Raw genomic sequence first — 144179 nt, 5'->3', positions numbered from 1 at the left:
GTGGGGGGGTCAGTCTTCCCTCTGAGGTAAAAATCAATAGAACAGAGGAAACGGCCTCAAGTTACTCCAGCATAGGTTAGGGACAAGGTTTAGTGGTGGACTTGGCAGTGCTGATTTAAGAGTTGGGCTCAATAATCTTCAGGCTATTTTCCAACCTAAACAATAATACGATTTTCAAGAAAAATGCTGCGTAGATTAATTTTCATAGAAGAGGCTGAATAACTCCTCAAATTTGCTCCCAAAATTTCAACAATACTGTCAAGAAACCCATTAAGTCTGTCTGTACACTCCCAAGAGAAAGGATTATAGCTTTACTTATATTTTGGATGACCCCAAGCAACTCTTTGTACTTAAAAAATAAAAACACATTCAAATAGCATTGACTGGCCTCTCTCTCTCAAATGTGCACATATGCCCAATAGGCAGCCAGTCCTGCTCAGAAATGGAATTGAAATTATTATAACCAACTCACCACTTGATTTTTTAAAGCCTTTTTCTGTGTCATTTGCACCTTTTCACTGGGTAGAATTACTTTGGTCTTTAAATTATATTTTCCTCATTGAATTTCCATGTTGCATGCTCCTTTGCATGTTTCATTGCTCAGCATTATCATTCATTAATGTTTCAGCTGCCTTCTTTTGTCTGCTGCCCTTCTCCTGTTAACATCAAGTTTCTTTGCTAGTCAAATAAGTTATCCCACTCTTTTTATAAAGCCTTGGTTATGGCTTTAAAAAAATAAAAGCAAGAGGATACAAAATCTTCAAATGGCTTATTAGAATTCAGTATGACTGGCAAGTGTCATTTAAAAAAGAGATACTGCACCTTTAATAAATTTAATCCATGTCTGATTACAGAGGAAGAAAGCTCTTTTTTAATCTTACAGGGCTGGAATATTGCAATAACTGTTCCATCTGATTTTAAAAATAAGATTTGCTAAAGGTCAACGTATCTCCTGGCCACATATGCAGCAACATTGAAATTTCCTTGGCCAGGGAATAAAAAGATTCTATCATTAAAAATAAAAGCGCAAGGACATCTTGCAAGCCCATAGGGTTTTTAGAAAGAGAAGGAGACATTTCGTTATCAACTAGCAATCATAAGATTTTTAAGCAATATCTCTAATCTGCTTCTCTTCCCCCCACCCCCGCTCCCCACAACCCCCCTTTCCTTTTCACATCAAGGTCTTTTTATCTTCCAATTTTGCATCTAAAGATGAGGTGAATGCCATTAGCTCAATTCAACCTCAAGTGTAGTCAGATGTGCCTGTGATTTCTGAAAAGCACTGTCTAAGGTCACATTAAAATGTATAAGAGCTTTTCTATTCCTGAGAAGGGGGCTTATTACCCATCCATGGTGTAAGGGAGTAATGTCAGTGGCCATAGACTAGGGTGAAAACAAAAGAGATACCAGGGTTTCAGGCTTTTGTCAGGGAACCTCTCTGCCTCCCTTTTATTGCTGTCTGAAGCCCTACAGATAGCGCCACAGACTGTAAACTTGGGCAGCGCTGGGGGAGAGAAAAACAAGTTAAACAGGCTCAGACTCTCCTCCCCTGAACCCTCATCTTTAAAAGCTTAACTCTTTCTGCAGAAATTAAATCCGAAAGCAGCTGTCCTCACCCACTGAGGGGTTTTGCTCCTCTCACTTCCCAGATGGGATTGTCACCACCATGGGGGCCACCAGAGCCCCAGGCCTGCCGAGACAGTGGCACCCACTTTGCTGTGAGCACATCAGTGTTCTCGGAAAAGAAAACTGGTAAATGCTCATTAGGATTAGAGTCAGGACAAGATCAGAGCTGCCAAATTTGGCAGCAACTTGGAGTGCCATTTTTTTTTTCCCTTTAATTTAAAAAGGGCTGCCAAGAAAAGTTAATGACTATTTACCTGGGCATACCTGGGCATTACCGTATTTTCCTGCAATTGAATTAAGGAGCTGTCACTCAGGGATAATGCGAGTCATCAGTAAAAAATATTACAGTACCAACAGTTTCTGTTTTCCTCCTTTCTTTAGGAAACAAAAAATCAGTCAAAAGAAAAATTCAGTCACAGAGCCTTTTCAAAAACAGATCTTCATGGTCTGTCTTAAAACACTTTTCAAATATAATTGTATATTTTAGACTCAATTCCCATCTCAGACCTTTCTGTGTGATGTTATAGCTTTAAGTACCTTGTAGATATCCCTTCAGGGCCATGTGCATGGCTGACTTGCAGCAGTCTGATGTCTTTAAGAGACTGCAGGCATGCTCTTTCTACTGTACAACTCTGCACTGAACTCCCATGACCTGGTACAGAAGATACACTCTCTTGGTGATCTACTGCTGAAGCTGCAGGTAGGCCTTTTCTGAAAAAACAAGGGATTATTTCCACAACTTCAACTGCCTTTTGCCCTAAGGAATGGGCAAGCTAAAAGCATGAGACAGGTTTTTTTTCTTCCTTTTTTTTTTTCTTCCCCCAACAGCAGGTCTGATTCATCTCCTCTCCAAAGCACATTAAACACAATGTAATTTATAAAGGGTGGGCCAAATGTATTCAGGGCATAATACTTCTGAATGCTACACTAGGAGTTAATCTGACCCATAATTTTCCACCTTGGTAAATTTTCCCATCTTGCAACAGTGATGCCAGTTAAGTGACTCACTGTGATGAGATAATGTGGTGACTTAATTACCATTGCGAACAGTGAAGTTACCGTGCCATTTGTGCACCTTAAAATGGCTCACAAGCTAGTAAAGGTAATTCCTGGCTTTACTGTGTACCATGGAGCTTATTAGAGGGAGTAGTAATAGATTGATATATCTCTTTCTTTCTGAGTAGGGTTAAGACCTTCTGCAATATTTTTTCATGGGACTATATATTTTCAAACCTTGCCACTGAACTCAATAGCTTTTTCCCATGCAAGCAACTCCCTGTGAAAAGGGAGCTAAGGCATGTTTGCAAACTCCAGGCAGCAACACAGATCTGTAATGCAGTCTGCACAATCATTGTGGCATGCAAAGAAAATCACTCGTGCAAAGGAGGCTTTGACGTCTGTGAGATGTGTTTTGTCTCATAGACAACATTAGCTGGAGTGAAAATCACTCTGTTTCCATGTGCTGACAGTGCAGTTGACATGCACAGGTGATCCCAATATAGGTTTCATCTATTTCAAGTACAAACAGCAACGAATATTCAGCATCCCAGGCTTTTTAGCCCAGGTAAGGCAAAATCTCTCCTCAAGTTGCCCTGCTCAAGATGGTATCCAAAGGCTTTACACATTGCAGAGACAAAGAAAGCTCTCCTAATCCCTGTGGAAAGATACAGTGTGTTGTCTCTGTCCTTTCTTGAGAAAATGGCCATCAGTTCCACAACAACCATTCTGGCCTCGTGTGACAGTAGATTAAAAAAAAATTGAGCTCTTGGGTACATCACTGTATTTACCCTATTTGTCCTTTGGTTGTGTCAGTGTTTCACTTTCCAGGGAGCACAGGCAGCCTTTGCCCTGGCCTCACCATGTCAAGCCAGCACTTGACCCCAGTACAAAGCACACCTGGTGCCTCTCACAGGCCTGAAAGCGCTTCCTCTGCAGACTCCAGCCCGCCTGGGATCAGAAGGATGAGTTAAATACATAACTTCAAATATAGTCAAAGTTTCAGTAGGCTACTTGGTTGGTTTCCACACCCCACATGCCAAATACATCCTCTAAATTACTTCCTTATTTGTCATTTATGTACTTTTGAATTTTAATGAATAGTTCTCTCGTTCTTTGCCAAACTCCTATATTCATAGAAAGCTGGCATTTCACAAATATCAAAGAGTGCTGCTAAGTGAACCAACCTCAGAGAAACTCAGGAATCATCATTCAAATTCCTTGTTAAAACAGGAAAACAGCTAAATGACATTTATCTGTTAAAATACAAATAATATTTCTGTTTATCCCTTCAGTGCTCCTGCACACCCTTAGCATGTCTCCCAAAGTGTTTGTGCTGTAATTTTGTTATGATGGTTTGAGCTCAGGTTTCAAAATCTGCAGCAGTATGAATCAGATTGGGATTTCAGTTTTCTGCTGTTCTTTTTAATAGGAAGGTTCATAAAGAAATTGACCCCTCTTTCTGTTTTGGCAGCCATTTGACAGCAGATCATCTTTCTTTTAGTAACCCACATCACTGTTTCCACAGTAATACCACAGCATTTCCACAGTAATACTGCAGAGCACAGACATATTGATAACTACAGCAGTGTGAAATATTTGTTTCATATTCATCTTGTTTTGTTCTGTTTATTTATTTATTTTGAAGGAAGGGGTTTTTTTCTGATAAGAAATCTCTGACTTAAGGAACAGCTATAATTTTTGTTTAGGGAAGATGAAAGACCACCTCAGAGATCAAGGAAAAGAAACAGGGAAAGAAAAAAGGTGAAATCAACCCAGGTAATTTTTTCACAGAGCCTTCCAATACAAAGCATTGGCAAAGAAAAGCAAAGACATCTATGAGACACTGATCACTGTATCCTCCTGCAGTACAGAGAAAACATATTTTAGAATCAAAAAGCATTTGGATATCTTCTGTGGTGAGAGATGGCTGCTTTGTTTAAATGGTCTCCACTAAAACATAGAGCGACAACTTCTCAGGTACAAAATTGGCTTGTTATGTGGGCTTTAAAATACTCTGAACAGAGAAGCTTTTACTTAATGCAAAGAATCGAGTGTGTGCTTTTTAACACACTGAGATAGAAGTTGAGGATCTGAAATTGGAGATGAATAGTAAGAGTACTAAAGTCATAAAGTAGCTCTATGTGAATGGAAATTCTGTATGGGAAACAAGCAAGAAGAACTAGAAGTATCACTAAATAATGGAATACATGAGAGCGAGTGAAACCTTGTAAAATGATTCTCATAACCAGAATATCAGTACAGACAGGTTCAATTTATATAGAAGACATGCAACGGGAAGAGACAGAGGAGGGATGGTTTTGTATGTGAAAAACATCTCCAATGCCAGCAGATGACAATATGAAAATGGAGAATAGGGTAGTGAAGTTTTTGGACAAAGACAAAAGGAATGAAAATCAAAGGGGAATCTACAGGAGGTAAATGCTATAGATCACCAAGACTGGAGGAAAGGAAGAATAATAATTCTTGGACCAGCTCTCAAGATACTTGTAACCACAGGATACCCTCCCCACTAGAGAATATAATTTCCCAGATATTTACTGTGCAGCTAGAGCGAGATACAGGTTACATCAAAGAGATTTTTGAATAGTGTGGGAGACAGCTTCATAATCCTGACAGGAGAGATTCCAACTGGTAAAAAAGTCAACCTGGAAGTAATTCTTCCTCAGAGGCTTGAATTAATCATGTAGAAGCGACCGGTAAAGAAACTCAGAATGAGTTAACTACCATTTTCTTGCCCTGAGAGGAAGGGATTCATGGCAAAATATACATTTTAAGAAGCCATATTCTGAGCAGATATGTAATTTAAATTCAATTCTCCTGCCTTCAAATCAGTGACAAGGCAACCATTGATTTTGTTCTTTAATGCTGCCTTCATTTTTGTCTCGAAGTCAATTCACATTTAGATGAGAATTTGCAGCACACCAGTAATTCTGCATGAAGGGCAAGGATTCACCTATGAGAGGTTACAGAGACACTGTCTGAGACACCAAACCCAGGTGCCAAATCTCACCACCCAGTCAAGAGAGACATCTCCCCAGGGTGTTCCAACCCACCTAAGATCTGATTGCCCTCTGGATACGAGTAGGATTCTATGTGAAACACCTTAGGGCACCTACAGTTAGGAAGAATTAATCCCCTGCTGGATCCTCACGCAGATGCTGTTATGCTCCCACTAAGAATATTTTTATGTGAAGCAGCTAACTCTGACGGTATCCATATGGAGACCGGATAGGAAATCGTTTCAGTGTTGCATACTGTAGCCTACTTTTCCTATCTAAAGAAGACTGACGGATATATTAAAATTCATCTGTGAGAAACCAAGCTGTGAAATCTCAAAGTACATAGGAAGTGATTGTTTTTAGGGTCTACATTAAATTCTCCACCATTGTTTAACCATCAAATGGTGGTCTGGGGTATTTCTTCCCATTTTTGTTTTTGAAGCTAGAAATAAAGATTTCAGGCAGGAGGGCAGAGGCAGTACACTGGCTTCTCTTACTGACATCTTTCCATCTCTTTTTCTGAGACAGATTACTTCTCTGTCTTCTTCCCAGTGGATTCATGCATACATTTTCCCCACACTTAAATTAAACTTTAGCCAATAAAAATGAATAATTGCAGTGTATACTCTATTCCAGAGATTTTTTTTATGCCATGTGTACTATTGTTGATAATTTGCTATTTCTACTAGGTATGTCTTACCTGGGATTTCATTTGCCTTTTTTACAGCCAATGGCTTAGACACATCTCTGTATAAGTTTGTAATGGTTGAGATACAGGCATATGTCTTCTGTTTAAATGAGTCTCTTTTTTTCTTGCAGAAATTCTTGTTACTGTTTCCTAGGGGAAGTACTTTGCACTTTGTACTACTAAATTTAAACAAATTTCTAGTGCTAATATTCTCCAGATCATTTGTGTTTCTCCTTCTCCCTGCTTTTGGAAGCACAGAGCCAGTTACACAGCGATGATGGAAACTCTCATGGTTTCTTGTAGCATGAAATCTAGGACTAGCAGCAAAGCCTAGAACACAGAGAAAAATCTTCAGACTGTGTAAATCAGCAAAGCTCCTTTGATTCAGTTTTCACAAGGATGTGGCTCTAAATCTCTAGCATGTGTTCAAAAAATGTAGTCCAGTTAATGTGGAAGAAAATCCAAGTGCTATTGTTCTTTTGAAGACTGAAGATTATTATTCATGAAATGCACTGGGACAACAAAATCTCATAAAGAAAAAACAAACTGAAAAAAACCCAAATATGTAACATTTAAAATGAACTTGAAGATTTTTATCTCAGTATGGAAAATAATTTTTCTACCATAGATTTGAGATGTTAATAAGTTTTCCCATATGCAGACTAACTTGAAAAGAATACAAATGTCATAATCTGGATTAAAATCATTCCTACTCTATTTGAGATATACATCTTGTAATCAAGAATATCCAGGTCCCCCTTTCACAGGCACTGCTATATTCCCCAGGGGCTTTCCATGCTGAAGTTAACTTATGCAGGAAGAAAATTTAGACAGAGTGAGACTTAGAGCACTAACACGCAGGGCTGGAATTCATATACAAGTGAAAAAAAATGGATGAACTAATTTTAAAACTGTGTTTGCTAGGTGTACATCTCTTAAGGACTGTCTGCTGCCTCTCCTGGGTTCTCAGAGCTCTCTGTGAGCTGAGAATTGCAGCCTCTTACTGGATAATCACCAAGGCAGCTTGTGATAAGTATCACACACAGTGAAGGAAGCAGTTCAGAGTTTCTGAAGGCAAAGTAAATAGGCTTCCATTAATTGGAAAGAGCATTCTTTAATTACTTTTCTAGCCTGGACTAGCCTGTTCTAATATATATCATAATTCAGAATACAGTAACTAATGTCTACAGAATTTTCATTACAAAGGGTGAAGAGCTAACTTTTTGGGAGCCAAGGATAGTTATGCCATTGGTTTTAACTAGGTCAAGAACTCACCACAGATAGATAAAGTTGTTCCTCACAAGCTCTCTGTGCTTGTGTGAGCAAGAGCAAGTCACTGCTCCAGACTCCTGTGGTCTCTCCCACAGCTTCTTTTTATATTCTAGCCCATTAGCACAGGGACTGTCTCCCTGATTTGTTTGAGTGGACTAAGAGGGTGGGAAGAGCACCACACAAAAGGTCTCAAAGTAGTTTAAAAAGGCTATTAAAAATTTAAAATAAATGTAAGCAAGTTTTTTGAGTACGGGACACCTAAAAACATAAAACCCACCCTGGATCAGACAGCAATCTGCCCAGCATGTGCCCAGTGATGGATGTTTGGGGAAGCAGCAGGGATGCAGCTCCAGGCTGGGCCTTGTCCCCAGTTTACCTGCCAAGCCTTCCTCAATCAGTTCTTAAGATCCCATGAAGCAGAGTTTACTTCTGAAACATATGGTTTAGCAACCACCACCAGAATTTCATGAATATGTCTGATTCTTTTTTTTAACTAATTTTTGCTTTTCACTTCCACCATATCCTATTCTCCATTATCCTATTCTCCATTTTGATTATGTAGTGCACAAAAAAAAAAAAAAAAAAAAAAAAAAAAAAAAAAAAAAAAGGAAGGCTTTGTTGCTTTAAACCTAGTAATTTCACTGAAAATCAGAGTCTAATCCTTCCTTAATGGCATTCTCTGCAATATTAATTGTATACCCTCAAAAGTTCCTTTCCAAGCTAAAAAGTCCAATTCTTTCCAGTCCACAGCGTATGGAAGGTATTTCTGCATCTGGTAAAACACACCACATTTCTCCATAATTGCATTCAGTATTTAAGATACAGATACGCCATGAACATGAATGAGAACATAACAATCACAGAATCACAGAATTTCTAGGTTGGAAGAGACCTTTAAGATCATCGAGTCCAACCCATGTTCTAACACCTCAACTAGATCATGGCACCAAGTGCCACATCCAGTCTTATTTTAAACGCATCGAGGGATGGTGACTCCACCACCTCCCTGGGTAGATGATTCCAGTATTTGACCACTCTTCCTGTGAAAAGCTTCCTCCTTAATTCTAGCCTGTATCTCCCTTGGTGCAGCTTGAGACTGTGTCCTCTTGTTCTGTCTGTTGTTGCCCGGAGAAAGAGGCCGACCCCCAGCTCACCACAGCCACCCTTCAGGAAGTTGAAGAGAGTGATAAGGTCACCCCTGAGTCTCCTTTTCTCCAGACTGAACAACCCCAGCTCCCTCAGTCGTTCCTCATACGGCTTGTGTTCCAAGCCCCTCACAATGCTTATTTTTCCCATTACTCTTTACCTAAATATTCCTAATCTTCCCTTTGCCTTTTTTGAACTGACCCTTCTGAACAGCTCTCTGAAATTATTGAAACATCTCTGAGCAGATATACCATCCTGTCCATAGATACACATAGACATGAGCAGAAAAGGATTTTAAGAATTCCTCCCTCCCTGTAACAAGTTTGCAGTTGCTACCATTGAATTTCATTTGCCATCTGAAAACAGTCTCTCTGGATCATGGGATACTTCAATCAAAGCTACTAAATGTACCTATCAGAATGTAACTATCAGAAGTCAATTTTGGTAGATAACACTCTTCATAATTTTTTTTAGTAATTGATCATATTTTATCCTACTTAACTCCAAATTATTCAAGAGCCTGCCTGTGTTGCACAGTCTCACTGGAATTCCCACTGAAATTGGGAAGCAATATTGATGGCACAATAGATCATACTGATGCAATCTTATAGGAGCAGACAGCATACAAGAAGACACAGTTGATGCTCCATGTGGCAATTACAGAATTTAGCTGTAGCACTTCGGTTGAATACTTGTACCATCTCCTAATTAAATGATTCCACTTCACAGGACTGCCATATAGTGCTCTGATTGAGTAAATAAAGGACTATACAAACTTCCATCATTTTAGCAAAGTTTTTTCTTTTCCTTCTTTTTCTATTGGTCTTTGGTGATCCCTCTGCTCCTGCACCTATCATAAGGTAAGAAATATAAGAATGAAAAACAATTCTGAAGAATAAATAAAATAAAATATTATGGAACTGAACATCCCTGGGGCACATATGTTTTCAAAAAAACACCTCCATATATCCTTGCTTAATTATATGCTAAATTTCTCCTGATTCTGATTAAAGAATGCCTGCACTCTTTTCCAAAAATTAAGATATTCTATATAAATAATATCTAGGATAACAGAGAATATTCTTCAGTCACTAAGCCAAGGAAGAAATAATTTAGTAAGTAATGGCAGGAGTCTGATGCCATCCCTCCACTGCACAGGCTATCAGCCAAAGAGCACCACACAGCTGCAGTTTTATAGAAGCATTTTTGGTGTTCTGTGATGTTATTAAAAAAAAAACAAAACAAACAACCTGTTTTCCACTTTCCACTTTCAAGACAATAAAAGCATTTCAGACCCTTTATTATATTTATAAATAAACAACCTAAACTAACATATAAAGACATTGATTTTTACAAGTACAGATATAATAATCACGTATATTATAAGCACATAAAATATATGGTTATTCTTTTGTAGATATGAATAAGGATATAGATGTTCTATAAGGCCTATATTAAAACATAGGGAAATTATCTACTGTAATGACAGGGACTAAAGGAGTTGTGCCCATGATGTCCTATTATTTAACAATTTCATATGAAACACATCAGATATACAGCTAGTGGAAAAGTGTTAAGAGATCATAGTTAAATTCTTTAGAAACTATTAACATATATGACATTCCATTACTCTCCTGGAAAAAAGGGGTGAGACAAATTAATCTTTGCTAGAATATCCCTGGACTGGATGATAGGTGAATTGCCTTAGCTTTTTCTATGCTCACACATCACACAAAGCTCACAGCTTACTGGCCATTTTATTTTAAAACAAACCTCATGTTCTACTTAGGATGCATCAATAATTGCAACTTTTAGTACATAGCCTGGCACTGGCTTTTACAAATGTCTAAATTAGCCTTGTATTCTGAAGAACCCCAAAATTAGGTTCTCATTCCTCTGCTTAGAGAAATGACACGTGGTTTACAAAACATTTCCCCAGAAACCACCTGAGTACAGTGTGGGTGTCGCAAACTAAAGCCCACGAAAGTGGTTTCCCGGGAGCAGGAATGGTTAACACACCCTGCCAGGGCCGCGTGTGCCACAGGCCATGAGGGCGCGAGGCTCTTCTCCCGCACCCGCGCACGCCGCGCGCTCGGCGCTGCAACACGCCGTTCAGATATTTCCTCCCTTTCATCCAGAGAGCATTACAGAGGATTAGCCAGCTCTCCCTTTCTTCCCAGCGCATTGCGATTCTCCAAACTCGGAATCTGTGTAATTCTGAAATTCAGACTGGAGGAGGTTTTCCCTCATTCCGCGCAGATCAAAGGCAAACGGGAAAAAAACAAAATTATGCCTCATATACAATGCAAGGGCCTCTTCATTTCTAAGTTATGCAGATGACCCCTCCGCAAAAATAACAATCTCTAGGAACTTGGAAGAAGAAACTGTAGTCCCAGTTGCTTTGACCTAAATAAAGTGTCTGTGTAATTATCTTCAACAGGGCTTGCCAAAACATCATTTTATACTGTTCAAATGCATATTCTAAGAGGGGATGGAAATTTGAGGGACAGGATGGCAAGCAAAGTACATTTTATTTCTCTGAACAATTAGAAAGATTATAATAATACAGCAAATACTGTGCATCCTGCCACTATGTGCCATCTTCCATCCCAAAGGATCTCAAAGGGACTTGTCAGTAATTCCATTTTTCTCGTTCCAAAAAATAACATGTCAACCTTTAACTATTTTGTTCCATGCAGCACAATACATGCTTAAATTTCCTACTACCATTTTTGGTCTTGTGAAACAAATGTGCATTTGTTTGGGACTTTTTTTCCAGTGTCTTGGGGTTCCATATAGTCTTGATAAGCAGGCAACTTTGCTTAAGTACAAGCCAATTTTTTCTCATAAATCATACCTGCCTTCTGCATTGCAGGAATTTTGCAAACCTTTTGCTCAAATATTGGAGATGGTTGGGCAATTTAAGTTATGCAATAAGAAAAGCGATAAAATCTTATTTTGAAAGGATTTGCAAGGAAGTAAAATCTCAGTTCAGTCAGTGAAGACAGAAATTATAAAATAAAATTAAAAGTGAGAATTTTCCTTCTTTGAACAATGCTTTTTTTCAAAAAAATTAACTTTTGAACAAAATGTACACTAAACAAATTAACAAAACTGGTTTAAATTGATAATCCATTACACAGGAAAACATGATTTACAGAATGATGTAAGAGTTCAATAGCACAACATCTATTTCATTATAAAAGTATAGATTGATTTGTGAGATACACACCCCAGCAGCTGCCTGAAACAGAAGATATGTCAAAAAAATAGAAGAAATTTATTCACCATTTGAAAATGTTCTGCAGTTCATAAAAGCTGAAGTTCAATTTCCTCAAAATTTAGAAAAAATGAAAAAAGGGAATAAACATCTCAGACTTTCTCCTCATTATCTTAAGCTGACATTTCCTTAACCTGACAAGTTAAATTCAATAGTCTTTAGGTCATGACTGTTTATAACTTTGAGAGGGATTTTTATAGAGAGAAAATTATTCCCTGAATTGGAGTCTGGCCAGGGCACTGCAGAGAGAAGCATCTTGAGAAAAAGTGATCTGGTCAAAACAAGGGATACACTCATGCTAAACTGTTTATATAAAACCCTCCTCCTGGCACCAAGACAAGCTGTCAGACACTACCACAGTGACCATCACAAACAAAGCAGTAAAGCATTTCATCACGAATGTTATCCCACACTGTGCAATTTCAGACAATAGACACCAGTTTGTTAGCAAAGAGTTTGAGCAATTTACCAGGAAATGTGAAAGCTGGTCAAATAGAGAAAGGAAAATATTTCCAGCCTCTTACAGAAAAGTTAAACAAGGAACAAAACAGAGGATCTCTCACAAAAATGATCTTACTAGGTTGATATACAGATGCATGCCAATAGTCCCTCTGTTGTTAGGGCTTTATTAGGGCCAACAGTGAAAGGATAGGTAGGACAAAAATTGAGACTTCCTGATTCCAAAGCATACAGTAGGTGATGAACCAGAAGCATCTCAAACTACCATCAGGAGCCCCTGTTGGGATCAAATGCAACCTCATGAGAAATAATATATTTGTAAGGAAGATCCGTGTGTTGAACAGATAAAGCTTCAATCATGTCACACAGCAGTGGCTGGGTATATTATTCGCAAAAATCACAGATACACACTTATTACAAACTCAGGACATTAACATGAAGGTGGTACCGAGACTCAATCTGCAGGATGTGGAAAGGAGCATAGCAGAAAAACATCCAGTAAACATCAGAACAGACTTTCAAAACACCCTGCTAACAGAAGAACCAAGTACAAGCCAGCCTCTTATCATCACAAGAATAAATTGCATTGGCACCAACATCAAGATGCCTGCAAGGTAAACACAAGGCTTTGTACAATACTGGCATGAGAAAGTAACTCTCTTAAACCCAGAAGAAAACACGTTAATTCTCCAAGCAAACTGGAAGCTCACAAAAGCTATCAAAGAAAGAACTTGGTGCGAAACAGTGTTAAGTTATATAACTGAGGAGAATTTTAAGTGTATAAGAAAGTCCTGCTAACCACATTTAATGTTGCTGATTTAAGTAGAGTAAGAATCACATTAGAAAAGGTGGCTTCCCAAGTAGGGATATTGTGTTTTGATAGGCTGCTTATGTGATAGGTTTATGTATCTTTTTATATTTATATTTATTTATATATATATATATATATAATATCTTTAAAATCTCTTCTTTCAAGGAGTTCCTATGATAGACAACACTAACTATATGTGTAGAAAGGACCAAAACTTAACCATGCACCCCTTTGGCTCTCTCTCTTTTTGTGCTAGAACATCAAACACCAAGGACATCAGTTCACTTTTAGTTCACCTTTTCAAGCTTACCAGATAACACTTAACACATCCTTTCAGGGAAGTATAACTCCTAGGTCCTGTCTCTTCTCCTTTCTTCCCAAGAGTGCAGTAAAGATGAAACTGCTAATGTCCTTCAAGTGAAATGACAACAGTTGTAAAAGAGAAGACATTGTCTAAAGTTCTGAAGAGACATGTTACTTGTCACCTTTTGCATTACCTGCTAGTGCTGTGCAGATTTATTGCTTCTTTTCTCTTAAACAGTACTTCACATTTGTCTCTAGCAGATCCTTTGGCTTCCATGGGCCTTTGTTTTGTTGTTTATTGGGTTTTCATCAGGAGGAACAATGCATGCTGTTTTTCCCATAGTGTTTTTGTACACTGTGACCCAAAATTTAACACTTCATTTCTTATTTTCTGCTACAGAAAATGCTAATATTTTGAAACAACTTTTCCATTGAGACAAACTTCCACTGAGCATAGGAACAATCACATAGCCTGTCTCTGCGCTGCACTGTGGGCAGAAATGAATGATGTGCCAGTGTCCTCAGCCAACCACACTCCCCTCAACCACAGCTAACAAAGTATTAAATCTGACAAAAGTCCAGCTGATAATGAACCCAAATATGCTGACGTCAAGAAGGCAGACAACTGTCCCACTGTTTATGATGTTCCATTTTTTGCAGCTCAGCAGGGTTATGTCCTCCTACGTGTCAAATGAGTGTTCAGCGCAAACGCCGTATCAATACACCCACCTACAAGAGGAAGCCAAGCCATTGGATTCATTCCGTGTATCTACAGCCACTCAATATTTGCACTGAGTGAAAACACATATTCAGATTACAGCTGCTAAGACTCATGTTTAAATAATTTTCAACTTCCTTTTTAATTATGTGCCTTGGATCCTGCTTTCCAGATTGAATCTGTACCCTAGGCAGGCTGGATCTGTGCTAGAGCAGCATGTCTCATTTCAGCAGGTATCTGGTAAGAGATGACACCCAGAAAGCTGCCTTCTGCAGGGAAGGATGAAATGCAAGAGAAAATGCTGAGGGGCTGAGGACCCCAGTACAAGCAAAGAAGGTGAACAGATTTGGATATGTATGTTGTGCCTGCAGAGCAACAAATTGCCACGGGTGAGGTAAGCCTTTGATTCTCAGCTCCAGTCAGCAAGGACAGCTTGAAATGGGAGGGTAACTAGAGCCAGCTCAGCCTTTTGAGGCCAGGATTTGCCCTGTCAGTTCAAATTCAGAAAGGCAGGTATGGAAGCCGCTGCAAATGCCCTGAAATTTTGGCCTGTCCTATTAGAACAATATAAATAATGTTAGAAGGACCAGCTGAGGAAGAAAAGAAGAGAGAAAGACTCTGACAGCCAGTAACCCCATCAGGGCTTCCCATTACACAAATCCTCACCCATTGAGACAACACTCAGAGGGACAAAGGAATCCCTTAATTGTTTTCCTCTGAGTAACTCACACACATCTCTTGTCCAATGAATGACTCTTTCCTGTATACCTTGAAAAATCACCTTTTGTGATTCCTTGACCAGACCTTGTAAAAAGCATCACATTCAACTGTCTCTGTAATATAACTATGGTTGAAGATTGAATCTAATATGTCTGATGGTTATGGGCAGCAAATTCCTAAATCCCTTTATCATTTCAATTCTCCATGTATAATTTACATGAGACTATTATTAAACTATGGCTGTTCATTTTCTCAAGTTTAATTTCCAGAAATATTGTCTTCAAAGCTCCACTTCTAAAAAGCAACTAAGAAATTTGTTTTCCCCACTTTAAACTGCTCCTGATTTTGGGAAATATTGGAATCGCTTATTATTAAACCTTCTGTGTGAAAATTATCTTCCACAGGCCAGCAAACACAGCAGGTACCAACAGCATGCACCTACAGACATCCAGTTACTCAGTGTGGGAGCAGAACTGAAGAATTTCTTCCTTTGGTCACAATTATTTTTTTCCCTCTGCTTCTCTATAGCCTCGTCTGTAAGAAAAGTGATATTTGCTGTCACAGCTTCAGCCTCACTATGTAAGTTAAAAACATGTCCTGTCTCCATTACATGATTACAGGCAGACTTTCAACTCTGATAGTCTATGAGCTAAAGTCGAGGAACGTGTGCCAGCTGTTACAAAACAGTTTTCCTGGAAAATAGCCACCAGACCAGCAGTCAAACTAGGACATTCTACATACAAGGAAGAATAAAATAAAAAAAAAATTAAAAAACGAGCAGTACAACACATGATTTTAATAAAGTCAGGAATGCCATGAAATGTCCAGAAGAAAACATGTCTATACTAACCACTAAATCTCATTAAATCCATGAACATTCACTGCAGGAAGAGCACCATGGCACTGAAACACTCACCCTCAACATCTTCACTTTCTATTAAAATCTGCTGCAGAAATTCAGGTGTCCTTCTGTCCTGTTGCAACTTAGATACTTGCTCATCTGAGTATCTGAGGACATCTCAATATGGGATGTGTCTCACATCCATCACATGTTCTTTGTTCTCATCATCTCCCCATGGAGGAGGAGTATGCGGCGCCAGGCCTCTTGTTTTCCTAGGGATTGTTGGTTTTTTTCTGGTTTTGTCTGCACATGTTTCTGCATACTGGATAAAGCAAGGTCACAAAGCATGTCTCACATTTGGAGTGGAAAACTGTGAGGCTTGTGATAGTCCTTAGCTTCTTAGGCTTTTGTTTTAACTGATGGAGAGCTTCCCTAAGGCTTTGTTTCCCTCCCAGACGAGATTTATCTAAATGGAAGAGTGCTTGCTTGAGCCAGAGGAGCAAAACAATCAGTGTCCACCACCAGAATGTCATTTATGCAGCTTTCTAGAAACTTCAGTGAATAAACCCCAGGTGTTCCCTAAAGAATTCAAGAGAGGAGTCGTGGCTTGGTCACATTTCTGATTAGAAATTACTAAGTCTAATGATCCTCACACTATGAACCATGACAACAAAAGGTACAGCAGCTTTTATTTAACACCCAAACTAACTTCTGCAACAAATGTTCACACTGTTTAACTTCAGGAGAGAGCTCTGCTGACTAAGACCAAACTCCCCTGTGTTTATAGGCTGGGGATTCAAGCTAGGAGCCTACTCATCCTCCCAAATGTCCAGCTCTTATGCCAGTGTCTCGTGCCAGCATGAACACAAATCACACCAACACTAACCACAGACTAACACATAAATAAGAATGAATTTAAGGACTTACTGACCATAATATTATGTAAAATTCAGGAGAAGCAGTTGCAAGATGTGACAACACTGCATGGCCATGATTGCTGGCATAGATCATGAGAGGAAGGAGGATGTTTAGTCAGCTTGTCCAGGATGTAGTGAGAGCTGTTGGCAGCTGGGAAGGACAGTTTTGGGCAGTCAGGGAAATTGCAGGTGGATTAAACATTTTGGAAGGTCTGGGTATCTCAGTTGCAGGAGATTGAGCAGCTGAGAGGACAAGGGGTCTGTGAATACTCTCATCATGTTGGGAGGAGCTTCTCTTAGACTGTCTCTGGATGACCCTGTGAATTTTGATGGCAAAGCAAAGCCATTCTGACAGGCAGAACAGACAGTGCAGAAGCCAAGGCACACAGGAGGACATTGCTGCTTGTTTAGGTTTGGAATTTAAGTGATTCTGTTGCAAAAATTGCCCAAAGGAACTGCTGTACCTGGTGGCTGAGGTTCGCAGTGTGCAACTGAAAAATAAGTCAAAGGAAATGAAGAAAGTGTGTGTTTAAATACACCTACTAGTTATTCTGAAGATTCAAAACAAAGTTAATTGTTCTAGAAGCAAGAAAGCTTACATTTAAGACACTAAATAAATGTCAGACCATCAAGAAGAGCAGGGAGAATCACATGCTTAGCACGTGCATATCAAGGTTTTTAATGTTATCAGAGGGGAAGTTCTTTCAAGAAATGTAAAGTATCCTGATTTGGCTTGAGCATAAGTATTCCCTTAGGAACACTAACCAGTTAGGTAAAAATCTACAGAAGACTGTTTTGCACAGACCTTTTGTCTTAGATATGAGTGAAACAGGAATAACTTCATGATGAAATGTACTCTACCCTCTGTTCCCTAAACAGGGCTCAGTTCTAACTTGACTTTCATCTATGAAAGCACTCCATCATAAAGTTTTTTGTACAGACATGAGCATTTTATTGCACATTGCAAGCAGCAGTTCAAGCCATGATATTTGTGTTGGGCTTCTAAACACGCCAAGGTGTGTTTGGACAGGGCAATATGGGTTAATTGTAACTTTACCAGTTATATATTGCAAACAAAACACTGATAATAAAACATGAGACAGAAAATCAATATGGTTACAGACAAATTAATTATCAATGGTATATGGAGTTAAAAATAATGAAATGAGATCATCCACTTAGTTATTTTCTATGTTCTGTACCTCTGTGGTCCTCTTTTGAGTTTAGAAAATTTTCCATAGATCTGCAAAAGCAGAATAATTGCCTGTTCAGTCAAGCTCCTTTCTCCTTCTGCTTCTGCATTGTAAACTCAGCCACACTTCACTAGACCCAGTCATAGCCCTGTGCCTCAGATCACATCAGTTCCTGCCTTGCTGGATCCTCCCGATAAGGCTCTCATGCCTTATTATCTCAAATGAAATGAGTGCTTCCATTTCCAAACTTTTCCTCCCTTTTGCCACTTCCTGCTCAGGTCCCCGGCAGTGAAACCTCCCTAACCATTCTGCTGACCCTCACCTCCTACAAAGCCCTGCCCTTTCTTATTGCCTTCCCATTGTTTCCCTGGCCTGGATTTCATTCCCATGCATTCCTTCTTCTGTCCTTGCTTCTTTTGGCCTATCCCCTATTTTGCATCCTCCACATCACCCAGGCTTTCTGAAGTTCTTCAAACTCGTTTGAAGGGCTTCCATATCTCAATCGCACCTGCAGCTCCCACAATCTCCTCTGCTACATGCCCTTAGGTCAGGTTTCCAACTCAATGGTACAGTTGCAGACTATCCCTTTCCCAAGACAAAAGCAGATGTCTTTGGGCCAAATCCGAATCTGATATGCATCAGCTTGGCTCTCCTGATTTCAGGGCAAGGCTGCAGGCTCCAAGCAGCTGAGCAGCTCACAGGCAGCTTTGCCCAAGGGGATGACTGCACCACATCACACTGAGAAGTTCTCATTACCCCAGTAATGGCTATGGCTAGCTCTGCCTGAAGGCCAAAGACAGGAGCTGGTATAGTATGTTTTTATAGTTGTGGGTCATTTGCAGTTCTGTCAGATACATAATAATGACAACAGACTTTGTTTGGCTGTTTTCAAAAACTTGAAATTGCTTGCGGGAAAAGGGTGAAAAGCAACAAAAGGACTTAATTAAAGCGTATTCACTGAGGTCACCCAGTTATGACACATACATTTGGTTTAAAAAAATACATTTTTGTTCATTGTCACAAAAACTGGCAATTCCGATTTACAAGGCCAATTTCTGTCTGCTGACTCCACTGTTCAGTTTGGAGTCTCCCTTAGTGCCAGCATCTAACAGCAGTGGCCTCCTGCAACCAACATTTACGTAGAACAAAGTGTGATTTTCCAGGTTCTCCTCCCTCCTGGATTACCAAACTTTAATTAACAGGACTCAGAGGTCAGCAACTCAGACTTTCCACATTAAGGGATCCTTTCATCAACAAATTATGGCTCTGATGGTGCCGCAGGCGCGGCCCTGGGACGGCAGTAGGTGATGACGGCGAGTCAGCCCAGGAGCAGCCCTGGGAGGCTCAGAGGCAGCCCCGGGAGCGCAGAGGCCCCTCCGTGGGGCAGGCAGCTCTGTGTAGCACCGGCGTTTTCCCCGTGTTCCCGGGAGCCCTGCCCGGGCACCGCGGCCGTGGGAGCGGAGCAGCCGCGCCCGCACACCTGGGCCCAGGCGGGCTCGCAGCATCCGCACGGACACACCGATCTGCCCCGACAGGTTCCGCTCCCCAGCTGCAAGACGACTGAAATGTTCTCAGGTGATCGCTCTCTGAGCAAGATGAATGTGCTAAGAGCCAGGGCCAAACCCTCAGCTGTGGAGACTCACAGCCGCGGTGATTTCATGCAATACGGAGATTTGCTTTATTGCTTGGTTTGAGGCGCTTGTTCCCCCTATATTTCCCCACAAAACAAAGCTGCAAAATTTGACTAGAGATTATTCTGCTGCTTTGTCCACCCTTTTGTTTTTCATTCCCTTCTTTTTTTACTCATTTTAACCTGATAGATTTTAAATTAAAAAAAAAAATTCATTGCTTACATAACTTCCAGTGTGCCATTCTGACTAATGAAAGCCAGCAAATCTCAAAGTAAAACCAGTGTGAACAATGGTGCTACAAATGAAGAAAGAAGACACTTAGCAGAAAGTTGCCAAGAGAGGCTGCGAGATGCCAGATAAAAGCCAGGGATGTATCTGAGGAAACAAGGCAACTGCAAGAGATAAGAAGGCAGATATAGAGATTTAAGCTCAAGAAATACAGCAGGTTTTTGTGAATCAGAACAAAGATATAAAGACAAAGATGAGAGAGAAAACCAGGAAGAACAATATGGAATTTATCAAGACAACACTGAACAAACAAAACAAAACTTGAAAGTATGGTAGTAGAAAGAAAGCACAAGAGAGGGAAATAACATTTTATTGCAGTGCTGGGAAAAAGACAGAACTCTGTAAGTGACAGGGCACAAATCATTAAAAGAACTGAAGTATTCTACAGAGACTTGGAGTCCTGCGTTTATAGCAACTAGCCAAGAAAAGAGTTTTTGCCTTCAAAAAGCACCTCTGAATTCACAAATGAATGAAATGCGTGGCCTGACCAAAGCGTACAGTAGGTCAAGGCACTGGCAGGCAGCTGCCTTTGATAATCCATGCAACAGCCTGTCAGACAGCAGTGTGCTCGTTCTGATGTCTGTTTAGTGTCCTGTATAAAAAAGAGCTGTTGGTTCCCTTGCAGGAGATACTTGTCTCTCTGACAAAGGATACCAGGATAGTTGGCACAACCAATTCTCTGAGCAAAGACGCTGAGATATGACTGGGCACAGAGATTTTTTTTTTATATATATATAATATGGGCTCAGACATAGAGATATTCTGAATGAACAAATACAGCATCATAGTTACTAACACTTAGCATGACCTCTGCTAGGAAGGTCATTAGAGACTGTTTCAGAAAATTTTAGCAAGCTGCCATGAAGTGCCTACAGCAGCCTTCCACATTTGACTGTCAGCCCCCAAGTATGACCATAGCAGCAATGTGTGGGATCAGAACAAAGGTCTGCACCTTTTTTCTCCAGCAGTGCCCAAATACAGGAGCATGTGGAGCATCTAAGATCAAGGCAGCATGTACAACATTTCTGTAAGCCTTCCAGTCCTCAGCCTTTTGTCCCTCAGCAACCTTCTAGGCCAAAAATGGGTTCTCTGTATCCAGGAATCCTCAGGTTTCCTTTCTGCACTCTGGCAAAGCCTTCCCTTTAAGGCATGTAAACCTTTATAAAGAGATAAATCAAGGAGTGCTTTGGTTTACCTGCATGTAGGGTGAAAAATCACTTCTGACCTTCTCCAGACATCATCATTTCGTCCATCCCTATAAACAAACACATTTTTATGAGCCTCAAAAATCTTTTTCATGGTATGCAGAGATCTTTTCTTAATTGTTCTTTCCATATGTTGCATCTTCCCCGTAGACCTTCTCTGAATAAGAACCACGATGAACCACTTGAAAAAGAAAATACCACCAATGGTCCTTGTGACTGATCTGAGGACAAACAGAAGGCAGTTTTGTGTTAATGGTGTGGGGGAGAGGGATTTAGTGACGGGGGAAGCAAAATGGAAAACATTTCTTTCAGAAAAAGAAGGCAGGAGAGATTTGAGAATGAATTGAAATTAACTTATTTGGCCCTGACATACGTGCAGAAATACAATGCAGGTGTAACAGCATTTCTGTAATAGAAATCTTCTGTACAAAAGGAAGATCAGAAGAGGTCCCCTCGACTCTTATGAAGCCCCATCACGCTGAAGCAGCCCAGCAGAACAGGCAGAAGAAGCCAGATCTCTGACCAACCCATCTTCCCTACTGTCTTATCACACGGGCCCAGGTTGCCACTGCACCAAAAGTGAAAGCCCCTTAGGGAATAGCAGCAAGATCTGCCTTCCTCTGAGCTACTTGGTAGCTTCATTCCCCTCCTAATCTATCTTGGAAGAGGTGATTTCGCACTGCCCTTATCTTAACCTCCATTAAACCATCTTTAATTCCACTGTGCCCCTTAATTTTAGTAAGATCAACCACAGATTAAGACACTATTCAGGGCAGGAGTGACCCTACCCTCCACTTTTGCCTCTGAGAATCAGTCTGGGAAGTATTTCACAGGTATTTAACAGCTGGTACCTGTTACCACCCCTTCACAGATACTTTAGAGACCAATCTATTTGTTTATAGTATTCATTTATCCTAGCCTATGCAGTCAAGTGCTACCCTACCTGGGGAGAGCACCAGCAGTGCAGAGCACTAATGGACAAACCCTTACAAAGAAAAACAAGAGAAAACCAAAACGCTTGCAGCTCCTTAAATCTTCTTCAACATCACCTACAACCCTCTGCCCCAGCTCCAGGGTAATTGCTAACATGGTAGGTATGGGCTCCAGTTAGGCAATCTGCAAGGGGTTCAACACTTGGGCTGGATCTGGGAGCTTCTGCCGATTTTTACCACCTACAGATCTGGCCTGAGATCTGCTGTTTTCCCACGACAAACGCAAGAAAGAATCCGTCCTCTGCATCCTGTTAGCATCCGAGCAAACAGGGTGTTTAATATTAGAAGCCGGTATGCATGTGGTTGCTTAGGAATGAGAAACATCCTTTTGCTATGCCCCCCGATACGCACAGGGTTGCTGTGGGATGTTTTTGTGCATTCTACTTGAGCAGTTACCAGGGTCTAGAGTCCACGGGAACATGACATTGTAATCTTGGTCATGTTTTATTTATGGGAAGTAGCGCAGCAGATAGGGTGTGTTAACAAACAAAGATGATTGCTTCAGGGGCACTCTCTCGTCCTGAGGTAATTAAGACAAAGTAGTTTCACTGGTTGGGGGATTCATACTGCAGACAACCTTTCCCTTGCTAAAATGATCTGCAGCAACCAGGCCAAAAAGGCTAAATCAGAAGCAACGTGGGTAGTGTTTTATCTTTGGTTAAAGGTGCATCATTAAATGGCACTGACATAAATTATACTTCTTAAAAATCCATAAAACATTAAAAGCTACTGAGAAGAAAATGTCATTCTCAGAGATGTGCAGATTTTCAGCTGGAGAAATATCCAAAGAATTACTGCCATAGCCCAGCATCTCTTTCACTTCTTGAACTGAAAACAGTAACTGTCACCAAGGCCACCCTAACCACAAACTCTGAGAGATGCTGGCCTGACAAAACATGTAAACTCAGAGTCAGGCTCAGCTGTCAAAGAATCTCAGCATCACAAGGGAAATCTATTCCACCATCAAAGGTCACAACTCACAGACCTATGGCTGCTCACATTTGTTGGTTGTTTGCAAACTGTATGGCTATGATCACAGCCCTGCAGTACTTGCTCCAGAGGAACAGACAGAAACACACACAAGGCACAGCACAGGTTTCACTGGGAAGTACACAAAGACCTTCCTCCTTGTCCATTGCCTCTTCCCCCTTCTTTTACTGCTAGCCCCATCCCTTCCACTGCAGCATGTCCAGTTAGAAAACCCTCCCCATCTCCTTCTCCCTCTCCCCAGCAGGTCAGCTTCTCCTGGTTATGGGCAGGTGCCTTGGTTGGCCAAGGTCAGGCTGATCCCGAGTGGTCCAATGCAGTCACGCTGTGCTCACACCTAAAGTGGAGAATGGCCTAGCTCCCTGAAGCTTTTAGCTGGCCCACTGAAACCAAGAGAACACTTTTCACTGATTTAGGCAATCTCTGGGTGAAGCTTCTTTGGAGGAAAAACCTAATTTCTTAGACCTTGAGACATAAAAACCATGCTATAAAAACATGTGTCCCAAAGAATGTCCCTTAGGACTAAGATCAAAACCTACCAGAGCTGAACTTGGAGGAGCTGCACAAAATTTCTGGTTACTTCACAGAATTTTTTGTATGACTTCCAACAAACAAATTAATCTTTCTGTGAATCAGAACCCCATTTATAAAACTATTATAATAGGTTTTTCTCCTACTGTTTATACATGCTGCCCAAAGATATTAAGTCTCACAAAAGCAGAGGTAACAAGCTCCAGCATTGCTTTTCTGGGACAGTTATAAGCATATGGGGCATTTCAGAGGCATTAGCTATAAAGTAGTTCATTTTCAGGATTCCCCATCTTTCACAAATACTACATTTGCTGTATAGAATGCTTACAGCAGTGCTGCTGTCTTCTGTCAGCATTAACCCAGAAGAGTGGTCTGCTCAAAGCAGAGACAATTTGAAAGGAAAGAATAAATACACTTAATGAAACCTGACAGGTACCTTTCACACCTTTCCAGGGAAAGACATTAATTGCCCCCTTTGCTTTTAACTGTCCTATGCTGATATTTTAAAATAGATCAATATAGTAAAGACCAGTATCTTGATTGCTTGAACTGTACTTTTAATTAGACTAATTTGCCTAATTTTCTCTGAGTTAATTTAAGGGCTAAAATCAGGTCTGGTGAAAGAAGGGAGAATTCTTTCAAAGGTTATGTTGCTTTAGCTTACACCAGGTCTGAATCTGGTCTGCAGGTCTTTTTTTATGTTTGATGAAAGCTGGGTGAAGCCAAGATTGCCATTGAACTTCTCTGGTTAGTAAACACCAAAAAACCCAAAACCCCTTGCTCTTTTAAGATGCCACTCAAGGGAGCCATGATCACTAATTTGTGAGGAAAGGTTTGCCAAGGAAAAATTCTGAGTGACATAAGGTGAAATTCCTTGTGAAGATGCAGTGGATTTGTTTCTTCTTCCAAATACCATGGAATCATATTATTCCCCACAGAGGGGGAGAACACCTTTTCAACATTCTTTTTCCTGCTTGAGAAGCGTTATCTTCCTCCTTACTTTGGCTCCTTCTGCTCGTATTTGGACAACAATCCAAATTATTCCAATATTTCCTTATCAGACATACACAGTTTCCTTTGCTCCCTTTAGGTCAGCCTTCCAACTGGACTGCATTTTTTTAGATTCTTATGAGCTGAACCCACAGCTGGATGTACAAAGTCCTCACCAGTGCTGGGCAGAGTGCACATCACACCATTTACAGGCTACTCTGGTTGATGAATGCCATGGTGGTATCTGTCTTTTGTGCAAGAGCATTTTGCTGTCTCCCTGTCACTTATGATCCTTCATACCCTTTTTATTTCTCTGACCAATGTCTGTTTAGTAAATTAGTCAAATATTAAGATCACTTTGAACACCACCATCAGCCTTCAACACAGAGTTGATCTTTCACCACCTGGTTTGGTCTGCAAGTATAATAAATTTTCTTCAGTCCATCACCTTAGGATATCATGAAATTAAATTTAATGGCACAGAACTGGCCCTAGTACTGACCCCTTACAACCTGCTCTATTTTGAGAGTGGCTCCTCCAAGATGACTTTGTTCCCCTCAAGCTGTATGTGTCTTTCCCTTCCTGAACAGAAAATGTGCCTTGAAAAGAAAATTGGGAGTGTGTAGTAATACAAGCAGACTGAGATATGATATTTGGCTGGTAGACACAGAGGCAAGCTGAACAACACTTCACTTGTAGGTATGCAGGTTGTTCTGGTGTCCTTTGTGCTCAGAGGATCTGAATTAATTTTCTTTAAGCTCCTATTTCACTTAAGCAGCTATTGTGTGGGACAACTGCAGAAGCAGATCACCAGACCCCTGGGCCAGAAGTGTTTCACACATCAATAAACTTCACTTGAGGCATAATTACCTGTACAAATTACTTCACATTAGCAGTTTGGGAAGAAACCAATGTCCAGTCTTGCCCAGCCAGAGAAAGAAGGGCTGAAACCTCGTCTGTGGGAAAACAGCACGGTGAAGAGAAATATACTGATTTTACATTGAGGAATCATTCATCACCAGGTTAAAGTGGTAACATGAAATCACATTGGAATAACAGCTAACAAAAGAAGCAGTCTGAGTATGGAAAATCATGTGAACTCTCGGGCCAAGGTTTTTGCATATCAAGACAAGTATATACTTCTGGGAAGAATTGCTTGAGAGATTACATCAGACTGAAATGACAAAAAAGTTACTTCATTCTGCTGGCTGATCATTCACATACCTCACAGAAGTTCCTACTGACATGACAGTAGACTTAATTTGCCAAGAATTGCTGCTTTCCACTACTCACTCTTTTTTTGAGGATTGACTTATTGGAAACTGACACTCAGTATCACAAAGCAATCAGGTAATTTGGTTTAAAACATTTCTTGCTTTAAAAAGTCTGAAGAACATGGTACTCTTTTTAAAAAATATATCCAATATTAAAACCATTTACCAAGCTGAGTTGGATAGCACAAATTGTAAAATCACTCCCAGCTGAAAAGTAAAAATGCCTCTCTGCCTTGGCACAACAGAGCAATGCTGATTTACATCAGCACATATCCCACTTTAGTTTGCTCCCCCACAAAGCAGAATTAGAAAATTCATTTCTCTAACTTACTACTAAAAAAGGGAAAAAAAAAATCAGTTTTTAAAATCCACATCTTGGAAGACAATCCATCTTCATAGACACAACCCCATCTCCACTGGTCATTACCACTGTTCTGCATACATCTGCTGTGTGATGGATGGACAAGACATTCTACAGCCATCATCACGCATAAAATGTAGAACGAAGTGTGCCAACTGAAATTGTGCTGTTGAAGTCCTCTGTTTTTCTCTGATTAGTTTGATCTGCCTGCAGAGAACCGGTTAATCCACCTGACTTTGCACTGGAGGGAACAAGGAGCACCTATGAGAGCTATACTGCCAGTCTTTTATAGAAAGAATAAACTATGGCAGAGGAGTAAACTGCAAATGTTCACATATCAAACTTCAGAACTAGTGCATACATAGCAACATTTCCATCAGAGAACATTTTTCACGCAGCGACATGAATTTTTGACTAAAAATGTGTTTCCCTCAACAAGAAAGTTCATGTTTTTTGTCACTTGTAGATTGAGCATCTTAAATAGCTAAGATTTCATGCTATTACTTCAAGTCTTTGCAATAAACCAAATTGCACATCTAAATTTCAACCTCCTGCAAGTAGAGAGTGGTATCCACCAGGGTGTCATTCCAAGAGTTTCATAGGACTATTGCAGCACTTACAAGCCCTGTTGATCTGAATATAATTCTGCAGCCTTTCATATCCAGTGAAATGGTTAAAACACTGTCTTGGCCATATGCTGCTTACCCTGAATTTGCATTATCTATTGGCTACAGTGATGGGTTTCTCCACCAGAAACACTGGGAGTTAGGAGTTATGTCTCTCTTTAGTAAAGATGAAGTTAAGCCACAAACTGAAACAGGATGGATCTGGCATTTCAATTCCTCTAAAATGTTCAGACATTAAAAGCAATAATTTAAGCCGTTTGAATATGAGCAGGATAATATCTATGACAGGATTTTTTTTCTAAAATAGCTTTGGACCACTGCCTTTTTTTCCAATATTCATTTGGAAATACAAAGGTTGTTAAAAATCAGTGGGTCTTAGAACTCAAGTTACCTCTAAAATGCGATTTAAAATCCCATTTCACTTAGGTATTTTGAAATGTCTAACAGTCTTGCTTCATCAATGATCCTCCAACACATTCCTTTCATCTGAACATGATTACCATGTGAAACATGATTTTCTCCCTTGTTTATATCTCTTAACATCTCCTTACCTCTCCTCTTCTAATTCTGTAATTGTGTCATTTCATTCTGTCAGTCATTTGGGAGTATTTTGCTGGAATGGTGCTTTTCTCTGTGAAGCTGCATTATGTTACATCATTGCTAAGAATTCAAAGTATTCTGTAATAAGTGTCTGGATTCTGATTAGATTGCTTCAGCCACATCCTGAATAGAAACTACTATTGCTATCAATATCAATTTTCCTTGGTTTTGGTTCTGGTTCACATAGGAAATATATTATATGAAGACTCTCCTCCTTTGGCCTCCTTTTTCACTCAAACAATTCTTCTCAGCATCACATCACAGAGAGTTAAATGAGGAGAGTTTGTCCTGAGTTCTTTGTTCTGTGCTTCATGTCTCCTTGGCTTTTCTAATTTATTTTAGTTTCACTTTGTCTCTGTACATCTCACCCTGTTGGGAAGACCTATTTAATATTGTGAGTGAAATCCCACATATAGTTTTATGTAGTTTTATCCCTCTTCACATATGAATTAATAAATAGAGTGGGAGAAAGAATTATCAACATACCTTCTAGTGATACTTTGCTACTGTGGAAATTTAGCATGTACCAGACTATCTTGGCTAGTCATCGAACTTTGCTTTATGATCTATTGGTTTCTAGTGAAAAATAACATTTTAGATATTTTAATTGTGTCTCATAGAATGTTATACAGACATTGTTCACATGCAATGGGTGCTCCAATTGTGATTTCTAGGAAAGCAAGGGGTCTTCACTTGTCATTGTAATATCCATTTTAAATCAGTCACTAAAGTGACTACCAATCTTAAGAACATACTGTGGTGTACTAAAATAAGCTCAGTTACACTTTTCTGTTAATTAGGAGAAATTCAAATGAAACCACTATTATACTCTAGCTTTCTACAGGTACACAAATATCTAAGTTAGTCACAGAGAGATGTATGCATTGTTTTTGCACACTTACACACATCTAATGTGTTGCTCATTGGACATATTCTTTAGGCTTAAAACACTTTTGAAGAGCAATAATTTTTTGCATTACTGTAATTCCTAGTCAGTATTCAGCAACAATTAGGTCATCATTGTTTTCTTTCACATTCTCATTAGTTTTATGTTCTCTGATGATACCTATGATTTCTACCATAACCAGCACAGGCACTTGCCAACTCTGTCTGAAAATGTGCAAGTGATCTTCACTTGCACCAGAAGTTTGTCACTAATATCCTGACAGAATAAGAAATAATTTAAAAGATACACATAGAAGGAAACCTGTGTCTAACTTTTCTGCAGACGAAGTAATCTATGAATCAATACCTTGTCTACATATGCAATGGTCTCCAGATTAGTTTGGGAAGTAGAAGAATCAGAACAAATTTTTAAACTAGTTCCACCCTCAAACTGCAGTCCAACAAAGACCTGAATTGTGTGTCCACTCTCACTAAATTTGGTACCTGTGGTTAAAGCCATGGGGAAATGGACAGTGACAAGACTGGATGAAGAATCTTTTCCTACCAGCCATTTTTTTCCAGTGTACAATTACATTTGATTCTGTTCTACATAACAGCTTGTTTAGGAAATGTACTGAAAGAAACAGCCTTGCACTGGTAAAGCATTGGGATATGGAGTGAACTGGTCTTTTCCATCTCTCACATGTGTGATTTCAGAGAATGGTCTGTCATCTGCCAGACAATGAAATGCATGTTGTCATTGAGTAGCTAAAGGTCAGTGTTTAGCTGAGCTAGGAGAATAATTCAGAGCAAATCAACTATTAGGCAAATGCTGCTTCTTTTTTGCTTACAAGTTGTCTGCAAATAGATCACAATTTTCTCAAATATATTCATTATTCAGAATTATTTCCTGAATGATTTTTGTGTGTAATTATTGGTCTGTTCACAAGCCTTTCATTTTGGGTGCTTGGTTTTCAAGCTGTTTTAATTGGGTGTACAGATCACATGGCATCTTTCTATCCTTTGGTAGGCTAAATGTAACTCTTGGACTCCACTTTCTGATAGAAAAATCTCAGTTACTGTCTTGGAGTTCCATGACCACTGTCATTCTGTTATCTATTTCCATCATTTATATAAGTTTTATGTACATAAAACCACTAAAGCAGATTCAAGTCCATGGAATTGTCCGGCAAATCAGGAATAAATGTATTGAATCCAAAGAGTAATATGGTGTACCACCAGTGTGAAGAATAAGGACCTCGAGAAATCAAATTTCCTTTATAATAGTTCTTCATTATAATTACAAAGCTTAGTTTAATTACCTCCCCCTTCATATCAAAGTTTGAATTCCATTGGTTTCATATGTATTCCACAAAGATTTTTCTTAGCCCTCTTCCTTTACCAATCATAATGGAGTTCTTGGATTACACAAGCATGTGTGAAACAGGAGTAACTAACCCAAGGATGTCACAAAGAGACTCACTTGGATTTAGTTGTTTGCAGCTTTATTTGTGTGATTTCTCACATTTTCTCTGTCAAAAGGGCCTAGTTCTACTTTGTCTCCTCATGCCAATGTGTGTGGGTAATCAGGGCTCTGACAGACAAGTTCTAGCATATTCAATGGTGATGAGTTAAGGCATTAAAACTTCCAGGGCATCCAGAATTCTCCTTACCAGGCAGATATCACTTTCCCTAGCAGAGGCACTAGACAGGGACCCCTTGTACCTCCAAACCCTCCCATCCACAAGCTGCCATGCACAGCAGTGGCTGCTGCTGCTAAATCTTCGAGCACCACATCAACATCTGCGAGGCCTGCAGCGTCTTTACAGCCGGCAAAATGACATGGTGGCGTAAAGCTTGGCTGGAGTGAAGTCATGTTTATGGGGCGTCAAAAACACCCCATTCAAATGCAAACTGTACAAAACTTAGAAGTAAAACGTAACAGCCCTTGCAGCTCACTTCAGAAGGCATCCAAAATGAACATGGCATTTGGGAAATTATAGCGTGAACTATTGCCCAATATAATTGTCAGCGTCGGGCTCTGATTTCATTTTCACTGTTTCTTCATGAGTGCAACTTTTCAAAGGCTGTAACTTTTATATCACTCTGAAGCCTTGATCCAGCAAAGCGCTTACACACATACCTAAATTTAGACTGTAGATTCAGGGAGCCTGAGATCAGGAAGGGACCATCTGTAGGAGCTCTTCTGTAGCACACACCACTTAGCTTCCCCTCCTGACTTCTGAGTTGAGCCAAATACTTTAAAGTCCAGGAGCAGTTCCTTTGAAATGAATTTCAATTATCTGCCTGCTTTGAATCAAAAGCCTGCTACGTGGTTTGTTGGACCAGGGCCTCCAGGAAACCAGAATCTGGTCTCCAACACTCCAAATCTTTCCTATGCTTTCCAGTAATGGTTTGAATAACAATTCTCTTATTTAAGATATCCATGCATTAGCTAACAGGTTGGTTTGATAAAGAGCATCAGGACAGTGAACTGCCTGTAGCTGTCAGTTCTATCCTCAAAATGCAAATTGTGCAAAATTCTGCCTTTTAATGTTCATGTCTTTGTCCCTAGCTGAGAAGGAGGAGCAAATGTTTAGCTGGAGTTACATTTTGGTACTTCTCACTTAATACAGTCTGTGGCCCAAATTCAGGTCCTGGTTGAATTTGTAAGTGTTCTCCCTATTTGCATTGGCATCCAAAAAGCAGAACATGGTAACAAACCTGAGTGCATACACCATACGGTTACATTTACGGGGAGGGAAGGAAAAAACCACGAGCAAAGCGCTTCTCAGCATCTTCAGAAAACGGAGATAATGGCCCCAAACATAGCATAATTCTGTATGAGAAATGTGTCTGTTTCAAGCATTATTCTACCACTTTCTCTCAAGACTTCTATTCAGGATATACCTTGCATTCTATTTAAATCCAAGGGATGAAAGCAGAACTTGAGCATCTGCTTAGCATCATTCAGGTTCTCACATATCCTTCTCAAACAAGATTTTTCTCCTGATGGATTCCCATGAGAACTGACAGAAAATATGGCAGGAGCTCTATCTTCTGTACTGAGGCTTCAACCCCTTGCTCCCTTCTTTTTCCCCTTCCCACCCCTCAGTGTCAAAAAAACAGGAAAGACAAGATTTGGAGATCAAGTCAAATGTCCAATTTATTTTTATAACTTGAAACTGGAACAAACGTTGTTTTGAACGAGCGTACAAATGAAATGGTAGACACATGCTGAACTCAACATTGTGACAATAAGGGGAAAAAAAGAGGCCAAAAATCTTGTACAGAGAATAAAAGGAACAATAAATATTTCACTAAGCCATATTGAAATGACCTCCAGCCATCTCAACATTTTATCCATAATAAAAAAAAAAGTGCTCTCGTTTTTTAAACAGAGCACAAATACCAAGCAATAATAAATAGTTCCAAACTTGTAGTAAAAGACAAAACCTCCAAGTAAACAACAAAAGCTCATACAATAAGTAATAGAAAAAGGTAATAAAAATATTTTGCCTTGCCGGTACAAATGCAAACAACTTAAATCAATGTTACTTTGCTTTGCAGTTCTAAAATACAAAGAGCACCATAAAAATGAGTTTGCCTGTGATAAACAAAACCTTGGACTGTCTTTTACATAGGACTGGGATGAAATGCTGATTTTTTTTTGACCCTTTCCTTAAAAATTTCTATTTTTCTTTCCAAAACCAGGTTTCTGCACCTGTCCTGTTGCCAGGGAGTCAACTGGAGTTTTGTTCTGGACTTCAATGGCAGCAAGATTACACACAATGAAAGTAATAAATTCAACCTTAAAAAAAATATAAAACTAAAAGTGTGAAAAGAACTACGGCAGCATTCTAGCTATGTCCATGTTATATTGTGCTTATGGCCTAGTAAACTACGGCTCTTCTAAGCAAGAAGAAAAGGAGGGCCATTTCAGTATCACTACAGTCTGCAGAAACACAACCCTTGTGCTTTTGGGTGACTTATTGTTAGTTTCAGTGATCTAAGTCACAAAATTAGACAACTGCTGGTGTTAGCTATCCTGGATAATTAAAAACGACAGTGAGACTGAAACTCCTAAACAACTTACAATAAAATGAAAAGTGAAATTCTTTCTTAGATCAATTAATTATTGATTGAAAATGTGCAGTTAACTTCTGTTCTTCGTTGCACTGATGCAAGTCCAAGAGATTCTTCTGAGTTCTGTCGCATGACTGGATTTATATAAAAGCCAGAGATCTGAATTTTCACCAAAAAGTGAAAATGTGCCTTTAAGGGACCACATTCCAACCTCAATTATACTGGAATAATCCAGGAGTAAGAGTGATGAATAATTCCTGATTTATATCAGTTTAATTGAGATACAGAATTTGTCCAGAAGACTTAAGGGTGCAACATTCAAGCCAGGAGGGCATATATCTATCTGATCAGGTGGACCAAATTCTCCCTACTGTCACACCCATGCCTCTCCAATTGCTCCAGTGGTTCTGCACTGATGAAAGCAGAATAATTTGGCATGGCAATATATTTTTTTCTTGCTTTTGTTATAAGTTTTACCGTCATTTTCTGCAAGAGCGGTGATCATTTTCTCCTCCCCTTCACTAAAGCATTAGTGCCTCTTCTGCCACGTCTTCCCCTCGACCCAAAAGGGAGAGAGTGTGAGAGAGAGAGAGAGAAAAATAACTGCAAAGAAGAGAGACATCAAAAGGTACAGGATTTCATCCCAGTCCCTCAAACATTCAGAAATTTATGGAATGTACAATTAGGAGTGAACAGCAGCAAAGCAGCTAATAACATGGACTGGCAAGACCTGTACACGGAGTCGATCCTGTTCTGACAGGGAAGAGGAGGGCTATGCCTGGACTAATTTTACTTCAACCCGATTTCAGCTGTACCAACAGCAGGCCTTTTCACCATTTTATGTCAAAGTGATGCAGCAGCTCTCACTTTTTGCTATAAAAAGGCTTTCTTCCAGAGGGCAGCGGCAGGGTGTGAGGAGCAATGAGTGGGGGTTGGCCAGGAGAGGGAAGATGTATTGGGCATCTTGTTTGGAAGGAGGGGAAGAAATCTCCTCTCTCTCTCTCAAATCTGCAGGGAAGCTGTGGGATGTCACCCCAGACACCTTTCCAGGAACGGAATTTCTTTTCACACAAATAGGCAATATCCATCCAGCCTGGTTCAACCATACCTGGTAAAACCTTGATGCAAGGGGTCCAGGCAACTTTGAAGTTATTTAGAGCCCTGTGGGAACAGCACTTTTTTGTAGGCCATTTCTGACAAAAAAATATATATACAACTAAAATTATTTGTGAACAACAACAAGAAAAAAAAAAAAGTAAAATAAAAAAGCACTTAATTATTTTGTTTTGTTTCTTTTACTCAAAGGTCGTCTAACAACCCCCTTTTTTCCTGTACAATAAGGACTTCACATACAAATTTTTTTTTTATTTTTGCAATATTTTATCCTGCCAAATTAAAAAAATATATTATGGCAGCCTGTTTGTTTGTTTTTATTTTTATTTCCAAATTCACTAACAAAAAGGTACATTAAATCCCTTTAAAAGGACAAGCGTACAGTTAAAAAATTACAAGCTTCAGTAAAAATACAGCAAGTGCCTACATCATATGAATCAACCAATATCAATATCCATTCCAGAAGGGGAAGGGAAGGGGAGAAGGGGAGAAAAAAAGAGAAAAATAGGTACAGGTCAGAAACGTGATTTTTTTTTCTGCAAAGCAATAACAATATTGAGCACTTTTTTCTACATACTTTTTCTACATGGTGTAGCAATCACCTTTTAATCCCCGAATACAAGATTCTATACATTTTTGAAATAAAAATTCAACACCCAAGGCAGAAAAAAATTTACTAAAACTCAAGACTTTACAGTTACAGTGACAAGAACAAATTTATAGACCCACCATTTAAATTTTACTGCAACATTTTCAAGGAAAAAAGAAAATTTTTTTTTTCTTTCTGGTTTTGTAAAATGCCCAGGCATTCTCCATTATTACAAATACTGGTCCACTTTTACAGTAATCAAGAAATTTTAATATATATAATATATACTAAAACCCCGTCACCAAAAGAAAACAATATACACATGGCCATTATGGCATTTTTTAATAACCTATTAAGCAAACTTTGAAAAAAAAAAAGATTGCTCAAACACACATACACACAATTTCTTTTTTACCCTTGTATGTATTCAATACTGTAAACGTATTTTAAGACAGAGTGCACTAAATTTAACTTTTAAAAAAAAATTAGCCGTTGTTCCTGAATTGTTTTTTCTCATTCAATGATAGCAACTTGTAATTTGTGTCATTTGAGTTTTAATTCAGCAGTAAATCATTTCCATTCCATTTCCTAAGCAGCGTTGTCCTGAAAAAAAAAAAAGGCTGAGAATAATTCAGCTAATGTATGTCCGAAGTTGTGCTGGGTATACATCTTCATTGGGTCTTATGGCATTTTCATGTCCACTATCTTCAACCAGTAATTTTTTTTTTTTAGTAAATGTGGCTCTTTTTTTTTCCTAAAGAATGTACTTTTCTTGTTTTACTTTTTTTTAAAAGTCTTTCCATTTCACAAAAACATTTTGCATTTGTCTCAAGAGACTCAAATAGGAAGATCAGTTTTCAAGGCACTCACGTCAAATTGAATGGCAGTAGAAAAACTGTCCAATAAATTATTTTTATTTATTTTTCTTTATAGTGCCAGTATTGTGAATGCCATGCTTAGCAACACTGACACTTAATCTCAGCTGTTCCTTTACAGTTTAACCCACCTTTGGGCCAAGTAGAATATGATGTAATTTCTTGTTGAGAAGCCATTTTTCTCTTAACCACAAACAAAAGATTTAAAGTGCGGGTCAACATAATTAAAATCTCTAACCATAATTGTCTACTGTTTGCTAATATTAGTTGAAAAAGGCTTTTAAAAATTTGGAATTTTAAAGTAGAGCAGGTGCATTTTTCTTTGCTTTAATTTTTCTCTGTCGTAATGCTTTTATTTGAATACAATTTCATTCCGTTCCTAATTGAGTTGGAAAAAATCTTACTGACTTCAGTAGGAGCAGAATCTTGCCAAGACAGGTAAATCAACCAGAATTTATTTTTTCCCTTCTTTATAATAACATCACTGTACAGCATCTAAGATAGTTCTAATATTTCTATTCATAAACCAAATGCCTGAGTTGAGGCTTTTCATTGAGAAATTCACACTTTCCTATCTTTTAGTAATCAACTACAGCAAATATGGATTAAAGTAGATCTCCTAAATTCAAATTTAGGATTTTGTGGTTTTTAAAAAGAAAAAAAAAAAAAAAAAAAGAGATGGCATTTGGCTCCTCTGAGGTTTGAAAATAATATTAAAATGCTCAAGATGTACTTTTATTGTCTCTGGAAAGAGTCACAGGAGGGGAAGAGGGAGGGAAAAACACTCCAGAAAGTGACAAACTGGCATCATTATGTTGCCATAGCTTTTAACAAGAAGAAACTATTCTATAGTAATGCACAATTAAGAATGTTTCTGGGTTTTGAGTGTAGCAGCCTTCTGCATCTACGTCTTTTTTGTTGCCATAACTTTAGTGCTGAAATCCATCTAGAAAAGGCCTCTATCTTCAGTGACATTGTCAGTGCTACGTATTTGATCCAATTTCAAAAGAAAGTGCTAATTTTAAAGATTGTTATCCGCTGTACAATTTTGTTTTCTCTAATCTTCAAGGTTGTTTAAGAAGAGGAAAGAAAAAAAGGAAGGAAGGAAGGAAGGAAGGAAGGAAGGAAGGAAGGAAGGAAGGAAGGAAGGAAGGAAGGAAGGAAGGAAGGAAGGAAGGAAGGAAGGAAGGAAGGAAGGAAGGAAGGAAGGAAGGAAGGAAGGAAGGAAGGAAGGAAGGAAGGAAGGAAGGAAGGAAGGAAGGAAGGAAGGAAGGAAGGAAGGAAGGAAGGAAGGAAGGAAGGAAGGAAGGAAGGAAAAAGAAAGAAAGAAAGAAAGAAAGAAAGAAAGAAAGAAAGAAAGAAAGAAAGAAAGAAAGAAAGAAAGAAAGAAAGAAAGAAAGAAAGAAAGAAAGAAAGAAAGAAAGAAAGAAAGAAAGAAAGAAAGAAAGAAAGAAAGAAAGAAAGAAAGAAAGGGAAAAAAGAAAAAAGAGAGATTTCAGTTTAAATGCTGGCTTCCTCACAAGAAATTACACACACTTAGCTTAAATTTCAACAAAGCAGCGGCCCAAAAATTATAATTTTAAAAGATATGTTTCTCTCCTACAATGCAAGTAATCTCAGGCTACGACTGGGTAAAATTAAAAAGGGATACCCAACAAAATTTTAAAAGAAATTTAAACAGAAAGAATAAAAAAAGTACCTGCACATGCCAAAAAATTACAAAAACCCAATAAATACAGAAATTATTGCACAGTTAAAAGGCTCCACAATTTTTACTGCCTTAATCAACCCTCGGGTTTAATAGAACTTTGTAGACACAGGTTATATTTAAGTGCCAAAGTCTGGCACCTTACCATAGTTATGCTAAGTTATGTTTACGGAGGCAAGTTAGGTCATCTTTTCTCAGTTGGCAATAGTTAAACTGTACAAATAAAATGGTACCTAGACCCCTGAAATTTAACCTAGCGGAGGTGGGGGTGGGGAGGGGATGGGGGGGAGGGGGTGCGGTGGGGGGGGGCCTTAGCTTCTTTCTGCCTGCTCAATTTTGACGTCATTTGTCAGCAAATGTTCTCCATGCCACTTTTTCATGTGTTTCTCCAGGGTGCTGTAAACACTGAAGGGCATCTGGCAAATGTCGCAGCGGTAGACCTCCTTCCCTATCTGGCCATGCGTTTTCATATGGCGCGTCAGCTTACTGCTCTGGGCACATGCATAGTTGCAGAGCTCGCATTTGTAAGGCCGCTCTCCAGTGTGGCTCCGACGGTGAACCGTCAAATTGCTGCAGTTCTTAAAGACCTTGCCACAGTACTCACATGTATCGCTCCTGCGTCCTTCCTTCGAGCTGGGTCGCCCGGGGCCGGGTCCGCTGATGTGGGGGGTGCTGCCTCCGCTGGCCGTGCCGCTGCGCCCTGAGAGCCCCCCGTCCAGCATGTCCCCCGGCGGAGTGGAGAAACGCAGGCTCCCGTTCTCCGAGGAGTGCTCGGAAGAGGTCGCGAAGGGGGATTGTCGGGAGTCTGTGAATCCGAGGAACGGATCCTTCATGAAGTGCCGCGATGCTGCATACCCTACCAGCCACTGGGAGTAAACGTTTTCGGAAGGTATTATCGTTGCTGGTGGCAAGTCCAAATCTTTCTCTACCTTTATTCTTTTAGAGGAATTGTTTAAACTGGGGCTCGTGATAGGTGTTGGCTTGCGGGGGAACAAGTTTGGGAAGGGTTCACCCGGGCCAAAGTTTCTTCCGTTGACCGTACCTTCCTCAGTGCGGTCCAGCTCTCCTACCACTGAGTCTTCGTCACCCGGATCTCTCTGACAGAGGTCTCGAGGACACAAGTCTCGCTGGTCAGAGGACCTTTTCATGAAGCTACTCCTCTTCTGTTTCTCAGCTAACATGTCGTTATATTGCTGAATGGCACCTAGACTTACATTCTCAATGACTTTTCCCAGGACGAGGGATTTCTCATCTGGCAGCGACTTGGAGCCATTTTCTCGGTTACGACTCAGCTCTGAGTCCATACTGAAGCTCGACTCTGGCCGGCTCTCATTTTCAAGCTCCTCTTCCTCCTCCTCCTCCTCTTCCTCTTCTTCGTTGTCATGGCCCAGGGAAGGATCGCTCTCATTCCTGAAATCTGCCTCACTGGATTTCAGTCCCTCTCCAGTGAGCTCACTTGTGCCTGGCTCAGGAGAACTGGTGGTGGACAGTCCATCATCTGACCTGCCTGTCATGGAGCCAGCTTTATGCATATGCGTTTTCATGTGGCGTTTTAGCTTGCTGGCCTGGGAGCAAGCGTGGTCACAGAGCTGACACTTGTAGGGTTTTTCTCCTGTGTGACTGCGCCGGTGCACGATAAGGTTACTCTGGAACTTGAATGTTTTCCCACAAAATTCACAGGACTTGCTCTTGGCCTGAGGCTGGGGAGGCGTAGTGCTGCTGGGGGGCATGGGGGGCAGTGGCGGGGTGCTCAAAAAAGGTGATTTAGGACTCGGCTGAAAAGGATTCAACAGACGATGCATAGGGTTGGTGCGACTGGGTGAGACTGGCGGAGGGGTGGAACTGTTTCCTGCCAGCTCTCGAAGCCTTCTGGAGAAATCCATCGCTGGGGACTCAATTGCCATGGGGTTTAAACGCATAACTCTGTCAAAGGCACTGGGATGCTGGGCAACTAACCCCATTTCTTCGGCACTAAGGCGATGTGGATCCAGATGATGACGAGGCGGTGGGCTGAACAGCGGAGGCGTGTTTGGGAGCCGACCCTCACCAAAGCCAGGGTGTTCACGCAGGATGGGTCCTGTCATGCGCAAAAGGTTGAAGGGGTTGCTGTCTCCAAGAAAATTCATCAGCGGGGACTGTGCAACAGTCTCTGGTCCCAGAGGAGGAGGGATGGTGATGCGTGGAGTAAGGGAACTGTTTGAAGGGCTTGTTTCCAGGTAGATGCGGAATCCATGTGTGTTCTGGGCATGCTGAAGCAAGAACCAAGCGCTATTAAAAGGCTGCTTGCATGTTGTGCAAATATAGCTTGAAGGCTCATCTTTACCTATAAAAGAAAAAACCAGAAAGAACACTTAAAAAATAATACAGCCGAGAACATTTAAATACAGTTGGCATTCACTTTATTTTGTTAACACACTTCCTCCTTGGCATTTCTGAAAGAAGGATTTAATTGCAACGTATTGACTGATATAAATTGTTGAACAGCACATTTACTCACCGCACTTATTCACTTAACATGTATGACAAATATCACACATACGCATTTGTGCTATATACGTTTACATCCTCTAATTTGCAAATAAAACCTTCTTTTATGACGTGTAAGGATCCAAATCCTTTCATGTGTTTATTCCACAAAAAGGAATTTGTTTCAAGGGATTTATGACTACAGACAAAAACCAAGAAAAATGCAGTGTGGTAGGTTTTACAAGGCACCTGTAAGGACCTTCAGTGTCATTTTCACTCTCTCATTTTATATACTACATGCAGCAGTCCCCTGAGATCTTGCTGAATTTAATTTATACATGCTTAAGTCATGCCAGCACTTCCATTTTTAAAATATTATGTAGCTATTTAGCCACAAAAGTCCTATTCAGGTCAACAGGAGCTTGGAAAACATACCCTTGCATAAACCACTTTGACGTTCTTTTTGCCAAAACACCAAGAAGCCACTCAAATGAAACATCCGGTAATCAAAGCCGACAGCACAGTTGCAATTAACAGTAACAAATGTCGGGCCATGCTTGAACCGGGTCCCAAGAATTTCTGAGCCTGAGCCTGCCCTCCAATGCAGAAATGCTCACCAGAGCCAAAAACACTGTTCTGTTTGCTTTTCTAGCCTCTTGGAACAACTGCATAAAGGTGGAAAGCATTCCTTTAACCTTGATTCAGCTTTACATAAAGGACAGGTGTGGACAAGTCTGCATCACAGTCATAATTTTGCTAGCTAGAAAATTCCAGTCCTGGGCACAATCTAAACTATGTGGTATCTGAAAAAAGCACTTCCCTCCTTGCCCCCCTCCTTTTTTCAATGCTTCTGCAAGACTCTGATAAATTCATAAATATGTGTCAACTTGAAAATCATGATCCAGAATTTGTGTTGTTGTTTGTTTTTAAATGAGTGGGAGGTTTCCTGAAAAAAAACTGACCATTTTGGAAAATCAAAAATTAATTCCTTGCTTGCTTGTTTGTTTATGATAGCACATGTTTTGTCTTACAATGGCCCCACTGAACCTAAAGGCACTAAACTTCCTGAAAGCTCAATACTTGAACCAAGCTTCCTTTCTGACCCATGGTGGAACCAGGACCGAAGCAATCCCTGATTCAGCCCCTCCATGGGAGCTCAAATCCAAAGCTGAGCTAACAGATCCTTTCTAGAAGGGACGCTGCCATCCCCATAAGCCTGTTGCATGAGCTTGAAAATTAAAGTGTTTATAAAGTGAACAGAAACATGTTATCAAAACTACCTTGTAAAGAGGAATAACTCATAGCAGACCAAAAAAATCCCAAAAAACAAAAAACAAACATTTGAACTTGGGCACATCAAGAGAATCTGATTGAATTCCCCTCTTCTGGCTGTTGCAGGAATGACTGCTGCTAACAAAACCTACAAAACCTTAGACAAGGAGGCTAGAAGATTATCTGCCTACCTATCAGCCTGTCAGTTTATTTAATCTTATCAACCAATATGCATCCATAACAGCATAAAGGAAAAAGCATGTATCAGATTGAGACATATTTACAAAGGTAGGTGATAAATGTGGTGCAAATCTTCATGCACCTATTGATTTAGTAGGGCTGTTGCTGTGGATAGCAGCTTCAAACCCTGATTTCACTGAAGCTGCCTCTTCGCAGCCAATAAAAAATGTACACAATACAGTAGACATTTCTGCCTGGCTGATGTGGCCCCCATGCCCTGGCCCCACACTCTGTGTCTGTATGGGCCAGATGCAGTTGCTTTAATTTCTGACAATCAGTATTGGAAAAAAAAAAAGTTTGGGAACTGCCCTTGGCTTGGAAAAAAGTGCCTGTAACTGCTATTGACATTAATGAAAGCCACATACAAACATGGAAAGGAACTGATACATTATCCCTTAAAAATCTACTCAGCACTGAAGCAGTTAGGAAGTTTTATGTCAGCTTTGCAGCCAAAGCAACAGTAAATGCTCCCATTATTACTTCAAATATTTAAATTTCTGTTTCTTACAGAAATATTATGAAAATGTCTAGACCTTTAACTTTTCTTGCGCAGCAACATGTGTAGTATAAAAAGTGACAGAAATCACTGAAGCAGACTAAAGTATATAACATACTCTGTCAAAAGCTTTTTTAAACAATATGTTTTACCTCAGCTCACCCTAGAATGGATTTTAATAAAGCCCCTTCCAAAGTGTGATCTAATAGCAAATGAAGTGCAGCATCTTACAAGGTCATATATCTTCAAATTAAAGAGTGCTCTGCACCCTTCACCTTCACTTTATCCACTCTAATTAATCAATTTATTACCCACAGCTGTTCAATTCTTTCATTTTTAAAGTCACAGCATGCACTTTTTTTGTTGTGGGGTTTTTTTCTTTAAAACAATAAAGTGACTGAGTGTCTGTGTATGTGCATGCATTCTCTTTGCTTAGCTCAAGAACTGACAGGAGGAAGAAAGCAGCTGTGTATTAGGTGACAACAACAGCAACATGTTTACTTCAGAAAAGGCACACACGTAAGAAGGAAAATTCCTGAGCAGGCTGAGGATCAAGGCCAACCTAAAACTGAAATGGCTGATTAAAAAAATTACCCTCAAAATGGCAGCTGGCTGGATGCTTGCTATTACATGTTACATGGAACTAAGATATTTTGGCTTGTTGTGCTCTCCAAAACTTCACCTACATGAAATTCAAGAGGGGAAAGTAAGTCCCCACCTTTTTATTTTTCTTTCAAAATGACAAAATTAGTGCTACTAGTGATCTAAGATTTATATGCTAGCAGCCATAGGTCTTCTCTCCCTTGTTTGTTTTGTTTGGCTTTCATGTTCCTCGGGACTCCTCTTCAGGAGACCTCAGCACAACAGCAAAATTGACTGTAGGCTACCCGGCTACTTATCTCTGACTGATTCATGAATGTTCATATATTCATACCTATATATATATTTTTTTTACAGCCCTCAAAGACGCTCCCCAGACTCCCTCTTAAAAAAAAATAGAAAAAAATATTAATTACCATATTATCACTTTTGGTTATCTTGCCTAAAAGTTGCCCAGAGCAGTGTAGATGCTCACTTTTACGAACAGAACAATGTCAAAAAGTCTTTGAAGATCCACTCTGAACATTTTTATGTTCAAAAACTTGCTAAATATTTTAAACATGTCCAGAAACAGCCATGCCTTGCTCAAGAATGAGCCTTATATTTAATAAGGCACCTACACTATAAAAGTCTTTGTTATAAGGCTATTTTTGATATATAGCTATCTTAATCCCTTGCCACCTGCACTGAAGTCTGCCTAAATACCCACTTTATGACAACTACCTATATAGTCTTTGCCATATGCAGTCTTTATCACTTTAGCATGTGCTTCACTTTGAGCATGTGAGTAATCAACATCAGTGAAACTTAAGCATAGGCTGAAGTGCTCTGTTGGATAGTGATGAAATTATTCATGTGCTTAGAGTCAAACACAAGCCAAGACTTCATTAATACTGTTCAATGAATTGCACATGGTTTCAATCCCACAGTCTGTAACTAGGCTTGAATTTCAGGGCTGAGAGCTGAAGTATAATTTATTTTTACAGTAGTTCGTAGATATGTGTATGTAAAGAGATGAGACATCCAGGTCGCAGCTCCTGAGCAATCAATTGTAGCTTCCAGCTTACCGTAAAGCCAAACAAATACTGCCAGTGTAGACATGATAGAGGTTTGTAGGGCTGAATCCTACTAAGACCTACTAAAATGGTATTTCAGGTATTCAGAAATACCATTTAAAGGCTAGGAGGGATTGTGAAATTAAAGAATGAGAGAACTGGGATAAACCCTAAGGTATGGCCTCATCCAATTCCTAACCCAAAGGATAACAGAGTCAATGGTTTGGATTGGAAGACACCTCAAAGCTCATCCAGTTCCAGCCCTTCTGTCATGGGCAGGAACATCTTTCACTAGACCAGGTTGCTCAGACTTCCATCCAGCCTAGCCTTGAACACTTCCAGGGATGGGACATTTGTAACTTCTCTGGGTAACCTATTCCTGTGCCTCACCAACCTCAGAGTAAAGAATTTTTTCCTAATATCTTATCTAAACCTACTTTCTTTTATTTCCCTCTTTGTCCTGTCACCACATGTCCATATCTATGAATCTATTCATATCTATGCCAGCTGCTCCAATATCCTGCTTCAAAGGCCACCAAATGGAGAGCCTACAATCTTTTTAAAGTCTACCTCATTCCTTCTCTCCTTTACCATCATTAAGATTCCCCAAGTGCCTAATCTAAATCTTTCTTCCTGCAATTTAAGATCTTAGTATATTGTCCTACCCAGATGTACATGCAAAACACAGGAAACAAGTTAATCTGCACCTCACAGTTATCATCCAACCCAAGGATTTGCAGCTGAACCACTTTGTGTCTTTTAGGATCCCCTTCTCCCAGTTTGATTTGAAAATGTTGAGGGAGAGTTCACTTTGTATTGGAGTAGCGAGTGGCCATGTTGACTATTTTCAGTATGAAAAAGAAAGCTGTCTTTCCAATTCGAGTTGCTGAGTTCAACTCCCAACAATTAGATCTTGCTGTATTTTTACCTGGGAGATTAAAAATCTCTCTAGTATCTTCTCCTAAACCAGGTCATTATAAACTTTGAACTTATTGAACACTGCAACATATGCCTTTTCTGCATATTATGACAAAAAATGGTCTTTTCCAGAAATATTAAAATGTGTTCCCCCGATTAGTGCATGACAGATTATATTCCATTCAAAATGTCAATGCAATAAGGAGCATTTTTCTCTTTCATGAACAGCTCTAAACAAAGCTGACTTCAGACCCTGCCTCCCAAATTCTGCCCTTACAGTAGACAGTGAGAAAACATAGGTCAGAACAAGACTAGACTGGGTCTGTAGACATCCACCCCACTGCACCAGTCAGCCTGAATCCCTGACTTATCTGTCCCCTGCAGTCTGACTTGCATCCTTTAGTGATATGCAGATCTTCCTTGCCCAGTTGGTACAGAACTTTATATGTACCCTGGATGCTGTGCGCCTTTACCCTGGAGATAAAAATTTCCCTCAAAATATCCTCAGTTATTCTGGATACCATCAAACAATAATCAGTGTGAGATAAGAACTGTTGAGAATTCATTATTTTCTGCTGAGCTACAGTGACATCCAGTGCCTTATGAATCCTCCCCTCAGCATGCCTGAGTAATTCCATTAGCGGCAGCAGGGAATGAACTCCCCCTCGTTTTAATCACCCACCCATAACCCCTGCCAGGACTGCAGTGAGGACCTGCAGTCAGGTCCATATAGCCACTGCCATTCCTTACCTCTGGCGGTGCTTTCCAGATAATGTTTCTGGTTCCATTTTACAAAGTTACAACAGCAGCAATAAAAAATGTTAAGGAATTTTAATGTTGGTTTACTGCACCTTTAGAAGTTCAGGAAAAGTAGAAACTTGCAAGCTTTAAAGAAAGGACACCTTTTATTGTAGCACTCAGAAACAGACATGTATCAGGTTCCTACAATCTTTCCTCCAATATTACTCTCTTCTCCACCACTTGATTTTTAATGAACATTTAAATAATTACTCCTTGTTATTATGATGGTTACCCTAATAATACCAATAAAGGTAGCATGGATGCTCCATAAAAAACACACCTTTAATTGAATTATTATTAAATTAAAATGCCATAATTGAGAACACAATTTTAACCAGTCTCCTTATAAGACCAGCTGACATTAAAGAGAAGGGCATTAAATACTGGAAGTATTTAGTGTTGCATGGTGAAAAAAATATATCATCATAAGTGGTTTGACAGATGGCCCAGACAAGGGCCAAATGCTTTTCAGGTGTCTGCAGTGTTGATCTGCTCTGTGACCGATATCAGCTCATGCTTAGTGCTTGGTTTGGTCTGCAAAAATATCTCTAATATATCGAGTATAGTATTCAGTATTTATGCTGAAGGGGTTTTATAAGCTATATTATAACTTTAAATTTTCCAAGTTAGCAAAAACTTTTACTCACCAATGTTTATAATAGAATAAACATTGTCTGAGCAGACACAATATTGAGAGTTTTACCCTCCCTCCCTGCATTCACTGAGCTGTTTGGAAGTGCTGCTTCCTCAATTTCAGAAGGACTGATAGTCTCAATAAAAATTAAGTCAGAAATGTAAAGTGGGGTCCAAGTCTGGGTGTGAATCCCCCCTGCCAGTCCAATGCCAGTCACTAGCTTTAAACAACAGACACAAAAGTCCCATATCTCTTTCTACTTCTCTTAATATTAATTCTGTTTTGACGGCAGCAAGAACTGAAGATGAAAAACGAGCACAACTCCATCCCTAGAGTTAGCACAGTTCATCCATCCCTATACTCCCTGATCTAAAGAAAGGGCTCAAGAGAGTCTTGCAGCACATCCTGCTGAGGGTTGCAGGGACTATCACCAACAGTTCATAAAGTTAGTGTCAATTGGAAGCTAAAGTTGGTATTTTATGACTTAACAAGTCGCCTGCAGTCTCACAGCCCACGCACCTCCAATTCTACGCTCAGATAAACAGCTCTGGTCTCCTGTAAATCTCAGCCAACCTGAAGTGCATCTCAGTCAAGAAGAGCAGATGAAGGTTTAGGTGTAAAAGCCCAAGCATGAGGGGCCACAGGGCCTGTCATCATCTGGAAATGGGGAATATCGGGATGAGGCCAGTGAGAGGAAAGAATGTGACAAGGAAACAAAAATGAAATGCTTTTAAGAGGTGGATGGAAAATCAGGGGTGTCTGAAGAAAGAAGTAATCGTGAGGTGTTACTTCTCAGTTACAGAATCCTATTTCCTCCCATACAAGGCCCTGTTCTCTTTTCCTACCTTGCCTCTTGATAGCCTATCTCCTCCAGTGCCATCTTCAACACAAGAAAAATCACGACTTCATGCAATATTCTTCTCCCACACACTGCCTGTACGTTTTACAGCTTTCCCCATCCAGTTTCTACCTTGACTAGTGAGACTGCAAGCTCTCAACAGAGATTATGCAAGAAGCTTTATGCCAAGAGAACCTACACACCCCACAGGACCCTATCATTCCCTGCACTGATTTTGATTAGTGATGTGAATATTCTTGAGAGCATTTTCTACCTGTTGGAAAATATCTACAGTAGTACTGGTTGACACAAATATTAAAAAATATTAATATTACACAACTGTTAGCAATGAACTAATAATTCTTCCTGTGCTAAAGTCAACTGCCAAGCTCTAGTTTTGGTGGATTAAGTGTGACCCCACTTTTGGGAAACTATTTTATTTTCTGAAGCCATTATGGCAGTGGTTTTTTCCTGTTAGGCAGAACTGCAAATGATCTGTTTGTCACTCTTGTAATAATAAATATCTATTTTGCCAAATTAACTATTTTATTAAATTAGGGGAAAACCAAATGAATTAATTACCAATAGAGAGTTGAGAAGTCACTCTCATGCTATCTAGAGCCAACCTTTCAGAACTCCAAGAACAAAGAGCATGAATCCTTGAAAGTCTGAGCAATATCAAGCTGATACACCTTGCCAAACTCTGATTTGAATTACCCTGCTATGAATTCAAAGTAGCTGTGATGATCACCAATGCAGACTTTTTCAAAATTTTCCAGATAAACCATACCAGGTTGTCACTAACAAGCATCTTGTTACATAAATATACCAAGTTGCAATTCATTTGGTTTTTTTCATTGAACTTTCCCCAGAAGCATATTATGTGTCCTCTCTGGCATTTATACTTATAAAAAAGGAGGAGGCTGCAGGCAGACTACAGCCATGCATAACACAAACAGATGCTTCCTGCTTCTTAATGGACATGGGCGACCTTTGGCTGCAGCAGCTTGCGTTCAATGGTCCCATTTTCTGTGAGACTTAATCATACCTCAGATCTGGACTGCCAGAGTCACATAAATGAACCAAATGCACAGTTCAGTTTAATTTCTAGTGCATTACAAAATGGTCATATTATATTTTTAGGTATAAAATGTCAATAGGCATTTTGGGCAACTTCCTTCTGGATGTCCAATTTCTCACTCCTTAAAAGGGCTTCTGGCTTACTGGAAGTTAATGTTCAGCCTACAGAAGTGTAAGAAATGCTTTCACTTAGTGCAGAAAAGGAAAGAAAAATGGGTTGCAGAAGTTGGAACTTGTGACACAGGGATTTTTACCCAGAAGCACCATTTAAATGGAAGATAAAAAACATGTTTGTCATCTCTGAACACCTTCTCCTAATTGGTGTTAAATCTAAAATGCAAAGGCAATTTATAAAGCAGAGGAAGGGAGAAGTGTGAAAAGTAAGGAGCAAACAGGAAAATCAATATTAAAAGATCAATAGTGAATGAGTTAACTTTTAAATTAGCCCTTTGTGATACAACAGTTTCAACTAACTCCACCTTTAGCATCTAAACAGCTTTGTGTCTTTTAGATAGTTCCTTTGAACCTAAAACATCAACTAGCAGACTGAACAGATGTTTTACAAACCTGCAGCATAAAATAAGTGAAAACTAACAGCTAAAATGGGGACAATGATACAGAGGGGCACCCTACCCACTTGTGAGATTAAAAGACCATAGGAGTATCCATGGCTGGTGGTTTAATATATAGGATCCCATTTACAGTACTCATGAAAAACCCTTGTACTGCTCAAGGACACTTTTAGGCCTTTTCTTTGCATAAGGTATTCAAATGCATTTGAAATAATGTCAGTCTTTTCTACAACATATGAAATATGCCAGCAGCTTCCCTTTAAATCGGTTTCCTGTAACCAGTTTTGTTTGAAAACTGGCAAGTGCTGGGATTTTTTTTTTTTCCCACAGACTTCTAAGGTGCCATTTTCTCATCTTACAGTCAAGAATTCTCAGTAATCTGAATAGGAACTAAATGGAGGGTACATGAAGGAAATTGTCCATGTCATATAATGGAAAAACAAAGAGTAAATTAGAAAACAATAAAAAAAGCCAAAAATGTGAAAACATTTTCCTGGGATTTTTTTTTCCCCAGGAGTACTTCTGTCTGTTTTACTACAGCTATTTCTTAAGGGTATTAGGTGTCTATTCATAGTTACTAAATAAAATAGCATTTTTGTTTTAATTCATTGCTTCTTTAACAAATGCTAACTCCCATCTCTGCTTCTTTAAATCCACAAAATCTCCACATTCAAGCCTAAGAAGTATTGTAAAGGCTGTAAATCTTGTTTTAATGGAATGTACATTTAGCTATGAGGAGATAATTGACGTTATGGAGGGCCTAGATGCTGAATTATATAGGTTATCTAATACAAAGGGGACTCATTACCGAAGCACTACAAACAAGTAGTAATATATGTATATTGTTCTGAGTGGCGTTATAGCAAAAGTGTTCAGGTCTGCAGGGATTTATAAAACACAAGAAAACAGCAGACATGCACTTGTAAATTTGTCTCATTTGTCTCTGAAGTTAAAGGTTATTCCCTTGATCTGAATTTGTAATAAAAACATGCTAGACTAAGGTTTGTAGAGAATGTTTGAATATGTAAATTGTGTATAATGATAGGCAATTATAGGGTAAAAACTGGACCTTATGAATGTTAGAGAATTGCATGGAGCATCAAAGTATTTTCCTTCAGATGAAATATTTATCTTTTATGCATGTTATAAGCACTTTTTCAAAGGTATTCAGCAACCTATTTGAGCAGAGAGTTGACAAAAATCAAACCATTACAGCCAGCTAAGACTGTGGGCTTATGCACAGGAGAAGCCGCAGCTTTTTACAGAATATACATAATAAATCTCTTGAACTAATGGTTCTGGAGATGGATCCTCAAGGACAAGTTCCACTGATTTTCACTCCCTTAGATGAAAGCTGGTCAGATGTTCCTGGATTTTTTTTAAAAAAAGATATGGGGGTGGAAGTGTAAGGAGGGAGACTGCAGAGAATAACTAGGTAAGGATGTGAATTTTCTTGGATTGATTCAATGAAGCTCCATTTTCCCTCCAGTTTGTTGGCTGCTGTTTTCAGGGAATAATAATAATATTTAAAAAAAAGGATGCTCCATCAGGATAGAAAGGAGTAAAGCCAGGAGATGATACTATAGTTTATGCTACTGAAGATAAGGTTTTCTCCTTCTCTGAGCACGACAGTCTGTTCAGGTTAACCAACTGCAGTGTTAGAATAACTCCAGCCGACTTGTCACAGAGTACAAAAGTCATCAGCAACTGAATGTTCTTTTCTGCACCGCAATTAAGACGAATCAATACGACGTGCCACAAATGGTATTTTACTCTCAATAAGAACTCGGGCTGAGTTTATTCAGAATATTTTAGCGCTTCCCCAGGGGATTTTGGTCCGACGCAGATGGCAAATAAAGTACTCAGCCTAGGGCTAGAGCACATTATGCTAATTCTAATGTCAGATGTACTTTAATATACAGCTCTATTTAATCACCCCATTATTTCACATTTCCATATGAAAAACCTGCGGCACTTCTGCAGAGCTTTCACTCTGCGACAATGCCAGCTTCCTTCAACTAGCTCACTGTGAAAGAGAAAAGAAGACTGGTCATTCTCGCCAGTCAAAATGTTACAGTTTCAAAGTTTCAGTATTCCTGAATTTAAAGTGGGTCTTCCAGTGCAATTAGCAAATCGCTCGGCTAGAATGCTGATATGTACAAAATGCTAAGGAGGTGTGATTGAAAAAAAATAAAAATAACAGCCCTCCCTTTCCAGCTCATCTGCTCACGCATGCAGGCATAGGCAGGCACGTACCTCAAGCCCGCTTGCAGAACAGTAATAATAAAAATAATGAAAATATTTTCATAGTGCAATTCAACCAATATTCTCAACACTTGTCACTAAAACGTTGCTATTCCCGGCTGCGTGGCTTCCGTTACTCAGAAGAACAGACATGGCTGGCACAGCTGCCAACCTACAGATGTCTCTGAATAAAACCTTCCTTGTGTATCAATAATTTTTGCCTGCAACGAACTACACCTCTAATTAGGTTTTAGAAGGCACACACCTTCAATATGGGCCACTACCCAAATTATTTGCAAATTTACCTTGATGCCCCTTCTCTTGAATGCAAAATGATTTAAAACTGGATTTACATTGAAAGGAATGAAGGAAAAGACTTTGCTCTGGAGCAGTTTTTCAAGCCATGTAGGCTCTCAGTGTGCAGACAGGGAAAGCAGAAGCAGTCCTTGGAGCACCTCTTCAGCATCCAAGCTTCCCCTTCTAAATAATTCTGTGAAGGATCCTTAATTCAGCAGGCATGTACAACCACCAGTGAAATGAGTTGCATGGTCTCAACAAAATCTTCCCTCTGTTTGGCATAACTGGGGCTGCATGACAACCAACACTGCTCCTCAGCAAGAGCCAGGTCAGGCCTAGATTATACAGAGCTGTTATTAAGGAATGCCTGAAGCTTAAGTCGATAATTTTTTAATAATTTCATTAAACCTAAAACATATTTCACAGGAAAAAAAAATGTATTTAGGAAAAAATATCCTTTTTCCTCTTCCAACCACTCAATCTGCATCCTTTAAAAATTGTTCAACAATGCATGCAGCAGCCAGCACCTGGGGCCAGATCTCACCTGGTTTCACTGCTATGCAACAACATTTAAAGACACAGAACTGCACTCTGTGCCTTGACACGACATATGCCACGACTTCGCTGTCCTAATTTGAACACAGAGGATGATATCCTTCACAATCAAGGCAGAAATGATTACATTTCAATCTTTATTTTCATATGCACACACATATCTAAATGTATGTGTGCATGTATGCATTTATGTGTGTTTATACATATATAAATATATTATTTTGTCTCTGTTAGACTGGCTATGAGTACAGCATTATGCACAAAGGAAAAGGGCAGCTCTGGACAGGGCAGAGGTTCATCCCTCCTTAGCTACTTAAACTAGACCTTCAAACCCATGATCTTACCATGGGAGGAGTATATGCAACAGTTTCACCTCGCTGGAAGTTTTGTCTGAATGTTAAACACAGCCCAAGCTGATTTAGTAAATTAGGGTGACTTTAAGATTTGTTTAAAGTGAGGTCGGTCACTCTGAGAATAGTTAAATTTAAAAAAAAAAAAGAAGATTAAATGAATGTTTAATATCCCAATGCAAAGCCCACCAAAGTCAATATGAATCTTTCCACTGGCTTCAATGGGCTCTGGAAGCAAGTCTTCTTCCACACTGGGATTTGTTAGTCTCAAGACACTGTCTTCAGTGTAGGGATAAATCTGGTTGTGGTGGTGTAGTTAAAAGAAGATAACTGATTTCACAGCAGCTACAAGCCTAAAGAACTCAGCTGTAAATATTTTAGAGGAATAAATGGAGACACGAATAGTAAAGTATCTTATGTATCTTTAGTTAAAAGGAAAAGCAGTTGAAATATATGAAATACATAAACTGAAATTAATCCTTGGCAATTCTGTTGCTTTTTCTTCTGCTGATACTATGTTGATTTTTGGAAATAAAAAAAGGACAATAGCAGTTCGCCCTATGTCTGTCCTATTTCTTTAGCACACTTTAGATAAACTGCATTCTTAAACTCCATTTTTAAGAATTCTGTTGCTACTAGCAAAACAATTCTTAATAACATATTTTTTCTTGAAAATACACAAATTTGTGGAATTCCATTTAATTTCCATCATTACGGAAATTTTTGAATGCCAGAATCTTTGCAAACACATCTACACTAAAGGGTTCCTACAGGACTCAGAAGTCCTGCAAAGGAAAATCCAGTCTGAGTGAACAAAGAAGGAAAATGAACAGAAGATTTAAAAGCCTAAATGGGGAGGGGGCACAAGTGGGGGGACAAGGGAAGGAGGAAGGTATAAAATACTCAGATGAAAATAAAACCCATTAATTACAGAGGTAGGGATCTTGAGGATTGCTCAAGATAAAGCAGTTAAATTGCAATCTATGACTATGAAGTTGCAAAAGATGAATCTCCAATCATACTTCTTGAAGTGCAAAGATAAAAATACAACTTCTGCTCCTTAAATAATAATCCCTATCTTGGCTAAAAAAGAACATCCTAAAAACTTCATGTTTTATTTCTATACAATCCAGATTGGTCACCTAAGAGCAGCATAATTAAACAATGCTAAGCATCTCAACCCCTCGGAGAATGTGCTGCTTGAAAATATTTTTAGAACAATCACTGTAGTAATTCTTCTTAGTTGTAGAAACACTCCAAATCAGAAAGTCAATTTTTCCTCTATTTGCAGAAGTGTGCTGGTTTTCACTGGAAAGGCGCCTGTGTTTTGTTTGGCTGCTGTTCATATACTGCCTTGGCAGGATTTCCTTGGATTGCTTACAGTGAACATTGCTCTTGCATACAGTAGCACTCCCATTTTAACCGTCCCAGCCACACGTTTTCTAATAACACACGGAGAGCTGCAAAATCCCTATAAGCACAGCTCTTTAGAGCAGCAACAGAAGGGGGTGGGGGCGGAGGACCGGAGAGGGGGAGGCTCTGCCCGCTCAAAATCCAGCGCTGCAAACAGAGGAGAGTCCTTTTAAAAACAACCAGTGTGGATTGTGTTTAAGGAGCAGCTTTCCAGGGAAAGAAAAATCATCTCCGAGAAGATTCAGCTGATTCACCGAATCTGAGCTGCGCAGGCTGGGCTCTGAGCATCGCTGAATTGGGTCCTAAGCACTGTTTATGTGCTTTCTTTTTTTTTTTTTTTTTTTAATATTTTTCCTGCCCTTCTGAGGGGTGTGTGGATAGCTTAATAATTTGTAGGATTACCTTGCATTTTTGCGACCCTGCACCTGAGCCCGTGCTCCCTGTGTGCCCCAATTTTTTGCCACATCTTGGAGAGGCTGGGGTGGAGGGGGAACACAGGGCTCCACTGTGAAAACCAAACGGGCAGGAGAGATGAAAAAGAAGGGCATCTATCTCGCTGCAATAGGAAACAAATGCAGCATTTCTACCTAGGGCTGAGCAAGAGAAAAAGCCAATAACAAAACCGTTATTCAGCTCCGTGCCCTTTACAAATAGGACTGACTTGTTAGTGGACAGCTGCGGCTCAGCCCCCCTGCACACCATTCCAACTTGCTGCCTTTGCCACCCTGCTTTTGGAGATCAGCAGCAATTTGCATCTCCATGCATCTCATTTCTCATTAAGTAAGTTGATTAATTTGGGCGAGGGAAGTTGTCATTCAAAAAAAGCAGAAATTTCCACTTGCATAATTTCTGCCCTTCAAAACCGGCTGACCTCCTCCCCACCGATCCAGCCCCCACTTCACACCTCTCTTTCTCTGGGTCCCTTTCTCCCCGTTCCCGCTCCCTCCCTCCCTCTTTCCCTCTTTCTCCCTGTTGTTTACAAAGGTTTCATTATGTTTTCAACTAATCAGAAAGGCCTACTAATACACAATTAACATGTGACTATAAAAAAATAGCTTCCAGAAGAAGGAAAAGTAATTAAGTAGAGAATGCTTTTCAGTAAGTGCTTGCTTTAACCCATTGTCAGAGAACAGAGTGTAGGTTAGTCCACAATGGATGGAACAGATGCCAAGGGCGAAATGTTAAAAGCAAATAAAAAAGGGCATTATTTTCTTTGGGAATAATAACTATCAACGCCACAAAAACGTACATCACATTGCAGTTGTTTATATCTGACCTCCTCCTCTTTCCTACACTTTTCTGAAGTGCCTTTTCTGCCTTTTTCATTAAAATAAATGCAAAAATAAAGGTATCATTTATTGCATCTTTGCTTCCAAAGTGACAGGAAACCAAATGTCCTGGTTTCAGTTGGGATAGTGTTATTTTTCTTCCCAGTAGCCAGCACAGAGCTGTGTTTTGGATTTAGAATGAGAATAATGTGGATAACACACTGATGTTTTAGCTGTTGCTTACCCAAAGGGCTTTTCTTCTTCTCGTGCTGCCCTGCCAGCGAGTGGGCACAAAAAGCTGGGAGAGGAAACAGCCAGGACAGCTGACCCCAGCTGACCAAAGGGATATGCCATGCCATATGCCCTCATGTCCAGTATATAAATTATGGGGAAAGCTGGCTGGGGGCTGCTGCTTGGCTGTAGTCTGGGCATCACTCTTTTCACAGTAAGCAGCGGGTTTATATTCACATCACTTGTTTTTCTTCAGTTTTACTTCTCTCTGTTTTTGTTATTTGCATTTTGATTACAATTTTTCATTATTCTTTTATTTTACTTCAATTATTAAGCTGTTCTTATATCAACCCACAAGTTTTCTTACTTTTACCCTCCTGATTCTCTCTCCCATCCCGCTGGAAAGGAGTCAGCAAGTGGCTGTGTGGTGCTTAGCTGCCAACTGGGATTAAGCTCAGCGACACTGAGTAATCACCATCACTATCAAAATAGCACAACACTGTAGTTTATTAAAAAGATCTTACTTCAAAATATTTTAGGCCTGAATGTACACATAAACTAAGCACCCAGAAAAATCAGTAGGAATTATGCCCAAGTAATGACAAGGGGTGTTGAACCCTTCTCAAGATGGGCTGTGTTATTACAACACAGGAACTGCAGGAAACAGTTTTAAAGGATGTAGTGTTTGCAACACTTCAGTTATTAACTTTAGATCTGTCTGTTGACACTGTCCTCAGGCTGAGAGCTGCCACACAGGTTGGAAGCCTGAGGACACTAGCATATATATGTGTATGTGTGTGTGTGTATATTGGGGAGGGGGCTTTAATGAAAGTGTTATCTAAATAGATTCCGCTTTTTTTTTTTAACTTTTTTTTTTATCAAGGGATTGTCAAAATATGTCCAAATGTTGCCTGTGTTCTTTATGCATTCAGCCAACCTCCACAGTAAAAATGGAAAATTATTTATTCCTCTATACGTGTGTCCTTGGAGTGTTTGGGATATTTTTTATTTCTGTTCCCCTCCCTTATATGAGTTCTAAAGCAAACAAGACTTAGTTGTGTAATTTCAAAACCAAATTCTGCAAGGGGCTCAGTATTTTCAACAAGATATTAAACACCATTTTGGTCCCACTGAAATTAAGTGAGAGGTGTTGGGAGGAATAGGTCTTCCAAAGTCACAAAGGACTACACGCAATAACAGCTCCTTTTCCTTATATTCCTCCCCCCAACCCCATGAATTTATATTCCAAACTATGTATCACATACAGAGTATTTTTTACTATCCAAAATCCCATTAGTTTCATTGGCACTTTAGGTAATAAGATTTGCATGGTAAAAATTCCATTTCTATTAGATTGGGTCCATAGGACTCACCAGCCTGATATGATTGTCAGAGGAAAGGGAGGATGTGTGGGTTTGTTACAATATGAGGATTTGTCCACACAGAATTTGGCACCAGTTTAATCAAAAGGACTCAGTTTAACCAGTGCAAACCCCACTGTAGCCGCTATTTCTGTCAGCTTAAAACTGGCTGTATCAGGAAATTTCTCACTGTACATTTATATAGGTATGCTAAAACAGGCCAGCTGAACTGCAGTGGCAATCAGTTTAAATAATCTATGCCCTCAAGTATTCTGGATTATCTGTCTGAAGACTCCTTTAGCTAAACTAGTAGAAGGAGGTGTTCAGGCCTGACACAAATGATGTTTCACACAGGAGCGAGAGGTGATGGCCTCCTGGGCTGGCTGTCTCTTTCTGGACAGAGTGAAATCAGTGAGAAACTATCAGCCAGATGCTGCTGCTCTTGCTCACATAAGAACTAAACCCTCTGGGTCATGCCCACAGTCAGGAACCCATTTTCAAGCATGGCCACCAGGTGAAGCTTAGGGGAAAAGCTTGTGAACCAAGGTAGAAAAAAGTTCACAACTAGACCCTGTCCAGACCTCCTGGCAATCAATGGTTTAGAGCACGATTGATCAGTCATACTCAGGCCTGTTCATTATTTTTAGCCCATAGGGCAACCTGCAGCAATGAGTTCCACATCTCTATTTGTTGTGAACAAAAAACTGCATCAGTTTTTGGTCTGCTACCTGATTCATGGGGTATTAAACACGGACACTTGCACTGTCAAGTGCAACCTGAGCAGGTCACAGCAGCAGACCATCACAAGGTACTCTCTAGAGAGATGGACCGAAAAATCACACTGTCTGCTTTTACACAATTCTTACTTTATTCTTTCTTATTGATCCCACAGGAGACTGAATTGTAACTAACAGCAAATGGAAAACTTCAGGACCAGGCATAAGTCAGATATGGTAGCTCCTTTCCAGCCCATCCCTCCCTTAGTTTGTTTGCTCTTGATTTGTGATTGACTAAAGAGTTTCTTGTCTGTTCCTAGCTTTATTGAGGCTTAAACAAAGGAGACATATTCACAAAATGCTAGGAGATGGTTTTGTAAGTACTTTGCTGAAATCTGGCAGTTTTCCACCTCTTAAGAGCACTCTACGACCTGAAAATGAGTCATGGTCTGGAATTTTTTTCTAATACTCATTTCACACATAGTTCTGTTACCTATTATTCATGGCTATAGCTCTCATTCTGAAAATACACCTATGTGTAGCACCAGGCTGATACTGAAGTCTCTTTGGCTTCACCAACTTTGAAACCTCACTCCAAACCTTCTGAAAATAGGGCCTGGACTGTTTTGCCTTTATCACTCAGGCAGATGTTTAACCCTACACAGAAGTTATTTTCTAACCAAAACATCATGGCACACCAGATTTACAGAAAAATGCAGTTGGGGGATATGGGATTCAAAGCAGGAAGAAGGGCCCTGGACATGCACAAATCAGACAGCAATCAGGCTGACTTATAACCAGAATTTGGTTGGAGACTCCAAATAATCATCCAGGAGTGTCTGACAGGGGACAGATAGTGAGGCTAGCAAGGAATTGTTTGCAGATCCCACTGGGGTACAAGAAGTAATGAGATTAATTGGGCTACTGACAGTATAGGCTGATTATCAGGGAAATATTTCCTAACTCTGAGGCCAGCAAATCCTTGCAAGGAGCCCCAAGACGCTGACATCTCAGACGACGAGGAGCACTTCAGAGCACACAATGATAATGTCCCATTGCCAAAGTCAGGCAGCATTATGAAACAGGCACTTTCTGCCTTCTAAATTTACAGTTGTGATTCACAAAAATGAATTGGGTTGATCCAAGCACCTCATTTAGAAACACTGGACTCAGCATGAGCTGCACACACCCCCTCCAACCTCAACAGAGTCTGTGCTGTATGGGAGCCTCAGTGTGCTCTAGAAATGAGTGTTATCAATATCAGTCACTGAGAGATCAGGTCAAAACTGTTAATATCTCATCAGTCACGCGAAATTCATCTCCTTTCCAACACACACCTACAGATTTATTATTAGGGTACTTCAACTCTTTTGTATTTTTAAATCAAGCTGATTCACATACTGTAACATTCGTTACATAATTAAAAATATATGATGGTAAAAGGTTTTTTCTTAACTCATTAGGAAAAGCATATGATATATATTTATAAATTACATATTATCATCTTTTTAGGCCTAATGATGTGTGCTGTCTCAGGCAAGATGACCTGTTACTCAGGCTAATTGATGCCATTTCATAGCTACAAGCACGAGGTATTTTTATCTAAGCTTGGTCAATTGGCTCTCTCCATTAAACATGTACTTGGGGTTTTGCTAGGAAGGGGGATGGGAGGGAAACAAGATTGAACACTTGAGTCAATATTTATCCCTTTGTCAAGATGGATGAGGAATGGATAAATCTGGTGTATATGCTTTGTCTGCTGAACCTGGCAACATGGACTCTGCTCAGCAGACCCTTCTAAGTCAACAAATACTTTCCCAATTAACAGGGAATTCTAGGTATGAGGCAAACAAAGTCCCGACTGCTGCAGTGAATAACATGAACTTTCATTAAGACAAAATCAACTCCTCCAAGAGGTGAGATAAACACTCAAGGTAATTTAAGTGTTGGAAGAAATAATAAAATAATTTTGGGGGTGTCAATCCAAAGATATCAGTTTCTAAAGCCACTTTCTTCACCTAAGATCCCCTAGAAATAGTAGCCTTCAATTCTTCCAAACCCCAATGCTCCCACAGTTGTTCTCAACTGTATTTGTATATTTTTTTAAAAAGAAATTGGAGTAATGCATAACTCTTGCCTTACTGAAGACTAAAATGGAACAGAGGCATGAAACCACCCCTAATTCTCTAACCCTCAAAGCATAGAAAAGGACTTGTATCATTTTAGTCCTCAAATCAAAGAGGACCTAAATCAAAGTGGTCACTCCTCAGCCGAGGGCTCTGACCTTCCTCAGAGTCAGGGAGCATTTTGTCACTTTCCCTGCACAGAGAGGGATTCACTGGAAACACAGAGCAGCAACTGGTGGAGTCTGGAGCCATATTGCACAGAGCTCTGCCCTGCCAGCTCTCCCTCTCCTGGCTACACCGGTGCGTTTGTGCTTGGCTCTGGAGCTGCAGGCAGACCGAGCTCCTCTGCACGCCCCTGCTCTGTGCTGAGCAAAGGCCATGCCCGTGGCATGCACGGCTCCAGCACGACAGGGTAGGGCTGGGAGGCAGCATGAGGACAGCAAAAGGTGACTGCCACAGAGGTACTGCCTGTGACAAGGCCACCAGGCTCTGGTGAAGGAAGGCAAATGGTGGCAAGGGTGACATCAGAAAGCTGCCCAAAGAAAAACACTATGGAGCTCTATTGAAGATACAGGGAATGAGAGAGCTGCATGTTCCCCTTCAAATCTCACTCTGTGAAACACACAGTCCATTCATATCTTTCCTATTAATTATCCATCCCTCCTTTGCCAACTTCCCCTTTGTTTTACCTCCTGTTATCAAGCTCTCTTATGGGAGCTTCTGTTTAATTTTTCCACCACGGCACTACAAGTCAGAAACTAAGCAGACCAAATTTTTGCCCTATTGTAAAACTACCAGAGCCTTTTACCAGAGATAAATGTAGCCCTGCAGGCACAATAAGATGCAACAGCATGGTATATGGAAAGATCTGATTTTCATTACTAGAAGGCTAGACAGTGCAGATATGTGGTGATTATTATATAATCCACACTTCTATAATGGACAAACAGGAGTCAAACTTGTGTACTTCAGTAATAAAGAGTTTACAAATGGGCCTCTTCTATTCATGTAAATAGTCTTCCCCATTTTATTAAGATCCATCTCCTGTGTGATGCACTGAGCTAACAGGCAATCTTCAGTTGCCACCTCGCGTGTCTGCATTGCATAGTACAATTCCTCCTAGTTAAATATCTCAGGAGAAGCAGGAAAACAATTAAAACTAGAAGGTAATAAATGATGAAGAAGCCTATGAACAGCATGCTGGCCCTCTTCCCAGTCTTCATTCATGCGTCAAAAAATCCCATAGCTCTGAGTCTTTGAGAGGGCAGCTGGGCAGTAGGGATGTCCACAGTAATATAAATGGGAATTAGATATGATCAAATGTGCTCATTGCATTTTCAACAGCACATGTAATATTCTCCCCCCTTCCCTCCAGTTCCCCCACCTCTCACCCTGCTACCAGAATAGATGACTAATGATCCTGTAACCAAGCAACGGGGCAATTGAAGAGTTTCAAAGTTCCAGTACATGATAATTTAGCTATGATCATTTGGGTGATCGGGCTCTGACTGGAGAACCCATCCCTGAGTTAAATACCTCTGCTCTCTCCAAATAGTTTTACCCTGGCAAGGGTTTGCAAGGATTGGCGGAGGTAGAATTTTGTCCTCAGAGCTTGGCAGCTCTGTTCATTACTTCTGCTGCTCCCTGACACATGCGAGAGGATGACGACCACAGAGGAAATGAAGATGCATCTACTTGACAGTCACCTGCATAGCAGCAATGGAGGCAGCCCAGTTAATACAACCATTGTGAGACTCCATCAGTGACACCCCAACGAGATTTCATCCCCAGTGAGCAGTGCTCATCAGTAGGTACACTTAGCACAGTTTAATACACCGCTGTTATTGTATTTTTTTTTTTTTTTGCATAACACAAGAGCATTATTTATAAGAATTAAGTCACTGAAAACATTTTAAAATACCTAAATCTTTTTCATGGGTCTATTCTAACTGCAGTAGTCCTTTCCACTGGGGAATGTATTGTGATATAATTGATTTTGATGCCACCACGTGTGCCCTTGCTTTAGACTCAGGACACATAACTCACGTGGGTCAATTATCTCATAGTACAATCCCCAGTGGCAAAGTCTATGGCATGAAAAGATCCTATGCTAGAAAAAGTATACCATTATCACTGGCTAGCATTTGTTTCCAAAGAAAAATGTATTGCTAAAATTGTTTATTGCTGGTCCACGTATACATGCAGATAGAAGTGTGTGTATAAAATATATATTGAATATAAAAGCAATATGTTGAATGTTTATCTATTTGTACATATATGTCTGTAACTCTCACCACTACAGCATCTTTGATGTAGATGTAGAAAAATACAATAATGATTTTTAACTCTTGCCTTGCAAAGAGATTATCTCTAGTAAGGACATTCAGCTCTAGTCATTTGAGTAAACAAGGCAAATATCTTTAAAAGAAATGCAGCCGAGATTCTGCTAATTGTTTTTAAACTCTGAGCTATTAAGCCTTCTCAAATCCTGGACTATCCTGATAATACTGAGTTAGCATTCGTGTATCATCCTTATTTGCCATCTAGCCACCACAGTTGAAAACTATTACTAATAAAACTTAACTCTATCACATTGACCCAAGATTAAGTTTTCTGGCTGATCACTGAATGGGGGTGGTCAGACATGCATCTGTACATCTCCATTTAGCCACAGAGGCCCAAAAGAATGAGGCAGTATTCTAAAGAAAACTAGTCATAGGTAACTAAACCCCCCACAAAAGACTTGGCAAGCCACCTTAAGATCACACTGCCAAATTCCAAGGGAGTGAGTGTTTCCAATCCTCAGTAAGTAGAGAGGCTAGATTCTCTGGTGACACAGAGCCTAAATCAGTTTCAGGTAGAGAAAATTGGTGCTTACAGTGGCATCTTTACCAGTTTGGGATTCTAGGCTGAGCAGTAAAAGATAGCTTGCAGAGAAGGGGATATGGCAGGAAAATCCATCAGCTGGAAAACATCACATTCCTTTTCCTCAGCCCAGGTGCTTGGTGCCTCTCCATAAGCACATTCGGGTTCCAACCTCAGGTTTTAAGTTTCTTTCAATTTCTGACCCCAGGTGAATGTTGAAAGTATTCACATCTTACCACTTACAACTCCCATTGTTTTTTACCACCTTAAGCCCACACAATATAGCCTCAGCCATTTGGATACCAAACCTCAAGTCAATGTCAGTCCCAGCGAGAGATTTGCCAGAGGGACTGAGATCTGCCTTTAGGTGAAGACAGCAGAAGAAATTAGGAAAACTATCTTGGGAATGTGCAACACAGGAACACTTTAAATCTAAATGAGACCTCTCTTCCTTTTCAAAGCCAGGCTGAAAAACAGAGTTTCAAGTAAGAAAACATACACTTTGGGAAATTAAGAGGTTAGTGCAGATGGAGTTTTTAATCACTGCTTCTTAGTGTAGGTTTATTGGCCACTGTTAAATAGAGAAAAGAATGCTTAGCAGAAATCATCTTCAGCACGAAGAGCTTCAAACCTGGAACTATTAACAACCTCTTCAGGGTAAATAATTACAATAAATAAATTCACCCTCTTCGTCCATGTTAGAATTGCTGTGGCTATGAATAGTGTAAATAGGGTGCAGGGTTTTGGGTAGTAACCCTGCTCACCACACTGGTCCTTTTGAACTTATTGTATTGGTCAGTAATTTAGAAAATTAGAATTTTTTAAAAAAATCATTAAAAAAAAATAGAAACACAAAACCAACTAAAACTCTCTCCAGGTCTTGTGAACTACGGGAGTGAAAGAGGCCAGGTCCCTATAGAGGCTGATGTTTAATAAAACTAGTAAGAAAACCACAGGGATAAAAGAGAGTGAGAGGGTTCAAGAGCAGAGAACTGAGTACCAGCCACAGCACAACTGCCAAAGCACTGCCCATTCTCTTCCTTGCTGAGGCTCTAACTCCCAACAGTTTGCTGGAGCAAAGAACAGATTTAGTGAAACAGCACGGACGCAAGGCTGTGGTGGCAGGAGGCCTGGCAGCCCGTGTGACATGGCAGCACCAGGGCTCCTCCCCAGCAAAATACCCATCCTGGAGTAGTGGCAGAGCCACCCACTCCTGCTCTTCCTCCAGCCTTTGTCCTCTGAGGCAAACCCTGGGAAGGCAGCTTGGTGCTCCAGAGCTAGTCTGTGATGGAAATGCTGGAGTGGGCTAAAGGAGAAGAGGAATGGAGGATGCTCTGTTGCTCACACAGTGGTGTTGGGAGGGGCCTCACTCCTGTCTTACAAAATCCAGTTGGAAGCCTCCACAGAAGCTGACTGTGCTCCCCAAAGCAGGTTGCTGATGGTCAGAAAGAACCCTTCCTAAAAGGGCTCCTTGGCAGCAGCCAGGGTAAAAGAACTCAAGCTGAGAGCGCCCAGCACAAACCACTGGGAAGTTTCAATAGCTCAGTTTTTGACCCAAAATGTACCCTCCTAAGTGTTAACAGGGGTGACCAGCATGTCCTATGTTTACTGATATGATTTCTGCTTGATTTACAAACCTCTCAGTCTTGCTGAGCATGTTCTGCAGTCGTGCACGCTGCACTTGGAACGCTGCAGGCCCATCAATTCAGCCTGATTCAAATCCTCACTCTGGAGTGATGCTTTGCACCGGGCTATTGTCCACAAACCATTATTTGTAGAAAAACAAACAAAAGGAGAACATTGGAGATACTTTTACATGATACTTTTCTGATTCCTGAAAATGTGAGATAATGAATAAAAATGTTCATTACAGAATTATTCACTTTTCTTCATGATTCATGTCCTAGTAATTACCGTGACCAGCCTAATAAAAACTGCTACAAAACGAAGGTCAACTAGCAGTTAGAAGTGTTCATTTTCATTTCAATGTATTCATCTCTGGCTCCTAATGGCCTCATTTTCTCCTATGCTCTTTAATAAATACCACTGAATTACAGGTTAAATAGCTAAATTAAATTATTGCAATTACAGCGTGCAGAGCACTGAAACTGGTTTACCTTTCCCAGTTCAATTAGAGGGGAAGTTTCAACAGCCTGAGACTCCTGATTGCTGTCAATATTCTGAATCACTAGGAATCCTCACTAAAGGCCAGGTTATTTGGCTGCAGACTGGGTAATTTCCACACCCCTCTTCCCTCCTGTATAAAGAGGAATGACATGAGTGCTCTCAGCTAAAACAAAATGAGGCAATCAAAGTATTTTGGGGAAAGTAACCGCAATGCATAATTGATTCTTTTTGACTGAAGAGAAGGAAGTCTTGAAGTGTCTCAGGCTGAAGGAGAGTATATGAAATGACAATCTCTTTCCTCTAAAGCAGAGGCAAGTACATTTTAATAAATATGAATGCTTAACCTGCCATCGGCCCACAATTATTTTACATGTACAAATTAAAGATGTTCTGCATTATTTAAATATATTCCAGCATTTGTTGATGTTGCCCCTTCCACGGGCTTAATTATTTAACATCCCTTTATAAGAATGAATATCTTAATAATAAGGACTGTTGGAATATAAATTTTAAAAATATAAAAAGGTTTCTTTCCAAAAGATCGCAAAGCATGCAGCGATATTTGTTGTGGAAGAGCTCCCCCTTACTTCTTCACTCTCATCTTTGCAAAAAGAACCAAAAAAGCTATCAAGAATGGGGGATTCTTTGCTGCAACGATAACAGGACGTGAAACACAGGCACTCTCAAACACAGTTAGAACAAGAGACTGAAATATTTTGACTGCTCAGTGCTATTGCTATTTCTAGCATCAAGGGAGAGGGGATCTCTTTGTCTTTCATCAAAATCCACATGTTCAAAGCCACATGTTCTGTACTGCACTTAAACAGAGAAAATATACTGTCACTGTGAGAAAAGTGAGCTGGACCATGCAGGTAAAACACTCTACAGGCTTGGATTATTTCTTCTTAGGATACCTACAGGAAGTAGCAAGAAAGGGAATTACTTTGTGCCAAGTTGAGGAGCCACATTAAAACATTTCTACAGCCAAAGTGAAAATATATAAACTCATTAAGGTAATTGGAAGCATACACAAAACTCTGTTATTTTATTATCTCATCTTTGAGATGTTTTGCCATTACAAGAATTTAATTCCCAGTAATCAACTGGATGTAAGCAAGAACAGAAAACAGCCAAAACACTGAAATGAAGTTGGAAATTATTATGAATGTTAAAGAAGGGGACACTGATAGGGGCACAGCTGTGAATTAAAAATGCTACTGAGTCCTCTCATGTGCCATACCAAGGATATGCAACATTAATATGATTTTGCCTGCTAGATTTTAGGCTGAGGTTTTCTCACATGTGGATCCTGCTGCAGTTAACTCTAATGAGCCACAATATTACAATGGTGAGTATTCTCAGTAGCTTGAGCAGAAGTGTATCCTACTGTATTTTCTACAAAATATAACCCACATTTCTCATGAATTTGGGTAGAGAGACAGATTCCACATGTGAATTACCAAGAGAAGATCAAATCACCCCTACAGCACGGGGCAGATCCTGAATGCATGTTATAGCAATGCAGGAGTTAATTAGTGGCAGCGCCCAGGGCCCCAAAGGAAAGCACTGCACAGCTTGTGAGTGACTCAGCAAAGACTGAAACACAAGTAGAGGGAAAGTATTACCAGGATCACTTCAAAGTCCTGAGTGAAGAGTACAAAAGGGCTCAATGCTCATATGAGTAGAGGAAGATGAAGAGGAGTTCTGAAGGTGTGAATTTCTCAGGTTCATCCCTCTAAGCAATCTTGAAAGGTTTGCTTCTCCACCCACCCTTCCCCAGCCTGAGAGCAGGGTTCAGTTCACACACAGCCTTGTGAACTGGACCCTGCAGGGCTTGAACAGCTCTAGACAAAACTGTAGCAATAGAAATGAAATGAGTGTTTTGTGATAGCTGACAAACTAGGTTACCTCTCTCCAATTGTGAAGTGCATCCACCCTACAAGGTATGCTTCCACCACTTCCCATACAGATCCAAGAGGGCATCCATAACACCCCAGGGCTGAGTGACCCATGCCTGGACTTTCATATCCTATTTGTAATCTAGCTGGGACACTCAGGACATGGAAGAGACAAGTGGAAGGCTTTTCTTATGTCTATCACATTAAAAAAGCTCTTCGATGATAACTGTACCAGCCAAGCAATTTAGCCAACATGTAAAGGCCACTTCTCACAGAACACCACAGTTCCTATCTTAAAGATCTGACATGGTTAAAGTTAAAACAAGTTAGAAGACAACGAACTAGAGATGCTCAGAACATTTTTATCAAAGATCTTTGACAGCTAATATGACCTGTTTTGGGAGCTGAGTTTCAGTGGAGTTTCATCACAAAGACTGAGTGAGAGAGAGTTGCTAAGTGGTCCTGAGCCCCATGTTCAACTCCTCTTGTCAGACTACAAATCACATCAGAGAAAAATGCTGAAATATTATTGGTACTTACCCAGAAGTCATCAGATATAAAATACTGTGTGTTTGCCTAACAAACTGAGAAGAAATTTTAATTTCTCAGAAATCTCTGCATGTGGGTTTCATTCCAGTAGAAAAAACCCACAAGACCTTAATAATTTTGCAAAGTGAACGTTAGCTCTTTTCAATTCTTAGGATGCAAATCCTTACGAAAAACCTACAGAAGTGACCATGAAGTTTCTGGTGGGTTTAACAGACCACAGTTTCATATGTAGACCACGGAGGGTTTTTTCAGAACACTAGTGCTAATGCATGAAAAAATTAAAGAAGATTATTTTTTTCTGGGCAATTTCAAGCTTTTATATCATTATGAAGTTCAGGTTTCTGCAGCAAGAAGCCAAGGCAGGAACATTAATGAATTAGTAACAGATAGGAAACATAAAATATACATCTACAATTCCTTGAATTACAGAGACCAATCAAAGCTCAGACAATTTGGAAACATGAGCCAACACCAATTTCTTTTTTGCTCTTTGTTTTCACTCAGCAAAGCACAGTTTGTACCCTGTAGGGTGAAACTTTTATTATACTCCCTAGGGAAGAAGCACCAGCTTGCTGAAGTCACTTGTTCGCTTCTGGCTAAATCACCACTCCCTTCTTCAAGGTGAGGAGAGAGGGCAATATCACCATAAAGCACTATCGAGATCTCAACAACTTCAAGAGGCTCCAAACCAGCCTCTCAGGGCTGGTGGTAAACTGCATCGCCTGAGGGAGGGTAGCAATAAAATCTAGAGACTTCTTCAGGGCTGACAACTGCATCACTGCAGTCACATGCAATTACAGGGCTGGAGCAGCCAGCAGGAAAGGGGGTTGACAGTGACCAAGAGAGTGGAAAGGCCTGGGAGAAAGCAGACCAAACATTAGTAATGCAAAGTCAGTGCCTACATTGCTAAATCCACGCGTTACACAAAGGACCTCCTTTGGCAGCCACTGCCCACGATGACTAACGTTTGCTCATGCTGACTCCAACGAAAATTAAGTGCCTGAGAAACTGCTACCTAGGGTGAGGAAGGGTATGTCTGCATGGCACCTGGCGGGCTGACAGAGCTCACCCTGCCCGCCCTCCAGCCTGGCCAGGCACAAGGCAGCACCAGAGCAGAGGACCTGTAGCTGTGGTTAGTACAACCCAAAGCTGAGGCTGCTTCTCTGCAGGGCTGGGGCTCCACATCCTCGCTCAGGCAGCTGTACAGCTTCCGCTGGAGCTTGGCTGGGCTCCAGTTGGCTCGAAGCATGGGCAGAGCAAGCTCGTGTCTGCTTGCAAAACACTGCTTACACACCTACCTTCACACAGAGCTGACTCTCGCCCAGGAGGCTGAAGAAATGAAGAAGACTCACATAGAGCAGCCATTATGGGTCCTTGGCTTCTTCAAAACCTCGTGACTCACACTCTAGAGCCAGCCCTGGGTTGCTTTCTTAGCAGGCTTCAGGTATTAAATACTTAATCTCAACAAAATAAAATTAATTGCATTTAAATATTTCAGGTCCCCTCTTTTTTTTTATTTTTAATTTATTTCACATGTTCTCAATTACAATAGAAGTTAAAACTCATTATTTGATCCAAAATGCTCCAGTATCTCCATGCCAAAGCAAGAATTGTAGATGTACATCTGTCATGCATTTCAATTCTGACTACCTTGGGCCAAAATAGTCTTACCTTCTGCAAGATAATTTGATGACTGCTGACCTGGATTATGGGCTTAATCCAAACCCTAAGCAAACCACTTTCAACAGTAAATTCATTTTATGCCTTTTGTTCATGCAGCAACGTGACCAGACCAGATTTTTAGAGGCTGGGAACTTATTAACCAAGTTTGTGCCCAAGCTCTTTGTTTTTTTCCTGCCTGTAACATGGTCATATGCACCTGTGAGGGCTGATTAGGAGAAACCACAGAGAGCTAGGCTACATAATCTCAGGCAAGTTGCAGCATTTTAAGGGATTATTGCTCCACTTCTAAGCCACCAAAATCCTATACTTCAGAGAGCAGAGCAATCAAGAAGCACTACACATTCTGACCCATATACAGACTAAATCTTTAGAAATCTACATGTCAACGTGATGACCAGTATAAGTAACAAAGCTGGACACTTTACCCTGGTGCTTTCCAATCAAACCAGATTGCTACACCCCTTTCCAAAAATAATGACTAATGAAATGACTAAGAGGGATGGGTAACTGAAAAGAAGAGGCTGCAGGAATGACACAATACTGTGAAGTATTACTTCTGTCAGAGAATCTGGCACTGTTTGAGTATTTTTTATCCTTTCTCTTTGGGAACACAATGTTAACCCAGCCTGGTCATTTTATTGCACTGGGGAGGGGAATTCCACCTTGCAGCAGGAACCTCAGGACCACAAAGGAAAAAGTAAAGTAATCCAATGGAGAAAATGTTAAAGCAAGCCTAGGAATTAGAACTTAAAGTAGGACTCAGAAAGGTGGTAAATGACAACTGCATCAGAATCTTCTCTTGCTACTTGTGATACAAAAGATGTGAGAGAAGTGAGACAAGAGCATGGCAATTTCAAAAATGAATGGATTGTGCCAGACTTTCCCTTACTGCCAAAATGCCCTGTTGTCTCCTGAAATACAACTTAATAGCAGTCAGGGAGCAAGCAGCCTGACCTAATGCTTACTGAATCAATAGCAACTGATTCTCTGGGTAACTTCCACGGACTTCATCTATGACCTGCCCTGAAAGAGTTCATTTATTCCCTCACTATTTGATCATATTTCTTCTTAGAGTGGATCTCCATGGGTTCTCTGAACATACAAATCTATCCACAATAATCCTGTTTAGGTTCTTGCGCTGCTTGCTTTATCCACAAAACTGTCTGCCTGAGATTAACCTCACACATCCTCATTGCAGCCACAGTTCACAGAGAGATGGTGTGGTGGGGGCAGCAGCGAGAAAACCATTTCCACTGTCTTCCTAGTTCATCCCTTGACCTACATAACTACCCCTGCTATAATGACTTGGATTTCATTGTTTATTGTTTGCTCGCTCTTCAAATTAGAAGAGCTCTGGGCTCCTTGGAATGAGAAGTCCCAGCTAAGTACTTGTTGTAGTTGTTATCATTACGATCATTTATGAATAGAAGTGTCAAGGTAGATTCAGAACAAGTTCTTCTGAGGGCCATATTTCTTCCAGGCATCCATCCATGCTGTTATATAGTATTAAGGTGTGAACACCATGTACCCAGTCAGTGCTGTGTTTAAGTGGCCTGCCAATTCCAGCTAATCACCAAGTTATTTACTTCCAGTTTATTAGGCCGAAACTGCCACTAGCTGTTGGCAGCCTCTAATATACACATCTCACTTTCCTGGGGTCTCTTCAAGCACTGCTGTAATAAAAAAGCCATTTCTTCCAGTTTCAGATGCAGGAATTAACACACAGAGCACCTCACAAGGCCAAGGCAAATTCTGATCTCAGTTACAAATGTGCAACCCCATTGATTTCCAGTGGCTTAATTTGCAATGGTCTTGAGCTGCTGTACCTGAGAGCACAATTTCATCCACTGTTTTCACAGAGAGGAGTAACAGCAGTACCTCTTATGTATTTGTGAGTATTTTAAACACAGTAACAGTTGGATAAACATCAATCACTATCAATGGCCCTCAGAGTCATTTACATCACATCCAATAAAACCTTGGACAAGCAATTCATCAAAAACTAGTCTAAATTATTTGCATTCATTTTATATACTTCAGTAGCTTTTTATTATTTTAGTATTTGAGCACCTCAGAAACTTCCACATCTTTGTCCCCATAATATTCCCATCCAAGAGTGAAAAGTTGGAATTCCTTACTGAAGTGGGAGACTTCCCATGGAGAAATTAAAGAACTTTTCCAAGATCACAGGAAAAATTCAACAAATTCCTGGATTTAGATTTCCCCGGCCATAGAGAATAGGACAAGAAATGCAAGAATCTTCTTCTCCTATCAGTGCTTTTCACTGGATAACAATAAAAGCATACAGTAAATTCTCAAATTCTCTCACAATATTTTTCAACTTGCATTTTCCTATTTTAACCAGATAAAGGGTCCTTACACTGGGATCACTGGGGACCCCTAGACAAGAATGTTTTATTTTCTCCCACCTGTACAGAGAGCCTGCTGTTGGTATCCCAGAGCTGCTTTTTCCAAGGAACACTCCCTGTGCGGTGTTTTCCTTTGATTTTAGATGCATGATTAAACCTTACAGCCATGCCTGCAGTTGTGTAAGGCCAACAGAGTATTTGTCCATGCAGAGCAAACAAGAGATTCCTGATGCTAAGCCTGAGGTGTGCACTGAGCTGTGAGCACCACGTGAAGTTCCCAACCCCATTACACCTTCCCGCTGCCAACATGAGGGAGTTCCACAATTTGCCCAGGGCCAGGCACACCTTCATTCAGAGGAAAACCTGCTAAGAAGCAGCCAGAGAAAACCAATACTTACTCATAGCACCCGTGTACTTGCTCAAGTGACCACTTCCAGGAACAGTAAAATACTGCAGACAAGCCCTGTCCTGCAAAAATTACACATTCACAGCTCATTCTGCAGGCTGAGTTCATTGCAGTGAGGAAAGCCACCATGTTATAAAAGATATTTTTAAGAAAAGGGAGATATCTTCATAAAACATATCTTTCCTTAAAGATATTTTCTCATACTCCACATAAAGATGTAGGAGCAACCAGACAGGAGACCAAAGAAATTGCCACATATATTGCTGACTGCATGGTCAGCTGTGCTTTCTCTCTTAACTTCAGTCCTGGCTCTTCTCCAAAGAAATGAAGTTTGCTATGAACTACTGAGTGACCAATAATGATATAAGCTACATGAGTAACTCACCAGTTTAACTTAGGATAGTCATATTTGCACCAATTCCATTTCCTGCCTGTAAGAAATAAAAGCTAAGAAGAGAGTGCAGAAAGTAAGAAAAGTAAAGACAAAGAGCAGATTTTGTTTTTTAGTAACTTGAAATTATGTCCTAATAGGGAGAGAGTTACCATTTACTTAATTTTGATCCACTTTCTAATTTCCAGTCATTTTGTGAGCTATATCTGCTAGGAATTGTAGACATCATAGCACAGTCAGACAGATATAGGTTAGGGAAAATCATCAAGAACAATCTGAATGCTCAGGTTTTATGTTAGTAAAGTATAGTTACTTTAACTGAAAGAGTCTCACTGCTCAGATCAGTACTGTCTTTAAAAAAAAAAAACCACCACAACAACAATACAAATAGTTATATTTGGAATTATTGTTTTTATAGTTAGACCCTGAATGAAAAAAACAGCTTGAAAAAACAGTCTCTTCTCTGTTCTCACCTGGCTGCTATATGGAGAGCCCCACTGAGGTTCCAGGGGAACAGGAGCTGAAACTGAAAGTACTCTTCATTGCTGTAATTTTGACATGACTACCGCACAAAAGCTGACATAGACAGAGTTCTGGGATGCCAGTACCTGTCCTTCTCCATGACTCCTAATCCTTTCTCTGTGCCTTTAATCTTCCATCTCCCCTCCTCTCTCTCTTTCCCTCTCCTGCCATATGCACATCCCAGGTCAGTCTGATTTATTGACATCAAGGAAGAGTTATGTTGGTCTTTACATCTTTGTCTGTCCATCTGTGAAATAGTTTTCTTGTCACAGACATTACCTGAATGGCAATTTAACAAACAGTAAAAATGCAAAAGCTATTTCACACACACACACACACACACACACACACACACACACCAATGTGACTCAGTCTGTTATGTTTTCTGTCTAACTCACAGTAATACTGGTGAGCATTTTAAAACTACTGGAAATATTTTAAAAGAGGCTTTACAAAGAAAGGGCTCTCTGTTTTTTGGAAACACTGACAATCCTACTGCCATTATCAGAATTTCCTGCCCTTGGGCCAAAATGTCTCCTCCTCTGTGCACTGGCCACTACCCTGCTGTTACACAGCGGCTGGGCAGGGGAGCTCCAGCAGCCCAGGGAGCACAAGAGAGCACTGCTTGTGAAAGGGCTGTAAAGCATCTTTGCTAAACTGAAGAGCCCATGCAAAAAGATCCTGTCTGTACCTGCTTTTATCTAAAAAGCTGTTGCACTTACTGTGTGCAGTGCATGTCAGAGTTGCCTGGATGATGCAGAAACTGATCTTGTGCCCACGTCATTTGGTATTTTGCTCCTTTTACTGTCTGCTCTCCACAGATCTGCATGAGCTCAAGCTAGCAATCTCTGAAAAGCATTTGGCCTGGCTCTCCAGAAATGCCTGAGCACCTAGCCAGACCACCAGCAGCAAAGACACCAGTATCAGCTTTGGTTTGGTTGTGTGGGGTGGTTTTCCAGGGATTGGGTTAACTTCAGAATCAGCACTGTGCACACAATGCACTAGAAACTGAACTTACCAGCCCTTGGACAATATACCAACAGTACTCCCTGAGTGAAAACTCACAGACAAAGTCCTTCTTGTCATAAATTCACGGTGCCTTCCCCAAACCAGAGTTTGTTAAGTACTTCTGACAATTTGAGGATAACACGCTCTTGTGTATAGCTATTTCACAAGCAGAGCAAAACCTACCTGGGATATTTTATTTGCTAACTGTTCACTCTGCTCGTGATAGGTGTGTGACTCTGAACTCTGTTTGGCATCTAACATCTCTCTTCTGATAGATAGCAGTCTCTCAGCAGCTTGCTCTCTGAGCCAGTGCAGGCAAGGAATGGGCAGCACACGTTCATCAAACTAACATCTGCTTTCAGTTCTCATTCACAGATATGGAATCCTTTCAACTGGACATTAATCTTTCTCTACAGCAGCAATTAGATACTTGAGACAGATCAGAACAAATCAAATTAGCCTTATTTATTAAACAAAAAAAAAACCTAAGGAGTAAATAAAAAAGGATGGCAGACCATCCTGTGTGCATCAACAAAAAAAAGAAAATTAAGATACTGACACACAGGAGTCTAAAAGCTTTCAGGTGCTATTTTCAAAGCCTCAACTGTAACCAAATAGCAGAGGGCTCTACTGCAGAATGCCTCATGGATTATTTTAGCAATAAGGTATAATTGAAAGGATTATCATGAATGTAATGTTTCCCTTCCAAAAATTCCAGGAATGCAAAAATTAGTCTCATGTGCACTGCATGACTCATGTTTTTAATGCTGGAGCTTCATTTTCACTCATGAGGAATTCAAGCTCAGGGAAATTTTACCACAGAAATTCTCATTTGATTGACAAAGGAAAACCTGTCTTTTGCTACAGTTAAACAAAGCCTAAGAATTGTATCTTTAGAGAGACTGGCTTGGTTCAGCTTCAGGCAATGGACATCCTGCACGCCAAGAAGAGACACTGCCATCCCTGAGGGATAAAATGGATTGTCCTGAAGAGCTCAAATTCTGCAGATTTGTCTCAAACCAAGCAGAGCAGCTTCCTCTTGCTGGATTTCCCCAGCTTAACATGGCAGATAGCTTTAAGTGAGCAGGGTGGGAGACCCTGACGCATTTGCATGGAAATTAGAAGCAAAACATTTGTAAGCCACAAGATGAATGGACTGATCATGGGGAAGGTGCACAGCTATCCACTAAGCACCTGATACTCTCCCTCTTTCCTTAATCTGCTTTTTTCCAAAAGTCACTTTAATTTTTTATTAAGGAAACATTTCAACATATTCATTAGAGAAAACTAGCACTGCCTGAGTGAAGCAGAGTTCCCACCATCTAGAGTACATGTATCAGCAGCATTCCAGGGTTGTCTTCTACAATGGGAGCTAAATGTTAAGCAGATGAGAAGTTTCATGAAAGAATATGTTGGAGAACAGGAAACAGGGTTTTGCCATCCAAAACCAAAATGATCCTCATCTGCTGGTGCCATAGATCATAAAGCTGATCATCTGCTCTCATCCAGAAAGCCCCATCCCACGCTGGGCTGCCTTTGCTGCTGGAGAGCACGAGGGTGGGACAAGCAGGTCTGGAGGAAATGTGATTCTGCTGCATGTCTTAAAAAGCTGTGCTGCTTTATCGCCTTTGTTCTCAGCATCTGTTCAGGGTGTCCATGGGTGGGATGCATGGGAAGGAGGAAGACACATTTTCCAGTGAACCCATCCAACCTCTCCTTCAATATCCAGAGCCACTCATGCTGATCCTTCCATCTTCCTTCCTCAACTCTACATACACCTGACTAATAACAGCAGAGATACCATCTGGGGTTAGCTCATTACATGTTTATTACTCCTTTGTTTATTTCTTCATAAATATAAACTGTTGCTACCTGTGCAAGCCTGTGCATCTAGCCCAGTTCTGGTGAGCCTTAAAAGCCCCAAATTGAAAATAGCCTAAAGATGTGAGAAATCTCAGCCAGCATCACCACCAGTTAGCCAAGGTATGGAGAGAGAACCATTGCAACATGCAACATGTAGGGTTGGGTTTATATTTAAGATTTCCTGGCTCGAAGGTACTGTGCTAGCTGGTTAGATGTGGTTATGAATGGAAGCACCTGCTGACATTAATCACAATAATTTGGCAATGTGGCTACCAATGCAAAATTACGAAAGAGAGAGTAATCTTGAAAACCTAAGTCCAGTTTATGGTTGGCCAGAGCAATTATCAGCCAGAGAAAATAACCTTTCCTCTGTGTTCTGTGATCTCATGCAAATGGAGATCTGAGGAAGAGAGGGAGGAAGGGACCATGCTTTTTTATTTGATTGGATTTTTCATTTGGTTCAATGTAACTTTAAGAAATATTAATCTGCTCCTTCATTTAATTTCATCTGTACCACTGGCCAAGAGAAATGTACTAATTTATAAGTTGAAGCAAGCCTTGAGATAATGTCACCCACCATTCATCCAAATTTGTCACTAGCATCCCATTAAAGCCATAATTATTTTTTAATTAAAACTAAGGAAGCTGGCATGTGTGTGCCTACTTTATACATCTGTTATGGGTTAAAATAGCTTTTAAAAAATGTTTCTTTAGACCGCAGTCTTTTGTGGCCATGGCCTATGCCAAAGAAAACGCAAACTTGCTTATTTTCTCCATGGGGCGCAACACTGCCTATGTGTGCCTGAACAGATTCGACTGGCCGTGAAAAGAATTCTAAATAAAACACAAACATGGAATTTGGCAACGCCACAGAAGCGAGCTTAAGACTAATTCCAGCATGCGGACGGCTCTCACACAGCAAGTCTGGCTCCACTATAAATGAAACCAGGCTCTGTAAAATCGCCAGTAAAGTTTGAGTTAAGATTTAAAGAGACAGCACTCTTATTCCAAGGTCTAAGGGGGGAAAACACACACGTGCACGCACACACACATACCCCAGCTTATTAAGGGAATTCATGCTGGCTCAGTAAGTCTGTACATTGCAAACTGAGTTTATTTTCAGCAGTCATTTCCATTTTAAAAAATATGAAGTTTAAAAAAAAGAATCACTAAAAAGAACAATTTCACTTTGGACTTGTTTTTTAGAAAAAAAGTGCTGTAATTATGACTTCAGGGACTACTGGCAGTGACAGCAACGAATGAAGGACCTACCTGATGGAAAAATTGAAATGTTATATATAAAATAAGAAAGAAATATGAATGTCTAGGGCAGAGCAGGAGAAGGGAAAGGTGCAGATGGGCAGAAGCTCCATGGACAGAGTGGCCTGGGACAGAGCATCCTGTTCCCATCAGAGAGCCAGCAAGCAGGATGGTGACTCACTGAGGCTTGCTGGGAGGGAGCTATATGCACTACAGCTCCATGCTGCTGTGGAGATGGAGAAAGCTAACCCTGGGGCAATGAAATCCCCTGGGAAATACCTCCCCAGCAGTGCCAGCCTGTCCCAGAGAGCAAAGACATGTGTGAAGGAACAGTGAGGAGAAAGTGAAAAACAGCTTTCACTCATCTTTACCTATTAAGGAGAATACAAATTTAAGAAATCTCAGTCTATAATCACAAGACACAGCCTGACAAACTTAGACAGAAAGGGTAAGGAGAAAATTATTTAGGCACCGATGGTACTGTCTCCCACACTCTTTTTCCCCTTACAGCTCTGGATGATACCAGGTCACTGAATTAAAATTATATCTCAAGTGCTACCTCAAACCCTGACCACTGTGTTTTTTCTCAAAAAGGAAGAGCAGAAGGGGAGATTTGTTGGCTAGAGAGCTCTAAATATGGGAAGAGCTCAGACATTTATGAGTGTGCTCAACTGCACTAATGAATAGTGACAGTGGTGATTGAGGCAGGAGCAGGATGGATGCAGCTTTCACAGCACTCTTCATGGAAAATGGGCAGGGAAAGTGTGAAGGAAATTGGGAAGGAGTTTACAGCAATCTCAGAGGATCATTTTACAACTATTCTATGTATCTATTGATAATGACAGTGAAGTGTTTGGTTTCAATAGACTCTGGAGCTTTTAAGATTCTACCTCAAATTTACAGTAGAGGAATTAGTTCCATTTGAAAGGAAAAAAAAACAGAGAAAGATTGATGTTTTTTGAATTAGATTTTACAGGAAGGTAAAGTTACTCACTAGTCTTGTACTCACTGCATGTCCACAATGCTCCTGTTCCCTGTTTAATCAACAGTTCACACATTTTTATAAAGGATTTGGATTAATCAATCCATAAACACTCAGATCCAATTTTTGGACATACTTTACATTATAAGCCTGTCTGTGCCATAACAAGTTAACTTATTCTCTCCCTATTCAAGCAGAAGAGATGAAAAAATAAACCAAAACTCTGTTAGAAGATGGAAACTGAAAAAAATAATTCCCCTGTGAACAGAAGGTAGAAGGCACTGCTGCTATACCGAGGTCTTAGGAGATTCCATGAAGTTTTGGGTTTTGCTCTCATCACCATGGACAGTTGTAAATTATATGCATTTCCCAACAACACTCTGACTCTTGCTTAAATCTCTGTACATCCTGGAATTCCACAGGCCATGTTCACCACTGGCAGAGCAGTATAACAGCGCTGAAGTCAGAAAACACCTCACAGGAAGATGCTCAGCCAAGCATCCCTGGGCAGCCCCTAACCCATCTCCCAGTGGACTGTTGGCATGGCACAGCACACCCTGGCAGCTCCACGTTTGTCACGCAGCCATGGAAGAGATGTAAGGATCAGGTTTAGATCCCTGCCTCACGTGAAATAATCTAGGTCAATACAGGACATGTGAGGAGCCAGCCTGACACACAGGAAGGATGGGATGCTCTTCTCACTTTGCCAAGGGGATGTACTGAAAATAATACATTTACAGTTGGCTTCAAATAGCCAGGTGAGGTTTAAACAAGAATTAAAGCTGCAGGTATGTTGTGCAAACCAGCTCTTCTCTAACCAGAGGCCCTTTATGTTCATAGCAAAGACATTTAGAAGGCACAATTTCATAGCACAATTCCAGTGACTGTCTCCCCATCTCCTTGCTTAGTGCCTGCATTAACCTCATTCCTGAAGTCCCAGGACCTCTGACTCATACAGCTGAATTCATAAAAAATGCAAGCCTTCCTATGTGGGATTTTTGCCTGCTTCCTTCCAAGTGGAATTTTTAGTGTCTCATTGAACCTGGCTTGCCCAGGCTGTGCTATGGCAAGTTACATTAACAGGGGCCCAGAGAAATGGCTTGATCAAAGACAAAAAAAAGAAGAAAATAAAGATACCAAAGGCATGTACCATACACTAGCCTACCAGATTTCTGTATGTACTGCAAAAATTCTTGGAAAAAGCCTGTCCAAAAGAAGGCAAACAGCATAAAAAGGTATGTTGCTAACAGTTGCTCAGCTCTTTACTGCTCAGCAGAAAGGAGGACCAACATGCAGAACACAGGAACACAGTGGGGCACACACAAGATGCATCAGCATGGCTTCTTTGACTCAAATCCCATTCTGAGCATAAAGCATCCCATCTGAGCATAGAACACTTCCTTTCATCTATTTTTATGAAGCATTCAGAAAACAAAAAAGCAGAGGTCCTCTGAATTAGCTCTGGAGGGACACATGCTACTTTTTTTGCAGTTCTCTGGCTTAAACCTGAGCCACCCCAGGAATAAATGATCCAATTCCTCTAAAACAAATAAAATAAAATTAGGTGATTTCACTACAAAATGTACAACACCTCGTTGTTCCCTCCACCTTTGCCATTCTGGCTTGTGAACTAAAAAGCAGTTCTCATCACTACTACCTACACCATACACCATAGTTTGCCCTACTTCCTTTGACACTGAGCATTATATTTGTGCACGAGAGGTTTATCTCTGTTCTCACAAGCTGAACAGGCCAATTCACTTCCTGGCTCAGGCACACAAACACATCCGCACAAATCTGACAGAAAGCGAGAAGAAAAGTGATGACAAAAAGCTACTGCTGAAGGGGCAGGAGGAAACTCCATCCTGAATATGCCAGGTGAGGCTGTGCAAGTGAACTGTTTAGCATATGTTATGTACAAATGAACGGCAATTTGCTGAGAGAAAGAAAGAATAATTGCAAACATTTATGCCTTGTGCACGTGTATTTAAAAAAAAAATCAGCTTTAGGAAGCTGGTGCATTGCCCAACCAAAAAGCAAGGCACCTGACAAGTACTACCCCTAATTTTGTTGCTTTTTAGGTGATTGCTTCCTTCCTTCTCTTCCTGCAGTTGATTTCTTCTCTTTTTAGGAAGTGTTCACCAAGTGGCATTTAACTCTCTGAAAATGGGTGGGAGAACAGCGGCAGCAGGGAAGAGGCTGGTCCCATCCTGCAAACCATCCCTGGCAGTTCCTCTGCTGCAGAAGCATGAAAGCCATTCCCATCCCTTTGCTGAGCACGGACACACACCGTGCTACAGCTTCAAAAAGAGATCTGCTCCTCCTTCAGTCAACCAAGGTGTTTCTGGACAGAATGGCTGCTGAGAGCCATGGTGGTGCCCAAACCTTTCCTACACTGCCTAATTAAAGCAGTCATCACTTATGCTGGTGTCTGGTGGAAAGTCCTGCCGTGCAAAAAGAAGACCCTAATTTGTTTGGGTCTTCTGTCAGAGCAGCATAAACCATGTCATCAGTGGTGCCTCTGTAACCAAGCTACTCTCTGCCTTCCAAACTACCAGTACTCCCAAATGTTTAATGGAGCAAGGGGGGGAAAAATGGGGTTATTACTAATGGGAACAAGAAGACACAACAAGGCATGAGAAAGAAGCCCTGCAATGAAAAGGAAAAAAAACTCTTCAATGAGATAGAACAGAAATGTCCTTCCCTTGCTTTTCCATAAGCTCCCTTTTTACCTCATCTCCGACCTGATACCACCAAAGCCTGTTTGTGCATTAACAAATACAGATCTGTTGCTATGTGCTCCCTTGGTCCTTATCTATATTCTGAAGTCACCTCTCCTAATTCAGCTATCACTCAGCAAACTCCAAAAGGACAAAAATTCATTCGTTCCAATAAACAAATTATAAAATCACCTTCATCCATCTTGTTCCTATATTTTTAAATTTGATTGTGGCCAGAGAATTGCTGGCTGGGAATTACCCTTCCCCCACTCTCACATGCACCCTTTAAAAATGCAAAATCTAGCCCTCTATTTCAATATTTCTGATGTCAGTGACCGGTGTCGGCTCTCCCCATACAGTAACTGCTTTAAAGCGCTGCATACAGCACTGCATTAAAAATTAATTACACATGCTATTTTATTGATAGTGCATAATGTAATGAGCACCAGCTGTGCTAAACATCCAAACTCCTTTTTAAGACAGCTATAAAAAAAGAAAGAAACTGCACTTCCAAATGCTTCTCCTGTCAGAGGAGAAAAACAGCAACATCTTGGATGGATTTGAAACAGGATTCTTTGATTTAGCTCTCCATTTGGAGCGTTTGAAGAGTTCAGACTCTCGGGCTCAGTGTAGTGGTATGTGATCGAGTTAACTCTCTCAATGTTGGAACCATTGTCCTTACTGCAGGCAACGTTCCCTTGAACCTTTTCCTACCAAGACTACCAGATTCAGTTCCACCCATTAATATTGCAATTAAGGGCTTTTCTTTTTTTGCTGGGATGTCTGGAAATGGCAAGCATCCGCTTTAAAGAACCTTTAAATATCACTATTGCTCCTGCTGGTTCTTAACTTGACATAATTAGGACTTACAAAGTTATAGTGATCAGCCATCTGTCTAGAACAAAGCCACAGCCATGCTCTCAGTGCCAGCGACCCTGCCCCATGCAGCACCCTCATTTTAGTCACCTCTTTGCAATTTTAAGGTCTCTTTGCTGCCTCTTGGCAAACACACTATTCAGTCAAAAAAACCAGCCTGTGTTAAATCCCCTTATTTTGAGTTTGGATCTGATTTTAATATCTAGTGAGACAGGGAGCTGCCTAGACAGCAGGTCACACATGATTTTAATACTTGGATAGGTGAATGAACACAGAGATTGATAGATAGGTGTAAAGATGGATGCGTGCAGTCAGACTGATGCATTACTCTTTTTAGTGTATACATCTCTCACACATCCCTGCACTCTGTAAGTACTGTCCACAAAGTCATTTCTACTCTAGCATGCATTAAATATTTCACTAAAATAAATAAATACACGACTCATAGGGGCATGTCTCCTGAATGTTAGCCAGTATTTTATGCAAACCTCTTATTTATGCAGCAAAATGAAAAGATACATTTACAAAGGTTCTCAGGGAAACTGTAGATCTTTGTCTGTCTTCTGACACTTATACCAAATTCCTCTTTCTCCTCTCAAAAAAGCATCAGTGCTGAAGAGAAATCAATTTTTTTGCTTTTTTTTTTCCTTTTTTTTGAAACTCCACAAAGCAAAAAATGAAGAGTAGAGTATCAGTCATTTTCCTGGGACATGATGAGTTAGAAGGTTTTTGCTGGATGAGTTTGTATTCTCTGCTCTGATTACTGTTTTGTTTTCCATTGATCCTCCCGTGCTAATAAAACCCAGGCTGGAGTGAACAAAAGCTTGCTTCTTGTTCAAGTAAGAAACGTGCCGAGTGCATACCATATCATTAACATAAAACTTTTTGAAATAATACTTCTTTCTAGACAGACTGTATTAATTGCATCAAGCTTTTTACAGCAGGGTGGTCTAATCTGGCTCTTCTCATTGGCTGACTCCAGTTATAAAACCAACATAAAATGAACACGGTGATATAATAGATGGAGGAAAAAGTATTCTTTTAAAACCTATGATTTAGTTACAGGGACTGCTTTTATCTTTACTGTCACCTTAACCTCTGCCAAGAAAACACCAGACTAGTTAAATGAAGCAGTAAGTAGAATTTCAGTAGCCAAGTAAATTGATATTAACTTTACAAGATGACTGTGATTTTCAGAATGTCCTAATGACTAACACAGCTGATTCCTTGAATTAGCAGGAGCTTGTTCCTCTCTTCCAAGATATGGCCCCATGCCTTCCTCTATTTTAGACCTTAAATTTCACAGCCCTGTCCATTAATCACTGCTGTCCATGCCCACTTGCTGTTTTTATACATGCAGCTAAGTATCATAATTGCTTTCCACCTCCTTCCATCAGCCTACATGTGGGAAGGAAGCAGTTTCACTGCTTAGATGAATATATGTGTACTGGACAGATTTAATTATCTTTACAGGGGTATATAAAACCCTCATTTGTAGGCCCGGGTCCAAAGAATTGGGACCAGGTATATATGTGAATGCAGGCACAGGGGATTAATTATTCTCTGTGCCATTACAATCCCCTTTGTCTTATGCTGATTACGATCCTCTTCCTGGGGCTTTTGCACCACAGTATCTTCAAGGCAGGGACTTTTTTCTTTGGAGAACACACTGTAAAGTGCCATGCACTTCTGTGCTGAGATTTTCAATGCTCATTTCTCGTTAACTTTAATGGGAAATGGGCATCCAAATCTCTTAGGCAGCTTTGACAATTTAAGCCTTAATGTACAATATTAATAAATCAGCATCATAAAAAGAGCCTTATGAAGATGTATTGTGAAAAAATAGCCCCACAAAAAGCATTGCAGTGTATGTGTGCATGCACACAGACATATACTTTTCTTTACATAATTATGTCTCTCAACAATCATTTGCATGTCTCTGTTATGCAAAAAAAAAAAAACTGTGTGTGTTTTACAGTTACTCTGAGCAGTTGCAATTCATTGAAATGAAATAAAAAGCAGGCTCAAAAAAGCACCCTAATCTGGCAAGGGGTAAAGCAAAATGAATGCTTTGCCCATCCATATTTTAGGTCCAAGCTACATAACCCTGTGAATTTCATTACTCTATTCCAACTTCTAATTAAATAGGCACTAAAAACATTTGAACGGGAGAACCCAATTCAACTGACAAAAACTTCTGGGGCAAAATATATAAATAAATAAATAGACCGAGAGAGATTGAACCAGTGGTAGAGATTTTTTTTGAAGTCACACGAAAAAACATGGACTTTTACTTGCAAATTCCTCATCCTGGGGTGCCTTGGACGCAACAAATTGAAGAAAGACAGAGAAGACCACAATCAGCACTGGCTGAGCAGCACAGTGGACATCCAAGCAGACCTCCCAGCACCATTTGCTGTGACTGAAAATATCAGCAGCACATTTTCTAAAGATCACTAACAGGTCTGGATGAGGCATCACAACTTCCTCTGTGCATGACTGAACACTACTCAGCATCCCAGACAATCACTCTTATCTAGGTTGGAGATTTCCAAATGCAGTTTTCACACATGTGTACCCCAAATCCCACCAGCAGCCAGACATTTGGATTCTGCAGCACACACTGCTGTGAGGGACTCTTGAGGGCCCAGGTTGTGAGTGCCCAGTAAAGATTTTGGAGTAGCTACAGCTTCAAGCCATCAGTAGCAGTCTGCTTGAGAACTGCATGGAAAATCTCCAGGTCCTGAATTAAATAAATGCTGAAAAACAGGAAAGGTAAGAAATGATGAAGGATGAGGGGAGGCGGGAACTGCTGATGGCTTTTGTTCAAAGAAGTAACCAATTCCTCAGAAGCAAGAACAGGGCTGACAGAATAAAAGGCTAATCAAGTCAGAGAGACAAGCTGATCTCTAAAGCTGGAGCAAGTGACTGTTGTAAATGTCTATATTTAAAAAAAAAGGCACAATGCAGGGATTGTCACTAGGTTATTAATCAACACAAAGAACTCATTTTTCTATCATTTCCACAAAACATTTTGGGCGACAGAAAGAATGCACAACCCTTGCCTAGGCTCAGATACAGTGAATACTATAAGCTAAGAAAGGGTTAAGTAGACATAATCTCCTTTTTCAAGGGAAGAAAATGTTTCTTTCAAGCAGACCTTGACCAACTACTGTCATAAACATGTAGCATGCACTTTGATAAAGCCTATTCTCTAAGTGTGGCAGACTGCAGCAGTAATTACAGGAAGCCATGATAACAGGTCTCCCTCTCCACAGAGCTGGCACCGCTCTCCCAGCACACAGGCAATTCCAAACACTCACAGCACACAACTCCAAAGTGAGAACTCCAAGTACACAAAGTACAAAAGCCTCACCTTCCCCACATTCTTCAATAAGTTATTCCTTCCTTCCTTTTCCATTTTTAGGTGTACTTGCTTCCATTCCCACTAGCTGCTGCAATCAGAAGCAAGAGGGAACTGGGGTGTCCAATTCAGTGTTTACAACTGTGTGCCTCCTGAAGGCATGCACATGCATACTACACCAGTGAAGGCAGAGAAGACAGCAAAACATGAGACCAGTTCCAGTTTGATTTACTGGTTCCTGGGAGGAGAGGAGGCAGGGAAGCTTTCTGAATTTCTGACCCAACACTCACCATTTGCAAGAGCCTGTCTCGACATTGGTCAGCCTGCCGAGGCTGATGAAGCAGAATTTCACTAAAACTGCATCCTCTGCAACACCGCATGCAGCAGCTTGGACAGAAAATGTAACCAGACCCTGCATTTACTGATGGCACCTCACCCCACAGTACATTGCTAAAAAATCAAAACCTGTGTGCCAGTGCAAGTGGATGGGTGTAGGCTGAGCATCTTCCAGGCAGCAAGGGAGCCTTCTCTGTGTGCCCTGAGCTTCACCCAGGATCTACACAGCACCCTGCAGAGTGCTCTTAACCTCCTCCTGAGAACATTTTATCTTTCAAGACCCAAGGTTTCCAAGATACAAATTTAAATTTCTTGCAAAACTTTATATCTCACTTTATTACATCAATGAGAGATGTACAGGAACATTCTCATGAGATACAGCATACTGTAGCCAAGTGGTACCAGTGCTTGTGGAAGGAAAAAGGTAGCACAACAAAGCTTTGCCAGCTTCAGGGGAGAAATGAGGAGCCATTTCCCAAAGGCTTTACTCCTGACAGTCATTGCTGTCTCTCTGAATCCTTTGGTCCTCACTCTTTACTTATCCAGCATCATTTCAGGAACTCCTTATTGAAACTACATGCACATTATCATGAATGAATGCTGTGGGATTTGGCCCACCACAGTGAGAGTCCATAAACATTTGTGGATTTTGCCACATCTGCATTTTCTTTTAAACCCTCCCCATTTTCACCTCACCAGCCCAGAGTTCATCATAGACCGAGTCTTGCAACTGATCCATGCTCAGAAACACCCACTGATTTCAAAGAGATCACTGGGTCTGAAATGATGGGGTCTGGTGACAATATGTCCGTGTTCTCTTTGGCTAGCTTGGTGTGCCTTCATTTTCACTTTCCCCTCCTTGTGGTGATAAAAGTCAGGCATCCAAAAGGAATAAAGGAAAAGAAAAACTGATGGGGTAAGAGGCCAGGGATGCATGGTGAGCTACCAAGGAGCATTTTCTCAAAGCAAGGGAGAAAACAGCATGGAGCACATACATCCTGCGTGCACATGGATGCAGAGGAGAGCCTTTAATATGAATGACTGAGGAGGACGGGCAAAAAAGAAGGAAATAAAAATGCCTCAGATGTAAAATGCTATCCAATTAAGCTTAAAATAAACAGCCTAAAGAGATGAAATCTCGATACTGGGGTGTCACATTCTGCGAGGAGTCTCAGACATTTGTTCCACAACATGGCACAAACGGCCCAGCAGTGGCCGCAGGTGACAACTGAGGGTGGGCAGGCAGGAAGGGAGGGATGAGAAAATGGAGGGAGTCGCAGGCCCTTTCCCACTCCCCATCCTCTTCCAGGGTGGAGAGGGAAGGAGGAAGGGAAGTGGGAGGGGAGGGCAGGTTAGGGCATTTTCTCTGCCTTCCCCATGCGACCCAGCAAAGGCAGCTCTCCCACAGCAAAGACGACATCACTTGGCAGCACTACTGACCTTCAGATAGCAACAAAAAAAAAGTATTTCTATTACCTGACAACTGACAATGACATCCAAATGTGCCTGACGTCTCAGTCTGAATCTCAGTCTGAGTCCCGCCAACTGAGACTGCACGTGCACCACAGCAGGGCAGGCTAAGGCAGGGCGGGAGGGAGGCCAGTGCGCGGAGAGGTGACGTGATCACGGATGTGTGAGGGTGGGAGGAGGCAGCTATGGGAGCCCCCGGCAGGTTTGCAGGCCTGGACGGCCCTGGAGAAAAAACAATAGAAAAAACTGTCAGTCGGATCTAAGTTTGAAGGGACAGAGGAGGCATCAAACAAGCGAAGTGGGGGCTGGCTGCCTAACGCTCAACACGCTTGCTCTGAACCCCTCTCTGGGGCCAGCTGAGGGCTCACACTGGGTGGGGGAAGAATAAGAAGAGACCTGGAGGACCTGCAAACCCAGGCTGAGGGCCTGTGAGGGCATGGAGCGGGGTGAAGGTGGGGGATGGCCAGCCCTGGCGCGGAGCAGAGCCAGAGGCGGCGGACGTCGCCACCAGCGCCTGCTCAGGGACCAAATCAAAAGGGGGATAATTGTTTTATGGCTGTGTTAATGCACTGAGCCGACACAAAACTGGGCAGCCTTTCTGCCGAGCCACTGCTGAAGTGGGCTCCACTCACCAGCCCGGACAAAGTGCAGTGACTTAGAGCTCAAATGGCTTCAGTGAGGTGCCAGGAGCCGAGCTCCCAGAAGGAAGCCTTGGCGGCCATGTGCTGCCTTCCCGCTTGAGTTGCGGCCAGTTGTGCATTTTGCATGCCCCGATTATGCAGGCTGATTCCCTACTGAGCCTGCGAGGAAGGGAGCAACCTTTTTCCTGGTAGCTAAAAGATGATATTGTAACCTACAACCTTATTATTTATTTTTAACCCCTCTAGGAATCACCTGCCATTTAAAAGCTGTATTTAAGAGTTTTCTCCTGCTCCACTGGAAGTGCTTGCTCTTCCTGGCACTAGTCCAAACTGAACTCTGTAGCTTTGAAAAACTAAGATACAAGTCTTAAATATCAGCATACACCTGCACAAATACAGACACACACACACACAGAATCATGTAGGAGTCACGTTTTGGCTGGCACAAATTAGCAGACTTTAAATGGAAGCTGAGTGAACGGCACCACTTTCCATCCATTGGGAATCCCAACCTCTCCATTTCAAACTATGCCTGCCACTAAGTTATTAACTAAAGGGTAGCTACTAATCAAGGCCAGTTTCTACATGAAGAAATGTGGTGGAGTAGTTGCCATTAAAAAGTTGGCATTTGCCAACAGTTACCACACAGTGGTAGATCAGAAACCACAGTTTCCCCCTGTATTTAGATCAGGAAATATGTGTGCTAATTGTGGGGTACCTTCTGGCAAATGCTTTCTTACTAAATGGTGGCATCTCTGGCTGTGCATGAGTGTGCACCTTGCAGATAGATGCAAACACCATGGCAGCAAACAGAAATATTTATCTGTGTTCCCTCCAACCCTAGAAAAAACATTTCCTAAAGGAACCTACACTGTGGCAGCAAGGAATAATATTTATCCATGCTCCTTCTGAGCCGAAACATGCAAGAATTTCCAAGGGAGTCTCTCTACCTTGAGAGTCCCTATTCAGAAACCAGGCCTGCATGCTGATCTGACAGCTACACATGTGAGGCAAATGGGGATACTTCATCCTTGGCACAGCATCCAGCACTCCAGTCTGCAAGGACTGCATTTGCTTTTGGCGTTTATCTTAAATGGCTAAGAGACCACCAGTGCAAAACATTTGTGTGAAGCTTTTGCCAAAACCACAAGTGAAGAGTATAAATTCCCTGTGTAAATACTTGAGCTTCAAGCATTGAAGATAAAATTTGTGCTGTTTTGTGAGGACTGGTTTTAAATAGAAGCCATCTCTGTGGCTTGTGGGACAAGAAAGGACTTTTTTTTTTTTATTTTGGGAGCTCTGTTTTACTTTTGTAACTCTTTGGTCTCTCTGGAAGTTCTATACAAGCAGGTATGATAACTGCTATCCAGATCCTACCTACGTTGCATTTCTGGCAAGACGGTGTGCTGTGCATGAGGAAACTAATGTTGGACATGGATTCTATGTGTGCAGGCTGTACCACTACTGCCGCTGTAACAGATATGAATAATGTTTGCTTTTTTCATGGAATAAGGAAAGAATAGTACAGGTTCCCTCCAATGACTTAACAATTGTATCTTATATTCCTAATACAATAAAAATTGCATGGCAGTGTTGAGCTGTCTGGGCATTTGTCCTTGCTTAGAAATTCATCCGCTTGAAATGGGGATTTAGAGTAGAACCACAGGGCAGCTACATCTCAAGTTATGCTGAGATGTGTCTGTGGTTTCACCATGACTAAGGGCACAGCTTTGCAGTCACTTGGCCCTCTATATATCATGATGCCTTGCTAGGGGTTTTGAAAGAGATAATCACGCAGAGGAACTACATGAAGTCCAGCAAATGCATCACCTGACTCCACTGCACGGGGCTTTAATCTGGAGGTCCATGGGCCCTGGCACACAACACTACCCTGAGAGTAACAGCCTCCTCTCCAGCCTTGGTGCATCCCATACGTGCATTGGCAATGAATTTAATGCATTTTGCACTGCCCTGAGGTGTGCAAGAAGATGCAAAAAGCTCTCACCAAGGAAGGCCCTCCCAGATCTTACTCAGGACATCTCTAGTGTGGAAAGGGAATAGAGATCTCAAATAGGAGATTTCTCACCATCTGGCCAAAGGGATCCTGTAGGAGCCTCCCAACAGTGCTACTGGGGGCAAAAAAGCTATCTCTTTTAACAAGGTACCTAACAATTTTACCAGAAGAACTGTATGAACCAGATGCCAGTCAACGGATGGAACTGAAACTGTCCCTCAGAAGTTCTTTTTTATGTCCTCACCCTGGAGAAGAGACGCTCTGGGGAAACCTTATAGCAGCCCTCCAGTACCTGAAAGGAGCTGACAAGGGAGTTGGTTTTTTTACAGGATATGTGATGATAGGACAAAGGACAATGGAATTAAACTCACAGAGATAGGTGTAGATTAGGTTTAAGAGAGAAATTCTTTACTGTGAGGGTGGTGAGAGACTGGAACAAATTACCCAGAGAACTGTGCTCAAGACCAGGTTGGATGGGTCTTTGAGGTGTCCCTGACAATGGCAGGGGCATCTGTTCCAACTCAAACCATGGAGCTCAAATCATAGTTTTATGATTCTATGATTTGATGTTGCCCAGGACAGATGTAAATTTGAGGAAATCTGAAATTTCTAACCTGGTATTACAGAAGAATAAGGATTGGTAAGGGAGAAGAAGAGTGGACCAAGAGAGACTCTGGCAGATGATAGGGATTACCACTAGCACTCCCAAGTCCAGCACTAAGAGACAAATATTGTGCAGTTGCCAGACCAGGGGACTTAAATCTGCCCCAACAAGAAAAGTCAAATCAGGTGATTTCTCCTCCCCTTTACTACCACTTCAAGGTTTACTTCTTTGTTACTAATCAGGACAGTCCTACAGAATCAGATCAAGTGGAAAATTATGAAGATGGAAATCATATCCAGTGGCCTCAAGGAAAAGCAGGGAGAAAAGGAGGGGTCCACCATTAGGTACATGATACCTCTTCATAGTTATAGACAAAAAAAGCACTTGTGTTCAAAAATAGTCAGCTTGTATTTGCTAGGAACATGTTCCCATTTCATCTCTTCATCTCCTCCCTGTGGGATCCTAGGTGTATTTTTTATTCCATAAAGGGTCTATTTAAAGCTGAAAATGAAGATGGAGGCTCTTCAACTTAACTGTTACAAGTAGTGGACAAACACAAAATGAACAAAGATAAAAAGAGAGATAGATTAGATAGATAGATAGATAGATAGATAGATAGATAGATAGATAGATAGATAGATAGATAGATAGATAGATAGATAGAATCTTAAGGTGGTGCAGAGACTATTTTGCTCAGCCCACACAGCAAGAGGCAAGAGAGTGGAGCTGATCTCTGGAATTCTACATCCAATCGACCACATCACATTTTCAAAGAGAAAACACACCTGCGAGCCCCTGACTGCCACAAAGGGCATAGCCACAATCAGCAGTAAAGGGAAAGCAAACCACAAGAGCTGCAGTGCAATCTTAGAGGCAAATATCCCATCTGGATGGGGAGAGCAGGCACACACGTGCAGCATTGTGTTGCCTGGACATCCCTGACACGATGTGTGAGGCTCGATTTTTCTCCTGGGTCAGCACTGGGAAATCACTCACCTGCACTGCAGATCTCAATTATATATTCTGCATTCATTCTGCACGGAGAGTTTTGCACATAGCATGAGTGTGAAACACGCACAGGGACTGTCACCATGTAAATAAAACATCTGCATTGCTGATGGTAAAGGAGGATTTTGTTCTCGTGCATTAAACAGGCTCAGCATTTCCTCAGAACCTGTACATGGCAGTAGCTCACAGGTGATGTTGTCTCCAAAGCACCACTAAGGGTAATTTTCTTTTTTCTCTCTGCTATTTTTAAACTTGCAAGGAAGAAAATAAGGTAAATTGGACATGACCCCAGATGGAAAATGGAAAAGCCTAGATGAACCTGACAAAAGCCACAATCAAGGCATAAATTGCATCCTTTTGTTGCCCCTCTCCCAGAGCCTAGATATGTCTGGCCATATGATATGGTGTATGTAAAAACACCACACTCCTCTGGCACATCTGCAGAAAAGTCCCTGAGCAGAACACAAAGAAGGAGCCAAAGCAGCATTCAAAATGTCCCACCTCATCATGGCTTAGACCGGGGGAAGCAATCTTAAATTAAGAGACGTGGTTTTACATCTCATGTCACATGGAACTGCAGCCACACGTAGCTCGTGTGTGCCAGGGGTCTGTGTGGGTGCCTGGGTGTGTGTCCATGTACAGGCAGACAGGCAGGTGCACAGGCAGACGTGTGAGCTGCTTAACAGGGCACAAACCAAGTTTTTCTGTGCCTGTGTTTCTCTGTGCCTGTCTGGTGACAGAAAATCCAATCAATAGCTGGTTAGAGAATAAAGCTCAGCTCCATTATTAAAAAATTCTCTTTCAATAAAAAGAAAAACATCTGTTCAAACAGTGTACAGCTACAAATTTGGAGTGCGGGCTGAAGCATCATCCCTGCCCTGTGCCCATCATGTTCAGGGAAAATACTGCAGATGTTTTGAGGGGAGTTTTACATGAACCATTGCAGCAGGTTTCCAAAAATTATAGACAAATCCATCCACTAATCTCTCCAACAGATTTTTTTTTCCAAGCTTTTTCTAAAATAAGTTGTCTCACATGCATCGCGCCCTCTCCTGTGGACTGTTCCCACCTGATAGTATTGTCTCTCTGCCATGTCTCTTTTTGCAGACACCAAGAGGGTTGGGAAGCAAATACACACCAGCGCACACACAGAGTCACACAGAGACACACTTCCAAATACACACAAGCACACACACTTCCAACAGCAACCAGCAGAGCAATGCCCCCTGTGAGGGGCAGATACACACGGCATCCCCCAGGAAAGCAGAACCTCTCCCTGGTGTGCAGACACAAAACTGCACACACTCACACCCAGAGTCCAGCACTCAGGCAGACACACCTGCACGCCAGCCTTCACCTGTCCCCCCAGCACACACACAGCCCCTTGGGAGTGGTTTCCCCACACTGATTGTGATGCTTAGAGTGAAACTTTGCTCAAGCTGGAAATGCGAAAGTTGCAGCAGGTAGAGAAGAAGGAGAGCAAGGAAGAGATTTCTTGTTGTATTTTGCTCAGGGATTTTTTCATTTTGGCAGACCAGGATTCCCTTTGAATTGAAACATTTCTTTCTCCCAAGAATTTCGAATGATAATGCATAAATGAGTCATAGATCAAGAACACGACGTGGTGAGCAAGGAGGAGAAAGAGTGTGAGTGAGGGGCACTGGCACAGAAATTTGACAGTACCCCAACTCCCCCCCTTCCTCCCCCCATGCCAAGACATTAATTCTCACAAGTCGGAGAAAATTACTATGCATGAATGCAAAAAGCATGATCAGGAGTAATTAACATGGCTTCATATGCAAATTTTATTAATGCAGAAGTACAAAGTCATTATGCAAATGAAACTTACGTCAACTCTCTTGACAAATATTCATTTCTAAAGCTCAAGTTTCTCCCTTCTAATTTTTTTCCTTGATTTTTGGTGTAAAACCAAAAAAAAAAAAAAAAAGTGATGAGGACTGCTTGACAAGTTTGCAAAGTTGTTTTTCAACCGGAGAAATTTTATTCTTGCATTGTTGATATTTTTTTTGTTGTTGTTGTTGTTGGCAGGTACACGACAGCTCATGGAGGAGAGCGGGAGGATGGGGGACGCGGGCTACCAGCAGCAGGCAGCCAATCAAAACGCCAGCGGCTGTAATGAGCGCGATTGATGACTGTTTGGCTTTACTGCAGGGTAATGAACTAGAATCCAGTCTGAGGAGGGAAAAAATATGAATATTCATGAAGCTGTGCTCCTGCCTTTGATGATTAAAGAAATTTTTAATATTCAAATAAGCGCTTGCCAAGTGATTAACAAAGAACAAGCACGCAGGAATATGGAAATGGAGCTGTGGAAGATTTGGGAGTCACAGTCTGTGCAGAAAAGACAGCACAAAATTTCATAAACAAGATAGGCAGATAACCTAATTCAAATCTGAGCAAATAAAGGGGGGAAAATCACCTTCTTTTTCATCAGTTGGATATTGTATCAGTCACTTTGTTTTAGAGTGCAAAGGAGAATTAAATCAACCAATGCAATAAGACGGGGGGAAATACCCAAACCCTGAGAAACACAACCCAGCAATTGCAAAGTAAGAATCCTGGGTCAGAAACCGATAGGAAAATGATGGCTAAGGCCACCCTCTGCTGTGGGCTATTGCTTTTGCAAAGCAGGACCCTGCCTGATGCTGAGAGCCTCCTGGCTGCTCAGAATCGCCAACTTGTTGTATACAACAGGCAGGAGTCAAAAGTATCCTGAAATCACCAAGACCAGTCCCTGCTGCTAAATCCCTTTCCTTGGATAAAGGGCACACTGCAGGGCTTGACTGCTGTCTGGGAGAGGAGGGAGTGCTACAGAAACAAGAAATATTATTGCCAGGGAAAAGAAAGCAAGAAAAAAAACTGAAAAGGAGGATGCAAGGAGGTCTCAGCTGCCCACCCTGGTAATCAGTTGGTAAAAAATGTGCTTTCCATGTCTGAGCCAGAAAGGTCCTCCACTCCCCACAGATTTCTGAACAAGGATACAAAAATTCAGGCACATTATAAAATGTCTGATAAGTTCAGGCTCTCACAGTTTAATAGCTTCACTAAGGATTCACACTGAAGCAGATAGTAACAATATTAGCTGCTAAAATGACTTTGCAGTTAAAATACATCTAATTAGCAGTCAGCTAATTTTTTTTTCTTTGAAAAACAGTTAACTTCAGAGCTATATTATACCAGAATGAAATGTGGTTGAGCTCTTTCTGTTACTCAAAAGCCAAAGTAAGGACATCTTCAAAGTCTTAGGGCACTGGAAAACCAACTCACCTTTTGGTTATTAGATCCTGGGGTTTCACAGGCCTGTTTGCCTTTTCTGCAGACCTTTAAAAACTCTGGTTAATTATTTCTTATTTAAAAATCTAAAGAAAGCATAGGCTAGGTACCATTTAATAATTAACTGCTGTTTTCAGAACGTAAAATTTCAACTGTACTTAAAATGAAAATAATAACAGTAGCAGCACGAGGACAATGCTACAAAATGCAAAAAATGGCCATGATAAGAACCTTCAAAGTTGTCATGAAAACACATTATGTGGCTCATGGGATTTTTCCCCCTATATTTACTTCATTTTTGGAAATACAAAATTATTCACTATTGATGTATCACAGAAAAGTGCTGAAAAAAAAAAAAAAAAGAAAGTAAGGAAAGAAAAGGAAAGAAAGAAAAAAATAAAAAAAGAAATGCCTAAATGTAAGTAAAGATAAGGTTAAACACCATGCCGAGGTATTGCTGGGAGCCTTTGCTCTGAATAATGCCAAGACCTTTCGAAGATGTCTGTTGTCTCTGAGTGCGCGTGGGCGGGTGAAGTGTGATATTACATAACTCGCACGCGGCAGCGGCTCTGCACAACCGTACTGATTGAAACGCCCGGCTGTGAAACTCACAGCTCCATTTCCTGGGCTGTTTGTGGCTCGTGTCAGACCTCTGCACACCGAAAATGTTATCCTTTGTCTGCAAGGTTCCTTGGCTTTGTTTTAATCGGCGCATTTTCTTTTTTAATGACAGAGGAGCAACTACCGGCTCCTACAGTTGGTTGCTTTGAAGCGCTTCTTAAATGGCCATTAAATTCTACCACACAAATGTGAATACTTAATATTTATTCCATATTTTCATTATTTCTTTAAAAGTACCCCATTTACGTATTTCTGGAGAATAATGGTACTTCTGCAGGGCAGGTGAACACACATTTCTGCATATGGAGTCAATGGGGAAAAGCATTAAGAGTCCATATTGTAAAAATCAGCCCCTAAATTTAAGTGGTTTGAATTGAGCATGCAGCTGTGGTTGCCTGTCAGTAGTTAGATGCTGTAATAATAATAACAACAACAATAATAACAATAATAATAATAATCTTTTCATTTCTCTAGTGCCTTCCACGCAAAGATCTGGAAGTACTTTACGAAGATAAATAAACTGAGTTTGGAACCCCCATGTGGTTAATAAATATCCCAGCATATCTAAAGAGCATGCAATTCCTCTTACTGTGTAAAAATCCATGTTATGTCATCCATGTATTTGCATATGATATTTTGGAGACTTGGACACCGAGGGCAGTCTGGGGAGAATTTTACTTACCTTGAAACCATGTGAATTCACAGAAGAAGCCCACACTATGCCTGCAGGATTGTTTTGACAAACCCCCACTTTTAGAAAACAGGGAGGGATTGTCAGTGGCCCCACTCAGGGGCCAGGGTGAGTGGTCCCCAGGGGTATCCAGGTGCCACGTGGCAGCATCCCTCTGAGCCAGGTCTCCACAGGGGCTCCTGCAGGACCACCTGTACCCCCCTCCCACCTGATGCTCATCTAAACTTGTTCCTCACCCCTTGTATGTGCTATGAACATGAAAAGAGAAAAACTGAAACATCTTGGCTCACCCCCAGTTGAACACACAAGAAAAAGAACTCTCGCCTACCCCAAGGCTGCATTCATCACCTCCCCCTGATGTGTCCTGTGCCCACCCCACCAACACAAGCCTTTGCCCCAGGAGAGCCGTATCCCTTTGTCATGAGAACAACTGGGTGCAAGAGCAAGAGAAAACAGGGCAGGTTTTGGCCTAAAAACATCTTAAGGCATGAGTAAATATGACATGAGGACAATAGATGTGCTGAAAATATAACACAGGGAACCAGGAAGTTTCCTCATCTCAGGAGACTCGTCTTGCAGACCACTGGGCTGGGAAGAAGGCTGGGGTGCACAGCCCAGGGCATGAGCCACACAGGCTATGAGCCACACAGGCTATGGCACATTCTCTCCTGGAGCTCAGCTTCCCTTCTGACCTTCCCACTGACTGCCTGTCTGGTGTGCTCAGCCCCAAGATGCTCCCCCAGCTCTCACTCCGGGAATATCGAGTGTCTAACACAAGGGTGGCCTCATCTGAGCTGCAATGTCCAGAAGCTACCACAATAAACTAACAAATAATAACAATCACCCTGATTTGTGGAGGGTTGGGGTTTTTTATGTATTTTGTATTTTTTTCCCCCAAAAGGCATAAAGGGTAGACAATAAACAGTTCATCAATTTTCCCAATTTTTTTCCCCAACTCTTGTAATTAAGTCCTGGGGAGTTTTCAGTGGTTGCAAAAATCCTTGTGGCTACTAAAAATTTTTGACCTGATTATATCATGAAAATTTCTATCTACCAGCAAATATTTCTGATGTAATTGAAACATATAACTACCCCAACATACAACTGTAGCAATTAAACAGGCTCTGAAATTAAAAAAGTAACTCAGTGGATGGAAAGAGCTGCTTCCAAAGGGCAAAATTATATATATATATGGAGCTAGAGCAAGAAACGCCCCTACAAATAATCAGAGGGCTTGACCACAAGAGGATGTTCAAGAGGTGAAAATGAAGGAATTGAAGTGGCCAGGGAAGAGACACAGATAAGCAGGAGGCATTAATACCAGTGGACTTCTCTGCCTCAGCCTTTTGGAGCTGAGTCCCACACACTGGCAGATGCTGCATTGCAAACATGTATCCTCAGGGTGGATATGGCCTCTGGAAAAGAAAACAGCAGGATCTGCTGCTTGGCTAAGTATCTGCCTTGCTCTGAAGTTTGCCTTCTACTAGTAGTTCTGTCCCTAAATTTTTTCCCTGTCTCTCACAATAAAAAAATAATCACAATTTTAAAAAACTTGGAGGATTTAGGCAAAATGAGGCCTTAGCAGCTTTTCAGCTGTTTGGCAGCAAAATCAGTTCCTGGAATGGGAGGGAACTTAGGGAAAAAGAAGCAGATGAAGTCACTCTGCCCCTCTGTGCCTCAGTCTCCCCATCTGTGAAAATCGGCTAATGACATCCACCTGATTTAGTTAAATGTCCTGGAAACTAAAAAGACTCTGTAACAGCAATATATTAAGCAGCAGCACTGTTAACTGCTTCACTGCTGGAAATGCAAAGGAGAGCCATCAGGTGATGCCATGTCCCTGCACAGCACAGATGGACAAACTTAATATACAGAAACAATTAGCTTTGGGGGAGAATCACAGCTTCTGGTTTTTTGGCTCACACCTTGCCAAAAGCAATGTAAGTGTAGACACTGTAAGTGCTGAATTTCAATGTGAAAAATAGTCTACCTGCCTAGTGTGAATGCACACACCAGACTTAAAGTAATATAACTTTGAAATAAGTGGGGGAAGGGAGGGACATTAAGAGGCACATTCATGATTTTCAAATTTTTCCTTGTGCATGGAGCATTTTCACACTTAGAAAAGAAATTCACTAACACCGAGCAAACTTGAAAAAGCAAAACAGAGCAAGCAACTGGGAAGGGAGGGAGGGAGGGAGGGAGCAGAAGAGATTTTTTAAATGAGGGTTCCCATTGAGTTTTGGATCTCTCAGGTGAAAACTACTCCAGCTATGTGTGTATGAATAGACCCAAGTCTGATAACTGAATCTATCAAATTAAATGAGCAGAGCAATCATCTGGAGAAGGTAAAACAATCCACCAAATGAGAATAACACTGAGGATATAAAGGCACAGTCTTCAATCCACTGGACACCAGCACAACTAAGCAAATAATGCTCTGTGAGTGGAAAAGAGGCTAGGAAATTAACCAGCTTTTAAAAGATGAAAGAAAGCAGATAAATAAACCAGCAACGAGGAACTTAGTTCAGACTATAATGTAAGCCAAAAAAAGGAAAGAGTGAACCAGCATTTCATTTGCACGAGGAAGCATGCTGAAAACTTGTGCCCAATCCCTCTGCTAAATAGAACAATGAAGTTTTACCCAAAGACTTGGATCCAAACAGAATTTGGCCAGTCACAAGCACTAATTAGACAGGATAACCAAACCCTGCACCAGGAGAGGTAAAACACAAGTGCAGTACAATAAGAACCCTGTAATCCTTTCACTCTGACACAAAGTATAAGAAACCAAGAACCATTCTACGTAAAGAATTTTTTTCTGAGGTATTTATTTTCTGGACCAGATTTCCCTTTAACTCTCAATTTACCCATTATTTGTACAGAACAGCATCTTTCTCCATAACATAAAAGCATGGGATACAAAAAGGCTTTTTGTTATCAAGTCTGCTTGAAACAGAAACTGAATACACTTACCTAGGAAAGCGTATTCAAAAAAATGAGATAAAAAAACAGACATACTATACAAGCAAGGTGAGGCAAGAGAATTCCTTTAAAAAATCCACAGTTAGGATGAGGAAGCAATTTTAAATTCATACCTATCACCCTGATAAAATAAGGTTGGGTAGGCTTGTTTTGTTTCTGATGAAAATATCAATATTCTCCAATGACAGCTTATTGCTTTATATCACAGACTAACCAAATCTTTCTATAACCTCCTGCATTACGAGCAAAATCTCTAAAATGTCACCAACTAAAAAACTGAACCAGCCTGTAATTAGTTTCAACTAAGTCATCCTTTTAACCCTAATTTTCTAGATGTAGATGGTATTTCCATAGTAAGCATTATGAACCTTCCTTAAGGACAAGTGGAATCAAATTGTAAAATCATAAGCAGTGATCTAGTAGTTCTTCCTCGAAGCAAGCCCTTTATTTGCCTGTAATAAATTCAAATCCAGTCTTCAGTCTCTTAATAGGTGATCAGAGAAAATATGCATGCACACCTAAACTGCCACAACAAACCTTATTTTTTAAATAACACTTCAATCACTAATATAATAAAGATTGTTGTAACCCGTTAGCACTGGTATCATTATTCCTTATGATTCAATATTCTAATGACTGGCTGTAACAGAGGTTTATGTTCTGCAGAGGTTTATACCACTATTTAATGTAATTAAGCAAACTGGCAGCCAGTGCCTCTATGGAAATATCATTTCTATCACAGAGTATTCCCACCAGAAATTCAGAGGGATCATAACATACAAACTTTGATTCTGTTTATTTTTTCCCCTGTTCTGAAACTGATCTGGCATTTCTTGGACTTAGTACTAAGTGGAAGAAGGAATTAATTTGGCTTCTGTAGACATGTTATTATTGACAATACTAATAATCTATGACAAATGGGCCATCCCTGCTCCCCTCTTTCAGCAGGCATTGCAGCCTACAACATCACTTTGCAAAGCCCCAGAGCTGGACTCTCCTCGTGCAGGGAGCCCTGTGAGTGCACCAGCAATGGGGTTTTAAGTAAGCCATTAAAATGCTAATATTCAGCACGGGCCAGATCCCTGTTACCACTGAAAGCAGAACTAAAGCTCCTCTGGAGACAGGATAAGGCCCTTCCAATGTGATCAAAGAGTAAATACATGCAAAGCTCTGATGGGAAAAAGGATCTTTTTTCTAATTTTAAAACTAAACAGGGAGAGTCCACCAGGCTCATAATCCATGTTACAGTCACATCTGGGATCACTGACATCTGGGATAACAGCCCTGAGGAAGATGGGTCCATGCTAAAAAGTTGCCACCTGGGGTCAAAGAGGAGCACTTAACACCCAGGATTCTGTGAAAATGGACTTATTTATCTTTTGGGCTACAGTCCCCTCCACTCTACACAGCTCTGCTGATGACAGCAAATATGCCACACTATATATATTTGTTTTATATAGGTACATAGGTACAGATATATACATGCACTATGCATTGCTTTGTCACATTTGCATTTACCCCATCTTGCAAAGGAAGGTGAACCCCTCACTCAAGTAGATGGTTATAAGGTCATCCAAGAATGCAGGGTCAGGAGAAGATTCAGACCAAAAATGAGAGTTCAACCTTTGCCTGCAACAGCAGACCAAATTTTGTTAAATAAAGGCTTAGTTACCTCTCCTTCCCAGCTATAAAGCTCACTGTAGAGGGAAGGGAAAAAAAAAAGCCAGAAAAATTTTGAAAGAAAACCCACTCCCATTTGTGGGGGGGGAATGGGACATGGAATGATAACAGAAAAGGGAAAATGTCTGGTTACTATTATTACTACCTCCAGCACTTTCACCTCCACAAACAGCTTAAAGAAGGGCTTCTGGAACAGAAGTTCAACTTTCCTTAATCTGGGCTCTTAACTGCCAGGATCTGGTTAGATTTTCTCCTTTTCCAGATTTTAATACTTCTATTATATATTCCAATGGGGAGCGGGGGGAGGAAGAGTGGGAATCTCAGTGTCACTCTAAGGAAGAAGTCACCGGGTTTTGCGATCCAGCAGCTTCCTTGGCAGAGGGAACTGCTGGTTGGCATAATCCACTCGTTTGACAAAACTACTATTTCTGGGCACAGGCTCAAAAACAGGTAGGAAGCAAATGCTGAGAAATAAGGAAGTAAAAACAGCCAACAGATTTTTCACTACCAAGAACGCCAAGAGTAAACATGATTTATTTAGCTGTGTTTAACATGTCTCTTCTGCACTAGACTGCAGAAATCTGCTTGCATTTAGAGCAGGAGGAGGAGGAGGACGGGGGGAGGGGATGAAAAGGGAATCCATTACGGCGCTCCGCTGGTACTTTCTGAATTGTTCAGTCACACAGTTTTATGGAGTACAAGTATTTTCTAGCCCAAAATATATTCATGTGTCAGAAGAAAGCAGCACTAATCTGCTGTTAATTAACAAGCTGCTGCTAACAAAAGATGAAGGACCCAATTCATACAAACAATATTTACGTGGGTGTCGCATGATTTTGTCACAGATCTTTTCTCTTTTCCCTTCCCCTCCTCCCCAGTTTCCCCCCCGCCCCTCATCCTCTTCCTCAGCACCCAGTTGCAGGGATACAGAGCAGAGGAGTGCCAGCTCCTCTTGGGACCAACACCCAGAGTGGAGGTGAGGGCACAAGCCATGTCCCAACCCTGCCAAACTCAGACAAGGTCTCACCTGAGCCCCCCAGCTCTGGGGTACGTGCCCACCCACACAGGGGAGGGCCCTATCACATGTTCACAAGTAAATTTTCTTAGATCCTTCATTTATGAGGGAGAGGCCATCTCCTGGCACTGTGCCCACAGTGGCAATGCTGCTGAGGCTCCAGAAAGTGGCATGAAGCCTCCCATCCTCATCCATCCTCACCAACCAGTGCAGGTTGTGAGAGGGGATGGGAGACATCACTGCGTCCCCGGCGCCTGGCCTGTGATTTCATTTTTGTTTAATCTTTGCCAAGGAGTTTGGGGATGGGGGGAGCACACTGACAGCACAGAGGCTCAAAGGGATTAGGGCTTGTTCAAAAATACCCATGCACACCCAAATGGGTAGGGCTGTGAGCAATGAACCAGAGGGCAGCTCTTCCAGCCACAGCTCTGCTGACCTTCCTTGCTCCCTGCTGGAATTTTGGACAGTAGCACCTGTGGCCTCATCCAGAAGGGTGGTGAGCGCTGCAGGCTGCCCCAGGTCCCTGCTGGATGCAGCTGGGCACTTTGGAAAACAAACACATTCACAATCTTTTCTGCCTCCTGGGAAATGAGAGTGCATATCTCCTGTGGGCGTCTCAAAGCTGGTGCTGGCAAAGACATGGGAGAGTTAAAACCAACAGCAACTAGCACTAAAAATTCCTGGACTTGTTCCCCTGTCAGGAACAAAGCTGAGGCTGCAGGGTGGGAAAAAGGGCTGATGGTCCCCTGTGCTTCACCCATCAAACCACACCAGACTGTCCTACAGAAGGGATATGGGGGACAGGGTTTAGGCTCTGCTCTGCACTGTCACCACACAGCCAAGGCTGGGAGAAGCACAGGGACAGGAGGGTGGGAAACAGAAGTATTTCAGTGTGATTCTGGAAGTGCCAGGGTTCTCCCATCATGGCATGGTGGGGTGGTATTTCTGCTAGCACAGTTCTCTGCACACCCCAGTTAGTGTCTCACCCTCAAGGCCACAGCCTCCTCAGTGAGGAACAAACTCCACTGGAGCATTTCTGCCCTTACAGGTTTTTTCTCTGTACCCTTACCCCATTCCCAAAATCATGGGATTTTCACTGCAAGAGTCACAGCCACTCTCTCAGCACATTCCCTAGGCACCCTGGCCAGCACCCAGCCCCACCACCGGCTCCTTCCAGGACCTGTTCTGGCAGAAGCCTCTGAAAGGGACCAGCCCTGAACACAGGCTAGCATTGACTCTTCCTCACATCATCTCTTTGTGCATTTCCAGAGTGATCCCTGCCATTTCTAGACCAGAATTTTAACAAAGTCCTGGCGTGGGCATTTTCAAAGATCTATTCCTTTAATTATTTTTTTGTTAGCAGTGATACTTGAAACACTGACATCTACCATTTGAAGAGCAAAGAAAACACATTTAAACAAGCATCTTAAAAGAGCTAATGAAAAAAAAACAGATGCATATGTATTGTGTTCTCCACTCACTATCTCTCAAAGAAGTAAACCTTTCCAGATAGCAGGGAAGTCTCCCAAAAGTGAAGACAATAGCTGTTCCCAGGCTTCCTGCAGATGGAGTGAGGACAACCAGAGAATTGCCCCACCCGGTAACGCCTGCTGCAAGCTGCCAGCTGCCCGGAAAAACCCTTGCCCAAGCAGCCCCAAGGCCCCAGCCCACAGACTTCATCAATCCTGCTGGTCAGTCCTTCAAAAACAAGCAGGTGCCTTTGCTAGGGGCCTCCAGCCACCACTGCATCCTTGACCTCCCTTGCTGAATTATTTCTAATGAATGTTACTGTCGGATAGGGAGCATTGAGGATTGAGGGTGCTTTTCCTTACCAAAACAGCAGACATGCTATGGCTGAGGCCAGTCCAAGACAATGCATTGTCAAAAGCTCCCTGAAGGGATGGGTGCTTCTGATGGCCAGTAAAAATGTCTTTTTGCTCCTGTGTACTAGCACTGCTAACAGAATACCCTGTTGTGCATCCCACTGGAGAATCAGCCCCAACCAGGAATCATCAATCAGTTTCAAAATCAAAAATAATGTGCATCATCTTAAATGATGAACTTGGCACAATGAGGATAACATCCTTCAGTGGAGTCTGGGAGCTGGAGTGGGGGTTCAGGGGTTTTTTAGGAAATTTTGGGGGCTTACCATTTTAACTTCCTTCTTGCAAAAAGACCCTGTACCATAAACATTAATCAAACACTATATTCTGCCTTTTAGTCTTGAGCAATTATGAGTACAGTTTTGTGATCTTTAGCCATATTTACTGATACTCAAAGGCAGATTCTATCTTGTTAGATTGTTATAAATGGGACCCCAGGGAATCGGCACACAGGCGGAGGCAGATGTGAAAGAGCCTTCTCAGAGCTCGGGTGTACTTCAGTTTTCTACTGCTAAAATTACAAATGTTTTGGAGAAAAAAAAAATCCAACCAACTTCAGATTCCTCTGCCAGATCATTACAAAGAGCTGTCTGTAGATTACAAAAAAAAAAAAAAAAAAAAAAAAAAATGAGGCCATTTTGCTGAACTTAATATTTTTTAAGGTTAACTGTTAAATTTCAAAGTGTGGTTGACATGTGCTGGCCACTTGCATGAACAAAAGTTTCAGAGACAGACAGAGAAAAGGTTTCTGGTTATAAACGATTAAAGAAAGAAACCCACAAATTCTATCTCATTCTCTCTTACTTAAATATGTTGTTTCTGCTCCAGACCTGTTTCATAATACCATAAAATAGAGGCATGTTTCTGACACTAGATTTGAGAAGCTGTCACATTAAAGGTAAACTTTTAATCTGCTAGAGACAAACAGCACACATTTTTACTTCCCAAGAAATAGCTCTTGAGAAATGTTTAAACAAGAATTTAAGAGCTGTGTGGTAAAGCCACATACAGGGGTCTCAGACAGCTACTGGGTTTGAGCTTCTTTTCTGTGTTGTTGCTTTTTTAATCCTTTAAATAACCCACTAAAAAGTAGACTTCTAGGAACAAAGTAACCAAGAGGCATGGTAAAGTGAACCTCCAGGCTTGCTTTTATTTCTAGTTAATGGAAAAGAAATGTTTTAACTGAAACACAGGCCTGAATTTCTAGCTGTTCATCTCCATCTTTTTATTTTCTTGGGACTCACAATCAAATACTTTTAAGAAGTTAATTGTGTCACAATTAGTAACACATTAGTCCTCCAATATTTTTAATAGCAACCCAGGTTTTTCCCCAAGGCGCTTAAAAATGGCAGGCTCGGCTATATTCTCCCTTTTTTAAAACTCCCGTGCACTTTCTTCTTTAAAAAAACTCCCACATGCATTTCACTTGGTCTGAAAATACCAGCACAGATCTTAATCCTGCAAGCGCTTACAGACGTGCTTAACTTTGTGCACATCAGTAATCCCGCTGACTGCAGAGGGCCGCTGGCGCACCTACGGCTCGGTGCAGCTGAGGATGGAATCCGGCCCAAGCCAATGGCAAAACCCCCTTTGACGTCAGTAAGGTTGTGCCTTGACATCCAGTTTGTTGCAGGATTGGGACCATCCTCATTTCAAGGTACTTTCCCAAAATCTATTTTGGTTTAGTTTTTTGGCTGGTTTTTCTTTTCTCTCTCTCGTTTTCTCTTTCTGCTCTTTCTCCCCCTCACCTCCCACACTCGCTCTTGTGGGGCCTCATATTGAGACCACTTGAAAACTTCTGCCTTTCAAATCCCTCCGTGAGGAAAACCCCCTCGCTGAGACAGGAAACATCCTTTGCAGGTAAAGCTGAAAGAAACAATTTTGCTCCACTGTGTGCATTTGAGTAAACTAATTAAAACCTGGGAACTTGGGTTCCAACTGATGCCAAGAAGCAATCATTAATATGAGCTGAAGTGAAATGGGAAGCTCCAGACATTTAAAATCAGCTGTCAGAGGAAAAAAAAAAAATAAAAAGAAAAAAAAGAAAAAAAAAAGTGGAGGAAAGAGGGAAAGGATGTTTTGCAATTTTTGCCAAAAAGTCAACTCACTGCAGCTTGAACTGCATGGGGTTAAAAGACATTTGGGGGGATGCTATACAATGAGGGGATAAGCCCTGGTGAAAAGCAGGGGAGGCGAGCGGCGGCGGGCGGCTCGGAAGCGCGGCGGTGCTGTGAAGAGCGGGCAGAAGTGAGCAAACCAGCTGAACCGCTTGCAGAATTAATCAGTAACAAAGAGACTAGAGCTGTTGGCGGGCTTCAGCCCTTGAACCTGGACTCTGCTCTATAAATTTCAACTTGGAATGGCTCTCTACTTGTTGAAAGACAGGTTGGCTCCAGGCCAAGACATAGGGGGAAGAAAAAAAAAAACAGAAGAAAAAAAAAATTCCTTCTTGCTCAGGAAACTTCCCTTCAGTTTCTAACTCTTTTTATGAGCTAGTAATAGGGTAGTCTAGAAAACGGGAAACAAAAAGTGGGTCTTGAAAGGAAAAAATGAACCAGAAGTTGGTTTACTAAGGAAAATAAAACAAGTAGGTGCTAAGTTCAAATCTGGATTTTGTCTGCACACAAGTACATCAGCTCTAATAGAAGACTTCAGAGCACCTCGGCAATAATTCAAAGGAGACTTTTACAGTTACATTAGCTGACTACAGGTTTGACTCTGAAAATAATAAATGTCTTAAAAGAGGAAGAGGTCTGTTTAATCCTTGTCTGCAGCCTCATCTTGATCTTGTTCTCTCCTCCCCCTCCACTCCACCTTGTTTAAATGACCATTACAAAAGCAGTGTGGTATAAAAAAACATGTAGAACCATCATTTATTCAACAGCATCCTTTCTTATTTTTCCCCTCTCCAAACAGGGCTGTGCAGGAGAACTGATGCTTTCCTCAAGCTCTCCTCACTGCCAAGGCAGTCTCAGCCACAAATACCTTGCTGCCGCCGTGCTTTCCCAGCACAAGAGACAAGGAGCGGGCTGGAGCAGAGTGAGGGGCTGGAGTGCAGAGGGGGGGAGCTGTCAAAGTGGGAAGAAAGAAGGCAAACATCTATTCAGAGGCCAGATGCGCTGAGCAAGGTCAGCTGCAGAGACACAGCCCTTTGCAGCAGCTATGCAATTACATCCAAAGGCTGCACAGCACAGAGAGCCCCACAACCTGCATGCAAGGGCTGGACTGCAGGGTCTGGGGCAGCTGGAGGAAGGTCTATAACGATTTTAATTGCTCTTCCAAGATGCTAAAAGGTAGATGAGATGCTCTTTAACTAGAGCAGAAGGGTTGATGCTCTGTACTGCTTGCAAGAATACATGCAGATAAATTACCCTAACGAGAGAATGGAGAGAGAAACAGGGTAAGTGCCAGCGGTGATCAAAACATGAAATAAAATAGTGAAACAAGATGCAGCTTAATCACAACATGGAGGACAAGGATACAAGATCTTGTCACCAAAAGTGGCTGTTAAGGTAAATTAGATTAATCACTCCCAGCTCTCTTCCTCTCCAAACTCCCTTAATTTTAAAGAAGAGGCTGACTCCTGTGAGGCTGCACACCATCCAAGACTGCTGGACATTTAAAGCTATATACGTAGCATGCCTGCTACAGACACGCATCCTGTACTTCCACTTTCCAAGAAAACTGGGATCTGCTACTTGGTAGGTCTTTTCCATCTGCAGCTTTTATGACTCTGCCGAGGGACCAGTGAGCAGGGTCCCCCTTTTCTCGCTCAAGAAATATGCTACCAAATGCCAGAAGAAGGAGAGAGTTTAAGAGCTGTTGGGCTTAACAGTGGTTTGTGCTGATCACACTTGAATCTTTCTGCAAAGGCGTACATGCAAAGAGAAAAAAACAACAACCACTAAGTAACCACTTCACATCTGCCATTAACGTTATTAAACTCCTTACAAGCAGTATCTACCCCACCTTCCCCACTACACACAAACATACACACACCCCCGAGCTCTGCAGCACAGCAGCTAGGAGCCAAGACAGCTCTCCTCTCCTCACTGCAGCAACCACATTCATTCCTGTTAAGGGGTTAACGATTCATTTCCACTACTTCTCTCGAGAAAACCTACAATGAAAACATTGGCTCACGAAAGCGTTCTCACTGCCAGAATGCCACAGCGCGAGTGAAAAGTCCGTTTTGTTTTCATTACATCTCTGGGATTTCCGGCTTAACTCCTGAGCTTAGACACCAAATCCCTAGATACCCCACCCACCCAGTTTTTCTTCTTTTTTTTTTTTTTTTTTTTTTATAACATTTCTACTGCACGGCCCACCAATTACCATTTGGAGGGTGGGAGGGAATGGGGAAAAGAAACCATGCAGAAAAGGATGTTCTCATTGGAGGGAGCACACGCATCTCCCAAGACAAGAGTTACCCAGTTTCTCCTGGCTTCTAGGATTTTCTGCTGAGAAAAATGGTTTTATTTCTACACCTGGCCTCTCTCCTCTATTTCTTACCCTGCAGGCTCCCATCTTCCCACTCGGCCACTGAAGCCAGTGCTGAAAGTCAGCCCCAAATCTATGCACTTTGAAGTTATGCGACATGACATAGAAATCCAAGCCTTTCTTGTACAAAAAGTATGATTACTTCACAGAGTTGGGCTTTTTTTTCTCCAGTTATGATAGAAAAATGTTCCAATCTCAGAAAAAACCCAGAAAGGTTCAACCTTTATGTCACAGCTGATTTGGTCACTGTGTGTATAGGCAGCACAGTTCAAACACTGGCTGAGAAAGAAAAACAATCTATGGAAAACACATGAAGGGAGACAACCTCATGCTATAGCAACACTTCTGTCCTGCTCAAGCAAAAGAACCACTTCTGTGCCTTTAAGTATTTATCCACCATTGTAGAAGAGCATCATTGGAGACAGCTTTTCTCGTTTATAATACTTCCACACACCTGGCTTTCCTTTAGCTACATCCCAATCCAAAATTCCCCTGCAAACACATACAAATTCTTCCTTGCAGTCAACACTCCAACAAGCACGAGCATATTGCTATTTGTGGCATCCACACAAGTGCCAAAGCAGTCCACAAGCTGGTTGGGCACTACTTTTACTTTGCTCTTAAAAGTTGCTCACAAAGTTGTCAAGAAAAATGAGGAATGGCTGGCTGAACAGTGCCTTTTCACCATTCACTGTTACTGCTGCCTATGAAAATCTACCAATCTTTCCATGGTTAATAATAACCAGATATGCATACAGTTTCTTGACACATGACCCAAGTAATTTCACAAAAGGATTTAAATAAGGGCCAAAATGCCACTTTGTTGGGTGACATTTTTAGTGGGTTTTAACTCTGAGTAAGTCCAGAGTTCTTCCATTGAATTAAAAGAGGCTAGCAGCAGTGCCAACGTGGTACAACAAGCAAGTTTTGCTCTTAAAGAGTGACTCCTCACATGCATTCACCCCAGAGCAAGAAGACCAGCTGTGTGTACTGAATGACCTTCTTAAATCCCCTCTCATCAGCCTGCAAAATGGCACTTCTGTCGGAAAGGTTTTACCCAGCATTGTCACTCATAAAACTGAAGATGACTATGACTAGGAGAGATTAGAGAGGGAGAAATAACAGCAGCAAGCTCCTGTTTCTCAGTACGGCACACCATGCACTCGGGGGCAGGTCCTCCCTTGTGCCACCCAGCCAATCCAGCAGGGTCCTGCTGGTTTCAGGGGAATTACCCCAGGTGAAACGGGGGCACAGCAGGGTAGACTGGACTCTCATCACACCTGCAGCCTTGTGGGAATTCTCCTAACCACATACAGGGCACAGAGGATAACTTTTAACTTTGAAAAATGGGATGATGAGAAGAACAAAACAAAAAGCGAAGATCAGCAGGGAGAATCAAGACCATAATATGCTCAGTATTTTTTTTTATCTGCTTTTAAAACTCAGTGTGATTAATTTCACTCTTTACTGGCAGATGCCACAAAAGCCTTGGTGCCTGGCAGGGCCAGACCCTGGGCAGGACACAACTGGGACGAGCTGAGGTGGCAGCAGGGAGAGGGTGGTTGGTGGCCTCGGGCTGGGTCGGAGCTGAGGGTGCTGGAGTGGGGCCCCAGGGTGTGGTGCAATTCAAACAAGGGGAAGGAAGAGTTTTGTAACTGTCAGGTTTCTCACCTTTAACTCTTGCCGGGGTCAGCAGGGTCGCCTTGGTGACTTGCTGCCTCGGTGAGAGACACTGGAACCGCTGCCCTGCGGCTGCAGCCCTGGAGGTGACGTGCTGACAGGTACCCTCCACACTGCCCTCTCCTAGGAGCTCCCACAGGGGCACAATCATGTTCCTTGGAGAGCCCCGTGCTGACCTCCACCAGCAGCCTTAAAACTGTAAGCCACCAACATTTCAGCAGCCCTTGTTGAAGCTGGAAGCCTCAGCAAACCAGGGGAGGGCAGCTGCCACTGCAGGCTGCTCCTGTGGCCTCAGGGTGCCTTGTCGCCAGAGGAGAGCCAAGCTCCCCAGGCATGCCCTCCACCCCCACCCAAGCAGGTGCAAGCAGGGCTCTGGGTGAGATCATCCTGCCTGTTTTTCTCTCCACACCCCAGCAAGGACCTCAACAAGGTCCCAGGGGCTGGAAGCTTGCTCGTTAACCCACTCTCAGGGCACTGTCAGTTGACACCTTCCTTGTGTCATGTGTCCTCCCCTTACTGTTCAGCAACACCAATTAGCAAAACGTGTTGCTAAATACCTGCTGAAGCAGCAAAGGAGTAGGAGGAGGTGACCAGGTAACTCCTCTGCACTCAGGAAAACCCTAGCAAATTCAAAGGCAGAAACAAGCCTGGAAAAGCCTCATGAAAAGGATTGTAGCTGAGTTTCTCAAGCACTGTCACCACATACTCCTAGAAGCCTCTTTTTCTTCACGTATTGTTTTCTCCTCGCCTCACTTTTAGAAGTCACCCCTGCAAGACCCATTACCGCAGGGAGGTTCTGGTAGCAGCACCTGGTGCCATGACAGCCTTGGGAAGGGGACAGCCACCAAGCCCTGCTCCAGCTCAGCTTCAGAGCGCCTCTTCCCAACCTGCCTGATGTCACCGTGGCCATCCTTGGGCTGTTTCAGCTCTCCTTTCCCTCCCCGCACGTGTGAAGGCATCACGCCGGCTGTCTGAGTCCTGCAGTTAAATGTGGGTGCACGGGTCCATAATGGTACATTGTAAGAGAATGTCTCAGGGTAGGCAGCAATAATAATTAGCTGTCAAGATTTGAAAAAAGGATAATCCATGCCATTGAGTTAACAGTCACTCACACAACACACATGGATTTAACTAATCTTAATTTGGAGAAAAATAACAATTCTAAATATATCAAATAGCCCATTTCATGGCAACCTGCAGCGGTGTTTATCTCTGGCTTCCAGCACATGCGAGTTATTTAGTTTCTCTCACTGGCAGTTTTACCATTCAAAAGCCTGAAATGAACATTCATGGAGCAGGGGTTGCAGTTAAATCCTGCCTCTGACAGGGAGCCTTTTTTCATGATGTACATCTAGTACAATGTATGGAGCCCAGCACTGGTGGCCAGGACAGGATGAATGAGGAATTCCAATCACCCCCCTCCCCTCTCCTAGCACTATCTTTGCAAGAATTATCTCACCATCTTAGTGAACCTGTGCTGCTGCTGTAGTTTTATGTTTGTGAAGATCTGCTGGCCTGAAGGTGCAGACCTGCCAGTGAATCTGGAGAAGGTCTGGTCCAAGTAGTGCCTACTCCACAGAGGCTCCCTCCTCTTTGCTGGGGTGCTTAGCATTAAAACCACTCAGCATTAAAATCAAGCCGGCTGGTACTTTTTTTTGACTTTAAGTTTCAGAGAATCTTGCTAACAAACAGAGCACAGGGCCACGGGGAAGAGATGAGATACCATCAGTGAAACGACAGTGGGAGCACCTTCCCAGGTCATTCTTCAGCCAGGACAGGTCACCTGGTTATGCCCAAGATCTGATAAATATGAAAGATAAAAAGATGTATGAAATACAACAGTGGTCTATTTTTTTCCAAAATACCTGCCAGCAGTGAAATAAAAGAAGCAGTGACCGATAACTGCTTGCCAACTCATTGGCCTGGTTATGTTTTGCTGTGCAACAATCTGGTACATCTCTTCGATACTATCACACCCTCTGTACAAGAGGCAGAACTGATTCTCAAACAGGTCAGCCAATTTGAAAAACAGGAAAAAAAAACCTTCACAGGGCAGACTGCTCCTAAGCAAGTCACGTCCTCCCAGTGCCAGCTGACATGCTACCACACATCTTACGGACAGTGGTAACTAAATGAAAACACCTCCAAAACTTGGATTTGCAAGTTACCAGTCAGGGAGAGATGACAGATTTCATTATCAGAAGATCTTTAAAAGCTGATTGCAGAGACAAAGTTGCCTTTGTTTCCACTGGAATATAGAACTGTCTGTCGGAGATTTGTGTTGCATACATAAAAATTCTCGTGGGCTCCTGAGTTCTGCCTCAACGTGTCCCTCAAAGCAGCACAAGGTCTGTTGTGTGGTCAAGAGGCATTCAGTGACTGGGGCAAGAAGAGCTACCACGAAAGTAAAGAAAAGAGAGGAAGAAAGACCTGAGGAGCACGCTGTGCCAGGATGAATAGTGAGCGCGGTTTCTGCATCCCAATATCCTCACACCCAGAGCTACGAGAGGTACAATGGCAGAGCCAAGCTCAGCACTTGACATACCCTCAGAGCATTCAGCCTTGGGAAGCTGCAAGGTCTGGTGGCTTAGTCACACGACAGAAGGCTTTACAAATCATTCTGACCAAGTAAGAAGGTCTGCAAGAATAACACAGGATCAAGGAGAGGAGCTGAAACCTCTTCGAGGACAGCAGTGGTGGCAGCATATTTCAGGGAGCCGGAGTGGCGAGTGGGTGATTTCTGGTTTCCCTCTTCAAATACAAAGACTCAATTATCTTTGAACAGCTTGCTTTACACATGAATTGACACATTTATTTTACAATAAATAACTGAAAGTTATCTATGTTTCCTTTACTGTTAATCTACACAAAGAAATAATAAACAGAGCTTGTCTACAAAAATGCAACTACTGCAGTCCTCAGAATTCAATTAAGCTAAAATAATTAATGCTTCCACCATATTAAATTACTTTATACATTTGAGCCACTGAAGTTTTTTTTTTATTCTTTAATCTTTTTTGCCTTTTTATTTAATAAAAAAAAAAGTTAGTTTCAAAGGGGGGGGGCTGGCTAGGAGGGGGAAAAAGAACATGATTTGCTGTTAAAATGTAATGGTCTCCTTTAGCTGACACAGCATGTAGAGTGTTTTGTGCCTTTGATTAAAATAACATTTTAAATGCTTTGAACAAACATATCTCCCCATACTTCTAAGGGATTATTTTACATATTTCTTAGTGGAATAAAGAAATTCATTCTTCCTGTCGCAGTACAGAAAGGCTAAGAATATCTTTCGTCACATATAAAGTAAAAATACTGTAGGCTGTTGCATTATTACAAAAAAAATAAAAAAATAAAGAGAGGGGGTGGCAGGGTAGGAGAAAGCTGCCTTAGAGATTAAGTTTCCCTTTTATGAAATCGTATTTAGTCTCTTTTTTTAACAAATCTAACAACAATGCTCTACAGCCGCTCACTGGGAAATACCTTTAATGTTAAATGCAGATTCTGATTTTCTTGGCTAATGCAGAAAGCCTTTCTATTGAAATATAAATAAGGGGTTTGGTATATCCCACTAAAGCCTTTCCAGTGAATGACTTCTGTGGGTTTTTCATGGCTACCCTCCATGGCTGTAATGTGAGGCTTTTATCCTACTATTGAAAACTATCCGCTGCTATTAAAAAAAAATATGGAAGGACACTGCACCTTTTTATCTCAGAGCTGGGCTCCTAATTGAGAAAGTATTATTACAGCACTGTTTAGTGGATGTCCCTATCTCCATGCACTGCTGAGAAAATGCCAATCAAATGATAAACCCTTTTATTTTTCTCAATTCAAAATCTTTCCTACATATTTTTCATTTGATATTCAGTTTAGTCTGAAAGAGATTAGGTGCTCCAGATTGGCTTTTAATTTTTTTTATGCCTTTTCCACGTGTGAACATCTCCTTCATGACCTCTCAGCAGATTTTCTGCATGGCAAAAGCTTTGGTTATGTTGTTGCTGACCCACAGAAGATGGGATGGGACAGCACCCTCTGCTCTGGGCGTAACCCTTGAGGTACTGTGGACTGAACTTGGACAGAGATTAGTAAGAGATGAGCTCTGGACTGCAACTGCAGCAGAGCTCTCCTAAACCAGCCTTACTAAGCACTGCACACCCTCTGCAAGGGGCTGAGCACCATCAGCTCGCACAGAGATCAACAGCTTTTGGGAGTGCTCAGCACCACCCAGGCAGCCTTCAGCAGATGAGGGAAGGTCCTGAATATTTCCCTTCTGCTCCTACCAAATGGAAAGGAAATCTAGCCCTCAAATCTGCTACACCTTGATGCAATCATCTCTACCAAGAAATGTATTCACGACTGCAAAAGGATGAGGAGAGCTGAAAAAGGATGAGGAAAAGACGGGGTCAGGTCTCACGGTAGGTTTGATTCCAATGCTGCAGCACAGGCCTGCCACAGCTAATGCTCCCAGAGCTGACAGCTGCCCCATGTCAGGGTGGTGGTTGCACCCCAAAAAATATTCTCAGAAAAAAAGAGTGTAGTCAATGGGAATTATACACCCTGTCCTAAAAGACAGGAGATCCAAAGCCTGCAGCATTTTAAAGCCTACACCCTCAGTGATGTGATGCCCAAGCCTGTCAGAGATGCTGGGGACTGGCTCAGACATCTCCAACACTAAAGGCAGAAATCTCTTAAGCTTCAGTTGTAAAGATGGAGCCTCTCACCTGTCTTCTGGGGATCCCCTCATGGGAGCATCTCTGCCACAGGCAGGATCCTGGACTGTCAGATCTAATCCCATAGGACAATTCCTAGATAAATCGGGATAGTGGCAGCAAAGGCAGATTGTCACTGGTCCTCTGCATGGGATGCAGTCGGTTTGAACAAAAAAGGCCCGTTTGAGGGGAGATCCTGCTGTGTGACATAAAACCCCCACTCACTAGCAGGGAGGAGAGTCATCCTTTCACCACTGCAGAGAGGAAAAACACCCTGCTTGATGGAAGAAACCCCATGCCAGGCACTCTGCAGGAACCACTGCACACCACCTCACCTAGGTGGATAATCATCACCTGCCTGCCCACGCCTGAGGGGGGGAGGCCCACTGAATGAACGTTAACTTCACCACATGTGAGAGTTTTAGAAAAAGAAACGCCTGCAATTTGCTCACCCAGGCCAGCCTGTGCCCTTGTATCCTTATTCAGAAGATCTCTTTGGGGTGTGCATGAGAGTGGAGGTGTTACCCACCCAACCCAAGCCATCTAAATAAACCCAGGACAGGCAGCACAGGCAGCAGTGCAGGCCAGGAAGCTGACATGTACCACAGGGAATGAAAAATAAATGATTTAATGAAACCCTGCTTTAGCCCTCACAAAAAAAATATCTTCTTTCCACTACCAGTCAATGGGAAGAGGATTTTTCCTAGCGTCAAGATGCAGCCCTTCCCAGTGAGTCTGCATGTGACAAAGGGTATCTGGAACAGGACTGAACTGGGCACCTCAACAAAGTCTCCTATCCCTCTGCCACTCCTACTTGCTTAAGGATGCTCCTGAAATGTTTTCTGACCCAAACTTTCTGCCTTTTGCCAGATGTACAGACTGCCCCTTAGCTCTTCCAGCTGCCTGAGAGGCCCCTTTCTCCAGCAGCTGGCCCTGCACAGACAGCTACAAAGAATTAAACAGGGCATGGACAGCCCTGCAGAGTCGTGAGGATCCTCCAGATGGATGGCACCTATAAAGACGTGTTGCTGAAGCCTGTTTCATGGCACTTTCTAGAGGACTCTAGTTAAAAGATTACCTAGGCAAGTTGATTGAGTGTAAAACGTGCTGTACCTGCAATGTTCTCCTGCTTGGGGCAAATTCCTTTTGTAGGCGTGAGAAGACGGTCTTCTTCATCGGGTGTGACTTGGATCCCGATTTCCACTGGCTCTGACACTTTCCTGAGCTCGGCGCGTGAGGAGGGGGGAGGGCTGCTCTTATCCATGCTCTTTTCATAGCAGACACCACCAGTGCCATTGCACTGTTTTCTCTTGTGCTCTATAAAAACCAAGATGTCTCCCAGCGGGAAGTTCATCTGGCACTGTCCGCAGGTCAGCAGGTCGGGGTCTGTCCCGCCTGCGGCGATGCCGATGCCGCCTGGGTCTGCTATTGCCAGGCTCTCGTCCTCGTCGGCCAGCGCCGGTTCCACATGGTCAGCCTCTGCTTTGCATGGACAAGGAGAAAGAGGGAGGAAAGGGGCGAGGGGAAAAGAGAAAGAGATTGCTTTGAGCGTTCACAGACTCTGAAGGATGCATCACCAGAGGCCCGGCCTCCCCGCACCCCCCTCAAAGGAGCCAAGCCTGATTAGATCTTTCTTTTATTTTTCAGCTTTTCCGCTCTCCCAGAATGATTTCAATATATTTTGCAACCAAGCCTGCCTGAAACAAAATGGAAAGGCTGACCTGGCATAGCTTTCTTGACAGCTCCTTCCCACTGCTGCCAGCACTGCAAGGATATCAGCAAAGAGCCATTTTGCAAGCGTTCGAGCCCCGAGTCACATTCTGAAATAGTTCCTCTCTTTTTATCCCACCTTCTCATTCCCTCCGCGTCTCCCAGCCATCTGGCCAAGGCCCCATCCAGCAAAGCTTATGCACCCAAGTCTTTCCTTCTTTTTCAGGGAGAGGGGAAAAGTTTTTATGCACCCAACTAGCAGGATTGGGCTCCCCACAACACACAAAATTAGCACCACCTTGTCCCATTACAGAGTTACCAGCAAGATTAAATGACCACCCATTAGCAGAAATTACAAAAAAACTACTAGCAAGAATAACACAAGCAGGGTATGGTCTCATGAGCAGTTAAGGGGTTTCAAAACTGTGTACAGTGGGAAAGGGAACGAGGCACTTATTTAATGCACTGGAATATTGGCTGAGCCTGAAATATTCCACTCTATTTTTCCAATGCCAAAAACCCTGCCATTGCTACATAGGCTAATAAAAGATTTTGTTTAAATCTTGTCCACAGACATGTTGAATTTCCTACCTTTACCCCCAAAGACTGGGAAAGAATTTCTGGGTGACTTGAATCATTTTCTAGGAAATATGTAACTTTTCATGTCACAATTAATAAAACACAGTATGTTTTAAATCAGCATTTAGAAGATAATTTTTACACTATAAAATAATTGTGGATCGCAATCCATTCTTGGGGCAAAACATGGTTTTTTGTTGTTTTCTCTTATTCTGCCATGTAACTGCCAAATCATACAAACCTTGGACTTTACTCAGGCAAAATTTCCACTGACTTTTGCCTAAGGCTGGTTTGCCTCTGCAAGGACTATAGGATTTGGACTAAACAAAACAGAGGAACTAACAGTATGTAAATCAGTGACTGAGACCTCTAATCGAATCAGGATTAAAGGAATAGGATGAAAAACATTCTCTATTAGTTTCCTCGTGGATTTCCTGGGAAAAGTAAGTAACATGAATATCGCAAAGAAGTAAGACTGTGAGAGACAGATGTTATAATTCAGACCTGGGCTCTTCTCCACTCTGAAAACAAAAGGATTTTTGTCCCACTCTACTGCAAAAAAAAAAAAAAGAAAAAAAAAAAAAAACTAAAAACAAAACAAAAAAATGAAAAAGCAAGAAACATATAGAAAAGGGGCAAGAGGCAAGAGGTAGAAGGTAGAATGCATTGCCTGGCAACTAAAATGGTTAAGCCTCGAAAAAAGGTAGTTTAGAAAAAGAATCACTCCCATTTCTGCCTTCCAGAATAAATAACTGATCAGCATATCTACCAGCTGTATTACAAGTTGCATCAGAGCTCTCGAACAGCAAAGCAGAGAGCGGCAGCAGCAGCGGCAGCAGAAAAGGACGGGGACCCCAGAGCAGCGCCCAGGCATGGACCATCCTGCTGGAGCCAGCCATGGGCACAAGGAGGCTTATGCTTCCCAACTCACCCATTCTGAAAATCATTAATTACCGTTTTCCTCTTAATCTAGGTTTAAAAGGAGTTTGAAGACAATGCTAAGCAATTAATTCACCAATTTATATAATGAAAAGATGTCTCCTTGCCTTAGTGAAAATGTGACTATAACCCTGTGCTGAAAAGGCACTGCTGGGGAAGGCAGCGGATACCTGCGAACAGTGTGTCACGATGCAAAAGGTAATTATTTAGTGCTGCAGTTCCCTTTAATGATCTAACATTGAGCAATATTGTTTATATTGAAGAGAGCTTGCACCTTTAATTACCAATTACATATACATCATTTTAGAGCCAAAAGAAAAGGACTGTGAAAAGGGTCTTTTAGAAACGTGCACGCAATTTGTAGCCAGAATTCCTATTAAGGGGGAAGAGTGTGTCAAAATATTTAAAAAAACTGTACAGAGAGGCACACACAGGCACAAAGATACACAAGTGAGAGATGGGACAAAGAGCTGGAAAAGACAACACGAAAACAGGAACTGAACCAAGGGTCGTAAGAATAAAAGATGGCACAGGAGAAAAGCTTGTTACTACTTTCACTAACATTCCTGTAAATCCTTTTGATTAAAGTCTGTGTCTTAAATTACAAAGGCTGAATTTTGGCATTTATATATATGTAACAAATATAAAGAAAGCACAGATCTCAACTTTATTATATTTTTGATGTGAGGATTTTTTTTTTTTTGCCTGTGATTTAGATCGTGCTCTTCTGAAAATGTAGCAAAATTGCTGCAATTGATAAGGGTCCTGACCAGGCGTCTGTGGAAACATGAAGGAGGTTTGAACAGCTAAACTGTTACGAATTCTTTCTTTTCAGTTCTACACTTCATTTGAATATTAGTTAAATCCACATATGCCTATTCGCTTACACTCGCTCACTCTCTCTTTCCAAGGACTCTGCAATGGCACTTTTTTAAAATAACATCTGGTATTCCTTCATATTTTGGCAGTCGTCACATCACCAAAAATCAGCTTTTCGTTTTCTTGGTACGCCGAGCCCTCGTGATCAGTAGTAATTGGGTTTCAAACTATCAAAAGATTTTTTTTTTTACTCAACTCTATTTCTGATTTGAGCTTAATAAATCATCAATCATGCGACCAACTATTCACCCAACAATGCGAAAGCTATATTACATCCCCTTATTCACAACATGGAAAACAGACATAAAAGAATGAAAAACAAAATACTGAATAGATCTTCAAATGCATTTTATCCATGTCAATTTGCATTTATTTTTTTTACACAGAATAAAAAAAAAACACAAGAAAGAAAAGGCTTCCTATTGACAACTCAATTAAGCCATTAAAGTAACATTACAGTAACTATATTCAAGTAACATTACAGGAGAGATTTAAAACCCACAAAGGGAAAGAGAAAAAAGCCTGCGAGTCCAGCCCATAACGCATTGGGTCATGCCTGGTTAATACAACAGCCAAGATCTTAGGCTGTTTAAGGAGCCCTTTAATACCAGTGGGGCAATTTAGGCCAGTCTCAATCTAAAGTTCTGACTCTGCTTGTGTCTGTGGGTTTAAAATGAGTCGCTTCACATTATTTGAATTTAACTCTGTGGTTTTATTGCTGTTGTTGGTAGATGGGTTTAGAGGTAGGAGGAGGGTGTTTATTCACAAGTATTTATTTTAAGTTAATTTTTATTTTTAAGAAGGAGAAATTAGGCCACACAAAATAGGAGGAGGGAAAACATCTCATGTCGCTTACATGGGAAAAGTAAAAAAAAAAGCAAATGAGCTATTTCCAGCCAGGACTCGTGCCCTGGTTCTTTCAGGCGTGTTAAGGTGTGCCCAGTATTTTCCCTGCATCCAGAGATTCCTACACAGAGCATTGCCTTGGCACTGCCTGCCTAGGGAGCACAGTGACTTGGCAATGGGCAACCTTTGGGGACATGAGTGACACAGTTGTTATGTGATGGCTTTCTGAAATTAAAGCAACCGGACAATCTAAATCATTTGCTTTACTCAAAAAAAAAAGTGTTACACTTGCTGACTGGACTCTAAGCAGCATCTCCAAAGTCTCTGGCTGTCTACCGCACCAAAATACAGTGGACAAACCTCTTAATTCCATAAAGGCACTGTCACAAAGCCACCAGCGCTCCTGCTCCAGCGTGGTGACATCATTAGAGCATATGTGCCCCATGCAAACAATGCTCTCATGCCCAGTATTAAAGTGAATGCAAATGCTAACTACTTTCTGGCTGTCAGTTGTCTCAAAATCTTACCCATTAATAGTGGAAAAGACTGTTTTGCTAAAAGTCATTTCCAAGGCTTTAAAGAACAGACCCATGGATGCTTGTTCACAGAGTTTGGGTGAGGCTGGGTCCAGACAGCAATCATTTATTTTCTTGTCTTTTTATTGCTTTGCAGAACCAGGGTAAGAAAGGATCTAGAAGTTGCCAACCTATTCTTTTCCTTATTTTTCTTGTTCTACAGTATCAAAATGAGGCAAAGGGGGCAGAGGAAATGTTTTGGTGTGGGGCCAAAGTGTTGCATGTGAAGCTTCCCCCCCATGGCTGCTTTCTGCACGAATCAATAGCGGGGTGGTGGAGGCAAGAGCTGCCAGTGCCTTCACTGCAGAGGTGCTGCTGGGTGCCCTGCCTGCCCCAGCACCATGCCACAGCCTCTGTCCACCCTTGTGCCCACCTGGGGGACAAGGCACAGGCTACCCCAGGGGCCACTCTGCTCTGGGACAAGCTGGGGGAGCCCAGAGTCCACCACAGGGACACAGCTCCTGGTGGCCAGGTACGGGATACTGCCTAAAAATGTGCTGCAGCACGTCAAGCACTCTGTTCTCCTCAGTCACTGCTGTCTTGAAGGCACAGCCAGAGAGAGCTCAGCCTAGCTGGGGAGCGAGCACAAAGGACTGACTTGCTCTTCAGGGTGTTGGCCCAAAGCAGGCCTGAAAATTATGTCCCTTCAATCAACACCCACATGTCACATTTACTGTAACATCAACATGCTTAACGGAAAGTAGCTCGAATCACACGCTCTCAGGCTGGGTTATCACCGAGATCGGTGTCAGGATCCTTGCTGCACAAAGACTAACGCTGCTCAGAGCGGGCAGTGCGGCGCTTTGCCGTCGAAGTTTATCAATAACCTGCTTCCAGAGCATCCCAGCAGCTCCCTGCAGCCACAAGGTGCACAGCTGAGATTACGCCTACATATTGCACCAGCATCATCACACTCAGCGGTACCAGGCACCGCTTATCTGACACCAGTTTTTAATTTTTCTGAAGACTGCAAAGCAGTTGTTTGTGGTATTTAATTTTTTTTCCTAAATGCAAGTCTGAGGCTAAGTTTGCCAAAAGAGACAACTCGACGGAGAAGCCCCCAAAACACAGGGGACCGCACTGTGCCTCGCTTCTCCGGCATGTGTGCAGAGTGCACAAAGGCAGCCGGAGCAGCGGCGGGCGAGGCTGTGCCCCTCCGTGCCGTGCGAGCGCGGCCCCGGTGCGGCCGCAGAGCCGCGGTCCCGTCCCGTCCCCGGCGCCAGGTGCGGGCGGCAGCGGCAGCGGAGCGCGGCAGGTGCCGGGCCAGGGCCGGGATGCAGCGGCACCGCACCGACACCGCACCGGCACCGGCACCGGCACCGGCACCGGCGGGGCTCCGAGGGTGCAAGAAATGACCCGGCCACTCCAAGGCTTCGGCACCCGCAGAGGGCTGCGAGGGGAAGGATGTGCTGCAGCACTGCTACCTCAGACACCTTCTGCAGAAAACGGAATCTCTCAGAAAGCAGTTTAACCCTCACAGCAGTTTAACCCTACACACCTGAGACAGAACAACCCCAAGCGTTGCCACAAAGAGACACTCAACACATCGGGATTTAGGGAAAAGAAGTAGGGAAATGACATAATAACCATGCCGGAACCCAAATAGGACAAAAGACAAGAATATCCCAGAATCTGCACAAATCTCCAACACTTGTCTGATGTTATTTCTTCAGAAACTATGTACTGTGTTACGGAAGAGAGTAGTGTATCTCTTAAGTAAACGATACATTCATAAAAAAATATTTACTGCTTTTGAAAGCAGAAAATGTATAGGCTCTTCTATAGACTGCAGAAGCTGTAAATCTCTGCAGATAAAATGGGATGTGATGATGTGATATAAAAGCACTCTTTGTTCCCCAGTGAATACATTTGTTTTATTTAAAACTAAACGACAACCAAGGAGAGAAAGGAGTGCTCGGTGCCACAAAAGGAGAAGGAGCAGTATTTGGGTACAGGCTTTCAACTGGCATAGAAAAGAATACTGGAAGCAGAGATTCTTACCCAAGGATTTAAAAGGCATGATCAAAATTAAGTAATTAGTTCTGAGCATGTATTAAACACACAACAGATCTGTTCTTTCTTAAATATCAGACTCCAAAGAGATTGCATTTTTCAATTGCTTATTGCACACTGTTGGTCATATACGATTTTCTTAAGCCTTTTTTTTTTTATACTTTCATTGAAGCATACTCATTATAACATTCAGCGAATTTATGGCTTCTTCCAGTGGCTTAGTAAAAGGGGTCATAAAAAAGTTAAGTAAACCAGTATGTTTTTTTCCTCTCCCTTAACTTTGGATTCCTTTTTTGTACTGTGCTGTCTAGTGCTTAGTCTTTGGAAAGTACCTTGGGCATATCCAGCACACATACAAATTATCAGCTGCTCCAGGAAAAAAACAAAACGGAATTTCTTGCACTGAGGCAACTACACAAAAGACTTGCATATGTCAAAAATACAGAACTAAGTCCCTGTGAATGCTGCACCATTAATCAAATCCCCGATCTGGTGTCACTTTTGCCAGTAAAATGATTATATTCTTCTAACCCCCTTCTACTGGCGCGTGCCTGCAATGCATGAAGTGTGTCCCTCTACTTTAATTTGTTTTCGAATAGCCTGCTTTAGGCATTTTTTATATATGCTTTGAAAAAAAAGAAAAAGAAAAAAAAGAAAAGCAAAGAAAAAAAAAAAAAAAAAAGAAAAGCAAAGAAATAAGCTGCTACTTAAAGCTCCAGCAAGGGTCTACAGCACTGAGCAAGCAACAGCTTTTTGAGAAGCAGGGCAGACAGCGAGAAAATTTAACTGATGTTCAGGAGCCTCTGAGGCTGCAGCTGAGTGCCGAGAAATGGTGTGCAGCCTGCCCAGATACATTTTAAAAAAGTAAATAAACACCAAGGAGGAAGGTGCTATAGTACGAGCAGCTGAATGAATCATGCATTTATCAATGCACGCAGTTATTGATGCCTTTTTCCTCCCTCATTAAAAAGATACATACATATAAATCCGTCTACAGACGATGCTGATGCTTCACCAAGTGCTTTAGTGGAATTGCTAACTTTAAAGCATGTGGGTAAGCCCCAGTCACTCTTTATTTTTCCACATGCTTTCTCTGGACAGTACCGAAGGGAGGCTAAATTCAACCAACAGCTGCACTGCAACCCTAGAGAAACCAAACTGCAACCAAAGAGTAGGAAATGCTCTGGTGAGGAGTCTGAGAGCCATTTTGGGGTGACAGGTCTCCGCAGGGAGGCTTTTCCACCAGGCTTCGACCTGAGGGAGTGGGAAGGGTGGGAAGCAGAGGAGGGAGAGAGAGGAAGGGGAGCGTGTGTGTGTGTGCATTTGGTGGGTAGAGGAAAGGGAGGAGGAGAGAGGGATAGCTGTTTCTCTTGATAAAAGTTAACAATCATGCAATGGAAGGAAAGCCACAGTAAGTGAAGTCTGAGGTTTTGGGAGGGGAGAAGGGAAGGTTTTCCCCATGGCTGTGCAACACTAGCATCAGCAACGGCCCAGGCACTGTGCTCTACAGCTTACCAGTCTGTCAAATGAGCTGGCTGCTGTCTATACGCTTCCAACTACCTCAATTCAAACAATAAATGAAGTAGAGAAATCATCAGATAAATTACTGGTCCTCTCTACCCAAGAGTGAAGGGTTTTTGTACAGCTGATGACAGCCCTGATCCTTTGTCTGACCTAATTTACTTCTCTTGAAGGTTAGAATAAAGCTCACTTTCCTGTCACAGGATAACCTCCATGCACATATTGCACCCTAAAAGTAAGAAGACACTTCTGCTGTGTTAATAGCGCTGTAGCTCGATGGAGTTCTCAGGATGAGTGAAACACATATCCAAAGTTCCCCGTGTGCATGCCACTAAATTATACATTTGGGGAGGAAAATGTCCTGCTAAAGTCTGCCCACGACACACAAGCCGAGTGCAGCAGAGAACAGCACAAGCCCGTCGGAGAAACCCGTGAGCTGCTCAGCAGCAACTTCTACGTGACAGATGTGATTTTGTGTTTATTCCTCTAGAAAAGAAAGAATGCTTATTTTCATTTGTAGGAACTACAGACAGTTTGCTCTAAGGATCAAAGTACGTTAAACTGTCTCATATCAGATCCTCTCTGCAGAAGTACATGCGGCTTTCTGATATGTAATAGATGCCAATTTCTGTACACGTGTGCCTGCTTTGTTGCTGCACACATCTTGCCCTACAACTCCAGCTTCTTCACTCTGTGTTTTCACATCCACTGGAACAAACATACGGATCTCCCTGGGTTCCCCCCACTCCCCACCACGCAGGAACTCACTCATGTGCAGGTATCATTACCCCCATCACTATCTGACAGCAACAAATTGAGAATTTAAACACTGTCTGTTGACAATAAAAAGCACCGTTAAAAACTAATTTTAATTAAAAAACCCTGTCCGCCCGAGTCAATTAATCAGCCGCGATTTAGTTAAAAAAACAGATTCGTCTCGCTGCCAGCCTCTCTCGGCTAGCTCCGTATAGATCTCGGCACGGAAATCAATAGCACAACTTTCGGGCGGGCGCTGGGAGCGCGGTGCGGGCTCGGCGGCGCATCCCGCGCGTCCCGCGGCGCGGCCATCGCACGGGCTGGGAGCTCCCCCTAGTCGCCAAGCGCCGCCACTGGCGGCCGGGACGCGCGGCAGGCTCCGGCAGCCGCCGAAGTTTATTTTGGAAAGTGTTTTCCATCAACAAACAGCACAAAGGGCAAAGGGATCCAGGTAGGAAATGCGGGAGACGAGCTGAATGTCGCGTGCTGAGGCGTTTTGGAAGCAAGAGAGGTTTGCTCGCGGCCAGCTCAGCCCTGGGACGAGCAGCTGAAGTCAAGCAGAGTCTATAAATGATATCAAAAATTTGTGCTGCTTCTTCGAGCGCACACTTCTCTAAGTCATAATTATTGCCAAATATGCCACAAGACAACCCTTTGTTCTGCAGAGAAACACGCATTTTGTGCAAAACAAGGGCTCCCACCATTTCTATTAAAGGCGGCCAGTTTGTGGAATCTTGAAGAGTTTTATTTCTCAGTATTTAAAAAAGCCTGACAAAATATGCTCTGCATCTGCCGACCAGAAAAAAACCTGCAAAATGGTTTCTCACCCACTGTCTATCTATTTAAGCCACCGGACACACCAACCAAAAAGGGCAGAACAACCCACAGGCACAACCTATTACTCTGCAGCAGTTCTAAAAAATATTTTTAAAGAACAGAAACTATGAAAATATGCCAGTATTCTTTTGACTTATTTTGTAAGTCCAGTACAAATATATTCAAATGAAAGACAATCTGGAAGTCGACAGCATACAACCTTTATTTTCCCCTGTCCTATTTAAAGTAAACACATGAGATGTCTTTTAAAAGGCTGTGCTTTTCTGTGCACAGCCATGCAGGTATTATGAAAAAGTCATCCATCCTTAAAATAATAGTAATTTCCTCTCTAATTCTTCAGTCACAGCTTACATTCCCTTTGTATTAGAGTTGATTACATTGGTGTGGGTTTTGTTCTGCAGGGAAAGTGCGTTAATTGCACTAAATCTAAATGCATTTTAAGAGAAGCTCCTTGGAGCAATTTGCAAAACTTTGACATGCAAAAAATCATAGGGGTTTTTGTTATGATTTTTAATGACTGCATACAAAACAAAGTGATACAGGAAATTATTGCTCTTCCTAGGAAACCTGTTGACCAGGTACTGAAGACCTGCCTTGGGAAACCTGGTTCTCTGCCTGGAACTGTATGATTTTCCTGTGCCTTTCCCTCTCAATCTTTGCTGCTGCTCTAGAGAAATGTTCCAGCTTTGCCACCTTCTGCAAAACTGCTACCAGCGAGCTTTTCACATGCTCTTGCCTTTCACATTTCCTTCAAATGCAAAATGCAGGGCTAGTTTGAAAACAGATTTCTTAAGTTAAAAATGGAAGATCTTAAGCTGGAAAATCAGCAATTTGAACAGAACCAAAATAACATTTCTTTCCACAGAGCAGCTCAACACTTCAGCCTCCTCTCCTGTACATAATCAGCTCTTTTGCTTTGTCCACCCATTTAAATGAGCTTGGCTGCCAAATTTGCTCTGTCCACCAGCAGTGGAGAAAGGTGCAGAGTTTCTTTTTCCTCTCCATGTGTTTCACCTCTTTCTTTTGTCCTGCTCACACACGGTTCAAGGCTGCCTGGGTGAGCCTGGCAAACACAGGCAGGCCACTCCGTTTTGCAGCCTCAAAGACCACTGTGCTAATGAGATACTGCAACTCTGGAGCACAGCAACATTGCACTTTCTCTCCTTTTTGAGTTTGTTTGTCTTACACTCAGGATCTAAACGTTTCTCCAAACACCAAGTGGAGGCAACCAAATAAACTCCAGCTGAACAGTGTCAGAATACCCTTCCCTCTCTCTGTCTCTCTCCCCATCTCTTTCCTTGCCTGGCAGAGACCTCCAATCCATCCTGAAATGCAGCTCCCCTTACAGATGCTAAAAAGGGAGACAGGGCAAAAAGAGCCCAAGATAAACACAACATAAAAACAAGATTTCTGAAAACAGTATCACTTCATCCTGGCTTTGGGGGCTTGGCTTGGGCTTGACTCTGTTGTAGGTGCTTTGGTTCCCAATTCTGTTTGCCCACTACTTTCCAAACTCCCCTTTAGAGAGGACACTGCCTGGCTGCTTTTCCCCCATGAATGACACTTGCCAAGGAGTGCAGAGACTGCGACCCCCTCTCGCGCAAGGCTGCAGCTGAGGCTCAGACCTGTGCGCTGAAATGCTGAAATGCTCCTGCTCCTGCTCCTGCTCCCCAGCCCCAGCCCCACGCTGCAGCTCCCCCCCCCCGCCTCCCACCACCTCCTTCCCCTGGATACCTTCGGTTTTTCCTGCCTCTGTTCAGTATGCAGCCTGATTTCTCCGCCAGCTTCCTCGGGATGGAGAGATAGATAAATACAGGAGGGGAGGGAGGGAAGCTCGTACTGCTCTGCTCTCCATTCCTCCCCCAGCCTTCCCGCTAAAGCCATTGTACGCGCAGCTCCTCGGCACCTTTGAATACTCTCCTGCCTCATTATTTACCTTCAAGTAAAGCGATCGGAAAAGGAGATCAAATTGGAATAACAAACCTACCTGACTCTCTTCTCCACCCCCCCTTCCCCCCCTCCCCAGCAGCAACAGCGGCGAGAAAAGAAATGTTTCACCCATTGAAACAAATTCAGACGTGCGCAACAAAACAGATTTTCCGCACACCCCCTTTCAACACCCCACATCTCCTCGCAAGTGAGACAGAAAACAAGTGGGAGAAATTACACTGGGCGATTTAGGTGGCTGTTGATGCTTTTTCTTTTAAAAAGAATTTAAAAACAGAAAGGAGGGCAAAATAAGAAGGCATCAACAAAAAGGATAAGACATTTTCCAAACCGGATGGTTAAAATCAAAAATGCAATTAACGAAGGGGAGGGAGTTGAGGAAGGGGGGAATCCACCTTTTATGGTGATGCAAATCTGGTTCCAAAATAACAATGAATTAAAAACAACCCCCCCAGAAAAAGCTGAGTACCAGATGCATCTTCATCAAGGTTCCACCAGCTGATGGGCTGGAGGTGGGGTGAGGGGTACTTTTTAGAAAATAAAGACGCACATTTAAAAATACATATTATATATATATGCATATGTATGAATGTGTATATATATATACATATATATATATATATATATGGAAAAAAAAACAGAAACAGTGAAAGAATTTTATATTTCAGAACTCAAACCGTCCCCCAACAGCCCTCCGCTATGAAAAGAAAATCCCAATGGAGGTGGAAAAATTATATACACGTATATATCTCGATTTCCAAGGAAATCTTACAAACAGAAATTTATCACCGGTAACAAAGAAAGAGAGGAGCTCGCAAGCACCAAATGCTCCTGGCAGATGGCTCCTATTCTTGGCTTTCAGGGGAGGGGAGAGAAGCCGGGGAAATATTTTATTTATTTATTTAAATTTTTTAAAATCTCAACATAAATATTCGGATCCTCCGCGGCTCAGGCTCAGCCCCGGGCTGGCTCCGTGCGAGCCGCCGCCCCCCGCAGCACAACAACTTGCGGACTCGTCCTGCGGGCCGGGGGGAGCCGGGGTCCGATCGGGCTCGCCGGGCATTTTTTTACCACCCCCCAAACTTGTCCTGTGCTATAGGGGGGAAACGGGGACCCCCCTGAGCTCCCCCTTGCCCGTGCCCGGAGGCGGCGGAGCAGCGCGGGGCGCTGGGGGCCGCACGCCCCGGAGGCGCCCCCACATTTCCCCCCCGCCCCTCGGCACAGGCCCCCGGGGACGGGAGCGGCGGAGCGGGGCTCCCGCTCGGGGACCTGCCCCCTACTCTGCCTGAGGCGCTCGCCCCTCTCCCGGAGCTGTAGGGGTGGGAACGGGGAGGAGGGGGATTCTGGCGCTGGGGGAGGGGGGATGCCTCTTTCCCTCCCCCCCCCCCCGATCTATTTTTCCTTCCCTATTTTTTTTTTGGGGGGGGGGGCGGCGGGTGGGAGTATATGTGTGTATTTTCACTTACAATGGGAGCTTCAGCAAAGTGCAGCCTCCACTCCTGCCCCGCAGGCGAGCCCCTGCCGCTGCCCGACCCGCATTTCCTGCACTCCATCCCCGGTGCCCGCCTCGGCTTTCCCCGCGCCCCCCGCCACCGACGGACGCTCCCGCCTGCAGCCGGCCCCTGGCAGCCCCTGCCCTGCCTCTAGCCCCAGCCGAGCTGGTTCTGCCTTGCCCCGCGCTTCGGAGAGCGCTCTTCCCCCGCCGGCGCTGCACCTGGGGCGGGCAGGGCGCAGCTGGCCGTCTACCTGCCCCGCGCTGCGGTGCCGGGGGGCTCGGCCCCGCCGCCGCCGGCCCGGCGTCTCCATGTGCTTCCCGCTAAGTCCCCCCGGCCGTTCCGCGTCTCCCTCCCTCGCTGCCCACCTTGATCCTCCTCCCCCACCCTCCGCGGCTGTCACGCCGAGGCGAGGCTCTCGGCCAACTTTTCCCACCGCCCCGTGCTGCCCCCGGAGCGGGGGACGAGGAGCGGAGCCCCGGCGGGGCGGCCCGGCCCGGCCCGGAGCAGCGCCCTGCCCGCTCCGCGCCCCCCGCGCCCGCAGCCGCTGCCCCGCGCTCGGCCCGCCGGCCGCTCCTTCCCCGCCGCACGCCGCCTGCCCTGCCGCCCGCCCGGCCGCCTCACCTCCGCGCCGCTGCACAAACGCACGGCAAACTTCGGGCTTCTCCCCCCCTCCACCCCCAGCCCATCCCCCCCAGCCGCACACCCCCCTCCCCTCTTTAATTCCCTTCTCCTCTCCCTCTCTCTGAAGTCATTTACCAGCTTTGGTTGCTGCTGGAGTTTCCCCCACACACACACCCCCCCTCCCCAACCGCTTCCTCCCCTTCCCTAATTTTGCTTCTCGATTTCGGCTCGGTCTGGTTCCAAGTTCAAACTTACGTGTGATAATCTCTCTTTGTGACAAGTGCTGCGGGTTTCCCTGCTTGCGACGGGACATTGCCCTGGCATTTACACTGGCATCGCCTGGAGAGCTGCACTGGTTTGGGGGGATGTGTTGGGGGGCCGATCCTCCTCCTCTTTTTTGTCCCCTCTTTATTCTTCTTCTTCTTTATCGAGTTCTTCTTTCAAAAAAATCAAAACCGAAAAAAAACCGCCTCCTTTTTGTTGCTGCTGTGGTGCACTGGTTGGGATTCCCTCTCAATTAAAAATCATCATCATCATCATCATCAGGAAAAGCTCTTTCTCGCTCTCTTTCTCTTTCACACAGTGTCTTTTCTCCACTGCTTCTGCCACTTGGACTTCCAGATCTCTTCTTGAACTTAGGAGGATATGCACCGCCAGTGACACTTTTCTGTTTCCCTCTTTCCAGAGTGCTTGGCAAATTAGCAAGTGCGCTTTTCCACCAAGAGGGTAAAAAAAAAAAAAAAAAAAAAAAAAAAGGAAAAAAAAAGAAAAAAGAAAAAATCAAAATTAAAAAAAAAAAAAACTGTAGTAAAAAAGAAGAAAAGTACTAGAATTGGGATAGCCCCCACTCAAAAAAAAAAAAATCGCCAAAAAAAAATGTTTCTCAGAGATTGACCCTTGCTGGGTAGATATATTGAGAGAATTTTTTGAAAAGGGGTAGCCGAAACTGTGTCTCCTCTTTCCCAGTTCAAGTGGCACTGCTTTGCCCTGGTGCTTTTGGATTGCCAGTGCTCCTGCACCACTTTGCACTCTTTCCCCCTCGCCTGGCACTGGGACTGGAAGGAAGGAAGCCCCCAGTGCAGCTGGGCTGGTGCTGGCTATTACTATTATATATTGCAATGTGAAGATGGCGGAGTCCTGGTTCTCTGGGAGCGCTCTGTCTCTCTATGGCTGGGGCTGCCTCTGTACAATGGGATAAAATTCAAGTTCAAGTGCGGACGTGACGTTTAATCTGCACTAGAGACAAAAAGACCCAGAGAGTAGGAGCACTGGGGGCGACTAGCGGTGGCTTTTTAACATTGTACCCTGCAAGAGAACAAGAAACGCCACTCGCACACACCGCACACACCGCACACGCACACGCACACACACCGCACACACACCAACTCCGGCACACGCAGGGCTCGCCGCCGCTCCGGGCTTTGTGCGCTGCCGCTTCCAGCGCCGGCGGCCAGGGAAACACGGGGGGGAAGGAATAAATCCGCATCCTCACGCACGGCCAAACTTCCCCGAGCGCGGCGCCGGCCGCAGCGGGGGCGGCTCGGCCGGCGGCGGCCGCCGGGGTCCGCGGGGGGCTCGGGGGGCGGCGGCGCTGCCCGCCCGTGCCGCGCTGCCCGCCCGCGCCCCCGCCCCGCCGCCGCTCATCGCTCTCCGCCGCCCCGGCTCGGCGCTGGGTCGCGCTCCCTCCGTCCGTGCCCGCGAACGGAGGCTCCCCGGGGGTCGCGGGCTGCTCTTGCTTCCCTCCAGGCGCCGCCGCAGCTCCTCGGCGGCGAGCGCATTCCCCCTGCATTTCTTTCGAACAGTTTTACAACAACACAAATATCTGTGTGGGCTGGGGAAAGGGATTTTTTTTTCCCCCTCCTCTCTCCCTACCCGAAGTGCGATGGTAGCGGGACACGCGCGCACACCCGATCCGCACACGCACACACGCTCCGACCTTCTCCCACCCCCCCCCCAACCCCCCTTCCCTTAAAATCCTGGCAGAGACTATTTTTCCTTGGAGAAAATAAGTCTCAGCCACGAACGGAGAGACGCCGAGCTCCCAGGAGCTGCATCCCAGTGCACTTGTCCTTCTATTTCACACGCAGGTAAATGCCCACAACTGCGTGCGTTTCTAACTTGGAAGATTCTTGGAAACCAACTTTTTCCCCTCTACCTCCGCTCTCCCTGCCCATCTCCTGAGATTGTTTCTCTCTCTCCCTCCTCCCCCGATAAGTAAACAGTTCGGTGCAAACAGCTTTTCAGCACCGGGTCTGGCCAGGGCGAGAGGAGCGGGGAGAGGGGAGGCCTGGGGGCTCGGAGGCAGATGGAGCAGAAAACCGAGGAACCAGCCCGTACCCGGAGCCCACTTGGAGACCCGCGCCGCACTCGTGTCATTCACTTTCCACGTTAAATGAGTGATTTTCGTATTAAATCGCATGCGAGTCTTGAGGGGACCAGAATTAATCTCGGTGCCCTTAATCAGCTTTGAGGAGAATTTGGCTACACAGCATCGCTCTCGCCTCCTCCAGCAAATCTGCCTCTCCCTCCCCACGCCCGCCCGCCCGCTCGCAGCTCGCGTTCCGGCGCTGCCAGAGCCCGCAGCCCGGCCCGGCCAGTGCCGAGGGCACCCAGCCCCGGCCGGGGGGCGCCGGGCCAGCCTGGCACTGCCCTCCGTGCCCGGTCCCGGCCCTCCGCCTCCACTAGCGCTCGGCAAACGCGTCCAAGGCCATTAACGGCGCTTAAACTGCCGCGATTGTTCGCCCCGTGTGTTCGGTGTGTCCTGCGGGGTCCTGCAAAGGAAAATGACCGTGGTGGTGGCAGGGGCGGGGAGGGACAGGTCCACGACCCCGGGGCCCCGAGGGGAGCTCCCACTCCTGCCCTGCGGGGCAGCCGTGTCCGAGTCGGGGTGAAGGATGCGGCCCCATGGCGGGGGAGCCGGAGGGGAGAAGCGGCTCCCCTCGCTGCCCTCCGCCCCCGCGGGAAGGGGCCCGGGCCGATCGGCGGGGATGGGGCTGCCCTCACGGCTCTCCCCGCTTTGATGCCGCTCTGCTCGGGCCGGCGGGGCCCAGAGGCTTTTGTGTGGCTGTGCTGCTGCTCTCGGCGCGGCCCGGCCCCAGGCCACGCCGCGGGGCCCTTGCGGGGTGCAAAGTCCGGGCGCCGCCGTTCTCGGGCGAGCTGCAGGGAGCTGCACCCCTCGGGAGCGCGGCTTATCGGGAAGTCACTGGGCATCATCTGTTGATTAACCAGTGTCTTCCAGTGGGCACCGAGAGCAGGAGATAAGGGCCGGCAATGATTGACCGGGCGGACTCCCCGGTTGCCCGGGGCAGGGGCCGCCGCAAGTCCCCTCTCGCCTCTCCGGCTGCGGGCAAGGCTTCAGGGGCTGACCCCCGGCCTGCCTCCTCCTCCTCCTCCTCCTCCGAAAATACATCCCAATAGAGGAAAAAAAAAATTCCAAAGTGATTTCTCAGTCTTCTCTTTCCTCCCCTGTCTGGCACTTGTGATCATTAGCACTGAAAGCTGTTAATGTCTTGTCTCACAGCTCCCCCTTTAGTCTCTCTGCTCTCCCTGTCTCGCGTTCAAAGCCAGATCAATAGCAGGCTCTTTCTAACCTTGACCTATCCCTCGACCTGCCTCCATCTGCAGCTGGCCCCGCGCTTCTGTCTCTTCGCCAGCCGCCGCAGCCGCCCCTTGAGAGGGTCCGGGGTCCCCGGGGGCTGCCCGGGCGGCGGCGGCCCCGGTGCGGCCCCGCTTTGTCCCGAGAGAGCGGCCGTGCTGCCGGCACCGCGGCTGAGACCCCCGGCTGCCCCTGAGCTGTCCCGGGGATGGGGCCCAACTCCGGCCCCGCCACCGCCTGCAAACCTGGGACAGCAGCTCCCCACGACAACAGCAAAACACACAAACACCCTACGAAAATACGCCTAAAAGAAATGAAAAAAGGCCAAGCAAAATGGGAGCATAAACTGCAGCAAGAAAACAAGCTTTTTGCTGCCTTTGAAAGTACTATGGTCCCTTGTTTTAAATTAGGGGAGAGAAAGCACTCACTTGCACTAAATATATTAAGATAATAATATTCTCTGTTTTCATAATATGTAAGGGATTTGAGTTCTCAGAGAGAAACACCATCCTTATAGGGAAAAACAAGCTCATCTGATGTCAAATATTCCATTTTATCCTGTATACAGCAAGGCATGCTGAGTCAAGAACTCTCAGCACAGAGGCTTATCTTCTAGGTTTCTCTTTCTTTTTTCTTTTCTTTTTTCTTTTCTTTCTTTATTTTTAATCATGCAATGTCTTTAGCTAAAATTTGGCATGGATATAGATGCATAAATAACATCAGCATCAGTGTAAAGAGGAAGTCCCAATATCCTCATGGAGGACAATGTTGATGTGCCGCTTGGACATATTTTGAATGCATTTCCACTTTCTCTCCATTTGGTCAAGCAAGTTTTCAGTGGAAGAAAAATTGTAGCTGCAGATTCTGTGTGATGTCATTTTGGTTTCTGCTCAGTCTTTAATGTAAAATCTTATGCTAAGTCAGAAGTAAATTGGTTTTGATACAGGTGTGGAAGTTGGGACAGGGTGGGGGGAGAGAAGAGAGGGGAGGAAGGAAGGAAGGAAGGAAGGAAGGAAGGAAGGAAGGAAGGAAGGAAGGAAGGAAGGAAGGAAGGAAGGAAGGAAGGAAGGAAGGAAGGAAGGAAGGAAGGAAGGAAGGAAGGAAGGAAGGAAGGAAGGAAGGAAGGAAGGAAGGAAGGAAGGAAGGAAGGAAGGAAGGAAGGAAGGAAGGAAGGAAGGAAGGAAGGAAGGAAGGAAGGAAGGAAGGAAGGAAGGAAGGAAGGAAGGAAGGAAGGAAGGAAGGAAGGAAGGAAGGAAGTTTGAGACAATCTTGCGTAAATGAGGCTGCTGTCCTCATTCTCTTTGAATCTTTAAATGTTGCTGCTTGGGAGGGAATAAACAGAGGGCGTTGATCTGTTCGGCTTAGTTAGCCGCTCCACCTTGTGAAACGGCACAGAAACACAGGATCTAACCAGATCATATTTACATACATATTAATAAAGCTCCCGAGGTGGCAGTTCAGCCTTCACATACAGAGCAAGGATCTCTGCGAGTTCTCATTTTAGACTCATAAAAACAGATAAAAAGAGGTCTTTTGGGCTTCCCCGAATATTTTTCTGCAGTGGTTTTATATCATTTCTGAAAATTACATAGTTAAGTGGCATCAAATTTCTGGGTGATATAATAACTCAAAATGTGTAATTTTTTTTATCAAATCACTTTGCAGCCATAAACAGAGCTTCAGAACCTCAATTAGAGGAATGATTTGGTGGGGTTTTCATTTATGGCAAACAGTAAAATTGTTCTTGTTATCTATTCAAATATATATAAATTGCAACATTTATTCACTTGATTTTCTTTTCCATGACACTGGTGTATTTGAGAGTGCAGTGAAATGAAGGCTTAAAAGGATAATGTATTATCCCCTGCCCCATTCCCAAGACTTTTTGGAGTGAGGCAAAAGGGATGAAGATTTTGCTGTGTTTTCAAGACATTTGGTGTCCCCTTAGTTTTGGTGGCTGTGACTTGCTGACGTTTCTAGGATTGAATTTAGAAAACGAGATTTTTTCTCAACATTTACATTCCAAACCTTCCTTGGAGTCTCTACCTCAGTCAGTGGTCTGTGAATTCTTTTGCTGAGTCTTTTTGGTGGTTTTATTTCAAGTAACATAGAGTCCCTAATTTTTCTAACTCTTTCCAACCAAGTGTTAAATGCACTAGATAACAGCCCAAATGCTGGGGCTGAGTTTTCCCCCACACCTTTTTTTCAATAAAAATAAAAAAATAAACAAGAGCAAAACAATGCCACTTCTCAAAAGGAAAAAAAAAAAAAAAAACAAAAAACAATAGCAATAAAAAAAAAAGAAAACAAACAAACAAAAAAAAAAAAAAAAACAAAACAAAACAAAACAAAAAAAAACAGAAAAGAGAAAAAACACCCCACAAAACCAAACCAAACACCAAACAAAAAACCCTTATGGAACCAGCAAGCCAGAACAGAATAAAAACTGTTTTAATTTTGAGGCTTTTTAAAAATCACATAAAATGCAAGATCAGTCCATGTTTTCCTTCTTTTAAGCATCAGACTTTCTGACAGCAGATATTCAGTTGTGTCCCCACTGAAATCACTTGCAGGACCTTAGGGACTGCAGAGAGAGCCAGACCTGCCCCAACATTTGTAACTTGAGGGTCCTTCTAAAAGATAACAATTCTGTCCAGCACCTTCTCTCATCCTGCCAAGGACTCCCTTCACCTGTGTGCACATGCTGGCAGGCAGAGATAGAGGGGAACATGCTTTACAAGCATCCAACACAAAAAGGAGTCAAGCATTCCATCTGCTATAAGTACTCCATCCCACCATGAATGCCATTTGTGCATCCACACAGCACCCGCTTTAGGACAAAAAAATATTTGAAGGAAGATGGGCAAAACCCGCTGTTGCTGGGGAGGCTTTTAAAAAAAAAAAAAAAAAAACTGGCACATCTTTTCTAGCTACTTCAATCCAAGGATTGTTTTTGCCTTTGGAAAACAAATGCCATCATTGCTTGGTGCAGTAAGCTGAGTTTTGTGAAGCAGCAGTAAATTCATCCAAAAAAAAAATCCCTGAAAACCCCCTGAAAACAACAGAACTTGAGGGCTATTTTTAAGAAGTACTTTTAAAACTTGGTCCATTATAGAAATGCATAACATAGTCTTGCATGAGAGATTCAAGTTTAAGTTGGCTGGCATGTGATGGAGACAAAGAACCCCTTTTCCTTCCACAGGTATTCCTCAGAACTCACACAAGCTGAAATTTGGTACAGCTCTCCTCTACCTTCAAGTGCAAGTTTCAACCAATTTCTTCTCTTTCCCTTCTCAGATCATTTTAAGAGGATTTGAAATCTTTACATTTTTTAAAATAACAAAGGCCTCTAAGCTCTGAATGTTGCAATGAAATCTTCAGCTTGAACTAATGACAGAAACATTTCAGCCTGTCTCTTGTGAATAATGAAAATCTGTGTCTGAACATCAGAAGAGAGCAGCAACCCATTCATTCTTGTTCTTTTTCCCTCTACCTTCATCCTACCTTATTTTATTTAAATAGGGTATATCCATAGTAACAAATCAGCATCGTTGTTATTATTATTTTTACTATTTTAAGTTGTGCAAACAGGGAAATTCATCAGTTTCTAGGTTCAGTATCAGCCTCTGCAGTTTCATTATTCCTGTTGACAATTACGGATCGCAGAAATGTGGATGCCTGGCCGGGGAGTGCTTGTATATTGCACCCAAATTACACATTCCTGTTCATAAAGAGTGGAGCAAAATATGAATGTTAGCGTCATTGCTCGTGTCTCAGGCAACTACTCACATCTTAATTGAAAATGATCAAGTAGCAGTATTCCCTTTGACAAACAAATGACAATGTCTTGCCACGCTTGCTGAGGACAGAAGAGCAGGAAAGCCAGGGGCACAGCTGGCGTTGGCCAGAGCACACTGAGAACACACACATGTGCGCACACACACACGCATGCTCCAGCCCTGGATTGTGTTCCCTCCCAGCTCAGTTCCTCCAAGGATGCTGCTGCTGGCTCCAGGATCATGCTTCCCACTCTCCCAGCTGTGATTTCACCTTCTCCCCACGCACCTCACTTCTGGCTTCTGAGCGTGAGCTGCAGGCCAGTGCCACAAGGACAGGTCAGCCCTTCCCCTCGCCTCCACTGCTGCTTTGAAAGGGAATTTTGGATGATCAGGCCACCTCAGTGCTGGGTGGACCAGAGGTTTGGCAGCACCCTAGCCAAAGGCCACCGAGAAGCAGAGCATGTGCAGAGCAGCAAATGAAATCTTCTCTGAGCCAACTGTTCCACCTGGACCCCACTACAAATTACTGTTTTCAATTACCACCTGTGTACTCCTTCCCATGCAACTTATTGATGTAAAATTACAACAACACTGGTATAAATAAGTTATGCCGTGGTTGTAAAATGGAAGAAATTTTGTTGTAGCAATTATGTTCAGCAAGATGACAAAATAAATTTCCAGTGCTGTGCTTGCAGTAACCTGGGGAATTTAAACCTCATAATTTCCATTCATTTCAGATAATTTGGAGTAATTTCTATATGTAATAACTTTGTAATGAAAAACACAGCGGTACTGAAGTGATTTCAACTCTTTTTTTTTCCTATGGTATACATGGCACAAAATAAATAATAAAAATAATATTTCCTTTTTGTATGTGTTCGGTAATTCTTTCAGCAAAATCATAAACTAATACCAGGACTAAATCTCTGTCCATGAAATGAAAAATAAATTGAGTTAAAGAAAGTGAAAAAGTATGAAAGGCCTTGGATGTTTTATTGTGACTTTATTAAATTGTATCATCTCTATGCTCTATGGTATCCCCAGGGGTTACTGTGCTGGGGAAGGGCAGAGAGCTAGATAGATACATGTCCCTAGATCAAAAGCAGAGATGGTTGGAGGAAATTCATAAATAAGTGCTTAATTCAACCCCTTAATTTTTAAAATGGAAACTGGAAGTACCAATTTAAAAAAAATATGAGAGAGGTGTGGTATGGTACAGGACAAAAGGCACAAGTTGCTTTGGGGCACTGGTTTTCATTTGTGTATTTGATGGTAAGTTACTTAGAGACTGTAAACATGTGTAATCACAGAATGTGTTCCAATACAGGGGAATAGCATTTAATTAAAGATAAGAAAGAGTGCTGTACATTGCTGAAAAGTTGTATCTGTGTCCTACTTACCACCACAGCACAGGGCTATTATTACACAATAAACAAGAAATCATGTGCTCTGATTTGTAGAAAACAGTGACTTGTTTGGGGAAAATAATAATGCAATACCAATAATCTTACTTTTGCATTTATGCCTCCCATGCATCTCCAGGTAGTTTACAAAGGTGTGTAATGAGTGAAATGCTTGACCCAGTAATAAGAAAAAGGAGGCGTAAAAGGTGTTCCTATAACCTTGAAAGGTCACCCAGCCAAGCTGCAGGACTGAAGAAAAAATGCAAGATTACCAGGCTGAAAAATGGTTCTCTTAACAGCTGAAACCCACCTTCCAACTGCACCTCTACCTCTTGTTTTAAACCACAGCAATATGAAAATGCCATGTGATTACTCGTGAGCTGTACAAGACAAGGGTCAGCTGGAATAAATTCCCCCAGTGTCATACAGAGAGGGTACTCAAGGTTTGCACCTGCACACCTTTGAATTTTCTGGGTGAGTGCTCCATGGTCTGTGCTGTAACCCTGCCTGAAGATAAAATTGAACACAAGAGGACTGAAGATTTATGACAGCCCACTGGAGATGTTGTCTGGACATACCAGAGCAATGCTGGGTAACCAAAACTACTGTCTGCTCAGAGGGGAGGAAGGGAGAAGGTTAGAAAAGTCTAGAAAATACTCTGATTTTGAAGGGCCACATCAAGCCACAGAAAAACAATGCAAAATTTCTCAATTTGGGGCTTGCCTGATACTGAAACCAATGGTCATTAGGCACCTAAATAATTCTTGAGACTCTATTGCCAATTTGATCGAGTCAGGATTTTTCATCCAGCGCTTTATGTCCCAGGTCACCAGTAGATGAGGGTCCAGAGGCCATACTCCAGCAGATACTTTGGACAACTTAGATCTACAACACAAGAGGAGATGTAAAGGAAGCAAAAGTCAGGCACAGTACAACAGCACACAGCAGTTGGCACCAAGGTTTTAAAAATACAGATCCCATCCCCAACCTTCACACTAAAGAAATGGAAATGGAAACAAAGTTCTGAAAGCTAGAAGCAGGTAGAGGTCAACAGCAACATGTAGTGGCAGGGAGCTAAAAAACTCTGATCCCTTCATCAAAAGCAGCCTCAAAAGCAAGGACCGAAATAGAACCCATTTGTGGTCACAAAGTTGAGGGGCTGCATTTGAATAGTGGCTCTCGTGTCTCTGTATCTTTGTGTAATGATGTTGCAGCTACTGAGAAGAGGGAGCTCTGCTGCTGCTGCTCAGAGCCTCCACACCAAAGCCCAGGAATTTTTTTAAATCTATTTTTCAAACATATATATGTATATATATATGTGTGTCTGTGTATGTATATATATATACATATGCTCATTCTGTCTTTTGTGAATTTTCTGATTCCCCCTTCAGAATTACAAATAATTGCACTGCCTTCCACTAAATCGCTCAAGAAGTCAATAGATACTTTCCCAAGGAATACTTTTTAAGAGAACATGTTAATGCTTATAAGCAAAGCAAATAATCATGTACTGAAGTACATATCTAAATTCTTCCGAGTCAGGTTAAAACAAATCTTTCCAAATGTCAACACTCTTGCATCTCAACTGCCATTCAAAGCATGACCTCTCCTTAGCCCTTCCTGAAAGACAAGGTGTCATTTATTGAATCTTAGCTGGGACAGTGCACAAGAGGATTCTATTTATTTTACTGAATATATGTAGATGAGATCAGCCTCTAAATTGAGGTTACAAAAAAAAAAATCACTCTTTTTTTGTATTGAAATTTTAGTCGAGACACTGAGCTCAAACTAGCTATCCAGAAACAGAAGTATACTGATAGGGGAAAGAAAAGAGATGAAGATAAAAGCAGGTGTCATTTTAAGCATATTAGTAAGTCCTCTTGCTTTTCAGATTATTCATGTGTTTGCAGAACCAGGCCCTTAGACTAAAGTACACCCAAGGCCATGTTTGCCTGTATGCACAGTGATGAGCACACTACCAGCGCCTGCCATGCAAAGGAGCACATCGAATAAGAATAAAACTATGCCAACAAAATCCCCCTCACCCCATGCGCAAATTAAATTCATGATGAGCAGGCCTGAGGGAGGGAAGCAGCAGTGGAGGCCTGGCATGCCATGTTAAACTGAATCTCCCTTCTGCCTACTCCTCCACCTCTTTCTTTTCCTCCTCCTCGCCATGTGGCATCCTACTCTCCTGCTGCTTGCCTGCTACGCCTCTGCATCCCCTCCATGAAGCGCCGCACAGGAGCAGGAGCAGCAGCAGGAGCACGCTGCCAGTCCTTGCCTCATCATCCCCCAGTGTGCCCTCCAGGAGGATCTGCTCACCCCCTCGGGCTCCTGTCCCACCCAGCATCACACACTGCCTGGGGGAGCCAGGGCACTGGGCACCTTCTGCACCCACTGCCCTTGGGGACACGGGTGTCAGGCAGCTGGCAGAGGCTCTGTGCACCCAAAGCCCCCACCAAGGTGGCTGAAGCTGCCACACCTGCAACGCTTCAGGCAATCCACAGTCACAAAAGAGCTCCATGGGGCACTCAGACCTGCTATCCCCTGTCCTTTGCAAACCACTGACTGGGATATTAAACTCCTCTGTGGCTTTTTCAGGATGAAAGCTCACAGACTGACTTTTCAGGATTGGTTTCACTGTGGTTAACACTGTGCTGGTCATCCATGGCCATGGGTGTTTCTTTATCATTCTCTATCAGAGCTACGTAGCTCAGGCAGTGCCTAACGTTGGTGGGTGTTGCTGAACTTTTCCACACTTCCCTTTGACTACAGGGAAAGGAGGAGCCATGGCACTGGCAGAAGGGGAGATGGGGTGCTCTGGACCATAGGTGCAGGCCAGCAGCACCCGTGACAATACTTTTACCACTGACAAACCAAGCCTTATCTCTGAGCCAAAGTACAGCATGTCTACTGCTGCAGGCTGGACATTGTTCTGAGGTGACCAACCCATGCAAATCAATTTACAGTTTCAGCATTACACATTCTGATGAAATTATAAGAGGATAAAATACGAAAACAGCAAAACCAAAACCATTGGACCTAGGAGCCTCTGTGTACATCAGCTTTCTACAGACAAAATCTGCAGATACTCTCATGCCTGTACACACAGCCTTCTGGTGTTTGCAGAAGGGCTTTCAAACCCACTGAGGAGGGCTGAGCACGTCTGTGGGTTCTGCAAAGGCAGCTTCTGCCTGTTGGCAGCCACGGCAGGCTAGCACTGCTCTTCCCATCTCAAGGCTGGACTGTCCTGCTAGAGATGCAGGGTTTGCCAGCTCAGCCACACACCCTTCCTGACCCAAACTGCTGAGACCTGAGACCTCACAAACTCAGCATAGCAGAGCGTTTGAGATATCTTCATTGTGTGATGTGAACTTGCCCTAGAAATTGTAGTCACAGCCTTGCTACTGTTTCATTGCTGCCACCTTCAGATATTATTAAGATTTGGAAATTTTTGTGAAAAAAATTCACAGTAAAAAAAAAAAAAGAGAGAGAGCTTTACCTAACTGCAGTGGGGAAAAGAAAATAAAAAGAAAATTGAAGCGTGCCAAAACTCCAAACTGTGCCAACCAAAAGGCTTAGCATTCCAGAGGGGAAAAAAAAGGACACTTTGCTAAACACAATAAAAGGAACTAAACCAGCAAATGCTTCTTCAGTCACATGCAGAGTGCTCAATCTTACCTCATGAATCCAGAATGCCTGTGGTTACTGTCTTGCTCTTCTCTATCAGCTTGGGCTTCATCTGCCTTTGAGATCATGAACCCTGAAATCATTCCCAGCTGGCCAGCACCCACCAAGGCATAAATCTGCAGAGTTGGGGGTCTCTGGTTGACCAAAATCTTGTCTGCTGGGGCACAGCAATTCCAAGCACAGCAAAAACCTTATGGGTTGTGTGAGAGGTAAAGCCTCAGCCCTTCTTTTCTCACCTTTGAGAGGTCAGTGGATGGGATTCAGTGCAGGAAACCAGGAGGGAGGCCCAAGGCTGGCCTGGCCCAGCCTGGCACTGACCTTGTTTTGGCTTCCCTGGCCACTTGCACTGCCTGGCGCTGTGCAAAATGTCTGCTGCTCCCTGATACAGAGTACCTGCACTTGTGTGCTGCTGACTACTTCTTGAATGGAGTCACACATCACAGGCATATTCCTGTGTGCTTGAGGTCTTAATTTTTATTATGAATATGTTGAAATATTTGGATTCCCCAAGAGACTCATTTTGTGGCCATTTGGGACATTTAGTATTCAAATTGCCTGTCTCTGGGACATGTGCAATTCAAACCTTTCAACTCTGCCCATTGCTCTGCAGTGCCTGGATTAGTTGGTTTGAAGGCTATAGGTCACTTGCATAATGCAGGCACCAGAACCTCACCCAGGCTGTCCAGCAACCAAACCCACAGCTCCCATCTGAAATGTAGAAAGCTGCCCCATCCTGACTGAAGGACAAGTCCAAAACCACCAGAAGTGAATTGTTTCAATGCTGCCCTTGTTAAAAACTAATGCATCTTATTGCCAGCCTGAATTTGTCCACTTTCATCTTCTGATCCATGCTAGGACAGTGAACTGAATCCTTTTCCCAGTACTGGTCATTCCCAGTTTCTGGTCATAAAATTCCTGAACTTTGTCATCGACAAATCAGTTGTGGTGCCTCAATAAAAGGTGAAAAATTCAGAATCCAAATCACCTCCTTACCTCTTCTCTAAGCCTTTCTCAGCTCTCACAAAATTACACAAGACTTCCTTTACAGTGCTAAAAAGAAACAAAGCTGGTGTTCTCACCTCACTTGCAGAGCCAAAGAAATCAGTCATCAGGAACCAAAATAGATTTATTGTGCATAAGAAACCTAGAGAGCTTGTTGTATTTATTTAAAAGGACCAGTGAAGGAAAGGTATTCAAAATCCATTGCAGAACCAGAGCTGTGCTGTAGCCAGTCTCCATCAAAGGCAGGTTTACTGAGAAGGATAAAAAGGCTCAACCTCGTCCTCCCTAATTAGCTCTAATCAGTGAGAGATATTCCTGCCACGGGCTAAAGGAATTGCCACATCTCTGCAGAGCCCTCATCTCCTCAGCACTGCTCCCTCCCATCCTGTTGGTTTCACTGTATTTACCCTTGTCCTCCCTCTCCTTTGGTTATCATCTCCACTCTGTTTCAAACCAGAGATGCCCAGTATTATTCTGTTTTCATTGAAGCAGATATCAACCAGGAACTTGTGTGCTTTGAAGGCTCCTCTGAGGTATTAATTACATTTTTAAGAGATACATATACCTTTCAAAATCCTGCTGGCCAGAGCATGAGGCTGGGACTCATGAGAGGCAGATGCACTTAGTAACAGCCACTATCAATGTCAGTATTCATTTTAACAAACTTATCTTTTTTCCCCCACTTAAATTCTAGCCTATTAATATTACTTAGAACAGAATGCAGTAATGTCCCTAGTACACAAGACAATTATTTGTGCTAAGCACTTTCTGCACAGGATTGTCTTTTTGGATATTGCTTGTACCTTACCAGCACAAAAAATCTGCAGTTCCCATTGCATAATGTTGTGAAGCAGAACATTTCAAAGAAAATTAAGGCAACTGTATTTTTATCTACAGTTGTTGCACAGATGTCTTATCTCAAGTTGTACTTCAAAAATTATATTTACAAAAGAAATACATGTTTAAATATATGTTTTATCCTTTTCCTTCTATGTATTGGAATAAAAATGCAGATGTTCAATGAGATTATATTTTAAAGCTAGGTCATCGGTGCTGTCTTATATCTACTGGATACAATGTCTAGCTTAATATCTCTGCCCATTCCTCTCTTGTCATTCCCAAAAATTCTCACACAGTCTTCAGCACAGGTCAACTGAGTTATTTTGATAGTGAGAGGCAAGCTTCACATAGGTAAGGTTTTGTTACTCATTTTCATTAAAAGAAGAGCACAGGTGATTCCTCTGAAATTTCATCTGTCAGCAAGTGATGATTATTGTGTAAGTTATCTTTCTTTTATTGATAATTCTAGCATGTCAGTTACTTTGAAATATATAGATACCTGCATAGGAAGTGTTGGATATTTATACATCCTGATGCCAAACAAAGAGGCAGTCAGTCCCACTGTGGCTGCACTTGAGCTCCTGTGGATGGAAGTACTTCAGCTGTAGGATGGCACCAGTGGTTTTAGATTTCAAGCCCATAGTCTGCAAGGAGATGTGTGAAAGCATGTGGCCACATGCCAGATTCTTGGCACAGTAGGCAAACCACAAATTTAGCTAGCTCTTAAAAATGCAGGCTGAAGAAATAATTTTTGATGATTATATAAATTAGCAGTGTAAGATCTATTGTAAAGTATATAATGCACTTGGTGAAACAGGAACTTAGAAGCTTTGGACCTGATCCATGTCTATCTGGTACCTTGGGTCCAAAAATGAGTGCCCAAAGCCACCAGATCAGAGTGAAATATTTTATCCACCCTTTACCCTTTGCACACAATGTGCAGGAGCATGCAGTCAGGAGGTCTCTGAGCACAGCGCAGACTGTGTCTGGGCCAGATTCTCTGGGCGATGTTATCTCTTCTGACATGGCACAGGGAGCAGAGCTATGCCCTTTAGTCCTGTTTGAGTCCTGGACATGGCCCACAGAGACTGTCTGTCTCCTTGAACAAGCAGAGGGTACAGAGGGTTTGTACTGTGACAGGAGGAAAGCTGTGCACTGCCCCGTGCTCTGCCCTGGGTGGTGATCTTGAATGTCAACTGTTATAAACTCTGAGCAATAACATCTCTTGTTTCACAGATTTATTATCAACAGCCTGTGTTGCCCATTGACCTCAAGGTGGTTTTATTGTACATCACCATGCTGTGGTCACATATCTCTGGGTTACAATGAATTGCTGCTTATCTCTCCTTTCAACGGCATCACAGCTCCGTGACCCAGCTGGCTCTGGCCTGCCTGTTGGTGTAGGGACAGATGTGGGGCCTGAATTCTGCTGGCCATGCCCTGTCAGGTGTGTGGACCCCCAAAATCCCTCCTGCTGCTGCAGCCATGCTGTGGATATCTAAAAGGCATTCAGCTTTTTAATTCCTTAGGGGGCTGGAGGATTGAAGCAAAGGTTTTGTTTCTTTACCTCTCTTGCATCTTTGCCCTTGCCAGGCATTTTCCTTCCAGCCTCTCTTGTTGTTTCACTGCAGAATTCCCACACTGGCCCCCGCTGTCTGTGTTATTGGTAGACTGTTCCCTCCTGCTTGCTGCCTTCCTTTGCTGTATTGGTTTGACCTTTCCCTGGGATAGCTAGCTGTTCCCTTGGTATCTGGAGGTGTTTCTCAAGGGCGAGATCTCCTCTTTTTGTACATTTCTGTGAGAGGGACTCATGTCCTACAGATGATCTTGGTTCCATTTTAGGGAGTGTTTAACATCTCCAGAGTTATAGATTTTGCAACTCTGTAAGGCAGGTGTCTATCTCAGCTCCTGCTTCTTGAGGTGGGGTAAAAGATACAATATTTCTCCAGAGTTTCATTCTGTCTGCAGGGTCATGATTCTAATCAAACACCTTTATCAGCTATTCCAGTGTTTCAGGCATTATTCCTGGCAACAGCATCTCACTTGCTTCTTGTCCTTTAATTCCCAGTGGGACAGTAAAAATCTTTACCTTCATTTTCTCTTCTTTATCTCTCATGGTCAGCTCTGCATACAGACTTGGTTCTGGCTTCCCTGCTACCATGCAGGTTTGGGATTTTTTGTCTACCTTCACACCTCGTGTTTGCTCTCTTTCTATCTGTGCTCTATAAATCTGCTTTTTCTTGCTTGCCCTGGGTCGACTGCCTGGGTTCATGTGCCACATGCTGTGTGATCCCAGGAGAGGACTGTAGTACTTCTAGGCGTGGCTCTCTATTAAGACAATTTCTTTGTTTATGCAGATATGCCACAGACACTGGCTTCCTGGTGCTCATAAATGCTTCTGTCCTGCAATTCTTGTCAGCCTGTCCTGTTCCCAGGGTTAGGCCAGAATTGTCCAGCCAGCATCCATCACAGTACCCTGAGCTGCTGCCGGGTGGGATGGGACATGCAGTAACAGCAACCCATTTGCTCTTTTGCTCTCTTCTTGAGCACAGTAAGGTGTCCAGACCTTTAGCAGCCAGCAGGATACAGCTGGACAGGCGTGGTGGGGCTGTCTATTTGCAATGGGCAGGACTTGTGCAGTCCCACACACACATGTGCAGGCCTTGAGCTCTATCACACATGGAACGAAACAGATGTGGCACAATTCAACCTAGCCTAAAATGCATGCTAAGAATTACTCCACAAACAAAAACAAAAACAAAATCAAACAAATAAACCAAACAAACAAAACAAAAGAGCTTAAAATACTTGTTTCTCTCCTTTTTTTGTCATAAGAGCAGACTGCCTCCAAAATGGAGAAAACATGAAGT

At 42.4% G+C, this 144179-nt stretch overlaps 1 protein-coding gene across 2 annotated transcripts; it reads right to left on the bottom strand.

The window, feature by feature from the left end:
* Positions 1 to 37033: 37033 nt before the first annotated feature.
* Positions 37034 to 128367, bottom strand: BCL11B (BCL11 transcription factor B). Of its 2 annotated transcripts, XM_063159989.1 has the most exons (4): positions 127253 to 128367; positions 113392 to 113757; positions 84963 to 85178; positions 37034 to 39057 (listed from the first exon to the last, which is right to left on the bottom strand). In XM_063159989.1, exons 1-4 carry the CDS (start codon positions 127308 to 127310, stop codon positions 37046 to 37048), a joined length of 2652 nt encoding a protein of 883 aa, XP_063016059.1. In that variant the 5' UTR covers positions 127311 to 128367; the 3' UTR covers positions 37034 to 37045. The 2 variants fall into 2 exon arrangements, with proteins under 2 accessions (XP_063016059.1, XP_063016060.1); XM_063159990.1 differs by lacking the exon at positions 84963 to 85178 and having other exon boundaries at positions 127253 to 128365.
* Positions 128368 to 144179: the final 15812 nt, after the last annotated feature.

Source organism: Melospiza melodia, chromosome 6 (genome assembly GCF_035770615.1).
Source record: "Melospiza melodia melodia isolate bMelMel2 chromosome 6, bMelMel2.pri, whole genome shotgun sequence".
NCBI classification, from domain to species: domain Eukaryota; kingdom Metazoa; phylum Chordata; class Aves; order Passeriformes; family Passerellidae; genus Melospiza; species Melospiza melodia.
This window is presented reverse-complemented; position numbering and strand designations above follow the sequence as displayed.

Coding starts and splice junctions, on each gene's coding strand:
- BCL11B (XM_063159989.1), bottom strand. CDS start 127,310: ATGTCCCGTCGCAAGCAGGGAAACCCGCAGCACTTGTCACAAAGAGAG. Junction 113,758..127,252: donor ACAAAGAGAGATTATCACAC/GTAAGTTTGAAC, acceptor CATGCAAAGCAG/AGGCTGACCATGTGGAACCG. Junction 85,179..113,391: donor CAAGCAGGAGAACATTGCAG/GTACAGCACGTT, acceptor TTTTTTCTCCAG/GGCCGTCCAGGCCTGCAAAC.